The sequence below is a fragment of the Equus quagga genome, chromosome 16, assembly GCF_021613505.1.
Source record: "Equus quagga isolate Etosha38 chromosome 16, UCLA_HA_Equagga_1.0, whole genome shotgun sequence".
Lineage (NCBI taxonomy): Eukaryota > Metazoa > Chordata > Mammalia > Perissodactyla > Equidae > Equus > Equus quagga.
The window spans coordinates 52,909,560-53,053,738 of NC_060282.1; the positions used below are offsets into that span (position 1 = coordinate 52,909,560).

At 36.1% G+C, this 144,179-nt stretch overlaps 2 protein-coding genes across 5 annotated transcripts; one reads left to right on the forward strand and one right to left on the reverse strand.

The window, feature by feature from the left end:
* Positions 1-8,960: 8,960 nt before the first annotated feature.
* RB1CC1 (RB1 inducible coiled-coil 1) lies at positions 8,961-99,071 on the reverse strand. Of its 4 annotated transcripts, XM_046641704.1 has the most exons (25): positions 98,751-99,071; positions 93,631-93,697; positions 74,152-74,266; positions 73,075-73,196; positions 71,689-71,815; positions 71,349-71,519; positions 65,748-65,950; positions 63,935-64,361; positions 58,841-59,011; positions 51,477-51,661; positions 51,124-51,310; positions 50,959-51,040; positions 50,361-50,422; positions 48,876-48,979; positions 48,313-48,439; positions 46,325-48,225; positions 32,990-33,155; positions 30,019-30,127; positions 29,671-29,911; positions 20,423-20,477; positions 19,115-19,162; positions 16,275-16,333; positions 13,940-14,076; positions 10,716-10,786; positions 8,961-9,928 (listed from the first exon to the last, which is right to left on the reverse strand). In XM_046641704.1, the coding sequence occupies exons 4-25, from the start codon at positions 73,143-73,145 to the stop codon at positions 9,851-9,853; spliced, it is 4,782 nt and encodes a 1,593-aa protein (XP_046497660.1). In that variant the 5' UTR covers positions 73,146-73,196; positions 74,152-74,266; positions 93,631-93,697; positions 98,751-99,071; the 3' UTR covers positions 8,961-9,850. The 4 variants fall into 4 exon arrangements, with proteins under 4 accessions (XP_046497660.1, XP_046497662.1, XP_046497659.1 ...); XM_046641706.1 differs by lacking the exon at positions 93,631-93,697 and having other exon boundaries at positions 13,949-14,076; XM_046641703.1 differs by lacking the exon at positions 93,631-93,697.
* On the forward strand, positions 98,606-116,639 carry LOC124227840 (translation initiation factor IF-2-like). The gene is made up of 2 exons (XM_046641844.1): positions 98,606-99,765; positions 116,592-116,639. The coding sequence occupies exon 1, from the start codon at positions 98,606-98,608 to the stop codon at positions 99,278-99,280; it is 675 nt and encodes a 224-aa protein (XP_046497800.1). The 3' UTR covers positions 99,281-99,765; positions 116,592-116,639.
* The last annotated feature ends 27,540 nt before the right edge of the window (positions 116,640-144,179 follow it).

Genomic DNA, 144,179 nt, shown 5'->3' on the forward strand with positions numbered 1-144,179 from the left:
CAAGAAAAAGAATTCATCTAATAGTATACTATATTCCCATGGCAACTGTATTACTCACCACAAATGAGCACGGTTTTGGTTTAAACCAGAACCAAACCACTGATATGGCTTGCCTTTATACAAGAACATGGAAATATTAGTACTACTGACTACGAATATTTTTTTTAGGAAACAGTTTGAGTGAAGATATTTAGAAGAGAGCCACACTCACATGCTTGTTAAAGGAAAATGGTAACGCAAGTACCGACAATTTATACATGCTTTGAAAGTGACCAAATTGCTTTTTGACATTCCAGTTCTGTCCACAAGACTTACCCACCTTTTAATGTTCTGAACTAGGAATTATCACTTAGTTCATGGTGTGAGATTTCAACTCTCTCAACTGAGAATACTCTTATTGATAACAGTAGATGGCCAGTTAGTTTTTTCAATAAAATAAAAATTTCACTGTTTGGGAAGCCTCTCCGATGTTTTAAGGAGTGCACAATTGTTCAGTTATCACCAGTTAATGTGGGGGTGCTGTGAGAGATATCAGGTACCAAAGCTGGAAGGTTACCTGTCTGGCACTCCAGATCCCCATGGAAATACCAGGATCCGAGTGATGAAAAAATTCTTGCACGGAGTAGAATTTTTGAATGCTCTTGTTATATAATGATACTATTATTTGTAAGGCATCTCAAAACATTTTAAATTATGCATTTTTTTTTATTTTGAGGAAGATTAGCCTTGAGCTAACTTCTGCTGCCAATCCTCCTCTTTTTGATGAGGAAGACTGGCCCTGAGCTAACATCCGTGCCCATCTTCCTCTATTTTATATGTGGGATGCCACAGGTTGGCTTGATAACTGGTTTGTAAGTCCACGCCCGGGATCCAAACTGGCAAACCCCAGGCCGGTGAAGTGGAACATGCAAACTTAACCACTATGCCACTGGGCGGGCCCCACGCACAGTTGTTTTTAGTTCTAATTGTTACCAAGATGAGCCCTCTGGTGAGATTTCCAGGGTATAAATGGCCATTGTCAAAGTTGAAAAAGTTGCTCACTCATGCTCCATTGTATTCTTCAATGCCACAGGCTGAATCTGAGGAATATTCATTAAAATGTGTTGTTTTAAAAAGGATCTAAGTCAGTATATGGTGCCATAAAAACAGACGGGAAAAGTATACATTTCTAGTAGACCAAGTGTAACTTGTTTTAAAAGTAATACCTATGGGGCTGGCCCCGTGGCCGAGTGGTTAAGTTCGCGCACTCTACTACAGGCAGCCCAGTGTTTCGTTGGTTCGAATCCTGGGCGCGGACACGGCACTGCTCATCAAGCCATGCTGAGGCAGCGTCCCACATGCCACAACTAGAAGAACCCACAACGAAGAATATACAACTATGTACCGGGGGGCTTTGGGGAGAAAAAGGAAAAAATAAAATCTTAAAAAAAAAAAAAAGTAATACCTATGTACACGGTGACGTCTCCAGTAATCATACTTCTCAAACAGGTTGAAGAGAGAAGCTCGTACTATATGACTGAAATTGCTGAGAGAATCCAGGCGTTGTACATGCTTGTAAGGTTAGGCTTTTCACTTTCTTAGGAGTCAAGTTTGAGAACTTGTTCTTTAGGAAGCTAAGCAGTTCATCTTAGAAGGCTAGCTTGTTAAGCAGACATCCACTGGTAGAACAGAATTCCAAAGAGATTACAAGTGACACCTATATTAACTATTCACTGAGTAATATTATTCCTATGACTAGCAGAGGAATTAATTGGTGGCATTTCTAAATCAGTCTAAGGAGTATTACAACATCAATTTGGAATTAGACTGTCAGAAGCATCTTTGCCATGGTGTTCCACAAAATTCGAGAGATTTTTTTTGAAGCAACACATTAACACTTGCAAAAACCGCTCCTGAAAGCCACTGAAGTGTAGGAAATTCCTAAATGGCCAACGTTAAACTATAGTGATAGTTCATGTAGGATGGAGGGATTCCTGCTTCTGGCAGGCCTAGCACCCTGCTCTGAAGGAAAAGAAAAGGGTGGCATCTGTTAAGATTTTAACAGCACAGTATTTTAATGGGTCACGGACACTAGACAGAGGCATCCCTAGGTATACTCTCACGTGACACAGATATACTATTATTGCTTTGATTAGAAGAGAACATGGAGGACTAATCTTGAATTTTGTTATATTGAGGCTTGCCACCGGTTTTCAACATTAGAACGGACATTGCTACTAAGCTTTATCTATTTTAAGGTGGGAATGAAACAAACAAGTGGAGCTCAATCTAAATGGTCACCGAATCTGAGACAACTAAAAGTATGTAAACCAAATAGCTTACAGCTGACCGTATAGTCTCATTACCACTATGTTAAGAATTGTTTGAAAGAATTTCCATCTTACCCATAAAGATTATACAAAGTATTTTTAAAAATTGGCCAAAGACGACTTGTTTATATTCTAAGAGTATGACTAAGGTAAAAGCTATCAATTAATGGACATAACATTTTTAACTGCTTCCCAGTTATCGCTACTAAGTAAAATAGGTAAATTTATGAAAATTAGATTTTAAAGTAAACTTTACTGTTTTGTGACTTTAGGCATCATTACAGTTTTTTCTTAATCTTCAAGGATATCCATATCAAAATATTAAAGGGCAATAGCTATTTTAGACCTACTTCAAAAAGAAGTGTGGTTGTTTAAAAAAAGAACTGTTTTTCTGTAGCTATTCCTACACTTTCAATCTGAGTTGGCTCTATGGCTTACTTAGACCAATAGATTGTGGTAGAAGTGACATAATTTGACTTCCAAGGCTCTGACTTCTGCTGCCATTCTTTTAGGAATGCTGCTGGCACTGTTTAGAAACCCAGGGTATTTTGACAGAGGCCACACTAGGAACTAAGGTATCCCTGATAACAGCCCTACTAATGTCCAGACACTTGAGGGCATAATGGGATATCCAGCCTAAGTTGAGTCAACAGATGACTGCAGCCATGTGAGCAAATAACGTTATTTTAAGCTACTGTTTTTGGAATGAGTGATTACACAACATATACTTGATACAGAAATTGGTACCAAGAGTGAGGTGCTGCCATAACAAAAACCTAGGACATTTGGCACTGCCTGACCACGGCTGGAAAAATAGTGAACTGCCTGTGAAAGGTGGAAAAGTAAAGATGCTGCTATTGGAAGACGAAAAGATGGTGACTTATGTTTCATAGTAGCAAAATAGCTGGCAAAAATAACAAACATGTGCTACTGGCTAAGTTTCCAGGAAATGTTCCAGGTGTCAGTTGGTTAATTTCAGCTGTCTATAATAAGGTATAGGAAGAAAGAGATGAAATAGAGAAGAAGAAATGGTTCAGTGTGCAAGAATTTAGCAAAAATATAGGACACTCAGGACCTATATGGTTGTGTCCATTCTCTCTAGCATGTTGAAAATTTTTAAAGTAAGAAACAGTTTCAAGGTCATGATCAAATCAAAGTTTTGACTGCCAAGCCCTTTGTTAAGACTACAGATTTAAGTCAGTGCCTAGTAAATCCTCTTACCTAGACAAAGCAGTTCTTATGAATCTTAAGTGTTGTTCCACAGCACACTACCATTCCAGAGATAGCTCTGAGTAAATTATGATTTAGCTTCTAAAGAGCATGTAGAGAATTCCAAACAGTTACATAGGAAAATCACATAATTTTGAAGGGCATTATACTTTTCTGAACACATATATACATAGACATTATCAAATGAAAAAGGCCTCTAGGCCCTCAACTCTGAGCAAGCAGGAAAGAGGATATAATCAATCTATTGCATGTGTCTACTTCAGAACACTTAAGATAAATACTGTAGTCTTAATTTCCAGCAAACACATATCTTTCAGTCTGTTTTTGTTCTCTTAGGCCCATGTCTGAAAGTAATGAAATTCACATAAACTATTCTAACCAATGGAAGAAATTAAGCCATAAACCCAGGGTGTCCACTCTACCTCACCTCCCACCTCCTTTAGCTGGAAGAGTATTGTGCTACAAGTCAGGAGTGATCAATTTGATTCTCAGCTCAGCTCCTAATTCTGAGACATTGGCGAAATCACTAATCATTTTGAAGCTGTTTTCTTGTCTTTAAAAGAATCAGGTTAATAGCAATGTCACAAAAATGGTGGATTCTCTGAGAGTAGATCCCTTCACTTATGCAATCAATGATGCAAAACTCCTCAACAAAATACTAGCAAACTGAAACAGCAGCATATTAAAAGGACTATACACTATGACCAAGGGAGATCTATTCCCAGAACGGAAGGATGGTCCAATATATGAAAATCAATGTAATACATATTAATAGAATGACAGTTAAAAATCACATGATAATCTCAATTGATATAGAAAAAGCATTTGATATAATTCAATACTCTTGTGATAAAAACAATCAACAAATTAAAAACTGAAGGGAACTTCCTCAACATAAGCCAATAGTGAAAGTCTAAAAGCTTTTTTCTCTAAGATCAGGAACAACACAAGGATGCTCATTTTCACTGCTTCTATTCCAAACAGTATTGGAAATTCTAGCCAGAACCATCAGGCAAGGAAAGGAAATCAAAGGCATCCAAATTGGAAAGAAAAAAGTAGAACTATTTCTACTTGCAGATAATCTGATAATTAAGAACGCAATTCCACTGACAACATCCAAAAGAATATACCTAGCAATAAGTTTAACCAAGGTGGTGAAGGACTGTACACTGAAGGCTGCAAAACACTTCTGAAAGAAATTAAAGAGGATACAAATAGTGTATTTATGAATTGGAAGACTTAATATTAAGAATGACAATACTACTCCAAAGCAATCTACACAGTCAATGCACTCCTTATGAAATTCCTAATGGCAATTTTTCTGAAATGAAAGTCAATCCTAAAATTCGTATGGAAACTCAATGGATCCTAAATAGCCAAACAATCTTAAAAAGAAGACCAAAGTTGGAGGAATCACACTTCTAGATTTCAAAACTTATTACAAAGCTTATTATAAAACAATAAACACTGTGGGACTGTCATAATGGGACACACACACACACAAACACCAATGGAACAGAACTGAGAACAGCAATAAGCTCATTCACCTATGGCAAAATGATTTTCAACAAGGGTATCAAAACTATTCAATGGAAAAAAATATTCAAGTGGGGCTGATATTATTGGACATCTACATACAAAAGAACAAAGTTGGACCCCTACTTCACACTATATACAAAAAACAATTAAAAACAGATGAACAATCTAAATGTTACGAGCTAATACTACAAAACTCTTAGAAGAAAACACAGAGATAAATCTTCATGACTTCAGATTTGGCAATGGATTCTTAGACATGATATCAAAAGGCATAGTCAAAAAAAGGAAAAAGATAAATTGAACTTCATCAAGACTATAAACTTCTGTGCATCAAAGGAGATTACCAAGAAAGTCATAGGACAATCTACAGAATCAGTAAGTCACATTATGAGTTTAGTATCCAGAATATATAAAGAAATTTTACAACTCAACAATAAAAAGACAACTGAAACAAGTAGGCAAAGTGCCTTGAATAGGTATTTCTCCAACAAAGATATGCAAACGGCCCACAAGCACATAAAATACCAAGGATGGCTATTTTTAAAAAAGAAAATTAACAAGCATTGACAAAGATATGGAGAAATTGGAACCTTCATATATTGCTGGTGACCATTTAAAACGGCCCACTGTGGAAAACAAATTGGTAGTTCTCAGATCAGTAAATAGAGAATTACCTTATGTCCCAGCAATTACATTTCTAGGTATATACCACAAAGAATTGAAAACAGGTACCCAAATACAAGAACTTGCATGTTCATAGTAGCACTATTTTAACAAGAGCCAAAAGGTGAAAATAAAGCCAAAGCTCAACAAGAGATGAATGGATAAACAAATTGTGGCATATATATATATATACATCCTCCATAAAAAGGGATCAAGTACTGCCATTGAATTGTTCACTTTAAAATGAAAGAACAAAAATGGCTACACCAGATGATTTCCAAGATTTCACAAAAGCTTAAAACTTTTCTCTGTTTTCTGGATGGGGTGCAGGGAGAAGTTAAAAATAGAGTTCACAATCAGCTTTTTAATGCTCTACCCTTGAATATCAGGGGACAAGCAAGGAACAGTAGACAGCTGAGGAATGCTTTCAACATGAACTAAAAACATGAAAATTAATTAAATAAAAGGTAATCAGAATTCTTGGAAGTTAAATTACAATTGCCAACATAAAAATTCAACAAAATGGTTAAAAGGAAACATTGAGGAAATTCTCAGAAAAGACTAAAATATCAATCAGATAGAAAAAAGGAAATAAGAACACAAGGGAAACAGATCTAAAAGGTTTAACATACAGTAAGAGTTTCAGGAGAAAAAAATATCTTTACATTTCCTCTAGTGATATAGGACATGCATGCTTAGGCTGAAAATGTTCAGACTGCCTAGCAGCAAGAAAGAAGATTGGAAACTGCAAGACATTATCATGCCATTTTATAATACCAGGACTAAAGCTCCTACAGATTTCTGGGGAGGATAGAGGTGGGATAGGAAACAGATAATCCATAACAGAACACAAATGGAACAGCATTAGTTTTCTCAACAATAACCTGGATGCCAAGAAGACAATCAAGTAATTTCTGAAAAATTCTATATTCAGTTAATCTATCAAGTGTACGCCTATTATATTTGCAGATTCAGAAAATTTATGTCAGGGCTGGCCCAGTGGTGCAGTGGTTAAGTGCACACGTTCCGCTTCGGTGGCCCAGGGGTTTGCTGGTTCGGATCCCGGGTACGGACATGGCACAGCTTGGCAAGCCATGCTGTGGCAGGCATCCCACATATAAAGTAGAGGAAGATGGGCACGGATGTTCGCTCAGGGCCAGTCTTCCTCAGAAAAATGAGGATGATTGGCAGCAGATGTTAGCTCAGGCCTAATCTTCCTCAAAAAAAAAAAAGAAAAAGAAAAAGAAAATTTATCTCCCACTGATTCTTTCTTAGGAAGTTACTTGACCATAAGCAATAGAAGGGGCCCAAGAAACAATGGCTTTCTAACAAAAATGTTAATATGTTATTTCATATTCTTAGAATATGACATAGTAGGCTTAGAGAGCAACCAGATCAGTTTGAAGCAGAGGAGCTAACGGTTCCAAAATGGAGGTCTCTGAGAAAATGTAACTTGATAGAATAAAATATGAAGCAGCATTTGAAAAGATTAAGCTATGCTAATTACACGATAACAGCACAAGAAGAGAAAAACCCGAAAAGCTTCAAATAGACTGTGGGCAAGAAAACAAATGTAATGATAATTTAGGACTTGACTCCGCAGACAATATTTAGTCATGATAATCTAAATGTTAATGAACCAACTAGAAAGCAAAACACAGGAAAAACAGAAGCAAAGAAAGTTCTTAGGCAGTAACTAAATTTCATATCACACAAGAAAGTAAGTCAATAGTATAGATTGATTTATCAAGAAATGGCAGTACAGTCACATAATTTGACACCTAAGATAAAAATGGCTAAAACAAGTAAAATTACCTCTTGGTGGCAAAACTGGGAAACAGGGCAAGAGCTTAGGCGCATATTAACTTTTTTGAAAGCATGCACATGTTTTACACCAAGATAATTTTTTTAAATAAATAAAAATAAAAGTTTATATAAATTTTGCTCATTCTGTTCTTAGTATATCCAGGTACCTTTGCCAAAACAAATAAAACTACCCACATAATTCATGTATGCTTAAAGCTTACTTGAAGTAAAACGTGATCTAACTATTCATTCTTGTAATAAAGAAAAGAGACATTTCTGTTAAGAGTTTGAACAGTGAACTTACAGGTTTTGATTATACAAAGAAAACTTTACAATAGCTAACGTTTACTTAGTACTTAATTTGTTTTTTTGAAAATGTTCAAAGCACTTTACGTTTATAATTTTCACCACTTAATCTTCAAAGTAACTCTGAGGTAGGTCTTATTACTACAGCATTTTACACATGAGAAAACAGATTCAGAGTTTACACAACTTGACCAAAGTTAAAGTTAGATCTGGAACTGGAACTTGGGCATTCTGATGTCAAAGCTCACAGTACGCTGACTTTAACCACCAAGGTAAGAACTCCATTGATGAGTTTTGATTTCCAAGTTTCATTTTTCTTCTTCTTAACTAAAAGAATTGCATTTTCTTTTTGTTTGCTTTATAAAATTATATGTGAACACTGACAGGATGGATATAAAATAGGATATAAGAAAAACTATAAGCAACAAAATCAAACATTAGAGAGCAATACTAACGAGATCGTGGATTTGATGTCATGTGTCAGCCCACAACAATTCCACAGCACAATGACCGCATATTAAATTTGAAGACTATCAACTAAGTCAAAATGGCCCACCTGGCAGATTCACTTAGACCCAACCAAATCTGCTTAACAAAACCACTCTTTATATAATTTATTGCTTTGGTATTCTTTGCATTACGGTGTCATGGAAGGATTGAATAGAAACATGTGAAATCATTTGTTCATTTATTCATTAATATGTTGTCAAATTCACTTTTCTATACACTATGGTGTTTATTCCATTTTCTGTACTATTAGATATACATACTTAAAAAAATATTTAACTTATTTTTATGAAGAAATTAAATATTTTCTGAAAAAGAATCGTTTTACTATTGTTCTCTAGCAACAAATCTGAAACAAGTCTCATCCAACTCAACTAACTCATTTAAATACCTTTGCTCCATGGCAATTTGTCTAAAGATCTAGTTTACACAATTCTATTCTACATAACACTGTTTTACTTTGTTACATAATATATAGTTAAAGAACATTTTTGTAATAAACATGTTTCTCTTTTGATATGATACAGAACAAGTTTTTCACACTTCCCAGTAATCACTCAAATATATTAAAAATGTATCCTTCTTTAAAAGGCACACACATTTACAGGTTCAAATCTTTATTGTTTCAAAATTCTACATGTCTTTTACAATACAATATTGTTATTTAAACGACCTTTAAATGGTTAATGTACAATGAATATCTTCTTTTCTGAAACTGAACCATGAATTACGATTTCATCAATATAATTATTCTAAACAGAATAATAAAGATGCTGGGAAAGTTTAAGAGCTGCATTTGAAATTGTCAATAACACAGACTCTTCCCTTTAGAACCTAAGTGACCAATCTGTTGAAAGTGCTTTTGAAGATTGCTGATTATGGCTGACCTTAAAAATCAGTCAATCAAATTAGAGTTCCTTTTTGTTTTGAAACATCAAAGGGCATTTAAAAAAATAAATGAAACAATTTGCTTTAGTAGTCTACAGAGGCAAACTCAAATTTATGATTATCTGCATGCAATACACTCCTCTTTAAATAGTTTTGAAGAATTTATACATTTTATAAAGAATGTGTTAAAGAGTGCAAGTTTTCTGATATTGATTTCACAATAGGACAAATGCTGGTAATAATAACTAACATTTAATATCTAGGTTCGAGCTTATGTATATGTAACAGGCAATTAATATGGCCAATCATCAGCCACGATGCACAGGGTATGCCCTTTGAGAAAATAAACTAGTTTGGTCCACATTTCTAGAGTTATTTGGATAAAAAAAAACAAAAACAAAACCATTTCAATTCAGCCAAGGGTTTTGATGAATTTATTGTTCCTACAATGTGGCCAGTTAAAAAGTAAATGATGTACATCAATGAAGTATATTGTCACGTTGACTTTGTATAAAAAGGTGGCCTGCTGTTTTTAGAGTGATGAATGAGCACTGTAGGACAAATCAGAAAAAATCACAGAATGTATTAATGTCTTCCATACGTTATACTTTCTTATTCCATGACACAGCTTTCACTCTGTAAAACTTCGTCCCCAAGGGAACTTTAAATCTGTTTTGTGCCTAAGCAGAAAAGAAAAAAGAGAATCACTTAAACGAGTAAACCAAATTACATAGGTACTGTCCTACCGTACTACTCAATGCTAGAGTACTGGGGGAGGGAGGTAGAAGTTTTTATCACAATATACAAGATCCACTCCTCACCAGGGGAGAATATATTGAGCACTAATACTGATGGAAGAAGGAGTTGGTAATCATTGCTAAAGAATATAGTACAAAGTGAGCCCCATGTCATTATTGTAAGTGTCAAAGAATCTCAATACTACAGTTTAAGTTCTATTATTTTGGAGCAGAGGGGCCCCAAATTACAGTGAGTTAGAAAGAATTCTTACTAGATTTCACTGATTCTATAGCACTGATATTTCTGACATTACAGTCAGGTGTACTTTTAGCCATCAAATATTTTACATTACCTTTCTTTAATGGAGGTAGCATATGAGAATAAGAAAACATCAATTCTATCTACAAACAGATTCCCTTTTAATCACCAGTTATGCTATGTTCTGTTTTTTGCACATGAAAACACCAATAACTTAACAATAACAGTACAGAAACTTGTAGTAGTTTTCCTGTATAGGCTGATGGATTGTTGGTAGTCTACTTCTATTATTTAAAGATAAATAACATAAATACTTATAAAATTGCTGATTCAAACTTACACTCATTGAATTCAAGGTCTAACTCAAGTGAGCTAAAGACCAAGGACAGCACTACTAATGATTTTTATACAAAGCAGTATGAGACTCTTCTTTATAATTCCCAGGTTTATATCATATGATGTAGTTGTTACCTTTTTGGCTTGACAGTATTCTTTTTCCATTACTTTTCCAAGTACCCAGGGTCTTCTAGATGCACCTGAAGCTATTGAATCAAACTCATTAATTTCTTTTTGAAAGGACACACAATTACTTACGAAAACATAGCTAAATGTCAGAATCAAAACAGACTAATAAAGTTCTCAGGAGTGAAAGAATGTGTAAGACTTTTAAAACTGCTGAAATCACTGAAGTGCGTAACAATTTATTAAAAAAAACTAAATTCATTTTACTTTTTCAATCAGTAATTTTAGCTTTATTTACTCATTAAATTCAGATGGTAAGCTAAATCATAGAACCAACAAAGTTCAAGAAATATAAGTAATCTATGTACAAATCCAACAAATAAATCTAGGAATTCCAAATTAGCTCAACAGTGCCCTCTACCGAAAGTGCTAACACAGATGACCTTTTCCATTTCTGAAAGCAAAGTAATGCAGGCAAAATTTACTTTCTAGGTTCAAAATAAAGGGCAGTGCTTTTATCACTAATGCTCAAGGGGCAGGAACTGTATCTTTCTCACATCTGTACACCACAGTGCCTGGCACGGCAGTGTGAACGTAGTTGGTGCACAATAACTAATAATTGGTGCATAATAACCCTTTTAAGGGTTAAGAATCAAAGAAATTCTAGAAGGGTAGTACTTGTGTGAAGAGAAAATGGAAAATGTGGAGGACACAGGATCAAAAAGCTAGTCCTTATAGAGTTAAAGTGTGACAAGCTAAGAAGAGGTAAATACTCATTTTCTTTTTAAATTCATCAGAAGAGAAGGCGTCAAAAAAAAGTTGACTTCAAAAGTATTTGGCCAATAAATTATCTGTTCAGGCTAAAGACTTCGAGATTCCTAAGAGAAGCCAAAACTGACTTTTTATTCCATAAACACAATTTGACAAGATATAAATGAAAGATATTCTGAATAAATCATCAGAATTGAACACATATAGATACTATCACACGATAGAAAGATAAAAGCTCCAAGATATGGAATATATGCTGAAGAGCAACATAGTACTTCACAGACAATTCATAATTTCAGAAAAGAATCATCTAAAACTAAATGCTTATGTTTTATGTGCAAGGAGTAATGACAACCACTGTCAAACACATAAAAACAACACAGGGGTAAGGTAGCATTATTCCAATTGCTCTCCTCTGTTCTGTATTTCTCAAAAAAAAAAAAAGAGGGACCATGGGATTCCAGGGGAAAGTAAAATGGTTAAATAAAGTCTTTTCTGCAGGACTTTTGAGAGCCTTTAAAATGGTAATGTGCATTGTAAATCTCTAAGAGTACGCAGTGAGTGTTTCCTAGATTTAAACACTGAACTCCTCCTATTCTTAGAAAATGTACACTGAAATATTTAAAGATTAAGGGCCATAATATAACTTAGCCTCGTATGGTTCTGGAAACAAAAATGTGCACACATTTGTGTATATAGTCATGTGCTGCCTAATAACATTTTCTTCAACAATAGACTGCATACATGACAGTGGTCACATAAGATTAGTACCATATGGCCTAGCTGTGTAGTAGGCTATACCATCTAGGTTTGTGTAAGCACGGTAGGGAGGGAAGACATTTTCCTCTACTCTTCTAGGTTCTCCTGGCTGGTCTAAGAATTGAATTGGCATGAAACAGGAGAAAAACAAACAAAAGTTTAATAACATGTATACATGGGAGAAATCCAAGAAAACCGAGTAACTTGACAAAATGGCTGAAACTCTCACCTTAAACACCCTCCTCAGCTCAAGACATAAGAAGCTGTTGGGGGTGGGAAGAGTCAGAGACTTCAAAGGGAAGGAAGGCAATTCACAGATAGGTGAAAAGTAGTAAACATTTGGAAAACAAATGATTATTTGTCCATACAGAAACAGAAGAACACAGAGGGGAGCCCAACAAACAGGCTTTTCTAGGTTCCTCCGTGTCTGCTACTCAGTTCATGTTAGGCTAAGGTGATAGCTCCCTTCCTGAGACAGGTTTTTTAATCTGAATTCTATTAGGTGGTTAAGGGGGAGGTAAGCAGAAAAACTTTCCGAGTCTTTTGTTTCTTAAAATAATCAATCCAAAATAAGACTCATGTTAAAGAGAGACATTTTGGGGTGGCAAATTTTGTTCCCCTTCTGTATACTCTATGATGTTCAAACAACAGCCAAATTGCCTAATGATGCATTTTTCAGAACGTATCCCTGTCATTAAGTGACACATGACTTTATTTATGTATTTGTACATCTAGACATACACATGTAGAGATAACGAACGTGGGGCAAAATGTTAACAATAGGTAAATCTGGGTAAAGGCATATGGGTTTTTTTCGTACTGTACTTACTATTTAACCTTTTGGTGAATTTAAAAATCATTTTAAAATAAAAATTTTAAACAATGAAAAAACAAAAAAATCAAAGAAAAAAAATCAAGTTCATTGTTTTCAAGGTACAAAACCAGTAAGCTATAAGTCTCTTTTCATTTTTCACAGTTACATAGAAACTGTACATCTCCATGGACATTCTATATAACCCACCGCCAACAGCCATGGAGTAATCATGTGACATTGGCCTAGTTCAGGAATTGGTATTGACTATGTTGGCAACTCATTCCCAATAGGGACATCAATCTAAATGGAGATATATTCTTGTTTTGTAATAATTCTATTTAGGTTACGTATTCCAGGGAATCTATTCTGTTCTTTTGGAATTCTTTGAAGATCAAAGTAATAGAAAACAGACATTATAATTTAGTATATTTTAACAAAGCTTATGGGCGTTTTTTTAAAAAATGAAATTAGTGATAAGTTTAATGAAAAACAAGGTGGGATGATAAATAGGATAGAAAAGACATTGTATAATTTAAGAGAAATTTTTGTTTTGCCAAAAAAGACAATGCTTTTATAAACAAACATGTATTAAGCTTAAATAGGTTGTATTTATATGAGAATTTTAACAATACAATTCTGCTATTGCTAGGGTATGAGATATGTGGACCCAATTGCATTAGCTACATTCTAGTTTTGAATTGTCAATAGAATCCAGGAAAATAATCTAGATAATGCAGACTTATAAAAAACAAGCAAAAAACCCCCCAGATTAAGCAGAGTTCCCTCTAAGTGAGTTAATTCTGATATAATTGGACAACAGGGGAGAAAAATCTTTAATCTAGTCTCTCCATTCCAGGTTTATTATTTTAGTTATGGATGTGACACTTACCACCCTCACCTGGTTTGAGATCCAGGGCAGGCAGAGACTCTGAATGCAGAAAATATAAGGTTGGACTAACAGTAAATAATACATAATTGTCGTGGCGTTCATCTAGGATGATGAGTACCAAATCTCCCACCTGAAAACTGAATAAAAGATGTGTAACTTTATTGCCCTAAGAGTTACTATCACCCTACTCTGCAAACTTTAAGTATATATTCTGCAATGCTCAACCATATATTCAAATATCAATGCAACATTAAATTGCACATTTGCATGACATATTTATTTTTACTCTACCCAGCTCCTAATGGGAGTGATGTTCATATACAGTAGATGTTCAAAGGATGAAGCCAGTGACTGTCAAAGACCACAAGCTTTTTAAAATAAAATTTCCAATACTATCTGCCATTTAGAAAAACAAAACAAAAAAACGCTTGGATGAGGGGTAGAAAAAAGACCCATTATAGTTTCATCTAGTCATAGAAAGAAGGTATTCCTCTTAATCTTTCATTTTATAACAAGAAACATATATTCAGAAGGAGAGAATTTATTTATAGTCACAGTGGCAAAGAAAGAACTATACACTATTTCCCCAGTCTCCAAGGATAGTGTTCTTCAATTTGAAAGAAAAACGAACTGAGCTAGCTTCATGTACTTCTAATTAGTTTCAAACAAATAAATGGAAATTACCAGTTTAGGGTGAAGGCCTGAAAGAAGGGAGTAAGAAAAGAAAACTGGGTACAACTTGCCTACCTGCTTTGAGTGCTGATTCTTCAGTCTTTTTTTTTTTCCTGAGGTACAATCACCCTGAGCTAACATCTGTTGCCAATCCTCCTCTTTTTTCTGAGGAAGATTCACCTTGAGCTAACATCTGCTGCCAATCATCCTCTTTTTTCTTTTTCTATGTGAGCAGACACCACAGCATGGCCACTGACAAGTGGTGTAGGTCCATGCCTGGGAACCAGGCCAGGACGCTGAAGCAGAGCACACAGAACTTAAACCACTAGGCCACTGTGGCTGGCCCTCTTGAGAGTCTTTTTTAGAAATGCTGTTTAAAATATCAACAGGCCGTGAAAATTAATCTCGGATTTCTCAGCTGTCAAGGTAATTTAGTTTAGTAGGTCCTACGTCTGTTAAATCATCAAAATGACTGGAGAAGCTCCAAAAATACTTGTTGCCTACCTAACAAGAAGCAGCAGGCACTGTTTTGGGTAAACACCAGACGATAATACATTAAAAAAGGTAGATGTGGCCTCCCTCAGGCAGTGTTTTTTTAGCTCACCTCTCCCTAATCTTTGAAAGACGTGAGTTGATTTGATTCGATTTGATTTTACATACTGCTGGTAGGTAAAGATAAATATAACCCAGCCCTTTCAAATCACTGAGTAAAGATAAAGGTAAACGTCAGTAACCACAGATATCAGACAACCAATTTGGTCGACAAATCTATTACAGACAAAGTAAAGGGTCTCTTAAAAAAATATTTTGTTTACTAATTTTTGTCAGTCCTGACAGGTACAGACAACTGACAGTACTCATGAGCTGCTAACAATGTTTTCTTTATTATTCCAGAGACCTTCCTTTCAAATAACCCATGCCCAAAACCAATAAATTACTATGGAGTAATTTGGTCTAGGAAGACTGACTATTATTCAACTAATAAATTTAATAGTGCATTATGAATTTGTAGCATATTAATAAAATGAAGTGTGAAGGAAAGGAACTCTTTTCCTTCAATAATTATTGTCAGTGGACAATAAAAACAAGGAAACACTGCAACTTAAAAAAATAAAGACACTCCAGTCTAAAATGGGATTAAAAAGAGGTGGAGGGCCAGCCCTGATGACCTAGGAGTTAAGTTTGGCACGGTCCTGGCTTTGGCAGCCTGGGTTCAGTTCCCAGGTGCAGACCTACCACCACTTGTCTGTCACTGGCCATGCCATGGTGGCAGCTCACATACAAAAAAAGAGGAAGACTGGATGTCAGTGTAGGGCAAATCTTCCTCGACAGAATAATAAATAAATAATAAAAAATAAAAAAAAGAGGTGGCACTAGATGAAAAGTGAATTAGAGTCAAAAAAGCTTCAGTAATATTTATGTGTAAGTGATAATTAAAGCTGTAGTAAGAAGGACTTGGAATGCAATCCTAACGTTCCCCAAATAATTTAGAAAAACCTTGCTTTTCAATAAAAAATTTTGCTACTAATAAATACACAACACTCAGCTCAATGAACCTGGATTTGAAGGATTATAGCCTTTGAAATAAATTTTCATTAACAATTCAATACCATTCAATTCAGTAAACTTTTTTCACAGAAAAAACAAAAAATATAATACTTACTCTCTAATAGCTATCTTTTCAGAATGCCTTGAGGATACCGAAGACATGCTCTGAGACATCTAAAAAAAATGAACAGTTCATAAAGCTGATACAATTAAAGCACTACCTGTATTTATTAGGTCCTTAGTACAAAAATTTCTTTCAGTGTTATACACATTCACATCTGTGTCCCAGCTTTTGGAAAGACCAAACTTACATGGATCATTAATACAACTCCTCTCCTTCAACAATTACTTTTAGTGGACAAATTTACCTATGTTTTTACTTGTGTTATTTTCTTAATCAAATACGGCTGGATTAAAAACTAAATATTGTACTTTATTTATGATTACATATTTAATGTTAAAGATATCACATGGAAGGAGACTGACATTTCTCAAGAAGAGTTTGAAAATTTTAACACATCAGTTTCAAATCTTTCCTTTTGGCAAAAGAACAAACCAAAAAACTCTTCAGAAAAATCTTATTCAAAAGCCCAATATCAAACTAGGAAAAACAAACAAAAATACAACACCACTCTGGTTGAAATAGGGTTGGGAGGGTAAAGTTCTGAGAGTTGGTAAAGTTCCTCCTCTCTCCCTTCCAAGCTAACTCCTGAGATGCCTAGTTTAAAAACCGGTTATTCTGAGCAAGCACTAAATAACAGAAGGGTGTGATTGCCACCCATTTCCTCTCCTGATAACAAGCACAGTGGAATGGGACATGCTAACTGCTTTGTTGTTGCCTTAGCTCAGCTAGGACTGCTTGCTCTTCAAACAGGCTTCAATCCAAGTGTCCCAAGGTCTTGGGGCCAGAAAGGATGGCACAGATACCTATTCTTCCCAAGCAGAGTGGGCCCAATGCATAGTCAGACAAATCAAGTTCAGATAAACGGAATTCTGTTTGTTTATTAAGTCTAATTTTGATGCTCAGAATTTCTTCTATTTCCCTCTGAACACTATCTGGAACAATGTAGGGTCTCAATTAGCGTTCAAAACAAAAGGAAAAGAAAAGAACAACAACAACAACAAATACCGAACAGGAAGGCCTCAAAGTATAGAGCAACTTGTTATCAAAATCATCCAAACGGGGCCGGCCCAGTGGTGCAGCGATTAAGTGTGCACATTCCGCTTTGGCGGCCCAGGGTTCGCCAGTTCGGATCCCGGGTGCGGACACGGCACCGCTTGGCACTCCATGCTGTGGTAGGCATCCCACGTATAAAGTGGAGGAGGATGGGCACGGATGTTAGCTCAGGGCCAGTCTTCCTCAGCAAAAAGAGGAGGATTGGCAGCAGTTAGCTCAGTGCTAATGTTCCTCGGAAAAAAAATCACCCAAACGGTCTATATGGTACAAGTGAAGATGTCTGACCATCCATTTTTCAGACTATATTCAACTTTATTTAGATTTTTTTAAAAAGGTTAAGTTTTCCATATGTTTGTTATAAACGAGGGCTTAGATGTGAGGAAACAGTATGTAAATACAGTTGTAAACCGATATATAAATATGATTTACATTGAGCCATCTCTCTGGGTGGGAGTGGGATACTCTTTGGATCAGAAGGGCAAAATTCTTTCATTCATTAGCATTTCCCAGGCTTCTACTGTGTACCAGTTACTATTCTAGGTGCGAGGAATACAGCAGTGAATAAAACTGACTAAAATTCTTGCTTATATTCTATTGGGGATACCGCATAAAACACAATATTGAGTGAGTCTGGGATAGGCAATTCTTCTAAGTCTTCTTGAAAAATGGTTTACTCTACTAACAGCAATAGCAAATGGCCTTATGATTACTTTGGTGATAAATTAATGATTGACAGTCTAATGACTATAGGATACGTGATTTTTTGCTGTTCAAGAAAGGCATCCTAAAGAAAGCAGATGTTTCCCTACAAGATGCTTTATTTTTGAAAAGCTCAATTCTAATATCTTAAAACTTTTCAAAAGTATTCAACACAGGCCTTAAACTGTTCCTATTTCCTTGTAAATTATAATGATTAGAATTTGAAAAATGAATTGCTTTATTAAAGCATATAAGATTGATTATAAAACTAACTGTTCAAGAAACTGGTTAAATTCACAGGTTAGAGTAAAGCCAAGGTAATTCAAAAGACCACAGAGGGTCTCACGCAAGGTGTCAGGTTCAAATACTTTCAGTTAAAAAAAAATTCAAAAAAGGATAAATTAATTATGCACACATATATTAACTGTGTGAATCTTCAAAAGGCTTTTGAAGAGTGGCTCTAACTTATTTACTGACTTAAGAATCCTAACTTGATGGTACAAACACATATAATTATGGAATCCTAAGAGATTATAGCTTATTAATAACCAGAAAAGACTGTCTTGATTTTGTTGATTGCTTTAAAAATTGTATTAGTAAGGTCATTCATTTGGTCAGGTCTACAGTCACAGATGGTTAGTCAGACCTGATGTCATCACTGTGAGAATCAACAGTCAATCAATGACCAAAATTGCTCAATGAAAACTACTAGAAATAAATTAATCAGGGGCTGGCCTGTGGCTGAGTGTTTATAGTTCCATGTGCTCCACTTTGATGGACCAGGGTTCACAGGTTTGGATCCCAGGTGCAGACCTACTCCACTCATTAGCCATGCTGTGGAGGCATCCCACATATGAAAAACAGAGGAAGACCGGCACAGATGTTAGCTCACAGCTGATCTTCCTCAAGCAACAAAAGAGGAGGATTGGCAAGGCGTGTTAGCTCAGGGTAAATCTTCCTCACCAAAAAAATTAATCAGTCAATCAAACCATACATCCTTCTGATGGTAGATCTTAATAATGAAATATAATGCAAAAAAATTTTAAATGTAAAGATCAATTGGGCAAGAAAAAACTTACCAGTCTTTGATTTAACCGCTTATTTTCTTCTTCTTTCAATTGTAATGTCTACAGGGGAGAAAAAAAGAGACCTGTGGTTTATCCTTATACCTACTCAAATCTAAACACAATGATTGTCAAAATTTTCTTAATCTTCAGATGAATGTTCGGTTCTAGTATGACAGGTTAGTGGGGGTATTCTTCTTTATGGATCTTTTCTGACTGTTTTAATTATTTATGGGCTTAAGAGAGAATTAGAATAATTTTAGGTACATTTACTTAAACCAAGGGTTCTCAAAGTTTAATATACATTGAAATCACTTGTGAAAATTGTAAATATGCAGTAAATATCTGAGATCTACCTCCAAACACTCTGTTATTAGGTCTGACCTAAGAGAAGGAAGCTGCAGTTATTACACACGCCAGTTGATTCTGACGTAGATGATCACACAACCCTTTAATAACAAAAGAACGCATGCTAGAACACAAACTTGTACACTTCTGACTTTGGACAATTAAGCTTGTAAAGAACAAAAGAAACCATTGACAATCCTAAAAGCCTACAGAATGAAAAGTAGTCTATGAAGAAAAAAATGTTAAATTTGAATCAAAACTACATTTTATCTGATAGTATGACTGGGAGGAGACCTCTGACTGCCAAGTTTTTCCCTGTTCATTTCAATTAACCTCTATAAAAAACATAACTTTCAGCTAGCCCCAGTGGCCTAGTGGTTAAGTTCAGCACACTCCACTTTGGTGGCCCAGGTTCAGTTCCCGGGAGCGGACCTACACCACTGTTAAGAGCCATGCTGTGCTGGTGGCCCACATACTAAGAAACAGAGGAAGACTGGTATAGATGTTAGTTCATGGTGAATCTTCTTCAGCAAAAAAAGAAAAGCAAAAAAACAGAACTTTTCTTCTTCATTTTCACGTATTTTATTTTTTGTCCAATTCTAGAAAATATTTAAAACTTTCTTTGAAATAAATATGTAAAATTCATATTTATAATGTTTTGCTGAATTCTGAACTTTATTGAATAAAACCATTATTCCATATATTTACTTCATAAAGACCATCAACCTTTTTCTCTAATACAGACTTCATTTACTGGGAAGACAGGACAAATAGGAGGCTTGAAATACTATTGTCAATTGTTTAGCTGCTTGGATCAAAAATGACAGGATTTCTCAAAACACCAACTACAAAAATAACCATTAAACAAAGATCTAATTTATAAACACAAACACAGTATGTCTTCAGCATAAGGTTTAACAGTATCCCCAGAGTGAACATATTAAATATTGTATTTCAAGAAAACAATTTACTTACTCGTTCTAATAGCATTATCCTCTGTTTTTCTTCAGATAGCATATGGATATTTTCTCTAAGAGAGAATGATTTATTTTAGTTTAAGTCTTTTAAAATTTTGGACTTTACATTCTTCACAAAATTTTGGAAACTTAACTATTAATACAGGGCACTCAAAAAATTGAAGGGTTTGTACTAAATTTTCAAAAGCAACCTGTTTAAGTTAGGATATATTTCAATGGTGTATATTCTTTGTACCAGAGTCCTGAATGTAGATCTATAAACCTTTTGAAATTATAAGCAAAAGTGTGCATGCATTTTTCTAGGGATAACATCTTTTAAATTTCAAGTTTTTTTTTTCAGGGATTAAGAGCCACTCTTCTTTCTATGCATGGGTGAATCTACATTACCAATAAAATGGTAGTTCTTGGGTAGCTTCACCATTAAAACTAAAAATAAAACAAAACGTCACACGTCCTTGAGCAAGCTACAGAACTCAAAGCTTCAGTTTACCAAATCTCAATGAAGACTTCAAATATATTACTAAGTGACTACAATGTGCTAGTTACTGTGCCATGTATGAATTTGTCATCACACTAAAATATTAAAAAATTAATTAGAAAGAAAAAAAGAAATAGTGTGTAGGCTTTTGGTTTATATTATTATTATTATTTTTTATTGAGGCATTATTGACAAATAAATTTATAAGATATTTAAAGTGTACAACAGCCTGGGGAGAGAAGGCAGCAAAAGGGGTAATAGGGTACATGTGTATGATGACAGATGGTAATTAGTCCTTGGGTGGTGAACATGATGTAGTCTACACAGAAACTGAAATATAATGATATACACCTGAAATAATGTTACAAACCAATAAATAAGGTTATAAACCAATGTTACCTCAATAAAAATAAATAAAAAGAAAAAAGAAACAAACCATTCAAAAAAATAAATAAATAAAGCGTACAATGGGATGGTTTGATGTACGTATACATTTTGAAAGAAGTCCCTCCATCAAGTTAATTAACACATCTATCACTTACCTTTCTGGGGGTTGGGGGAGAGAAAACATTGAAGTTCTACTCCTTTACCAAATTTCAATTATATAATAGTGTTATCACCTATAGTTACCAGGTTATATATTAGATCCTCGGACCTTATTCATCTTATAATGGAAACTTTGCATCCTTTTACCAACCTCTCTCTATTTCCCCCACCCCCTAGCCTCTGGCAACCACCTTCCTACACTCTGTTTCTATGAGTTTGACTTTATTTTTTTATAGATTCCACATATAAGGGATACTGTGCAGTATGTGTCTTTCTAGGTCTGGCTTACTTCACTTGGCATAATACCCTCCAGGTTCATCCATGTTGTTGCAAATGACAGGATTTCTTTTCTCACGGCTGAATAATAATCCATTACATATATATATTCATCATTTTCTTATCCATTTTCTTTCTAAATTCGTCTGTCAATAAACACTTAGGATGTTTCCATATCTTGGCTATTAGGAATAATGCTGCAATGAACATGGGAATACAGAAATCTCTTTGAGATAAAGGCTTCGTTTCCTTTTGAGATATTTCCAGAGATGGGCTGCTGGATCATATGGTAGGTCTATTTTTAATTTCTTGAGGAACCCTCATACTGTTTTCCATAGTGGCTGTATCAATTTACATTTCCACCAACAGTGTACAAGGGTGCCCCTTTCTCTACATCCTCCCCAGCATTTGTTAGATCTCATCTTTTTGATAATACAGACCCCAACTGATATCTCATCATGGTTTTGATTTGTAGTTCTCTGATGATTAGTGATGTTGAGCACCTTTTTGTGTACCTATTGTCTGTCTGTATCTTCTCTTTCAAGAAATGTCTACTCAGGTCCTTTGTCCACTTTTTAATTGGATTATTTATTTTTTTTTTGCTATTGAGTTCTGTGAGTTCTCATATATTTTGGACATTAACAATTTATCAGATACATGATTTACAAATATTTTCTCCCATTCCATAGGTTGCCTTTTCATTTTGTTGATGGTTTCCTTTGCTGTGCAAAACATTTTTAGTTTGACATAGTCCTACTTGTTTATATTTGTTTTGTTGCCTTTACTTTTGGTGTAAACCACGCCCCCCCGCCCCCAAAAAAATCATTGCCAAGACCAATGTCAAGGAGTTCACCCTTTACATTTTCTTCTATGAGTTTTATGGTATCAGGTCTTATGTTTAAGTCTTTAATCCATTATGAATTGATTTTTGTGTGCGGTGTAAGACAGGGTTCCAGTTTCATTCTCTTACATGTGGCTATCCAGGTTTCCCAATGCCGTTTTTGGAAAAGACCATCCTTTCTTGACTATTCTTGGCTCCCTTGTTATTTATTAGTTGACCATATATGTGGGGGTTTATCTCTGGGATTTCCATTCCGTTCCACTGAGTCATGTGCCTGTTTTGATGTCAAGACCATATTTTGATTACTATAGCGTCATAACATATAGTTTGAAATCAAGAAGTATGATGCCTCCAGCTTTGTTTTTCTTGCTCAAGATTGCTTTGGCTACCCATGCGCTTTTGTAATTCTATATGAAGTTTAGGATTTTTTTTTTATTTCTGTGAAAAATTCCATTGGAATTTTGAAAGGGATTATATTAAATCTGTATGGTTAGTATGGACATTTTAACAATATTAATTCTTCCAATCCACGAACATAAGATATCCTTCCCTTCGTGTCTTCTTCAATTTCTTTCATTAATGTCTTACAGTTTTCAATGGATACATCTTCACCTCCCTGGTTAAATATATTCCTAAGTATTTTATTCTTTTTGATGTAATTGTAAATGTGATTTTTTTTCTTAAATTCTCTTTCTGATATTTCATTGTTAGTGTATAGAAATACAACTAATTTCTGTATATTGATTTTGAATCCTATGAATTTACTGAATGCAATTATTAGTTCTGACAGTTTTTTGGTGGAGTCTTTAGGGTTTTCTATATATAATACTATGTCATCTGCAAAGAGGTAATTTACTTCTTTTCCAATTTGGGTGCCTTTTCTTTCCTTTTGTTGCCTAACTGCTCTGGCTAGAACTTCCAGTACACTATGCTGAATAAAAGTGGCAAGAGTGGGCATCCTTGTCGTGTTCCTGATCTTAAAGGAAAAGTTTTCAGCTTTTCACTGTTGAGTGTGATGTTAGCTGTGGGTTTGTCACATATGGGCTTTATTATGTTCAGATATATTCCTTCTATACCCGTTTTGTTGAGAATTTTTATCATGGAAGGATGCTGAATTTTGTCAAATACTTTTTCTGCATTTATGACCATATGATTTTTATTCATTTAGTTAAGGTGGTACATCACACTGATAGATTTGTGGATGCTGAACCATCCTTGCATCCCTGGAATAAATACCACTTGATCATGGTACATGATCCCTTTAATGTATTGTCGAATTTGCTAATAGTTCAATTTGCTAATACTTTGTTGAGGATTTCTACATCTACGTTCATCAGGGATAACGGCCTGTAATTTTCTTTTCTTGTAGTGTCCTTGTCGGGCTTTAATATCAGGGTAAACCTGGCTTCGTAAAATGAATTTGAGATTGTTCCTTATCCTTTTATGTTTTAGAAGAGTTTCAGAAGGTTTGGTTTTGTTCTTTAAAAAATGTTTTGTAGAATTCACCAGTACAGCCATCTGGTCCTGGACTTTTCTTTGCTGGGAGGTTTTTGATTACCAGTTCAATCTCCTTACTAGTAACTGGTCTGTTCAGATTTTCTATTTCTTCATGATTCAGTCTTGGAAGGTGGTATGTTTCTGGGAATTTATCCATTCCCTCTAGGTTGTCCAATTTGTTGGTGTATAACTGTTCATACTAGTCTCTTATGATTCTTTGTATTTCTGTGGCATTAGCTGTAATGTAGGCTTTTAAATTCTTCTGCAAGTATAATTCCCCAAGTATATTTTAAGAAACTGGACTGAAGGGAGAAATTGTGTCTTCTTCTAAATGTTAATTCTTGTAGAAAGAGGCTTTGCCTAATCTAAGGTCATGAAGACTTACTCCTATAAGAGTTTTATAATTTTAGCTTTACATTTAGGTCCATGATCCATTTTAAGTTAATCTATGTTGTACGGTGAAGATCCAATTTCATTCTTTTGCATATGGATATCCAGCTGTCTCAGCACCATTTGTTGAAAAGGCTATTCTTTCCCCCATTGAATTGTTTTGGCACCCTGGCCCCTAATGCAAGGGTTTCAATGACTATAAATGTAACGGTTTATTTCTGGAATCTCAATTCTATTTCGTTGATCTATATACACGTCGGGCTAACACCACATTGTCTTGATTATCTTAGCTTTGTATTAATTTTTGAAATAAAGACACGTGTGTTTCCAACTTCATTCTTCTCTTTCAAGATTGTTCTGGCTATTTTGGATGCCACACATTTCCTTACAAATTTTGGGATCAGCTTGTCCATTTCTGCAAAAAAGCCATGTTTAAACAAGAATTGTCTTGAATCACAGATCAAATTGAGGAGTACTACCATCTTAACAAGATTGTTTTCCAATCAATGAACATGGGATGTCCTTCTAGGTCGTCTTTAATTTCTTTTAACAATGTTTTGTAATCATTAGTGTACAAGTCTTGAACTCCTTTTGTTAAATTTAGTCCTAAGTATTTTCGTCTTTTTGATGCTATCATAATGGAATTCATTTTCTTAGTTTTATTTTTGGATGGCCCACTGCTAGACAAATGATTTTTTTTTCCCTAAAGATTGGCACCAGAGCTACCAACCGTTGCCAATCTTCATTTTTTCCCTCTGCTTTTTCTCTCCAAATCCCCCCAATACATAGTTGTATATTTTAGTTGTGGGTCCTTCTAGTTGTGGCATATGGGACGCTGCCTCGACGTGGCCTGAGGAGCGGTGCCATGTCCGTGCCCAGAATCCAAACCAGCGAAACCCTGGGCCACCACAGCAGAGCACGCGAACTTAACCACTCAGCCACAGCAGCCCTTAGACAAATGATTTTTGTATACTGGTCTTGTATTGTACAACCTTACTGAACTAGTTTACTAGTTCTAATTGGTTTTTAGTGGAATCCTTAAGACTGTCTATATATAAGATCATGTTATATATGCAAAGAGATAGTTTTCTTTCTTTTCCAATCTGGATGCCTGTAATTTCTTTTTCTTGCCTAAGTGTCCCTCACAGAACCTTAAGTGCAATGTTGAGTACCAGCAGTAAGCAGTACTTCTTGATTTTAGAGAAAGTGTCCTTCTTGATTTTAGAGAAAAGCATTTAGAGAAAATTTATGCAAGTGTTCTTGATTTTAGAGAAAAAGCATTCAGTCTTTCACTATTGAGTATATGATCTTAGTTGTGGGTTTACACAGATGCCTTTTATTAGGTTGAGGAAATTCTCTTCAATCTCTAGTTTGCTGAGTGTTTTTATAATGAATGGCTGTTGTATTTTGTTAAATGTTCTCTTTTCATCCATTGATATTGATATGGTGTATTACAGAAACTGATTTTCAGATATTAAACAAACCTTGCATTCCTGGGATAAATCCAATAAAAATCTCTTTTACATGTTGCTGGATTTGGTTTATTAGTATTTTGCTGAAAATATTTCCATCTCTAATTATTAGAGATATTTTCTTAATATAGTCAAACTTATTGATGTGGAGTTTCTGATTCAGTAGGACTGCGATGGGTCCCAAGATTTTAATTCCTAAGAAGTTTAATGGCAATTTTGATGTTGCTTGTATAGAGAATGAATCTGAAGAACGACTGTGCTAATCTATTGCCTCTAACTTTTTAAAAATGAATAGTTCTGTTCTGTAACTTTAGAAGCACAAATAGAAAATTAAGGAGGATTTCTAAAGTAGGCTGAAACAGGTAGAAACTCAGCACATGCAACAAACAATCAGAAAAAGGACCAAGTTCGCATTACTAGCCCTAGCTTTTTTTTCTTTCTTAGCTCTACTGAGGTAAAACTGATATATAAAAATTTGTACACCTATAATATATACATCTTGATGAGTTTAAATATATGCATACACCCATGATACCATCACCACAAGCAAGGAACTAAACATACCCGTCAAATTAAAACATTTCCTTGCGTTCTTTAAAAAAAAAGAGAGAGATTTTCTCTTGTGATTTATTTGTTTGAGTTGAGAAGAATTCTCTTCTAGTTTTTGAAAAAGATTGTGAAGAATTGGCATTGATTATTAACATGTTTAATGCTTTTATCTTTTATTTGTTTAAAATATTAACCACTAGTCTTTTGTATCTTCTGTTGTACTCAAGTTTTAAATTTTGATGTAACAACATCTATTACTCTTTTCCTTGTGCTTCCCTACTCCACATTCGGAGTAGTCTCCTATTTTAAGAAATTCTATAGGTTAAAAAAAATTTTTAGTCTTTAATACATCTGTAATATTTTTTGGTATATAATGTAAAATATGGATTATCCTCCACCAATGGACAACCAATTACTCCAATGTCCTATTTCTTTTTCCAAACTGATTTAAAATGCCATAAATAAATTTCCACATATCCATGGATTTATTTCAAGACCACCAATTTCAGTAATCTATTTGCCTGTGACTTTACCATCAATATACTGAATTAATTACTATCTATATAGCTTAGACTATACCTTAACACCTAACAGGATAAATTCTTACTGTTAATTTCTGAAAATGTTAACTATATTTGCACATTTATTTTTCTATATAAATTTTAGCATCCAACATCAAATTTTACCTAACTTTACTGTATTTCCATCCATCTTTTACTTTCAGGCCTTTTCACATATTTCATCAAGTTGTATAGTTTTCTCCACAAGGGTCTTATACATTTTTTGTTAAATTCATTACTATGAAATTATTTCCTTAAATTTTTATTCGGATCTTTTATATATATATTCAAATCGGCTTTTGCCAGTAAATATGCAAACTGCTCTTTTTTTGATATATCTATGACCTACACTCAGATGCCGTCTTATTAGTTTTGATAGTTTATTAAGTCTTTGTGCTTTCAAAGGATATTCTACTGAAATGATGACAGTTCAGACTTTACTTGCCAATTTTTTTTATTTATTGGCTTGAATAGTGATGGTGACAGCTGGCATTCTTGTGTTCTTCTTAAATTTAAGAAAATGCTTCTAAATGTTTCAACATTGAATCTGATGTTTGCTGTAAGTGTCTCACATATACTCTTCTCAAATTAAGAAAGTTCCCTCTTCCTAGTTGGCCACTTTTTAAAAATTTTTATTTTTTATTTTTTTATTATTATTATTTTTAATGAATGGGCACCAAATTTTATCAACTGCCATTTTTTCTGTATCTACTGAGATGATCATATAATCCTTCTCATGTGATCATTGAATATGGTTACATTGAGAGACATTCTGATGTTTAACTATCATTACTGCATTCCTAAAATACTCCACTGAATCATGATGACTATATCATCTTAATACTCCACTGTATTTGACGTGCTAAAATTGTCTTTAGGATTTTTTACATCTATATTCACAAGTGAGATTAACTTATATCTTACTCTCTGAAATTTTTAAAGCCATACCTGTGATTATGATTCTATTCATTCCACATATTTATTTCTCCTGCTTTTTAGTTGATTGTATTTATTTATCATAGCTCATTTACTTTTATTTATTTACTTCTCTAATAAATGTAATTGAGGTTATACAGTTCTCCAAGTGTACCACCTTGATTATATCCCTCATTTTTGATACTACTGTTTAGTGTTAAATAATTAAATTTCCATTTTCCAATCATGCCTATGTATAGATATGAATATACAGGTATTCAAATATCCAGATGTATAAACTCCTATTTTTGTTACTACTTTGTAATAATGTTGCTTATGTTTTGTGGCCTGAATTATATCAATATTTAGAACTTTTGAAAGTTCCTTTGTGATTTGGTACGTAGTTAATTTTCTTAACTGTTTCTCTGTTGCTTGCTTTATTTTTCACTTCATTGTTTCCTGAGAGGAAAAAGTATCCTAGCCAAATAGTGGCTCTGGAAAGTTCTTATTCTAGTTTAATCCACTTTTGATTCATACACAACTGATCACATTTTTAAGCACCTACGAGTTAACAACTAACTGCTTATAATTAAGTGTGCCCTCTCTCATAAAATTTCCTCTTTATTTTTTTAAAACTTTTTTTATTTTAAACAAACCCTCAAGGCATTTTTTTTTTAAAGATTGGCACCTGAGCTAACAACTGTGGCCAATTTTTTTTTTTTTTTCCTGCTTTATCTCCCCAAACCCCCCTGGTACATAGTTGTATATTTTAATTGCAGGTCCTTCTAGTTGTGGCATGTGGGACGCCGCCTCAACGTGGCCTGATGAGCGGTGCCATGTCCACGCCCAGGATTTGAACCAGTGAAACCCTGGGCCGCCGCAGTGGAGCACGTGAACTTAACCACTTGGCCCCGGGGCCGGGCCCTAAAACTTTTTGCTTTGAATGGTTTATGCATTTTTTCCTTATTATTTGCCCTATATATCTTTTTCAATCGCATTATATTAAAGGTTCTGTATAATTTTTCTTTAGGTGCTTCTCTTGACACAGAATGCAGTTGAATGTTCTTTTTTTTCCTGAGAGGTTTTGTTGTGATAGGTCGGTTTACTTTTCCACATACGTTTGGACTTAATTCTGTCATTTATGTCTTCTAGTTCCCATGGTCTCTTTAAATGTTTATGCCTTGCTTTTTTGAATTACATTTGTTCTACTTCTCACATACATTCTTAAGCCTTTTATCTTTCCAAGACTCAAGTTAATCAATTTATAGTCCTATCTTTGAACTAAACAAAAACCTACTTACATTTTTACTTTTCAAAAAATTCCTTTGCCTTCCCCCCACCCAATATACCCTCACCAAAATGAATATATTTGTTACTATAGTAACACCTTTTCCTCCCAGGTATTGAATGTCAAAGTTTAAACACTCCCTGTAAATAAGAATAGCTCGACAGCACTGCAGTGATCATTACCCCGGCAGCCTACAAAAATTCTGGTGCACATACAAAGTATAGTATGAAAATATGCCAAAGCAATTCACATAGACACACAACCAGTAACATTAAAATATTTCTCACATTTATAGCTTAAAGAGTTAAAATGGCATGACTTCCAGATATACAACCAATATTGCTAAACATATTTTCAGAGTTTCGGGTTTAGAGAAGTGCATAAGTGGTTTAAAACCTGTGTTATTTAAGACAGGTGAAGACAGATGTACTTACTGTACAGACATCATGCTTGTTTCCATTGCTGAATCCATTCTTCCTTCATCTTGTGTTTCCATGGCTGATCTCTCTGTTTCACCTGGGAGTTCAGGGGCACAAGCTCCATAAAGTTCTGGGGCTGTAGCCACATACGGTGAGGGAACAAAACTGCTACCACGCAACTTACTGACTTCCTCTTCAAGTTTTTTCTTTTCCTCAAGCAAACGAGCTCGATCTTCAGATAGTGACTCTATCAAATCTGAAGGCCCCCCCCCCAATTGAAATAAGCATTACAAAACATTTCATATGGTTTTTTTTTAATTTTAAAAAGGAATTAAAAATATCATATTACAAAACATTACTAACCTTTATCTCGCTCTTGCTGCTGCATTGTACTTTTCAACTTATCACTAAGATCATTGATTATGTTTTCTTTTCTCATTTTCTCTCTCGTTAAAACAGTGTTAAAATTGGTCTGGAACAACAGAATGACAACTGCTTAAATTATCTGCAAACACACAGCAGTGAGGGTTAAAGAAAATACACTTGCAAATATTTTTGCATGGTGCATTTGAATATGGAAAAGATAAAGTAATTCACAAATGACGTTTATTTTTAAATAAAAACGCAATACTGCGGTAAACACAATGTGACTGTATTTTCCTGTTTCCATATTAAGATATGTTCCCATTAAATATCTTGAAAATGAATTCTATCTTTCATTATTGCCCACGTATTTATTTATTGGCAGAGGAAAAGCATTAGCAAATGATTTTAAAATTTTGGGGAAAGAAAGAAATAAATGATCAACAACTTAACAAGTGGTGTTACACACTTTTCTTTCAGGAATCTTCCTGTCTCTGGAATTTTCCTTTTGTCCTTAGCTAAATCATAAATGCCACAACAACATTTTAGAGATGACTTTATCCCATTTCCTCCTCTTATTTGGATATTTGTCATTGCCACTGCAAACTCTGGTTTATAATGGCTAGACTTGTTACTCCTCAACTTTTATAAAAGCTGTCTTACTGTAAAGCTCATATATCCAATTGCCTGCACAGGTCTCATGAGTCAATCTGACGACTCTAACTGCACAGAGTTTCTTTCATAAAGATGACTGAACTATCAAATTTCATTTATAAGCTCTCCATTAAGATCTTGAAACTTAAGAGCAATAGTTGAATGATGACATGATCTACATTGACTCTTCCCATCTGCCCAGCATTTCCACTTCCGAAATTGGAGTCTATGATCCTTCAATCAATGCATTATCCCAATAATGCTGGAAACAGGGAGATTCAACATGAATATGGCATTTTTAAATCCAAATTAGTGAATTCATTAAATATTGAGTTAAATATCATTTCTAACCAGAAAGCATACAGGAAGATCCCTCAAAAGCAACATTTATGACATGTCTTTGTATTAAACCAATGCTATATATATTATTTATGTATAGAAAATTCATAAATATTTATAATAGCATATTAGTCATTTTGTTTATTTTCATGATCTCTGCTGTTTCTGTAACATGAAATGGTTTTTAGAAAAGTTAACACAATTTATAATAAGCATATTAGAAACAAGGGCTAGTTAAGAAGGAACTACACCCAAGTCACCCATATAAAACCAGTTGCAAATCAAGTTAAATAACTATCACTTAACATCCAAACTATTTAAAATTAGAAGGTACCTTAGAAGTTGCCTCCCCTAATCTCATTTTACAAATATTTTTTAAAAAAGGCCTTAAAATAAGAACTAATTTAAATTAGATAGCTGTCAATTTCATACTTTTAGTTTCAGTCAGTTAATTCATCCCCTACTTAATTTTGGAAATCTGAGAGTGCATATGTGTTCACAAAGGAGCACACGGAGAAAAAGAAGGCAGAGAGTGAGAAAGGTCTATTTTAAGTAAAAAGAATCATGAAAAAGAACGTACAAATTCAGATTTCTAAAAACATTACTGACCCTGTCATTGATACTTCTTAAAACTGGTGGCTATTCCCCCTCTCTAAACTTGGCTTCTATACAGCCACACTCTTCTTTTTTCTGGTTACTCTTTCTCATTCCCCCTTTTCAGGCTCTTCTTTCTTTGCCCAGGTCTTAAGCTTTAAAGTTCCTAAGGGTTTTGAACCATACTTCTGTATTTTCTTTTTCTTTTTTTTTTTTTGAGGAAGATTAGCCCTGAGCTAACATCTGCTCCCAATCCTCCTCTTTTTGCTGAGTAGACTAGCTCTGAGCTAACATCCTTGCCCATCTTCCTCTACTTTAAATGTGGGACGCCTGCCACAGCATGGCTTGCCAAGCAGTGCCATGTCCACACCTGGGATCCAAACTGGTGAACTCGGGCCGCCGAAGCGGAACATGTGCACTTAACCGCTGCACCACCAGGCCAGCCACCATACTTCTATATTTTCTTTCCCTTCCCTGACTGACATTTTTTTAAACTTTAAAAAGACACTAATTTAATCACACCATTTTAGGAAAAGGAAAACAAGAGAAAATGCTGTGTACATCAACTTTAAAGTGTACCAGTTTCAGAAATACATTCCTTGAGATAAAAAATGTATGTCAATAGTATCCCTGGCTTGAATGACAACAGCAGACACACAACTGCTCCTACGCCTGCCTGTATCCTCTACTCTTCCTCCATGTTGTCAGTGGGCAATCTTGGTTAAGGATAAATCCAATCCCTTATTTCCTCTTCAACTGTTGTCCAGTACCTAAGGTAAAGCAGAAGCTCCCTAACAAGGCATCCCAGTCCTTAGAGGCCTGGCTCCTGCTTACCTCACAAGCTTTACATCTCGCCATTGATCAATATTAATAAGTGAATCAGCAAACTTCAACATTATTCTACCTTAATCTACCACCAGCCTATCATAGGGATAATAATTAAACAAAATACAAGAAATTTGTACTGATCAGCATGTAATTTGGAATAAGTTTTTAGAGCTTAGGGAAAAAATTTCAAGTATCATTTATGTAGTAGTATAAACACTTTCATTTTACAAAAAACTAATTTGAATTATAAAGAAGTTAAATGATATATCCAAGATCACTCAGGTAATTAAGAAGCCAGAAACAGAACTCACGTCTCCTAATTTCTAATCTAGGACTACTTCAGTTTGAGTCACCTGTCTATGTGATATAATGACCATTAAAAAGAAAACGCTTTTTATCATGAAGAAGAGATATTTAATAAATATTAACAGGGTCAATGGAGGAAATCACATTTAAGATGTAAGAAACCATCAACTACACAAAGAAATTTTATTTGTTAATTTATGTTTGCCTTCTTTAGACCTGAAATAGATAAAATGAGGACAGGAGAACATACCTGTTGTTCAGCAATCAAAGATGTTCGAACATTTTGCATTTCTTCATTCTTTCTCTTCTCTTGCTCTTCAAGTTGTTCTAGAAACTTAGCTTTTTCTTCCTGAAGCTTTTCTTGAAGTTCAGCAACTAGGCTTGAAGAATCTTCTCTGGTAGATTCAACGGCAGGACTTGAAAATTAAATATAGTATCAAAATTTCTTTTCAAAATTACAGATGCAATCACAAATATGCCAAATACCATAATTAGTTGACATCAGAAAGGGCATATATCTTCCTTAAACCTAACACTAGTTAAATGATGTTAAAGATACTTCTATGTGAATCCTCTCTCTTTTATCTACCAAGGAAAAGGAAACAAGTAAAAGGGAAAAGTTCACTATAGATAATAAACTCTGACACCAAGAGGGGTGAATGATTTTATCTGATAAATTCAGGATCTGCTTCTACCAGCAAATGGTAATGTTTTCAATATAAAAATCAATATACTTGTCAAGAATTCAGCTTCAAATTTCAGTTTTATTATTCCTACAAATGCAACATACATGATTGAGAGGTGAAAAAAGAAACAAATACCTGATTACAGATGTTAACAAGTTTTTAATTTTTAAAATAAGTTTTGGTTCATTTTGTTAGCTAATGAATAAATAAAAAACTAAAGCTGAACTTAAATGTTCAAACACAGCAAATCTACACGTTCCTGAATGCATATTCATTTCCCTCAAACCTTGCTAACCCTTAAGGGGTTGCTGACAAAACAAAGCACCAGAGAAGAGAAGAGGACCAGGCAAGGAGAAAAACACAAATACAAGTTAATAATTATTTTAACTTCTGGTATAGAAATTCATCTTATCTACTTTCAACATAATAATCCTTTACATCAAAAAAGTTTGTCCAAGACATAGATAATTAATCCCATCAAAGGTGTTAAAATATACTAAAACCACAGGAAAGAGACTGCGTTGTTAGTAAACATTCCTACACTATTTTAGCAACAAAGTCAATGGACTGTTTTAAATGTACATTTATTCAACTTTAAATGACACTTTAATATTAGTTTTTGGAATCAGGATGCATTTTACAATCAACATGGATATTTAAAATTGTTTGTTTATTTCCTATGTAATTTCCTAATCTAATTATAAAATGACCACACTATTAATATTATAGCAATTGATAATCAGAGAATTGTTAACTGTGACTCTTTTATTCATACTTCCAAATTTACTGATAAAATCTAATGATTCAGAAACACTTGCCGCCCGTTTTCTTCTAAGGGATGGCTTTAAATGGCCAAACAGGGAATACACAGTTTGAAACATAATGCTTCTATCAAAGTCTGTGACTTCTTGCTTAGTTTCCAGAAAGGCTTGAATGGGGAAACCCCTACCCCATAATATAATTAATTAAAAGGACAAGCTAAAGAATTTGTTTTCAGAGGTCCACCTTTAGGGCTAGATGCAAGAGGGCTATGCGAGGTAAATAGCACAGATGGAAACCCAACAGGCTGCATAGATCAAAGTGTTACTGAGGAACGAGAATATAGAGATTCAGTATAATAAGAATAAAAAGCTTCAGAGAAAATCAGGCACGGTAACGTACCGCATAATGACGTTTTGGCCAAGAATGGAGCACATACAAGACGGTGGTCCTATGAGATTAGTACCATGTAGCCTAGGTGTGTAGTAGGCAAAATCATCTAGGTTTGTGTAAGGACATCTACAATGTTCAAACAATGATGAAATGGTCTAACGACACATTTCTCAGAACGTAACCCTGTCCTTAAGTTACACATGACTGTATAGGCAGGGCTTACAGATGAGTTTCTCTTCAATACTGCGTGGCTAATGTCTACCTTTTGCAAGTAAGAGACGCACCTTGAATTATCCCTGTAGTTACAAGGTAAGAGAACTGGTATGGGGAAAAGAAAAAGCCAGGTTGAAGGCACGTAAGCAAGGCAGAGCATGGTATGGAATGAAGTTAGAGAAGTAGGGGGAAGTCAGATCATGAACAGTAAACGTTTTGGATTTTATTTGAAATACAGTCATGCGCCCCATGTTTTGGTCAATGAGGGACTGCATATATGAGGGTGGTCCCATAAGATTATAATGGAGCTGAAAAATTCCTATCGCCTAGTGATGTCCTAGCCATCAGAACATTGCATAGCTGAAAAAAGTCAAGAGAAAAGGAAACTGCAGAAGAAAAAGACAAGCCCCTCGCCCCCCACAAATTCAGAGGGAAGGGTTTAGCAGAAACTTTTGCAGACTTCAACAAGCTCCCTAAAAAATTTGAACATGGACCCCAGCACTGAAAAGTTTTCATTGAGCGAGAGGAAAATTCATAGTGCATTATCTGTTTACAAGCAAGGCTATGATAAACAAAAGAAACAAATCGAGAAAACCACCATGGACATATTTCTAAAGAGTGACACCTCCCAAGAAGAGCCCCAGGCAGGTCCTTCAGGAGAATTCCAGAAGAAGGCATTGTTATCTTAGGAGATGACAGCAACATGCGTGTTATTGCCCCTGAAGACCTTCCAGTGGGACAAGATGTGGAGGTGGGAAGAGTGCTATTGATGATTCTGACCCTGTGCAGGCCTAGGCTAAAGTGTGTGTTTGTGTCTTAGTTTTTTCTTTTTTTTAAGATTTTATTTTTTCCTTTTTCTCCCCAAAGCCCCCTGGTACATAGTTGTATATTCTTCGTTGTGGGTCCTTCTAGTTGTGGCATGTGGGACGCTGCCTCAGCGTGGTTTGATGAGCAGTGCCATGTCCGCGCCCAGGATTCGAACTAACGAAACACTGGGCCGCCTGCAGCGGAGTGCGCGAACTTAACCGCTCGGCCACGGGGCCAGCCCCTGTGTCTTAGTTTTTAACAAAAAAGTTGACAAAGTAGAAAAATTTTAAAATTTTAAAAATAGAAAAAAGCTTATAGAATAAGAATATAAAGAAAATATTTTTGTGCAGCTATACAATGGGTTTGTGTTTTAAGCTAAGTATTATTACAAGGGTCAAAAGGTTAAAAAAATTGAAGTTTATAAAGTAAAAAAATTACAGTAAGCTAAGGTTAGTTTTTTAAGAAAGAAAAATGTTTTTAAATAGACTTAGTGTAGCCTCCGTCTACAGTGTTTCTAACGTCTACAGTAGTGTACAGTAATGTCCTAGGTCTTCGCATTCAGTCACCACTCACTCACTCACTCACCCAGAGCAACTTCCAGTCCTGCAAGCTTCGTTCATGGTAAGTGTCCTATACAGGTGTACCATTTTTTACTGTTTATACTATATTTTTACTGTACTTTTTCTATGTTTAGATACACAAATACTTGTCATTGTGTTACAACTGCCTAGAGCATTAAGTAGAGTAACATGTTATATAAGTTTGTAGCCTGGGAGCAAAAGGCTATACCATACACCCTAGGTGTGTGGCAGGCCATATCAAATAGGTTTGTTTGCACAAAGATGAAATTGCCTAATGATAAAGTATGCATATCATTAAGCAACACATGACAGTACAATGGAAAGTCATAAAGAATTTTGTCTAGAGGGTGATACAGTGTGAATTTAGGTTTTTAAAAGACCATTTGAGGATACTGGTCAGATCACTGGAGCACAGTAACAAAGTCTGAAGGAGAGAGGTTTCAGCATGACAAAGGATGCTAAGAATCCCATAAGAGAGAACGAAACAGTGTGGTCAAATTGCATGTGTGTGCCCCTGTGCATGCACAGGTGGGTAGTACTTGTAATTCCTAGATGTCTTGCATCTTTGGATTGCCTGGTGCACTCTGGGGGAGTGTTATCTTTATTTCAGGATCAATGCTATGCCACGATGAGGCAGGTAGGGAAGGAGATAGTCCCAGGCATGTAAGAAGGTACAGATACCACTGTCTGTTAGAAAATACACAATCATCCCCAATACTCAGAATGACCACATTAGATGATTGGCACAGGGTATATGTTGAATTGTAAGGTAAAAGACTTATGGTGGTAAAAGCAAAGAATGAAGAGTTTATGACACGAAGAACAACTAATACTCATGCTTTGCTGGGAAAAGGGGTTTCTTGCGGCTGTATTAATAGTCTGACCAGAAGTAAATACTGTATCACATTTTGTGAGGCTCCCATTAGAAAATGCTCCAGGTGATCATCAGCCACATCACTGTTTCATTTTACATTACTCTAAGACCCAAAATGGCTCTGACATCAGGGGGAATGAACTTTAGCAACGAAACAGTAACAGCTAAAGTTTTGTTTTTTATAGCACTACTGCCTGGCTTTCTCTGGGGAGTAAACAGCTGTGTGTGTGTTGGGTGGGAGGGAAGGCATGAAGAAAAGCTTTCAGTATCTCACGATATAGTTAAAAATATATTTGATCTAGTAATTTATCAATAAATGCCCCGCCCCAAAAGAGAAACTTACACAATCCTGTCTTTGCGTATATTAATACTCTAACAAGGCCTGGAAATTAAAACTCAAGGAAGCAGATATATTTGTTATCAGTTGGGAATTTTCACACCATTACATGGAACTTCAAATAAAGTATCTCTAAATGATAGCTCCCCCCACTGTTAATAAATTAGTATGTACTAGCAAAAGATTCTATTATATGCAATATTTCTAGTAACTAGAAAATCTGCACTGAATACAAACTAGACTGTCTTGATGCTTGAACTCTGTCTTACCACTGACTATATTAGATGGGGGCCTAGTAAACAATTACTGTTTACCACGAGTAGAGATTTAAAAAATAAGAGATTAAAATTACAAAATTCAAGTGCTCCCATTCTCACTCAGATCCACATCAATTACTCACTGGAAGCACAACTATGAATACTGTAGTAGGTAGATTTCCAAATATGTGTAAATTACACAAACATATTTTGCACTCATTTTCTTTGTACACAAGTGTATGAGAAAGTTCTTTCCCCTAAATTCTCAAAAATAATGTACACTGTTGATTTAACTTTTCCCAATTACACAGGGAAAAAGGTATCTTAATTTTGCACTTCCTCTATCCCAAGTAGACTGAACAGCCATTCACACATTGGCTATTTGTATTTCTTCTGTGATCTGCCTGTTCAGATCCTCTGCCCATTTGTTAATGGATTGTTTGCCTTTTCCTCATTGACTTGTGGGAGCTCTTTGACATTACAGATACAATTAACACTCTTATTCATATCTTACAAATGTTTCTCCCAGGCAGTTGGTCTCTCAATGTTGCTTCTGGCATACGTACAACCACCCAAACTGTGGAAGGCAAGGAGATGTAGTGGATCATGTGTCATCAGATCAGCATCATTTCTTTTCAAAGGCTTCCTCATTCCTTTTTAAGTATTTCCTTTGTGTGACAGAGAAGCTGAGAACTACATTATCCAGAATCCCCTTCCCAGTAAGTTCCGGGATCAAGTTTGTCAACGAAAGATACCCACACAAGATCTGGAATGCTAAAGAGAAGAGAAGTCTATCATTCTCCAGAGGTGGCTGTAACCAAACATGTGGGTAATGTAAGATTCACAAGGGGTTTCCAAGTGAACTACCTGCATTGGTGTCTTGGTAGACAATTGGTAGAAATCTCCAAAGAAACACAGCAGTTTACTAATTAGCCTACCAGCTTTGGTACTGCAGATGATTTTGAACCTACAGATTTCTAGATCTTTGGCAGTGACTCCCTTACCCTTCACTGCCCCAGCTCTCCCCAAATTCACGTAAGTTCTAATTCTAATACTAAACCCTTTAATCCTGGAATATTTAAAAGAGGTTCTGTTTTCTAAACTGGATCCAGACAGATAGAAATACAATCCTAGGGGTAAAAACCATAAAGATGGGAATCTGGAATTGATTCTCTGATCTGATCGATCTGAAGGCAATAATGACCTCACCGTCAGTGCAAGATGAAACTCTGGTAGAACAGGGCATTCCACAGCAGAAGAGCTGACAATTGTAGTTGTCTGCAATCCAGTGACTAAGAGATGGCAAGGTTTTGGAAATGTCCCAGCTGTCCCTCCAAATCCCATCAAGCCTCCCTTGCCAGCAGCAGTGGCTTCTTCTCCCGTATCTGAAGAGATTAGTGTCACCTTGCCTGAAGTTCCCTTCTCAACAAGTTGATCCTTCTTAACAACTTCTCTCACCACTGCATTACTTACAGACCCACTGCTACTTTCAAATCCCCAGATCCCAGGGGAGTTAAAAATCTAACCAAGGAGAAACTGCACTTGGAAGATTTCAGTTATTTTGGCAGAAACATAGGAAATATGTATGGGAATAGATCCAACGGGAGTTAAGAACAGAAAGGACAAACATAATGCTGAATCAGGCCAAAACTTTCTGTATGGATGTACTGACCAGACATTCTAGACTCACTATTAGCTATTAATAGTCTGCTAGGTTGATTGCCTGAAACTTGGACCTAAAGGCCAACGTTAAATGAAAATAAGAGGCCAAGGTGAGATACTCTGGACCACAGGTAGGCAAACAATGGCCTGCAGGCCAGATATAGCCTGTTACCTGTTTGTGTAATTAAAGTTTTATTGGAACATAGCCACATTCATTCATTTATATTGTCTCATTAATCTCTTGCTAGGATAGTAAAGTTGAGTAGCTTGGAGAGAGACCTCTTGGTTCACAGAACCTGAAATATTTACAAGGTGGCCCTTCACAGAAAGTTTGCCAACCATTCTCTATACTAATGATCCTCAAAGTATCATCCCCAGTACCCTGGGGGTGACTAGAACACTTTCAGCAGATCGGTAAGGTCAAAACTATTTTCATAATACTAAGATGATATTTGTCTTTTATACCTTGTTGACATTTGCACAGACGATAAAACTGTTGACACCTTAACATAAATTAAAGACACTACCACCAAACTGTACTTTTAGTCATTGTATCCTTTACTTCAAGGCACTCAAAGTGAAAAAGAAAAAGGCAGATTTATTTTGGAACATCCTTGATGTATCATAATTAAAGCCTGACCACTGAGTACACGTCTTTTTAATATTCTCTGCGACAAAATGAGGAGTACATATAAAGCACTTCTGCCACTTACAAAGTATGTTTGTCTCATGGAAAAGTACCTGTACAATTGTTTTGGCTGTGTGTTGAACTAGCTATTCTTTCCATGGTGCACTCTCTCTCTTTGAAAAATGAGAATCTTTGGTTGCTTAGACTCGGGTTTTTGACATTTTCTCAAAAATGAACAATGTGAGCCTGTTACGTCAATGAACAACTGACAGAATTTGTTACCAATGATAAAATGTAACTCTTTAAAAAGAAATTAAAACTTTAGAAAACTTCTATCTGCCACTATGAGCTTGTGAGCTTCCCAGTACCTAGGATCTTTCTAATAATATTGGTAGGTATATTAACAAATGTGATTTTTCTATGCTAATAAAATGTGTCAACATTCGCAAGATCTGCATAACTCAGTGAACCAGTGTTTTTCAAATGACCAATTCAATGGCTATGAACATAAAGAGTATGAAAAAAACTCCACTGACATAGTTTCATATTCTACAATGAAACTAATGTTTAAGAAATTATCATTTGTTGACTTCTGATTTAGTATCAAGGAGAAATATCCAAAATTATCTGAAAAGTCTATTTAAATATTCCTCTCTTTTACAGTTACATATGAGTGAAAGGCTGGATTTTCATCATATACTTTGATCAAAAGATACTGTAACAGATTAGATGGAGAAGCAGATATGAGAATCCATTAAGCCAAACATTAAATAGATTTGCAAAACATAAAACAATGCCACTCTTCTCACTAATTTCCATTTTAGAAAATAGTTTTCAATAAAAAACCCGTATTTTTTTATATGCTAACATGTAGTAGGTTTATTATTTTAAAATGACTAAATATTTTAAAATTTGCTTTAATTTCTAATACAGAATACACTGATAGATATAACCCATATAAACAAGATCACTTTGGGGTCCTCAATACCTTCTGAGTGTGTGAAAGGGTACTCAGACCAAAGTTAGAGAACCACTTGCTCTTGGTTTTTACATGTTTAAAGAGTGGTAACACACACACACAGAAAAACGTTACAAGTACTGTGTGTGACCAGCAAATCCTAAAATATTTACTATCTGGCCCTTTAAAGAACAAATTTACTGACCTTTTAATGACTTTGAACTTGCTGACCTCTGAATCACCAAAAAATGATGGTGATTATAGGCATACTGGAAGGGATTTATAATGTATACCCTGGGAGGGTCCAGAGAATACTCCCTTTACCAAGGCTTTGAGAAATACAATCTCAAACGCTCTGTAGTAGTGCTCTATAGGACAAGGGATGCAGAAGGAGATACAACCAGTAAAATTCAATGAATTTAATGGAAATAATAGGAACAGGAATCTAGAGTGGTAATAGCACTTAACCAGAGACATGACATGGTGCCATTACAGGCAACAGAGCCAGAGCAAACAGAAGGTTTGACCCAGAAAAAATTTTGGCAGTGGCTGTCCCTGATAAAGGCTTATTAAAACTTTTTAAAAAACTCAATATCCAGTGTTGAGAGATCTAACTTAAATCAAGAGAATCACAATCCCTCACCCAATTCCAAGACCTGAGTCAGTATACTTTCTAGCCTTCACCAAAGGGACCTGTGGCCATTTTGCAGACTGTGTGTGTATTCAGGGAAGGTAACTAACCAACTTTTTGCGGATTACTGAACACTGACTCTGAGGGGATTCTAATGCCACTGTGGTCCACCAGGAGATTATTGATAGTCAACTGATAAACTGACTTTGGGCCCAGTAGGTCCATCACCATAGGTAAGAAATATATCCTTACATCCAGAATCTCAGTGGAACAGACATAAAAGCAACTGTGAGGAATCCCTGTTGGTCCTTTTACCATGGAATGAATACTTATGGTAGAAAGAGCCAAGTGAAATCCCTCAAACTATCTCTCACTCCAAATGACACAGGGGAGGAGATTTCTATCACATTCTTAATCAACTTAAATATGCGTCTGGTAGAAAACACATAAAAACAATCAATGAATTACCATAAATTTAATCAGGTAGTGACTCCAATAAAACTATTTCATCTACAACCTCTTTGCTGGAGCAAACCAACACGGTCATTACTACCTGACAAGTAGCTGATTTGATGATTTCTTCCTCCTCTATTCCTGTTAATACTGTATAGAGCAGGGGTCAACATTTTTTTTTTTTTTGCAAAGGAACAAAGAGTAAAAATGTTAGCCAGATGATCTCTGTCACAACTACTCAACTCTGCCAAAAGCAGCCACAGGTAATAGGTAAAGGAATGGCATCGCTGTATTCCCATGTAGCTGTATTTACAAAAAGAAGTGGTGGGCTGGATTCCCATGGGCCAGTTTGTCAACTCCTGGTACAGACTACAGTAAGCAGTTTGACTTCACCTACAGGGACAGCAATATACTTTCACTGTCTTACCTCTGGATTATATCTCTAGTCCTATGTTAAAATCTAGTTGGCAGGAATATTGGTGTTCTTGCTATTCCTCAAGACAGCACACTAATCCAGTACATTTATGGCAATATGCCTCTTAGACGTAGTAAATAGGAAGTAACAACAACCTGAGCTACCAGGGCAAGAAACATGAGTGCAAGAAGGTGAGCAATAAAGCCCAAGAAAATTCAGGAGCATGTCAGCACAGTAAAATTTCTAAGTATCCAGTGGTCTGGGCATGTGAGATGTCCCCTCTAAGGTGAAGGGACAAGCTAATGCTAGGGGAGCATCGCTGAATAATGGAGGCAATATACAGTACATTTGGGTATGCTGCTGACTCATTTACCAAATAACTTTTTAAGGTTGCTTGTTCTTAAGGCCCAGAGCCAGAGACTCTCTTGCAAGAGGGGAACACAAACGTGCAAGTTGCTCTGCTATTTGGGTCAGAGTTCCCAGCAGATGCCTGAAGTGTATGTAGCAGAAATGGATACTGTATGAAGCTTTGGCAAGTCCTAAAGGAGAATCACAGCTGAGACCCTTAGGATTTTGAAGCAGATAACTTTTCCTTTTGTAAGATAGCTGTGGCTTGCTATTAGGCCTATAAAGAGAATGAAAGAGTGAATGGTCTCACAAGTTACCATGTGACCCGAGGCTGCCCATCATAAAGTGGAAATTGTCCTAATCCATCAAGCCAGGAAGTCAGTTACAAGAGGTTCAGGTTCCCAAGGTACTTACTCCTGCTAGATTGCTTCCTTTTTCTCCATCACAACTTTGGCATTCACTAAGAGGGGAAAAAGCTTGCAGGCCTGGTTTCCTGATGATTCTGCACAATATGCTGACACTATTCAGAAGCACAGTTGAAGTATTAGAGCCCCACTGAGGGACTTGGAAGAAACTAGATTAAAATCCAGTGACAAGGAAATTTGTGGAAGAGAAATAAAGGCGAGTCTCTCAAAAATGGGCACAAAGTATGAGGATATATAAGTTCTCTGAGTATACATGTCCCACTGTGAGGAACATCTTAATCATCAGATGGGCAAGCTGAACATTCTGTGAATATCCAGTCAACTTCTTCCCCCAGCCACACCAGTCCTGTTCAAAAGGCTAACGAACAAACTGTTCATAGAGGCAGGGAGTGCAGGCTCAGGTGTATAGATTTCTATACATCCAGTAACTAACACTGAGCCCCTCATATTGCTGTGCTTCTTTGGGTGACCAGCCAGCCACTTGGTGGCAGATTGATTATACTGAACCACTAATATCATGAAAGGACAATAACGTGTCCTCACAAGAACTGTCCATTATTCTCCATATATATTTACCTTCCATGTCCACAATATTTCCGCAAAAACCACAATTCCTGAACTTACAAAATGCCTTATTCACTATTATGGTATTCCACTAGAATTGCCTCTGAATAAGGGATTTCATTTTACAGTGAAAGATAAGTAGCCACAGCCTCATACCCCATGGAAGTCACTGATCTTACCAAATATGCCAATCTCCAAAGCAGCTGGTCAGATACAACCATGGACCAATCTCCTGAAAACTCAGTTATGGTACCAGATGGCTGATATTCTGCATGGCTAGAGTAAATGCAACAGATGCTCTAAACCAGACACCACTTTGTGAGACAAATTCTCCCATAATTAAAATACACAGGTTGGAGAACGAAGGACAGAAATTGGAATAACTACTCTATTACCTCAATGAGCCATTAACAAAAGTTTTCCTTCCTGTCCCTACAATTTTGGGCCATGTGATGTAGGGAGCTGACTTAGTTCCCGAAAAAGGAATTCCCTTTACTAGGAGACACAACCAAGGTCTTACTGAACTGGAAGCTTAATACCACCTGGCTACTTAGGGTTCCTCATGCCACTGAACCAATATACAAAGAAGGAGGGCTGCTGTATGTATTGATAAGACTGAACGTAATTACTAATGGGAAAGTTGTTCCTATATAATGAGAGCATGGAGGAATATTACTGGAAGTTAGCGGCTTTTCTAGGGTTTCTCTTGGCATTGTCACGTCCAGTGATAAAGAGTCAAATGAAAAACTACAGCAACTGCATTACAAGAAGGATCATTAATGGCAGTCTCTTCAGGTGAAGAAGTAAAATCGGCTGAGGTAACGTCTAAGGTGAAAAATGGAGTGGGCAATATAAGGAAGCTGTAAATACTCACTGGGGCTGCAAGGATAGTTATAGAAATAGACTATGATAATTAAGCCTGTACATATTAATTAATTTTTATCTTTATAACCCTTCTCCCATTCTTCTACTGTGTACTATGTGTTGTGATAATGGTAGTTAACCCTATATTTCAGCATTTAACCTACAGAATATCAAAGAAAGACTGTGTCTGCACAGAAAGATGAATGAACATCAATACGTTCACTCTAGAATGGCTAGAATGACATAAGTTTGAGTCTCCCCTTTTGAAGAGAGGGTGAGGCTATCTGAGGTGATGTGAGGAATATAAGCTGAATCATGTTAGACAGAAATATGGCATCAGAAGGTTCTTTATTTGGAAGTTCAATAGGGGTAAAAGACATTATGTAGGACTGCTGAGTTTAAAACGGGGTGCACAGGGTTGGACTGTCTGCTGTCATCTTGCCATTGTTCTCACCCCTCTTCTAGAATCTCATTAGCACTGTAATGCAGAGATTCTATATTTCCCCGAATCCCCTTTATAAAGTCAAGTTTGCCAATGAAAACAACATGCAAAATTTGGATAGAAAAGCAGCCCTGGCTTACTCTCCAGAGGCCAGATGAGGTTTCACAGTAGCTTCCTGTCAATTAACCATTTCATGCAGACTGAGCACATCACTGGGGCTTTGAAGAAACTCTTGAGTGTTGCAGCAGCTTCCCAGTGAGCCATGGAAAAACAACAGCTTTGGTGGGTGCTTTGGTGTCTGTTTTCCTGAAATTTCACTTAGAGCTTTCCTGGCCTTCAGCAGTGACTCCCTTGACCTTAGCTGCCCTTAGCTCTGTCAACATTGGTGCAGGCCCTAATTCCTATATTAAACCCCCTAATGCCCCCAGAATACATAAAGAGTTTTTGTTTTCAAAACAGAGGGGGAGGTTGAACTGTACACCAATATATGAATATTACATAACAGAATCAATCACAAGAGACTGTAAAAGTCATAAGGCAAAAAATGGAGGTTAAAATATATAATGTATACATACCTATAAAAATATTCACTTGGAAGAATTAATGATAGAACTGATAATGTTCTAGAAATTGTTTATTAGGTCACAAAGCCCTTTAATATTTTAACAGTAAAAGTATTGAAGATCATTTTTTCTGATCAAAAGGCAGTAACATCAGACAGTAACAATAAAAATGAAAAAAAATCCACCAATGTAAAAAACTTGGAACTTAAAAACATCTTTTGAACTACAGAGGAAATACCTAAAATTGTCACATCAAGACAATAACAATGAAAACTAGATAGCCCCAATCTAGGATTAGCCTTGCTCTTCTCAAAGAAAACTGTTACCTTTTACACATACATACACAATTTAAAAAAATGAAAATCAGTAATTTTCAACTGAAGAATTAAGGGGAAAAAAACTTCAAATAAACCAAAAGAAAGAAATTTATGAAATAAAAAAGGCAAAAGAAGTTCCTAAAAACATTTGAAATTTAAAAGAAAATCAATTCTCTCAAAATCTAAAATACTGATCCATTTTTAAAAGCCACTAATGGATTTATGTAGTCTATTATTTTTAAATTGTTTCTAAGAAACTTTCATTATTTTAAAAGTAAAAGTTTTCACTTCATAGAAATATCTCAATTCACCTAAGATAAATGAGTAAATCAAGGTACTATGATTATACAATTAAAATTTGAATCACCAATATTTTAACTTTATAATTAGTCTAAAGTTAATTCTTACCTTTTTGCTATTTGATTCTCAAGATGTTTAACCTTTTCTAATAACTCTTTCTCAACAGCTTCTCTCTCCAATTTAAATTCTTTTAGGGCAGCCTGAATAGCTTCTTCTTTTTCACAATTAAGCTTCTGAATTAACTGTTCTCTGTCCTGTTCCCAGCTCAAGACACATTTCTCTTTATCTTTCTCAAGTTTCTGGATAATAGCTTCGTACTTCTCTTCTTGTTGAGTGATTTTTTCATCTTTTTGTTTTTCAAGAGCACTCAATTCTGAGTCTAATTTACTCTGCAGTTCAACTATTTCTCTTTTCAGTTTTTTTTCTATTTCAAATGCTTGGTGATGCAATGATGTTACTTTGTTTAATTCAGCTTTAAGCATATTAGATTCTTCTTCATGTCTACTAATTAACTCTGAAATGCACTGATCTTTTTCAATTGTCATTAAAGTTCTTAGCTCTGCCAAACCCACCTGATAATTTTCATTATTATCCTGAATCTTTTGGTTTAGATTACTTATCTCTGTTCTCAAATTTTCTGTCTCTTGTTCAAGGAGAGATTTTAAGGTTTCCTTCTGTTGGGCTCTGCTTTCTTCAAGCAAAATTTTTATTTCATCAGTTTCTGCTTCCTTCAGTGCAAGTTCAACCTCTAACTTACATCTCATGTCTGACAAATCAGAAACCTTGAGTTTTAATTCCTGTAGCTGTTGTTCTTTTTCCTGGATAACTGTGGCATGAGACTCTTGTATCTGATCAATTCTTTGTTGATTTTCCTTTTTTAATTTCTCCAAAGAAATTCTGTGGTCTGTCATAACTTTCTCAAACTCCTGTGTGTGCCTGACATGAAGAGTGTCCTCTAATTCCTTTAGATGACTTTGCTCTAAGCAATGAAGTTCTGCCCTCAATAACTGGATCCTCTCATCATTTTCAACATGGAGCTTTCTCAAGTCTTCTAACACTACCTCTCGTGATTGTTTCAGTTCTTTAATTTCACAATTTTGACTGTGCATAATATTTTCCATCTCTAACAACTTCTGATCCTTTTCATTCTGCAGGCAGATGACAGCTTCTTTTTCATGTTTAACCAAAGCAAATTCATTATCTTTATTTTGTAAAACCTCCTCAAGGCATACTAAGTCTCCTTTCAGCTTTTTGATTTTGTTTTCATTTTCTTCACTCTCCTTTGTTAGTGCATCGAGTTTCCCTTCATATTCACTTTTTAAAGACTGTAGTTCTTTTTGATGTTTTTCATTTAGTGTTATTTCCAAAGAATATTTTACTTTTTCAATAATGTTTCTTATTTCTACTGCTGTACATTTTAAAGAGTTTGAGAAGTCACACTGTTCTTTTTGTACAAATGTTCTGAAGTGGCAAAGGTCTTCCTTGATGGTTTGTATACTGAAGTGCGAGTCTTGGGCAACAGCTCTACATTTTTCCAATTGGACATTTAGAGACGCATGATCTCCTGAGTCCTCTTTACCACAAATATTTGTATCCTGCATACGTCTACTGTCTATTGCATTGATAACTGAGGAATAAAGTGATTCTACCATCATTTCTGGACTTTGAGGATCACTTATAGGATTAGGAGATGATAAATTTTCTTCTATTACAAACTCATTCACAGCAGACATAAAATCTGATTCAGGACTTTCTGCCAATGAATCCAAATCTAAGGAAACTTGGTGAATAGTCTGTTCTATATTTGGATGGGGGATAGTTTCAAAATCAAACGTATGTGCATCAATGCTATCTGGAGATAACTCTTCTAAGGGACACACTGCAGGACATAAGGGATCCTGAACAGTGAGTGGAGGAGGAGTTCTCGGTGAGGTAGTAGTTGTAATTCCTGTTGCACTTTCTATTCTTGGTGAGGAAGCTGACTGTGGGGATGTCTGACTCATGGATGCCTGAAAAAGAGAGAGACAGGCTTACAGAGCTGTGACAACATAAACGTTTTACACTAATGAAGCAAACCATCTAAAAACTTAATTTGCCTTTTGTTCACTCAGTAGATCTGTAATAGTCTGTGACATTTCATCCAAACTTTGTGCTGCTTTTACCAAATTATGTAGAGCAAGTACATGCTGGTGTAGAGGTTCAAAGTCACAAAGTAAGGGAACCCTGAAATGGAATGCAATCAAGTTAGATTTCTGATTTCTTAATGATGATAGGTAACTACAAGCAAATATTTTAGTCTAAGTCAAAAATAACTATGGCATTATCATACTTTCAATCAATACCAGGAATAGTTTAGAAGCCTAAGACATAATCATTCAAGTGATAAATAAGAAATCTCCCACAGTATGCAAAGTCAGAGTAACTAATAGAAAAAAATTAACTGCATGTAGAGCACTAATTTCCTTCTACTTTGTCTTCATTTTCTGATTATTCTTACATTCCCCAGAAATTTTCTAAAACAGCCATAGGAGAGCCAGTCTATCATAAAATATTTCTCTATTTTGGCATCTCCTAAGAATACTGGTGCTATTTTCCATAACTCCAGAATAAGGAAAACCTTAAGGCTATAACTAAAGTTAAAAATACTAAAGATATTTACCTGAGGAATGGCTGAACTTCTGAAGGACAAAATGATTGCAGAAACTGTAAATCTTTTAATGAAATATCTGGAAGTTCACAGTCAAACTTTCGAGGCTTTTGTGTCTACAAAAAAAGTAATTTACCAAAAAATATACTGGATAAATTTATAAAAGGTTTCTTACTATAGTCAAATTCAATAGAGCAAATAAGAAAAGTGTTTCAAATGATCTACTCATGTGTACGAAAAAGAATAAAATAAAACAAAGGATTATTCAACGACAACATGGTATACTATTTTCTTGAGTCTTAAAATAATGGGGACACATAAGCTGTTGGTGATCAACCGATGTGCTTGTTCCTCCCCTCTGTTCATCAGAATTCTAATATTCCTATCAACATTAAAGGAACCCATTTGTTTCACTAGTACATATGGCTATTCCGCAATTTTTCCTTGATTTATAGCATGATCATGAAGATCTCTCCAGCCTTAACCCTGTATCTATTTCTATCACCTATTAGCATGCCTTGTTTTAACAGAGTAAAAATCGTTTTGTCCTATGTAACATTTATTTCCTTATCCTTTACTTGACCTTTCCATTACATATTTTCTGAATTACAAACTATTAGTCAATTTCAAGCTTCCCTAAAAAAAAATTATCTGGTGAGTTCTACCATTTCTTTATAATATTATCAAGAAATATTACCTTTTAAAATAACTCCAACTGTTTCAATCATTACTTAAGCAGATTTAGAGATGTCAAGATGCTCTTCATTAAACAGGGTTCCCAAATAAATGAGTGTGGGAAACTGTCTAATACATCACTGATTCTTAGATATTCAAAAATACATATATTTAAAGCCCTAAGAAATCCTGCAGTACAGAAACATGTTTAGCAGCTAAGCAATATGTCTGAGGAGAAGAAAAAAAAACTATAGCATTTCCCAAACTTCTTTGACCCTGGAACCGATTTTCTCATGTAATAAAATTAATGGTCCCCAGATAATCTTGGCTTAGAAATATACTAAACTTATTTTTCACTGTTTCAATGGAGACCACCTGAAGAGTCACTCTATTCTGATTTGTCACAACATGAATGAAAGCAAGCGTGGTAGAGGGGAGTGGGGAGAGTTAACAGAATGAAAAAGGGAAGGGGCAGGGAGGGGAGAAAACAGGAAGAAAAGGAGGAGCAGGGAGAGGGAGGGAAAGAGGAAGGGGAAAGGTAAAGAAAGAGGAAGAGGAGGAGGGGAAGGAGAAAGACAAAATATGAGTAAGAGAATCTATTCCCACCAATCTTAAAAGTGTAGTATGACTTATCCTCCTGTGTTATGAAGATTCTTAATCAAAAACTGACATATTTTAAAACTTTACGACAACTGGCTTTTAAAGCCTAAAACACTTTTATCTACTAAAAAAATATTTCTGTTTCTAATAACTATCTCTATGTCTGAAATAAAGGTTTGAATATGTACAGAATTTAGTCATGGTTAGAAAATAAATACATACACAAAAGGATGGGGGCCAGGAGTCCAGTCCCCTAAACAGACGATTTCTTAAAAAAGACTTCCCTGTGTAAAGAAAGTAACAATATGGTTATTTTACAATTTTATTTAAGATAAAACAAAAACCCATTTTTCTTTTTAATTTGATAATTCTTCATATTTAAAATTTAACAATGGATTCAATACTATAGACCTTAAAAGGAATGCTTCTCTTGCTAATTAATAGCACATACATGTTATATGATGCTACATTTGTATCTACAAAATGAAAACAGAATATTTTCCTTAAAAAATAAATTTAGGGGCTGGCCCGGTGGCGCAGCAGTTAAGTTCGCATGTTCCTCTTCGACGGCCCAGGGTTCGCCGATTCAGATCCCTGGTGCAGCCATGGCACCGCTTGGCAAGCCATGTTGTGGCAGGCATCCCACATATAAACTAGAGGAAGATGGGCACAGATGTTAGCTCAGGGCCAGTCTTCCCCAGCAGAAAGAGGAGGATTTGCACTAGATGTTAGCTCAGGGCTAATCTTCCTCAAAAAATAAATAAATAAAATAAAATACATTAAAAAAAATAAATTTAAGTTATTAATGAAGAACACTTACTAAATAATTTCCCAAAGGATTCCCTTTTTGACTTTTCAGCTTCATATAATCGCTTTCCATCTTTGACTAAAGCACCAGCCCACTAAAAGGAGGAAAGCTTCTGTTAATATCACATACCAATCATTAAGGCTCATACATAATTAAAATAGAATTCAACTTGCATACCTCCCTGTAGTGTTTTATGAACATTTTTCTCCTTACAACCTCAACAACAGCTAAGCAGTACATCTGAGGAACTGTACTAAGAGCTTCAACAATTTTGACTCTTTCTAAGAGCTCTATTACGAGGCGCAGCAAAGCTTGTAATTTCTCTCCATCTTGATCAGCATGAAGCATTACAAAGCAACACCACCTATAGAATGAAATCAAGACAAACTGTATAAAAATAATCTAATGCCAAGTTAATCAACCAATCAAGTATTTCAATATAGTGATTAGAGAAAATTACTCCGTCACTTGGAAGAAATAAAAACAGTCAACTCTAAACACCCTAAATTAGATATAATAGAATCACTTACTTTAGTCTGACATGTAGGTTATTTGCTAGTTCTTGTTTGGCAGTGGTACACTTCTGTTTAATATCCAACAGCTTTCTATGATTTTGCAACATAATCATCAACTGATTTGCATGACTCAGGCACAAATCAGGTAACACAGATGCATCCTTCAAGTTTTCAGCTCTCATCTGATTAGCTAAAAATCCCTTTGAGAGAAAACATTTTAAAGGATATTAACTTTGTTTCATGAAAGACATGAACATTCATTTAAGAGGAAAATCTTCATGTTAAACATGAACCGTTCTACTCTGAAACTAAATTTTAAAATTTCCCACTTTTCTGAATGTAGTAGATGTGTTCGTAACAAAAGATTCAGAGTTTTTAAGAAATCTGTGCTCATCTAATTCTGTTCCATTTTCAGGCTAGAAAAAAAATGAAAGCTAGGAAGATAAAGTAACTTATCAAAGAACACATTTCATGGCCAAACTAGAACTAGAACCTATGTATCTACCTTCTTACTATATGATGGGTTAGTCAGAGCGTGACATTAAATTAAACATGGTCAACGATTTTAAGCCTTGAAAATTAATAAGTGATTCAATCTAACCGATGATATTCAATAGTATATTGTATATGTCCTCCCTGTCAAAAAAACAATCAACTGACTTTGCACTATGTTTTGAAAAGTCATTCTTCTCTCTAGCATTTCTGGACTATATTTTTTCCACTGATCTGGGCTTTATCTTTAGCACAATGACTGAATTGTGTAACTTTACAGTACATTTTATTATTTCATAGAAAAAATTATTAGACTTTTTTTTGAAAGAAGAAAATCAATTTAATGAGGGAATAAAGGATTCTTTTTAATAGGAACTTATTAATAGAAAAAGCAGACAGAAGGTAGTTGCTTCATTTACATTTCATTAACTTCTAAGACTCTGCGTAGTATGTCAGAATTTTTGAAATTTTGTTTTTCTTTGTTTATTGTTTTGGTTTCCTTTTAAAATTTTTTCTACTTTTTTTATTGTGGTAACACTGATTTATAATATTCTATAAATTTCAGGTGTACATTGATATATATTTCAATTTCTGTGTAGATTACATCATGTTCACCACTCAAAGACTAATTATAATCTATCACCACACACATGTGCTTAATCACCCCTCTTTTCGCCCTCTTCCCTCCCCACTTGCCCTCTGGTAACCACCACTCCAATCTCTGTCTCTATGTGATTGTTCTTATTGTTAGACTTTTTCCTTAGCTATCTTTACTCATTTATTTTCATAGGTGAACTTCGCATCTTTTTGTTAAATAGGGATTGTGTTTAGTCTATAAATTAATTTAGACATATGTACCATATTCAAAATAGTCGTCTTTAGTTCACACAACCAGCCAAACAAGAACTCAACAGCAAAAACTTAAAAGTCCAAAGACATCTTGATGAGATTATTACTAAGATTTTATTTATAGGCTTTTTTTCCTACTCTATTTACTAAATTAGTTAATATGTTATAGAAGTTTTAAGATTTGCACATCCATCTGACTGCCATACTTGCTAGTGTGAATAATTATCCTTCTGGGACTCTGGCTAGCATATGACAAGCAAAGGACAACAAGTCCATCTTCCTACTTTCTGGTAGCTTGCTCTCTCTCTTTTCTATTTCATGTTTCATGCTTTTCTAAATATCATGAAAATATATATAATATATAAATGTCATTTAACACTATTTTTTTTTCTTTTGCTGAGGAAGATTCACCCTGAGCTAACATCTATGCCAATCTTCCCTTATTTTGTATGTGGGTTGCTGCCTCAGCATGGCCGCCGACGAGTGGTGTAGGTCCACTCCCAGGAACCAAACCCAGGCCGCTGAAGCAGAGCGTGCTGAACTTAACCACTAGGCCACAGGTCCAGCCCAAGTACTAATATTTCTAACATGTAAATAAGGTTTGATAGCTACATGATTTACAAGTTTAAAAGAAAAATTACATAGCAGAATGAGCAAAGAGATTGAGAGCAAAGCGTAAACTATACCATATCCTAATTCTAAATTTTGCTATATTATCTAATAAGAATTCAATAATCATGGCAATATTCTAAGGAAATGTTTAACTACTTGCTAGTTACTACAGTACTCAAAACTCCCCTCAAGATGCATTCCATAAACTTCTGGTTTAGGAAGAAGATTCCCCATTATTTTACTTTGCTGATAATCCTTAAGGATAAGAAGATGACTAGAGAAACAACACACTGAATAAATTTTCAGGGCTCCAATGTTACAAACCTTCATAGGTTTGGTGAAGTTTCTCTGCCAGACCAGGTAGACCCATCTACAAACATCCTCACAAATGTTGTGGTTTAAAAAAATTAATTTTCTAAAGCTGTCTCAACTGGTCTTTATCATATAAGATGTTCAGGTAATAAATCTCTTAGCATTATTTCTTTTCCCTGCTCTTTAATTAGGACTACTTAGAAGATTTCATCACTATGTAGCTAGAATGAACAACATAAAATTTTAAGTGTTTATGCAAGATTTAAAATCAACTCCCAAAACTGATTATCTGAATTTATCTACTTTCACTAAGCACATTCTGAAGGAAATATTGATAAGCAAAGAAAATATCTGCAATGGAGAAAAAAACTTAGCAGTAACAAACCTAACAGATTAGACATCTGTAAATAATAAAATGTGACAGACGCAGACCAAAGAGAAGTCCAACATTTCTCAAACTCAAGGCAACAGGAACCCAAACTCTCGTTCCATAAGGATTGATTTTATACTTACGAAGTGTCAGGAACTGTAGTAAGGCATTTTGGACAGAGCAGTGAGGAAGACAGACTAGAGGCCTGCCTTCCTGGAGCTTATATTCTAAGAGAGGAAACTGTATAAAAAACATGTAATTGTTCAAGTATAATTATGACACAGGGTTAAGTACAGTACACTAAGAGAAAATAAACCTGCTTTGATCAAGACTGCAAGATCAGAAAAAGCTGGTCTGCAGAAATGGTGTTTCTTAAAATCTCCTGGCAGCCAAACACAAAGATATAGGAGTGAAAAGGTACTAAGTTTTCACTAGTTACTACCTAACTTCAACAGGTTATCCCTCCCCCCACCCCCCCCATCTCTCATGAACACATGGAGAACTATCTTATTATATCCAATTTCTCTCACAGCCAGAGCCATTCGGGCAAGCCCAGCTGAAATCCATTTACCTTAGGGCCAACTCCCAATATGTAATGAGGTAATTAAGATGATTTCTACATACACTCATATTAAGAAGTACACAGGTGTATCAAGAAATATTCACTGAAGAATAATTAAATGAGTATTTAACTGCCTTTCAAGGTCTAAAAGGACTATACTACTTCAGGTATCAAAATCAAAGAAAGAAAAATATTTCTAATAAGTAAGAATATTATCTCTGGTTAGGATGACGTGTTCTAAAAGCTAAATTTTATGAGCTACTACTACAGTTTAAAACATTAGCAAAAGCTACAAATATATTAGGGAGAAAGAACATGTTTAGACAGAGTACTTTTATGATCACAAGACATCAAAAATTAGTTTTTTAATTTCCACAGGAATAGTATAGGAGATTTCCATTGAATTTTACTTCAGTTTGGGTTCAAGAAGGTTTAAGGCTCAGTTCTGGAAAGCAAACAAGGAAGGCTCAACTTGGAAAGAAATCATTCTTCTATTATTCTGATAAAATAAAAAAATAATACTATTACCCCCTTCATCACAGCAACTACACTCCCAGAAAAATGACTTCTCCTTGTATGACAAAACTCCACGCGCTGAATCCAATGTGGATTTTGAGGATAACATCCGCAAGAGACTTTTTAAAAACTACAATCAAATGTAAAGCCATTCGATGTAGCCTGAGTGTAGTAGAAATATAAGCAATATGTTTTAAAAACCAAGGGACTTGCAGTAGCAAAGAGAGAAAACAGATTTTTCTAAGATAAGAGAATGGGAAGTCCTGGTTTATTCAATCTGAAAAACAGTTATAAAGAAATCTGGAGATTTTAAAGGAAATAATGGGTTCACAAAATTAAATATGAAAAAATAACTAATATATTTGACTAAATCAAAATTAAAAGTTTCTGTACAACAATATATATAAACTGTCAACAAAGAGACAGCATATGTGTTATTTATAATAAAGGATTATCCAGATTATATATAATAAATTCCTACAAAAACATTAGGAGAAAGAAAATTTGGCAAATGACAATTCAGAGGAAATACGTGGCAAACAATGATAAAAAGAAAATTGCTCTTCTCATTAATTACTGGGAGTGTTGATTGATTTTTCCTTTATGGAGGGTAGTATAACACTGTTAATTAATATTTAAAATGCACAAACAGCTAGTCCAGCAATTCCGTTATTGGAGATTGTACCTAAGGAAAATAGTAGAATAATGCATGTAACGATAGATGTATTGGGATATTAAAATAAGGTTTGTAATAACGAAAAATGGAAACCTAAATGACCATCAAAAGAAGTATGGTTAAATAAATTATGTTTGATTCATTCTATGGAGGGTTAAGAAAGAATGACATAGAAGAAGAAGCAAAAGATCAGGAATTCAGAGTTCTGCCCCTAGTAACAGTAGACTGTAATGTAATGGTAACACAGACCAAGCTTCCTGTGGCATTAGTTATTGGAGATCTAAGGAAGCAGGGAAGGAGCCAGGATATAGGAGGAAACCTAGAAAGGGAACTGAGATGACTGGCAATGCTTTGACCTAGAGACAACTGCTGATTTCTGAAGAGGATCCCAAAACTAAGAATAAGATGAGCAATCCTTCTGATATTCCCATGAAGCCAGGAAATAAAAAATTGGAGATGAGTGCCAGGCAAGGTAAATAACAATGGAACACACTTCGCACTAGTGTGCCAAAAAGCTACAGCCTAGGATATAAGAATCTACAAAAGTAGACTGGCTGTCACAAGGACTGGATGACCAACTTCCAATCACCTAAGCCCCTGAAACTCGACTAAGGTGATCTAAGATTGTAAATGCCCCTACCATATAACAAAAGCAAACAAATTTTCTCTAGAAGAAAATGTATCCTAGGATTCATATTTCTCTGATTTTTCTTATCAAAAATAATCAGACACATGAAAAGGCAAGATCATGTGAATTAAAACTATAAGAAACAAAATATACACAGACACACAGACATAGATAATGGAGTTAACAGACATAGACTTATTACTATATGCTTAATGTGATTAAAGAGATGATGAATAAGATGAATATCTCGGTAGATAACTTGAAACTATATAAACAAAAGAACGAAATTGAAATTGTAGAGCTAAAAAATAAAGAACAAAAATAACACATCAATAAATCGGTTCAACAAAAGCTATTCACAGCTGAAAAAGGAATTAGCCTGAACTGTTGGATCAAAAGAAAACATCTAGAATGAAGCACAGAAAGATATAATGACAGAAAATATAGGAAACAAGGGTAAAAGGAAAAGACAAAGTAAAAGGTCTAATATATGTGTAATTGGAATCAAAGAAGGAGAAGTTGGAGAGTAAGACAAAGACAAGATCTGAAGAGAAGTTGATTGGGAATTTTCCCAAATGATATTAAGTCATTAAATCACAGGTTCAAGCAGTACTACAAGCCTAATACAGGACAAACACAAAGAAAGCCACACCTTGTCATATCATAGTAAAACTACTAAAAACTAAACCAAAGTCAAATTGCTAAAAGTAAACTGCAGAGCCTAGAATTCTACATCAAGAGAAAACATCCTTCAGAAATAAAGGTGATTTAAAGAGATTTCCAAATGACAAAAACTGAATTTGCCACTAAAAGAAAATACTAAAGGAGATTTTAATGTTTATTAGACTTTAAGACATCAAGGATGCACATATTACTTAAAAGGAAAAAAGCCAACATCAAGGACAGAACAATAAATAAAAATAATCCAAAAGGCAAAAGCAGAGGGAAAAAAAGGACACAGAATTGAAAAAAAAAATAGAAGGAAAATCAGAATTCACAGATTTAAAGACAAATATTCAGTAATTACATTAAATAAGTGGACTAAATGTTCCAATTAAAAGATTTCTCCACTTATTTTGAGGCCATCATATCCTTGATGCCAAAACTTGACAAATATGTAACAAATGAAATATACAGATGCATAAGTCAACATAATTCAGTTTGCTAATATGTTAAACTAAATCCAGAAATACATTAAAAAAAAAAACACACAGTATGACAATGTTGAGTTTATCCCAAGAATCCAAGGATGGTTCAAGATTAGAAGTAGAATATAACTTTCTTAATGTGAGAAAGGGTTTCTATTAAAACAAAGAGAATAAAAATAGTACTACAAACAATATAATGTTGGAATGTTGACCACTTTCTATAGATCAGGAATTAAACAAGGACACCCACTACCAGATCTATTCAGCATTGTACTGGGGTTCCATTCAGTGCAAAAACACAAGATAAAAAAATTCAGTTCACAGTAAGATAACTGGATCCAAAATCAAGACAGAAAAGGAGTGAGTCTGGGAATTAAAAGATGAATACAATTAGGAAACTATAAAAACGCACTAAATATTTTAAACTTTTTTATAAAGGATAAAGCAAGGCTATACACATTTTATCTGCCTACACTATACTATATATATTCTACCATGCAAGTGAAATAAAAACATTTGTACCTATTAAAATGATTACTCATGTGTTCTAAAGAAAGAAAACATTTAGAGGGAAAATGCTGGCAATAGAAAGTTAAACTAGAAAACCGTGTGTCAGTCAAGGTAAGTCAACTCTTTTGCTACAAGATGTTTTACCAGAGTACTTGCTAGGGTGGGTGGAGGACAAGCAGTCCTGAATTAAAGAGAATCACTAGTGTGGAGGAAAACATCTAGGTTAACCACTCTTATCAATTCCATCACCTTCTTTTGGTTATAAATGTAATTTGATAACAGAGTTCTTTGCACAATGTATTAAATTAGACCTAAAAAATACGTATTAGTAAAGTCTTTAAGATTTCATATTTTCCTTCTTTCATAAATTTCATTTATTTTTTTTTAATTCTTTGTAGTTTTTTGAGGGGGGAGTAGGAGGTACTCAAGTGTTTAGTACAAAGACTGTTATACCATATTCTTTCAACATGTTTTTCCCCGTTGCTCATAGCAGTTTCCTGGTTTATCCTTCCAGTTGGCATCTAAAGTAGCCTCAGTTCACTTTATCTTAACAAACCTGAACACTAAGAACATGCCTTCTTTATCACATGAAAACAATAATACTGCCTTAAGAATATTCAATGATCAAGTGAAAACATGCACATAAAGTACTTGTACAGAAAAACTACAAATTCCTTTCCCTGAGAGAAATTTGAAATAAGCACCTGAGCAAGTTCTTTCTGTTCATTCACCAGTCGGCCACAGCTAGCGATCATCTGGTCCAGGGCATAGAGCCTATCTTCAAGCCCTTTAATGGCTTTCATATTCTGATTATCAAGTTTGGCAATAGTCTGACGGCATTCTGCTATAAATGGTCGAATAATCCTTGGATCAAGCTAAATGAGAAGGAAATACATACAAATAAAATTTTCATTAAGTAGTTTAAAATATATTTCACACTATTTGGACATAGTGCTTCAGAGAAAAAAGTAACAGAGAAAAACACAGAAAAGCATGGGAAATCTAAGTTATATTTCCATAAGAAGGTCAATAATAGGATAATTATTATGTTAATAAAACACAATTATTATTGATTACATTAGAATACATAATTAAGAATATAGTGCCGGGAATTACACCTTTTAATCAATGCCACAATTTATCCAATTCTCAATATCCCACAGAAAATATTATTTTCAAGATCTTATGAAATGAAACAGAGTTAATAACTAAAACAGATTCTTTGGTCAGTAATTGTCTTATGAATCTAACTTCCCTCTAAAGTGTATCAACATCTTCAAACTTACCTCCCTTCTGGAAATATATTTATTCTGTCTGTAGCTCCTCAAAGAATTTGTTTGATCAACTACACTTTCTTACTGTTCAATCTCTCCTGTTCCTGGCTTTAATTCTCCAAATTTTCTGGAATTCATGGAAACTAAAAAATTCTCTCAACATTGCTCCCTTTTTCCTTGAAAGAATACTTTATACTGGCAGTCTTTTTATATGCACTCTCCAGAAACACCATTTGGCCAAAGACCACTGATGACCTCGTTTCACTTGAGGTTCTTATATGTTTAGCATTAAAGACAACCTTTTCCAAACTCTATAAGCTTTGGGGCACTACCTCTGCTGTTTCTTCATAGTATCTTCTCTGGGTCCTTTTCCTGTCTAATCAATAAATATAGATGATTCAGAAGGACTTTGTGCTTAGCCCATTTTTGCTATTCCTTATATAATTTCAGCATTAAGCATAACTTCTACGGAGGTAACTCCCAACCCTTTTCAATTCCTGATCCTTCTCACAAATTTTCAGTCTGTGTTTCTGACTGCTTGCTAATATCTGTATGAGGACATCAACCATGATATCTTCCATTACTAACTCAATATAGTTGAAAATCCTTTGAATAGCAGTGACTAAGTGAGTGAAAAAGACTGAGAAAAATTCCACTCTGCTGTACACTGGACTGCTAGGAGTCAGAATCGACTTGACGGCACTAACAACAAATAGTTATTTCCTTGTGAAACCTCTAAATGGCTTCCTTCTGCCCACATCATCATCCAAAAAACACAGTAATGGCTTCAGTGATCTGACCAATAAATCCTTCCAGTCCTATCTTCTTTTCAAACTGAATGAATTCCCTATGACATCCAAGCAAACACTGTGTTTTTCTAGCTCTGATCTTCATTCACACTGATTGCTCTGGCTAGCTATTTAAGCTCATTTGTCTCCATGTAATGGTTCTAGTCAAAAACTACCTCTTTCATGATGCCTTCCCTGATCTCTACAATCTCTACAAATCGTAAATTATTTATGTACAGTTTCTGGTGCACAGAGAACATACAAAAGCAGTTAAAACCGAACTATTCTATTGTTATTATCAAGAATCCAGTACAGTGAATAAGAAGCTGCATTTCTAACACCATGAAAAGAGTTAACGGTGCCATTACTTAAATATAGGAAACACTTGCTTTGCACAATATTAACTATAACTTGTGCATATGTGACTATTTCCTCGCTTTGCTCAATTTTGTGGTGACTGAGTCCAGTGTGTGCACACATTTCCAATCCAAAGTATTATACAAACCAAAGACTAGCTATAAATCATTAAGGTGATAAAAGGCTAAACAAGATGACTAAAATATATTCCAATTTTCAACTTGAGCAAAATTGTAACTATACATAAACTTAACATAGCCATAATTTAAAGAAGATAAAACAAACCCCAAACCAGGGCTCCTTATTATCATGTTACTGTACTTCATAATTCACTGAAGGTATAATACAACTACTCTCAGCATGGAAGAACATTTTGTGACTCACTGAATACAGGTTACATAACTTGACTTTCTAAAATCTTATTCTACTTTAATATTTTATTCCATTTGTCCACAGGTAATGAAAAGAAAAATTTCCAAATAAAGTCTTTGAAGAAATTTTTTAAATTATGTATTTTAAACCACAGAATTATAATAATAATTATTTAGCAAATTTTCAATAATTAAACACAGTGCTACACTTATTTTTTACTCTTGGGCTCTTTCCTTGACATCTACAAATAAACATTATTGTTGTCTTAGAGGATAAGAAACTATAAAAACTTTCTTACCCTCTCTATTCTTCCCGTTCCACCTCTAAACCCACCCACAAGGCATAGAACACAAACAATAATATTCCAATAACATCACAAGTCTCCTGGATGAAATACAAGGAAGAGATTCAATAAATTATGCCAGCATTATTCTGGACAGCTTAGAAATGAGCTAAACGCACATTTCCAATTATTAATCATCAGATATACAAAGCAGTTTGCCATTTGTAGCATAATTTGAAATAGAATATCCAAGAGTTGTTCTAACATGAACATACTGCAATCTAAGAAAATATGTAAGTACACAAAAATGCAGCATCAAGCCCAAACTTTTCTTCATATATGAAGGGAGGAACTACACAGTTCATGAAATTAGCATCTATCAATCCACACAAATATTATAAAACAAGGGATTTGAATGACTTATCATGGATGACAGAGGTAATAAATGAATGGCAGTGCTAGGATTTGAGCGCTTATGATTCCAAATCTTATGTAAGTTCCATGATACCTGTCTTGACTAATTTCTTAAAAAAGATACTCGATTTTGGCAGTTGGAACTACATGTTAAACAAATACTGATAAAATTGGGATTAGTCTGTAAAAATGATGGCTTTAAACAGAATTTGCTTTTATAGAACATCAAAACTACCAAAAATAGAAAAATACTAAATTAATAAAAACATCACAGCAAAGTGCTATTTATTATGTGGTACATCCCATTAAGAGAACATCCTGTTATTGTGTAAAATACAAGCAGAAATACATAAACAAATTCTTTAAAATGAGTTTGCACTGCTTTTAATAATATTTTTTTAACCTAATGGGCATGTGCAACTGATGAGAGTGCTGTATTATAGGCAGTATTTTAAGTCATGTTAACTAATTGTATAAAAATAAGAGTTTGGATTTTGCTTTCACAATATAATGGCCATGTAAAATATCACAAACACTTCAGATATGTCCTATGAAAATAACCATCAACCTCTGAGAAGTCAATAATGTGATCCCGTGATAATAATACTATAGCTAATTTCTATTTTCTCTAGGTGTAAATTCTTGTGAATTTCATTAAGCTAGAGAAGGGTCATTGTTTCTTCCCATTTGCCATATAAAGTGAATAAAACTTATGGTTCTGTGAGATTTCATTTAAACATGCAAACACAAAGCCAATTTCCAGTCCTTTAAAAAAGTGGTTCTTATAGTCAATAGCCCCATTCTGGCTCATGAGAAATTATAAAAAATGACAATCACCCTAATCACAATCATGCGGCTGATTTTCCACAATCATAGAGGGAATTTTTAGGCTACTAAAATGTCAACAGTTTAAACAGGAACATTACTTTTCATTTATTTTTGGCAGTAATCATTGCATAATATACTACATACTTCCCTGCCCTGGCAAATGTCTTTCTCTGACAACAAATAATGAACAGGCAAAATGAAATGCCTTCTCTAAAGGATGTCATCAAGAAAATGGATATTGAAAGAATTACAAAGAAACCCAGAATTTATTCTTAAAAGTTTTCCATTTTATTATCGTACTACTTAAGAAAAGTATGTGTTATTTTCCACGCATCCCAGACAATGTGCTGCCTTTCTCTCAATAATCAATTAAAGATCAAGTCTCTTTTCCAATCATGTGCTCTTTTAGAAAAGTTTAATAACTATTCTGCCCATTATCTTTAGACAAGAGCAGCCTTCAAAATATTGTTTCATCTCTCTGCTGACATCACTGACATATGTGCCCCACCAACTTCCTTCCTGGCTTCAAAGATTTTCTATCATATTATAGATCAGATTTGCAGAGGAATTTATTCCCCAGGTTTAGAAGTTTTCCTAAGTGTATTTGGGGGAGAACTTAATCCAAAACACGAGTTCACTATAATTACAAAATACAACTAAAAACATGTCTTAGTTTTGAATTTTAAAATATCTCAGGCAGATGCAGTATTTAAAATTTCTTCTTTTAAATGTCAAAAAGAAGTTCCCTCTAGGGGAATGGTGATTAGAAAGAGGCACATGGGAATTTTCTGGGAGATGAAAATGTTCAATATCTTCTTTTGGATGGTAGTTACTCCAGGAACTAACCACTCAAGACTTATATATTTCACTGAATGTACATCATCTCAGTGTAAGTAAAAACAAATTTTATCTTTAATATTTTTCAAAAAAGCCTTGAAAATTCTATAGCATTTTAAATGTGAACATCTGACCCATTATTAAACTGATGTAAGAATTAGGGCAGGCCAGAAGTGGCCAAATATTATCATTTTGCCTATTTACTTATATAGAGAGAGCACTCACAATGCAAGGCACAGGAATGATAAATAATAAGACTGTTCAAGTTTTACCTAGCAGAAAAAAGAGCCTAACTGTAGGAACAAATTAAAGAACAGGAGATATTCCAACTTCCAAGTAATATTACAGGGTCAGGAAAAAAAAAAATTTCAAAGTATTACCACCACCCAAACCATTGCCATTTGAATGGACACTTTAAGGTTTAGCATTGAAGTAGAAATTTTACCTATATTTTAAATCTTCACAAATAAGGTTATAAGTTAAATGATTTGACTTGCCCAAGGTTATAAACTTGGTTACGAAGTTTCACTCCACAGCTCATTATTTCTACTACAACATAATGCCCATTAATAAAATACTTAGTATAAATAACATAATTTCAAGTAGTTAAAATGACATAAGAAATATCAAATTATTATTACTTACCCTGCTCATGGAATCAAAGCACTTCCTGACCAACGATTCCACATCATTTGGTCTATCTTGAACATTTATCCAGTCTAACAAAGAAACATTAAAAAAAGGCAGATCACCGTCTTTAGCATCTATTGAAGTTTCATCCTGCTGGACAGTACTTTGACAAGATTCTCTAATTTCTTTTCCACTTTCAGCATCTGTGGTATCTGGGGCTACATGTTCCACTGACTTGTGAAATGAGGTTAACAAGGATTTGCTAGTTGTTCTAGGCATATCAGGAGAGAGCACCAGTTCAGTGGAGGTTTTTATCTCGGCCTTTTCTGAGCCTTCATGTTCAGGTAAAGAATCCAGTCTTCCCAAACATTCTCTGTAACTATGTCTGGTTAGGCACTCCAACAGTGGAATCTTGGCCATTACTGAAACCGCAGTTCCTAAACTTAAAAAACAAAAGATCTGTCAGTAAAAAAATAATGGTTCTGCTCTAATTACAGATTAGCATTTTGAAAGAAATAACATTTTATTACACACACAAATCTTACCACCTATTACATTATATATGTATAAAGTAGTCTATGAAGTGTTCTTTAAAAGAAACACAGATGGACAGAGATGGATATCATAAACACATTAAAACACCACTCTAAAGTAAAGGTAGCAAGTTTATACCAAACAAGTGAACACTTGTTTTTATCAAACCTTAAGGTATAAAAATTCAAATTTAAAAAAAAGATTTACTATAGCAGTCCCTTAAAGTTCAACTTTTTCTCTTTAAGTCAATCAAGTATTTTTGATATACTGAAAGCACAGGATAAAATTAACAATGCTATTAAAGATTAATATAACTTGCATTCATTACACCCTGAAATAAACAGACAGATAGATGTATGTTGTCAAAAGGCAAGATGAAATTGTGATAATTTCACTTCTGTAAAAACATATGTAAAATGGTTTAGGCTCCTACATTAAATTAACATATCTGAGAGAACTCCCCAAAAAAACCAGTTTCTTGAAGAGGTTATTATAAAAACTTTTAAAAGCTTTTTCTAATTTTAATTAATCATTCCTTTCCTACCCAAGATTAGTCCCATTGTCAACTTAAGGTTAAAATCTTATAACTACTCATACCACAAAATAAAGAAACTTGCATTAGTAAGGTTCACTTGAATTTAAAAAAGAGAAAGAAAGAAAAAAGAAAGAATATGCTACTTCCCTCCAATTCAAGTTAATAAAAAAAATATACAAAAACAAACTAAAAAAATGAAGACAAAAAATTGAAAGCATACACACAAAAAGCTACATTCATGCTGAATTACTGGTATATTTTTACATTCATTATAGTCCTTTGTAAAAATAACCAGTGGGTATCAGATGCGCTTACATGCAAAGAACCAGAAAAACATCTAAACAAGAGCTAGAACACAATGGCTTTTTTCTATCATAGTAAGCTTCTATCATGTGGTAATATTTAAAAATAAAATTTTCCTTGATTGCCTAATGTTTGAAACCACTTCCATTTCCATTAGATATATTATTTTTACATTTGCCTTTATTTTATTAGAAAGGTGGTAGCAGGGCAAGAAGGAGGCAAAGATTCTTGCGTTTATACGTGATTTCAAAAGTATTTTGAGCCTTTAACATAAACAACACAAGAAAAAGAAATGTGGGAGATCTGTAAAATATGTGGCGGATAAAACTGACCATAATTTTTAAATTTTAGAGTCCAAAAAAGTCTCAAAAAATGAACCTAAATTATAATAAATATACAGCCTATTAAAGGCATTTTAAACAAACATCTTATTACCCATTTTAATGGCAAACATACTGAGTAAGTTTTAACTTGATGTCTTCTATGGATTGCAGATAATTTGAATAAATACTTTCAAACTTGAAAAGTAGCTTTTGGTAGGAATTTGAACAGTCCTCCAGATTGGCCATGATTGCAGCCCAGCCTTGGTGTTGAAGATGTTCATCATGGACCAGACCTTCACAGAAAGAGCAAAGTTTCTTGGCAACTTCATACATTTCCTATATTGAAAAAGAAGAAACAAATGATAAAAGAAGGTAATGTTTATGTGCATATTTGCATATGTGTACTTACATGTATGCATGAGTGCATTCTAAATACATTTCAAAGAAAGCACCATTAAAGGAATGTTTATCTTATTGTTCCTGTTTGTTGTGATAATGAGGAGAAAGAGAAATTCCTAACTCATTGCTGCTGGGAGCATATATTGGCAGAACATCCACAGAGGGCAATACAGCAATAACTACCAAAAGTAAAATAGTATTTATCATTTGGCACAGTGATTCCTCTTCTAGGAATTTATCCTATAGAAGCTTAAATAAATAAAGAATACTAAAAGGTTATTTATTTCAATAATATTAAATGAAATAGAAACAACCTCAATGTCTATCAAGAAATTATTTTTATCTATATAACAATGTACATAGCATTACATAAGATGAAATACCTTTATATACAAGGATATGGAAAGATCAATATCCAGTATTAAATTTAAAAGGCAGGGTGCTGGATTCATAAATATAAAAAAATCAACTACAGGTGACCTACGGATCTAAAGGTGAGAGATTTTAAAAAAAGGTGGGAGGGGATGCTTCTGGAATATAGCATACCATATATATTCCAGGGCCTCTCTACATTGGTTGTTCCCTTCATGTCTTTGGGATAAGTAAATGTTTCTTAAATAAGATTCAACAGCAAGTCTATTGATAAACTGGATATCAAACTAAGAATTTCTATTCATCACAAGACACCATTAGTTGAATGAAAAGGCAAGCCATAGAATGACACAAGATACTTTAAGCATATAAAGTTTGCAACAGATTATATGAAGACTATATAAAAGCACTTATAAATCAATTAGAAATGTATTAACAACCCAATACAGAATAATCAAGAAACTAGAAGAGTAACTTCACAAAAAGGATATACAAATGTCTCATAAACACATGGAAACCTGCTCATTCTTGTTAATTATCAAAGAAATACAAATTAAATCATAATGGCCTACCACTACACACCCATCAGAATGACCAAAATTAGAAGTACGAAGAAAAACACGTCTCAGTGAGTTTGCTGAGCAAGTAGAACAATCACACACTGCTGGTGGGAGTATAAATGGATACACCCACTTCAAATAATAATAGTAGTATGTAAAGTTGAAAAGAGGCATACCCAAGAGAAATGCAAAAGGTGCACCAAACAGTGTATAAGAATATTCACAGTAGTTTTGGTCATAATAGTCTAAAACTGAAAAAACTCTCAGTATCCATCAATAGTGGAAACAACTGTGGCATACTTCTACAGTAGAATACTATGGGCAATGAACACAAAGCAGTAATACATGCAATTACATGAATGAATCTCAGAACATAATGTTGAGTAAAAGAGGCTGGACACAAAAGTAAATAAACCATATGATTCCACTTATGTAGAGTTCTAAAAGAAGCAAAGTAATCTATAGTTTAGAAGTCAGCATATTCATTAACTTCAAGGAAGACAGATGATAGTTATTGAAAGGGAGAAAGCATGAAGCAGGGCTTCTGGGGTGACACCATATTTTAAAATTTGTGTTCATTTTGTGAAAATGCACTAAAAATTAATGTACAATTATGATTTGTGCACTTTCCAATATGTATATATCTCAATAGGCAATCATATCATCACTCAAAATGGATGTTTTTCACTTCTTTTCCATTAATTTCATCACTTATTTCATTTTCTTATTTTAGTACATTTCCCAGAAGCTCCAAAATACTAAATAGATTGTTCCTGATTTATGCAAAATGGCTCTAGTAATTCACTGATTTGAAAGTTGATTATCCTTTTATATTTGATTAAGTCTATAGTATATTTATTTTATTTTCTTCTAGGGCTATTTTATTTATTAGGAACAGGTGCTCAATTTTAACAAATGCCTCTCCTGGACAATACTTGGTCATATAGGGACATAAACCCTATATGTTTTCTCCTGTAAAGTATTAATGATTGGGGTAACTAATTATATTAACACATTTCTCAATATTGAACCATCTTTGCATTCTCATAATATATACTCTTTGCTATTAATATATTATTCTTTTGATACTCTTCTGGGTTTTATCTATAAGAAAAAAAGAGAATATTCTGTATTTTCAGGATACAGAGTATTAAATCTTGTTCACAAGAGTTTTCTGACTATGAAAGATATAATAAAATTTTCCTTTTTAAAAATTGTGGTAAAACACATAAAACTTACCATTTTAACCCATTTTTAAGCGTACAGTTCAATAGTATTAAGTCATTCACATTGCTGTGCAACCATTACCACGATCCACCTCCAGAACTTTTTCATCATCCCAAACTAAATTTTTTTATCCATTAAACAATTAACTCAACATTCCCTTCAACCAGTAGCCCCTGGTAAACAAAACTCTACTGTCTCTATGAATTTGACTATTCTAGTAACTCACATAATTAGGATCATACAATATTTGTCTTTTTGTATTTGGCTTATTTCATTTAGCATACTACCCCCTCAAGGTTCAGCCATGTTGTAGCTCACATCAGAATTTCCCTCCTGTTTAAGGGTGAATAATATTCCATTGTGTGTATATACTATATTTTCTCTATCCATTCATCTGCTGTTGGACATTTAGGTTGTTTCCACCATTTGGCTATAGTAAAATAATGCTGCTATGAACACTGGTGTACATGATTATGTTTTATTAAATTATTATCATTTACTCTGTGTTGATAGACAAATACATATTTGACTTATCTTTTTCACAAATTAAATCTTTTATTATTAATTTCACTTTGTTCTGTTTAATGCCCTGTCTACTCTGTAAAATATTAATATTGCCATTTTTATTTTTTTCTACATTTATTTACTAGTTTTCTGCATAACTTTCTATTCATACTTTAGCAACCTGTTTTAACTATTTTTTTTTTTTTAAAGATTAGCTCCTGAGCTAACAACTGTTGTCCATCTTCTTTTTTTTTCTGCTTTTTCTCCCCAAATCCCCCCAATACACAGTTGTATATTTTAGTTGTGGGTCCTTCTAGTTGTGGCATGTAGGACGCCACCTCAGCATGGCCTGATGAGCGGTGCCACGTCCGCACCCAGGATCCAAACCAGTGAAATCCTGGGCCGCTGAAACCGGAGCATGCAAACTTAACCACTTGGCCACAGTGCCGGCCCCTTAACTATTTCTTATGATAACATAGTTGTGTATTTTTAATTATATCATAAAATTTATCTTTTAGTAAGGAAAAAGCTGGCTAAATTAATTAAAAACAGATATATTGGACTGTATTCATCTCATTATTGTATGTTTAGTATTTACTTTAACTTGCTGTTTCTATTATATCCTTTCTAGGGTTTTGCTAGATTAACGAAGTTATTATTCATTCCTAGTTTTTCCTGCGACTCTTTATGCCCTCTCTTTCTTACTTCTGTCTTGATCCTTGCCTGGACAAAACCTTTAGAATGGTTAAAACTTCTCACCTTGGATCACTAATATTGCCAGAAGTGTTTATTTCTAGATTAAACTTCCTTCTCATCTAATTTTTTTTTTTTTCTTTTAAGATTGGCACCTGGGCTAACAACTGTTGCCAGTCTTTTATTTTTAAGGATTGGCACCTGGGCTAACAACTGATACCAATCTTTTTTTTTTTCTGCTTTATCTCCCCAAACTCCCCCTGTACACAGCTGTATATCTTAGTTGCAGGTCCTTCTAGTTGTGGGATGTGGGACGCCGCCTCAACGTGGCCTGACGAGCGGTGCCATGTCGGCGCCCAGGATCCAAACCCTGGGCCGCGGCAGCGGAGTGCGTGAACTTAACCACTCGGCCACGGAGCCGGCCCCTCATCTAATTTTTTTTTTTTTTTTTTTAAGATTTTTTATTTTTTTCCTTTTTCTTCCCAAAGCCCCCCAGTACATAGTTGTATATTCTTCGTTGTGGGTCCTTCTAGTTGTGGCATGTGGGACGCTGCCTCAGCGTGGTCTGATGAGCAGTGCCATGTCCGCGCCCAGGATTCGAACCAACGAAACACTGGGCTGCCTGCAGCGGAGCACGCGAACTTAACCACTCGGCCACGGGGCCAGCCCCCTCATCTAATTTTTTAATCTCTTTAATATAATGCATTTTAATATGAGGTCTTTGTTCAATTAAGTTTTATTTGTTTTTTTGATTTTTCTCTAATCACTTAAAAACTATATATATCCTACTTGGTTCTCCTTTAATTTTGCACCTAATATTATATTTTTCGATTAGCATGTAGTATCCATATTTTTCAACCAAATCAAAAGTTCATGTGTTCTGCATGGCATGCAATTGTGTAACCTAAACTTTTATTAGTTTATTTGTACACTAATACTCTTGTTTTGTTAATAACCAGAAAACAAATCTTAAAGAGCTCTACTATACAAATTCAGTTTACAGAATTTGTGTTTTTTTAAAAAATAATTTTGTTTCTCAAAACATTTCTGGACTCTTTAATGCTTATTAAATATGTTCCAGAAAGACGAGGTTATTCTCTTTCTTTGTTGTATCATATGTGGAAAATGGGGTAGATTCACAAATGTATATACTACATTAAAACAAACTGCTAAGAGATTTACTAAGAAAAGTAAATGTTAACACTAAATAATTTATTTTTATTAATTTGTTTATTTTTATAAAAGGTAAATACTGTTATTTGGTTGATTCTACAGGGTAACATTTTCTCATGTCTAAAAGCAAAATGCGTCCTACTACTGGTATCTTAGAGCCGGTATTACAGTAAAGTATTAGCAAGTCAAAAAGTAAAACCAAATGACTAGGAAACAATCCATAGGGATTGCAAGAGCAATACAAGAGGTATGTATTGGAAAGAAACTTGGTTCTCCTCCAGGATCTAAATATGGATATGTGAAAAAGAATCAAACTTTTAGAGTTATTTAAGCTCTCTTTGTCTATGTCTATTCTAACACAGGTACTTTATCGATAAAAGAAATGTTCAAAAGTCATTATCTGCATACCATCATGTAGAAAAGTTGAACGAATCATGGTTAAGACAGCTGTTCCACCACTGTAGGATCTTGTAATTGTTAGCAATTGTAGAATGACTAAAAATATATGGGCCTGAAATGTAAAAACTAGACATAACTGTAAAATAAATTTTCAAAAAAGTTTGTTATTTTTCATGTTTTTGGTGTGCTTCCTCTGTAATTTATACTATTTTGCTATTTAGATCTGAATGTTTTTAGGAGTAATCTATTTTTTGGATTGTTCACTGACACCTAATAGGCTAAAGCTTCATGAAAATATTAACGAGTGTATGAATAAGACATCATTTTGTTAAATACACCAATTTTTAATTTTAAATTGTACTAGATGTAAGTGTTATAATCTCAAAAAATAATTGTTTATATCTTACCACTGCAAGTTGTGTCCTTGAAGCAACAGTGTGAAAAACTGCAGGCATCATAAGAGACTCTTCGACTTTTATTTCCATTTCATTTTCTGTTGAAAAGGTAGTTTTAGGAATAGCAGGTGGACGATCACATAAGATCATTTCTTTGTTAAAAAGAAAAATTGGATTTGTGTCCTACAGAAGCAAAAATGCAAAAAAAACTGAAAATGTTACAAATACTGAACATGTACACTGCCCTCAATATATAAAACAGATAAATATTACTTTCAAATGTTGAGTTCCCAATTCCCTCTCTGATGTGAGGCTGGAGCACATTTACATGAAAGGGCCCTTGGACACCTACCGTCCCAGCACTGTAGGTGCACACTCTCCGATCTGCCGCCATACATTCTCCTCCATTGACCACCAGCACCTGGTGCTGAATAGCAATCTTGTATTTGGTATGAATGGCATGCTTCAGGTCTGCCACACTTTTTTAAAAAGGCAAAAACATCAGTTATTTACATTTGCCCAATGACAAACTTTATTATCAAAGTAGCACTATATAAAAATATGATAGATAAATGAATTTCATTCTAAAATATTCCCCCAAAAGCAGTAAAAAACGTAAGCTTCCTGTTTTTGGAATTCGATTCCATAATCAACTGGTGGATCTTAGGTGAATAAATCACCCATGTGCCACAGCTAAAAGTGAGTCTATGAAATACAGGCAGTAGACACATTTATTTTTGTCCTCTTTATATAACACAGCAAAGGAATATGCTGAAATTAGCATCAGGTCTGTTAAAATCCTCAGAACATGGGATGTGTGTTAAAATCTCCACATCACATTACACAAAATACGTTCAGTCTAAACTATATGAAAATTGCTTTCTTTTCCTAAAACATTATTCCTTTAACAGATAAATTGTATTTTATAAAAGCTAGAACTTTAAAAAAGAAAACAATTTCATAATTCTATTTTTAAAACTTAGATTATATATTCTACAAATTGTTTATAACGTCTTCAGCGTCAGATTCATTTGTTCTGTATTGTTATCAAGTCTTTGCTATTATGGTCATTCTAAAAATATAAGCAGGTTTGGAAATATGTGCTACTTCTTGTTCCTTTCTGTTTGTTCTCAAAATATATCCTCTTTCCCCTGAGACCTCTCCACACTTTTCACAAATATAAGAGGGTATTCACTGGTCAAATATTTGAAACCCGTGCAAAGCTGGAGAATTATCAGACATGAATCTCACTGATTTGACTATAAATATTAAACTGATTTTATTCTTTCCTTAACAAACAAAACAAACGCTATTAATTTTATTCATACAAGAGGATAAAAACAAATGACCAAAAAACATGAGACTGATAAACACGCTGCTTTATCTAGCTAGCAATAATTTCCTTAGCAATGTCCTATGAAACTTGGAATAGGAATCAGCTACAAAAACTTACTGTTATTTGATAGCTTTAGTTTGAAATAAGTTTATCTATTTGTGGGTAAGTTTGTTGATTGTGAACAATATATTCAAGCAAACAGAACAAAGCACAACTTAATGAATTTAACTTTAGCATTTTAGAGAAAGATGACAATTGTATATATAATATGCTAGGAAAAAAGACTTGCCATATTGCTACTCCTATTTAACAAAGGAATCACTTTCTCAAAATCAAGTAGTTTGTTAACTTTATGCATGTACAAAATGCAAAACTGATGAGAATAAATGAAATACTGCTCACGTTTGCACTGTAAGTTCAGTGTCAAATGTCAGGGTAGTTCCCGTGTTAACCAGAAATACATATAACTTCATGATGATTTCTCTGGATTCTGTGAGCTTATACCTCACACTCTGATACAGTTACTAAAAGAAACAGACAAGAAAAGTGGTCAATTTTACAAACACAACTACAAATACAAATACCCTCATATAAGACACAGCAATGTTAGACTATACAAAGAACAAAAAATCAAAATAGGTTTTGATGGTTAACTGGACAAACCGGTAAATTTGGGCTTAAAAAAATAAATAGTAATGAGATTAGTAAAAAGTGTAACTATTCTACTATGAAAAAATAATTTGATTTAAGGAAGAAAGAGGCCAGGAGTTAGAACAAAAGTTATGTCTACATTTCACACTGTCCAATGTAACCCTCAACATTAAGAAGAAAAAGAAAAATAAAAAATTTGTTCAAACAGCTTCCTAACTCCAAAAGTTCTTCCCCAACCTCTTCCTTAAAACAGTAAAAAAAAAAAAACAAAACAAAACAGTAAAGTCTTAAGGTTTAATTTACTAACAGTGACTAAGAGTAGCCACTACTTCCAAGTCAGGGGAAAAGAGTCCCAATTCCTTCCACCAGCTGTCTCTTAATCTGAGTTCTTCCTCCATACTGAGTTAGAAATGCTCCATATCAGAAACCCTGGCCCTAATAGCTATATCACCTTATGCAACAGTAGAAAGCGCAGAGGTCTGGAAATCAGAAAACTTAAAACAGCTCTGCCATTAACTAGTTGTCCAAGTCAAAATCTAACACATAAAATAAAGCTTTCCCATCTATAAAAGAAAGGGACAGATTTCAAGATCTAGCATTTTACTTTTAACAACTGGAGGTAAAATCTCAAAGATTAATGAAAGTGACGAAAGACATAATAAATAAATTCCCAGAAACTAGTAGACATCTTTCTTTAAGCTCTTCATGCTCTTAAGCATCAGCTTAAGAAGAAAAAAGTAAATAAAGTGTTAAAATTAATGTTTCCAAAAGCATTATTTTAAATGCGTTAGATCAAAAACTCTTATCATGGTAGGAACTGGGACTTACCGTCAGGCACTGTGAAAAGGACTACCACTTTTCTTAAAAAGTAGACTAAAACTGGCTTATGTTTTCTTTGCTTGACATTGGCAACTGAATGGCATTACTGGTTAAACTCAGTGAGCTAGAAAAGAAAAATTTGTGATTATAGAGAGAAATAATTCAATATGTGAGAAGATATGGTCAATGTTCTCTTCCTTTTAAAATTATCTTCTGAAAGAATAATCTCTACCCAGTGTCTTTTCCTACCTGCACATTCACTGAAACCACAAGCATATGACTTCGACCTACACCGCTCCATTAAAAAGACATCAAACAAAAGTCCCCAAAGAACTCTAACACTGCCAAACCCCTTAGACATTTTCAGTCCTTAAAATGTAATGGTACAAAAGAGCCCAGGCTGTGGAGTCAGACTGCCTGGGTTTAATTCTGGCCCCATTACTTATATATGATCTTGGGCAAGTTACTTAAGTATTTCAGTTTCTTCTCTTGTAAAACAGGAATAAAAATGGCACCAAAGCAGACAGCCCCTCTACCTCCAGGTACCCACATTCTAGTGAAATCCCAACCTTTCTTGGGTGTGGATAAGGCCTGTGATCTGTTTTTAACCAATGAAATACAGCAAAGGTGATGGAATGTCACTTACAAGACTGCTACTCAAGATTACAACTTTCATCTTGCCAGCTGACTCCCTCCCTTGCCAGCTTTGATGAAGCTGACATATGGAGAGGCTCACATGGCAAGAAACTGAAGTTGGCCTCTGGGCAACAGGTGGCAAGAATCTGAGGACCTCAGTACGACAACCTGCAAGGAAGTGAATCTTGACAACCACCGGTAAGCTTGGAAGATCATTCTTGTTGAGCCTCAGACAAGACCCCAGCCCTGGCCTACACCTTCACTACAGTCTTGTGACAGACGTTGAAGCAGAGGCCCCAGCCAAACCATGCCCAGAAACTGTGAAATAACACATTCATGCTATTTTAAACAGCTAAGATTGTGGTAATTTCTTACTCAGCAATAGATAATATAGTACTCCACATCACAGGGGTATTATGAGAATTAAGTGAGAAAAAATGTTAATGTACTAACATGGTGCACAGCAGATAATAAGCATTCAATAAACAACCCCAGCACCCCCCTTCTTGGGCTCTTCCTCCTCTGCCAACTCTCCAGTGTTTGGGTGGGAGCTCAACCTTCCCAATTCACCCTTGTATAGTAGCTCACCTACTCGCATGGCTGCAGCTACCACCACTGTTGACTGCTGACTCCCAAACCTAGCCTAAATCTCTCTGTAGATCTGAGTTATCTATCCAATCCCTCTCAAACTAACAAACCCAAACTGGTTTCCTTTATGCATTTCATTATTACTGTTTCTAAAGCTGAGCTCCTTATCTTCTCTGCCCTGCTAAACCTATTCCCTTTTCATTTTTGTTTCTCTTTGCTGATGGACTCTACATTCACCCAGTCTCTCAAGTGCAATCCTGGCTCTTTTGTCTTCTTCACATACATAAACATGAGTAATTATTTATGTCCGGTCAATTCTAACAAATACCTATTGACTAGCTACCCCTATTCTTATTGCTACTATCTTAAATCAGGCCCTCATTCTCTCTAGATTTTTACGAAAGCTTCCCAACCTGCTCCATAACTCCTCTATCTCTAGTCTACCACCATCCACACTGCCTTCAAAGAGCCCATTCTAAACGTCAGGCTGATCAAGTTTTTCTGCTGCTTAAAACTAATCATGATCATGATGATTTTTACAGCAGCAGCTACCATTTATGAGTATTACTATATTCCAGGCAACTGTTGTAAATGCTTTATTAAATGAAATGCTTTCATTTGATCCTCACAAGAATCCTTTAAGATAGATAATATTATCATCTTCATTTTATAGATAAGGCAACTAAGAATTATGGACTTAAGTAATGTCATAGGTTAATGAGTGTGGATTCAAACCCAGGCAGTCCCATTTCATCTTCTCATGCCTTTTACCACTACGATAACATCCAATAAGACAGCAAACATTATATGGCTTCTTCCTCTCCACCACAACTTCCCACCCTCATCCTCCCCACCACTCTCCGAGTTTCCACTCCCAAATACCACATTGCTTAAACTGACCCAAACAAACCATTTAAAAGTCTCTCAGCCTTCATCAGGGCTGTTCTCCCTGCTTAGACTGCTCCTTCCTCTGCCTGCTATTATCACTCCTTCCCCCTGCCCTACTCCCCCCACACAAATTTTCTTCCACAGATTTAATCACACAATCACATCATTAGCTGTGTACTCTACGTGTGTTTCTATGCTTGCGTATATTGTGATATTTCTTTTCATATATCTCACCTCTATTGAATAGCAAGCTTCTTTAAAGCAAGAACTACGCGTTCTTGGGAAATACCTCTAAAATATTTTCTAAATAATATGAATGAATAATCCTACACCAGTAAAGGATTATCCTATACCCTTGTGAAGACTGCTAAGAAGTCACATGATTGACGTTTACCACAGGATTTCTTCAGCTTGTTCTCAAAGGAAAATCCCTAGATTTTAGAAGGTCATTATCTCCGCAACAATAAGCAAGGTTCTATTTCAACCATCACCAACACATCTACCCCATCACTACCATTTATGGGTGATGGAGACACTCTACAAATGCAGCCCCAATGGCTTGGACCAACGAAACAGATACTGAAGTCCCATCTAATTACCATATACTAAGATATATGTTCCTGTTACAGTACAGATTAGTACCAAATCTTTTCATAGGTGAGGGAAAGTGTCTAGAAAGTCAACAGATTAAGGTGATAAATAAAGAGCTGATTATCAGAGCCTCCAAGTGACAAAGCTGGGTTCCTGGGGGGGTACAATAAGCAAAGTCCCCTGCCAACCTCTGTAGGGCTTATAGTGTAACACAGAAAAACCCACGTAAAAAGTCACTAAAAGTTTGAGAATTTCATACTAGGGCAGTATCCAGCATACCTTAACTTACATATTTACTTATCCTTCACTTAATAATCATCTTTCCACATTATTACAAATGCTTCATAAATATCAATATTGATGGGCAAAAAGCACTCCAACTTGTGAATTCATTATAATTTATTTACTTACTATCTCTCAGGTTTTTGTTTTTTAACCTCACAGGCACACATTTTTCTCTTACATTTAGGATTATTTCCATAAAGTAGATTCCTAGAAGTAAATTGCTGGACCAAAGCACTCAAATATTTTACAGCTATCAGAGTTGATTCTTTTACCAATTTAAACTTCTTAGGCAATGCACACAGTCAACAAGGTCACTATATCCTTGCCAATATCATATTTTTAAATGGTAATATTATTTCATTATTTTATATTTAAATATTGTCTTTGATTATTAGTGAATTTGAACTTCATTCATTGATTGCCTACTATGTACCACACACTATGTTAGACATGGAATGTAACCGTAAACAAAATCAACATAGTTCCAGGACTACTATGAAACTTAATTAGCAGAAAAAATGAAACCCTTAACTTATAAGGTAAGCTTAAAGATTAAGCAAGATGGGCTGGCCCGGTGGCGCACCGGTTAAGTTTGCACGTTCCGCTTTGGCGGCCCACGGTTCGCTGGTTCAGATCCCGGGTGCAGACATGGCACCACTTGGCATACCATGCTGTCGTAGGCGTCCCACATATAAAGTAGAGGAAGATGGGCATGGACGTTAGCTCAAGACCAGGCTTCCTCAGCAAAAAAGAGGAGGACTGGCAGTAGTTAGCTCAGGGTTAATCTTCCTCAAAAAAAAAAAAAAAGATTAAGCAAGACAATATACATATAACACCCCCAATATAATGCCTAAGACAAGCACTCAATAAACATAGACTTTGTACACTCAGGTGCTAGGTATTGAAGATACGAAAGTGATGGAAAAAAGGTAATATCTATGGCCAGAAAAAGTAGGCAGAATTATCATAAATGTGATACTTTCTAAGAAGTGCACAGAGAATGAGAGGCAAATTATGAAAGGCACACTTAGACTGACAAGAGAAGAGTAGCCAAAGGGTGCAGCCCTAGGAAAGGTATGCAGATATGAAAGATGTTGGCAAGAGAGAAAGCTAGAGCAACAAGCAGGGAATCATATGGCTGTGTTCAATAAAGGTTTGATGAATGAAGGAGTGAATTCATAAAAGTCACTGAATGCCAAATCCAAAAGTACAGACTTTATCTTACAGATTAAAAGGAGCCATCTTGTTTTCTGAAAGTTTAGGTAGCTAAAGTATGGTGACTAAAATGGAAAGAATATTTGTGGTAGAGATGATTCGTTAATTCATTCATTCAGCCAAACCCAAGAAAAACTTACTGAGTGTATGTGCCAGGACTGGGTCTTCTGTGAACAAAACAGATCTTTGCCCTGATGGAATTTACAGTCTTGAAGGAAAAAAAGATATTAAACAAAAAGAAAGCAAACATGATATAAGTTGGGATAAATGGCAACGAAAGAAGAGTGAGTAGGACGAAGGACGTACTTTAGATGTGCATGATCAAAGTAGGCCTCTATGTGGGTTACATACAAATGGGGTCATAGGCATGAGAAAAGGTCTGTCCTGCCAAGGTAGGCTAAAGCAGTATAGGGAGACAACATTTTTGTGAGACTAAACATAAAAACTTTATAATAATCATCACTATATTATTCTAAGTTTTTTCTTTTGTTTCCTTTTAAATATTGTTTACTTTCTGTTTTGATATAATTTCACACTTAGAGAAAAGTTACAAAAATCGTACAAAGAACTCCCTCATACCTTTTACCCAGATTCACCAACTGTGTACATTCTACTCCATTTGCTTTATCACTTGGGCCAGTTCATGCTCCATGCATGCTCTTCTCTCACTCTCTTTAGATAAATATATAGGTAGCATGAAAATTAATAAAGGAAACCTGAAGTAAAATTGGAATTGGGAAGGCCTGTAGAGGGAGCTCTCACACTCTACCACTCATCAGTCAATTACCCCAAACAGGAAGAAGTGTCAATTACAGACCCCCAACAGGAAGAGACATAACTTGCACTCCCAATCAGGAAAAGCAACTACTTTACTACCCCAGCAGGAGGAAGATTTTCTTCCTTCACAGCAACAAGCCCAGTCAATAGAAATGCCGCAAATAGAAATGCCGCAGCTCAGCCAAGCAAAGGCATCGTCATCTGAACTAACTTTCCTTCAATGAACTTTCATTTTTCTCCTGCTGATGACTTCCTTGTCCCACTCTCCTTTCTATAAAAGCATTCCATTTTGTATAACCCCTGAGTGTCTCTCTGCCTGCCAGATAAGATGCTGCCCGATTCATGAATTGTTTAATAAGGCTTATTAGATCTTCCAATATACTCAGCTGAATTTTGTTTTTTAATAATAGATAGGTATAGATACAGATATTAGATACATTTTTTTCTGAACTATTTGGGAGTAATTTGCAGACAGAATGTCTCCTTATCCATAAATACTTCAGAACATGTATTTCCCAACAGCAAGCATTTCCTCATACATAACCAAAGTACATTTATCAAATCTTGAAAATTAACTGATAAAATATTATCTAATCCATAGTCCATACTCAAATTATTGCCTCAATAATATCCTTTAAAGTTTTTTCCCAACCCAGGATCCAATTCAGGATCATATATTGCATTTTGTTGTTAAAACTGAATCAATTTCCTTCACTGTGGAACACTTCATCAGTCTTTTTCTTTTCATGATCTGGGGGCAATATCACTGTCACTCTATCAGAGGCATTAGAAATTATTAAAGAGTAAAGATGACCTCAGTGCCATTCTCCTCTTCCATAATACTTACAGTGAATGAGGGAAACTCTGACAAGCTGTAGCAGCTACCATGTGCCTGTAAACAAACACCAATCTCTTAATCTGGTCTTCACCCTAAGAAACAACTCAACCTAAGAAACCACAATCATTAACAAGGTTGAGAAAAAAAGGTGACTGAATAAAATTTACTTGAGAATTAGTCTGTATACTTCATGAACAGTGAAAACAATTGCAAGGATAGTTTTGATTGCAGTGGCTCTAGAACGAAGGTTAAATTTGACTCCACTGTATAGGCAGACCTGATACTACCATTTGTCATTAAGTTCATTTTTAACAGTGCCTAAGTGATGTTAATGATATCACTTTGAGAAGCAACTCCTGACCTACCCTGATATGACATCCCACGTTTTTATCCATTATCAATTGTTTACAGCCATCAAACTGGCAGCCTTAACCAGAAGCCTCCTTCTGAATCTTCACTCTCTACATCCTCATTTACTGTTGGCTACCACCAAGGGCCTACCCTAGAATAGCACAGAGGAAAATCTAACCAGTAGGATCAGTCAGGATTTCCCCATGGGTCTATTAGTGTTGGTGGTCTGTGAGTAAACGTCAGGTTATGGCTTCCATGACCATAAAATGCTTTTATTTATTCCACATGTCCTAAGTATATGGCACATAAAATAATCATTGCTAACACTTATTGGTGATTCATTACATGACAGTCATTATGCTCAGTAGTTTTATATGCATTACTCCACTTATTTTTCATACCATGTAAGATACCCATATTATTATGTTACCCTTTGCAGATGAGGAAAAAGATGCAGAGGCTACTCGACTTGCCTAAAGGCAAAAACCTAGTAAATAAAAGATCCAGGGGTTTGAACCCAGGTCAGTTTACAACACCCATTCAATAAAAATATCACCTGAGATTCTAGTACGTCCTAGGCATTTTCTCAGCTTCGGGAATAAGAGAAAACAATATGATAAAATTGCCTTCTCTCATGGAGCTTACACCCTAGTGAGCAACGTGAAAATTTTATATTATACACAAACTCCATATCTACTTCCAGAAATAGCTACAAAAATGCATTTATTTTTAAAAACAATTCCAAAATATATGCTTGCATTTTTCTATGTTTTATTTTTAGAAATATGGATATTGTTAGCTTAATAACAGCTACCATTAATTGGAAACATAAACTAGACTGTACCAGGTACATGATAACCCCACAATTCCTACTGTGAGAAAAGTTAGTATTATCCCTATCAATCAAATGACAAAACTGTGGCTCAGAAAAGTTCAATTATTCCCCAAAGCCATGTAGCAAGAAAGTAGTACAACCAGAGTTAAAGTCCACGGCTGGATAAAGAGGAAAGAAGAACATGAATGTACTACTAAAACACATGTAGTAAATACATTCTATGACTTGCTCATTTTACTGTTCCTTTAGAAATCCCAATACTACTTTTCCCCCCACCAATTTTACCATTTTTCTAAATACAATACAGAAAAACTTTCAAGATTAAGTAAGGGGGGTGTGGCATGGCAGAACACTTGGAAATGTGATATGGTAAGGTTTTCAAAGGAAAAGAAAGTCACCATCCAAGAATTGGCATGGACCTAGGTTCTGGGAGAACAAGATTTCCTTGGGTCCATAGATAAGATGATTCTTGGCATGTAGCAAAGACTGAAAATTCCTCCATACCCTGGTCATGTTTGCACTGTGGAATTCTCTGAAAACTTCGTAGCTAAAGAAATGTATAGAGGAGAATTTACCTATGGTAGCCAAGAAGAACATGGCTGAGTGTGAAACAATGACAGGGGCCTCCTTTGTTCTGCAGCCTGCAGGCTGTGTGGGCACTGTTCCAAGGGACAGGTGTTGGAGTCAAAGAGACCCACTTCCCTCCCAGTGCTGCCTTTTGCTACCCAGGGTACACAATGGAGGACAGCTACACACTGGGGACTCTGCTCCTACTGTTGGCAGCAAGGAGTAGAATCACAAACCTGGAGTGTGAGACCCAGCAGGTCACTTGACTTCCTGCCAGTCTTTCAGAGAAGAGAAGGCAACTCAGGATCTGGGAGTTTCTGGGAGGAAAGTAAAACTTACTGCCTTGGCCTCCACCCTCAGCTTGCTGGGTCCATACCCCTCAGGTGGTCCTGACGGATCCAAAGAAAGTCTCACGCTCACCACCCTGGGTGGCCCATTCTGAAAAAATGGCACAGGGCAGGGCAGGAGTTCTTTTCTCTTGTTCCATAAGCACCTACATAGCCTCAATTTTGCCTCTTAACCAGCAAAGTCTAAATACTTAACTATCTGGTCCTTCACAGAGAATGTCTGCCAGCTTCTGCTCTCATGTTTGAGCAACTGTAGCCAATTCAGTAAGAGCTGCACATACCTCAGTTACTACCATGCATCTTACACTCAAGGACTGAAGCCCCATGGTGAACACATGTTGTTTGCAACAGTAACATGCATGGAAATGAGAGCAACAGCAGCAGACAGGAAGCCCTGCAAGAGACAGGCCCAATTTCTGACCTTCCTTTCTAACAGACGATAGGACTCAGGATGGATCACAGAAATGACTGGTTTTCTGACTTACAGAAGAGGGGAAAAGGGCAGAAAACGAAAAAAAAAAAAAAAAAAATGAATCTTTCCATTACCTGCCCCATCACTTAATTTGAGGATCAAAAGTTGTGACTTTACTTTCTCCTCAAAACTGTTAAATGGGACAGTGCTACAACAAATGATTAAGGGTTAATAGTCTTTAAATAAGAGTTCCTATGAATTAGTAAGAAAATCACAAAGATCCACAATAGATAAACAGGCAAAGTGCATGAGAAGTAATTCAAACAGTTAAACATGGAAAACATATGAAACCTCTTCAGTAATCAAAGAAATACAAATCTAAAAAAGATGTTTTTATTTACTTATTTTTTTTTTTAAGGAAGATCAGCCCTGAGCTAACATCTGCCATCAATCTCCTCTTTTGCTGAGGAAGACTGGCCCTGAGCTAGCATCCATGCCCATCTTCCTCTACTTTATATGTGGAACGCCTGCCAAAGCATAGCTTGATAAGTGGTGTGTGAGTCTCCACCCAGGATCCGAACTGGTGAACCCTGGGCCGCCAAAGCAGAATGTGTGATGAACCGCTGCACCACCAGGCTGGCCCCAAAAGACATTATTTTTTACCTATCAAACAAGCAAGATTTCCAATCTGAGATTCCAACCTTTTCAGCCTAAGAGAAAAAGAGATACAATATCTAAAGTAAAAAACTACTTTAGAGATGTTATTGTAAATGAGGAATTTTTGTCTTTCCATAAAATACATATTCCATAGCCCCATTGGAAAAACTGCAGTCACAATCCTACAGCAGTAAGCACCCACAGCACCCTGTGCAGTAAAGAATTAACCTTATCCAAAGAGAGGTCTGGCCTTTGCTTTTGACTACTGGGAGGTGAACTTTAGGGTCCTGGAATGTCCTGCCGGACAGGCGTCTTTGCTTGTTTGGGGGCTTTAGGACAGTCTAACAATGTGATCTATGTTGGGGGATTTGGGACACCCAGGATCAATTCCGATCTCCAGAGGAAATGGAGACTAAAGACATTAGTTTGACCTCCAGGAAGAGCTAGAGACTACAGGTCAGCTACAGGGACATTAGCTGATGGAGCCCCAATTAAAGACTCTGGACACCAAAGACTCAAGCAAGCTCCCCTTAGCAATACTCTGAATCACCACACATGCTGGTGAAGAGGAGGTAATGCTGTCTGTGACTCCATGGGAGAGTATGACCAGGAGCGCTGCATTTAGAACCCTTCCAGACCCTGCTCTATGCATATCTTCCTTTGCCTCCTTTTAATTTTAATTTGTATCCATTTGCTATAATAAAATTATAATAGTAAAGTATAGCACTTTCCTGAGTTCTGTGAGCTTGTGAGCTTTTCTAGTGAATTCTTGAACCTGAAGGTGGTTTGGGGAATTTGTAAGCAGCAAGTCTGAAGTAAGTGTGGTACTGGGCATCACCAAACTTGTGGCTGGTATCAGAAGTGAGAGTAGTCTTGTGGGGACTTATCTAACTATAAAGTTGACTAAAATCACTGCACACCCACATTGTGGTTTCTAAAAGGAATTTTTAGAGAAGTGGTTGATTCCAAAGGTCTAAAGTACAAAATGTACCAATCACATAAGCCTGGAACATGTTAATGTGCCATAAAGCTCAGAAGCTGTCAAAGACTAATGAGAGTACATCAAAAAGGGCAAAGAAATCAACTTGAAGGGGCTTGCACTGACTAAGATAGGACAGTTTGAGCATCAACAAAAAGGAAAAAAATTAAGCACTTATTGTCTCTCACCTAAATGAACGACACTTCCAGATAACTGATATTTGATGAAGAAATGTCCTTTTTTATAGAAAAACTCCAGCTAACACTACAAACGGAATATAGAAGATGACCATTTTGCAATGAAATAGCAGATCTAGACATGAATAGACATTAAAATAATTACGAGAAATCTGACAGATACATTAGGCTTACAAACATGAACACACTGATCACTTGTCACTCTGCTACTGATATGTGTCTCTTTATACATTTCAAGAGGAAGTACACAGCCCATCTATAAAGTACTCTTGCTCCTATTCCCACCAAAAAAACCCCGTATCTAAATTTAATCAAGTGTCTACATCTACCTGCAGTCCCCAGTTTATAGGTAATATAGGGTATAAAGAAAAAACAAACAATATTATAAGAAAACAATCAGCTAAATTCAGAAATGAGCATTCTATAGAACACTGACCTAGTTTCTTTAACAAAAAGCTTTAAAAAGAAAAGGGAGGAAGAATTCTATTAAAGGAGATGTAAGAGGCATAATAACCAAATGTAATGTGTGAACCTGTTTGGATCCTGAATCAAACTACTGTACAAAGACATTTTTGAAATAAAGGTGGAAACCTAAATATGAACTGGGTATTAGATTATACTGGAGAATTACTATTCCTTTTGGGGGTGGGAAGATAATGGCATTTAGTTATGAAATAATGAATTCTGAAAAATTAATGTGGAAAATCATATTTGAGATGTTTTAAAATAGTACAGCAAAAACAAACGAAGGAGAGGGAGGAAAAGGTTAGTTGGGCAGGGAGATAGATAAGCTCAGCAAAAACTGGTAACTATTATAGCACATGGGATAGAAAGACTAGGTTCACTACAATTTTCTACTTTTGTATATATTTGCAAATTTCTATAAGACATTTTAATAATCATATTCAACATTCATATATTATGGGTGGGAATATACTGTAAATAATTATGACCTTTCTGGAAAGGAATTGGTGTTCACGGGGTAGGTAAGCAAAAGTTTTATAAACACACATCTCTCTTAACCCAGTAATTCTACCATAAAAATCATCTTAAGGAAGTAATTTGAAATATAGTTGAAGTAGATACAGGATATTTCACTACTTATAATAATACCTGGCTACTCATTCATCTATTCACATGGTAAGGTAGGATAGGGAATAATTTTTAATAAGGCTTACAATGTTGAGTAAAAACAGTATGTACATGCAATATGATCAAATATATGTAAAAAGAAAGCAGAGGAAAAAAAGATTAGAGGAAAAAATACGCCAAAACAGCAAAAATAAGTACCTCTGGGTACTAGAATTAGTAACAATCTAGTAAAACAACTAGCTGCTGCCAGAATACACCACTTTCCCGGCTATAATCTCATCTAAAGTAAAGGAAAAATAATTGACTTTTATAAACGAAGAGTTTAACAGATCTTGTTTAAATTCCTATTATGCCATTTACAACCTGGGTGATTTGAGAGAAGTAACTTACACTCTGTAAGATTCAATTTTCTCATTTCAAAAGCAGAGATAACATCTTCCTTGCAGCGTTATTGTGGGCATATCTGTTCTTCAAAATTTACAGGACCAAAGTAGTGAGAAAAGGGGAAGCGGAGGGAGGTATTATTGAAACAAGACTGGCCATGAGATGATAACTAGTGAAACAAAAGAACTGTTACAGAGGCTCATTATTCTATGCCTAGTTTTTGTGTATGTACTCTGTATGTGTGTATGTATTTTTTTTCCAGACAGTCTCTAAAAGTGCTTCTCCCTGTGATTTAGCTAAGCTATGAACTAACTGAGCACATACAACCAGGAGAAAAATTATCAGAAGGCAATTTTCCCTAGGCATTTTATTTACGAATTCATCCACTCATGTTAACTACTTCCTATTACAACACCAGGCTATATTTGGACTGCATAATTTTAAAACATGAGTCACAGCATGGCATTTCTCTGCTCAAAACCATATAATGATATAGCTAGAAGTTCTGTCAATAACCTGATTTTGGAGTTTTTTATCTTATTTTTTTGATCAATGTTAGGAGCTATTTTCTTTAAAGAGCTGCTGTAAAGAACATGTCTACTCTGAAACCTAACTACTGGTAATGCCTATACAAGAGCCACATGCATATTAGAAATTAGGTGCCTCACCTCCTGCCAGTCACGGTGGACAAAAGTTTAATTTTTCTTCTCACATATTGGTCATCTTTTCTCATGTTGATGGAAAGAAGTTATTGAAACAGTTTCTGAAAGCAGTCTTTCATTGCGGTAAGAAAGAGCTAAGAATATTTTTCTCCTTAGTTTGTCAAAGCCAATCATCAAAGTGTTGTTAAATAAGTCTGGATCCAGCATATCATATCAGCTCTCAGCCTACCATACTTGCAGCCAATCCATGAAAATGAGCAGAATATACAAATAATGTCTAATACATACAGACTCTATGACCACCTTGTATCCATGGCAAGGCATAAACATTATGCTTTACTAAATAAAGGAACAGTAATTAATAACTTATAAATACAATGAAAATCACAACTTCCTACAAGTAAGAGTGTATACATAGAAACATACAAATCAAACTTCCATTTTGCACCAATACCTAATCAATATAAAGTGTAAAGGATATTCAAGGCTTTCTTCTTCTCAAACTACAGGCTTAATTTTTCAGCAAAAATCACCATAGACATGAAAAATGAAATTTACTTCTGAGTTAAGAGTTCCCCTGGACTTGTAATTGCACTGAGAGGAAAGCTGATCTGGAGGACACCCAAAGTATCCACCCATTCAAGATTCTATAAGATAAATTTTATGTATAAGGCACTCAAGCCATCTATTTAGGGAAAGAGACAAAACTGAGTCTCTGTCTTGAAGAGCTGTACAGTCTTAAGGGAGTAACAAAATGTAAATAACAATTCAAAGAGCCAGATGTGAAATAAACAGTAACTGAGAAAGGAGTTCCTTTACTCTCACAGAAAGATAGGTTTGTTTGGTACCAGAAAGATTTTATTGCTACCTTTAACATTTTTTTTTTAATATTTTGCACATTGGACACAATAAGGAATGGAAATTAGAAATTTTTGTGTAAGCAAAGTAAGAGTTCTGGGCAGATTCTAACTGAAAAGTATGGTTTATTAAATTAATTAAATGCTCTAAGTGGGTAACAGAAAGAACAAAATATATTTATTCATGCTACTATTTTAAATTCTCTTATTTAAAAAAAATGTCATAAGGCCTACATTAAGAGCAATTTTGTGTAGTCTCAGTTATAAAATTTTATTGAATTACATCTTCTGCAGCCAATGCATGAGCCACATGGCTTTATTATCAAGTTAAAAAAAAAAAAAATGTAGAGTTAAAAAAAAACTTCTTGGGGCCAGGCCTGTGGCCGAGTGGTTAAAGTTCCATGTGCTCCACTTTGGCAGCCCAGGGTTTGCAGGTTCAGATCCCGGGTGCAGACCTACTCCACTCATCAGCCAGGCTGTGGAGGCATCCCACATACAAAGTAGGGGAAGATTGGCACAGATGTTAGCTCAGGGCAAATCTTCCTCACAAAAACACACACACAAAAAACCTTCTTCATTAGTGCACATCTGCCTAAATTTCTATTTCCTAATCTGTAAAATTAGGATGTTAATAATACTTGCCTCATATGGCTTCGTGGAAAACAAGTAAAATAATCCATGCACAAGAACTTATTCAGCACAATGCCAACTTAACAGTAAATAACTCCAAAATGTTACCTAGGGACAGGAAGTAACTCTGTGATATAACACAAAGTACTCAACAGCATCTACTGAGTGAATAATAGCCTTTCACAAGGAGAAGTACTCTTAGGATACTACTAGCAGTAAGAAAATGACAAACCAGAGTTCAAAACGGTAACTGAGAGAGAGATCACATCCAAGGAGCTAATTTTTGGTAGTTTCTTTATTAGCAACGTATTCCAAAGCTTTTTAATTAAAACAAACAAATAGTAATAATCCTCTGTACCTTAAACATTTCTTCCTTCCCAAACTATTTCTCTAGCTGGCCTCTCTGGTTTCACCAATGTAATCAACTTGGTTTCACACATCATACGTAAGTAAGTACTCCCTGGTCCCAGATCTACCCAGTCACTAAGTACCCCTCTCTTCCACTTTATTCCCATTAAGCTATCTAATTCAGTGTTTACTACTGCATACCTGAATTCTGACAATAACCTAACTGAGCTGGTCCTACCTACAGATTTCATCTCAAATCATCTTGGAGGACACCACCAACTAAATAATCCTAGGTCTTATTTTAATGTCACTTTACTTCTCCCAAAACTAAAAATGCTTCATAACATTTACTCAATCATTTAAATTCCTCAGACTAACACTCCAGCAGTGCCCTTCTACACTTCATTACATGAGGCTCTACACCATTTAAACTGATCTCCTGATGAGAGACGAATAAGCCTAAAGACCAAGGCTTTACTTATGTCATTTCATTGCTTCCATTTTGTAACCAAGAAGTCACAAATATCCGTCAAAAAGTATTCACATGGGGCCGGCTCCGTGGCGCAGCAGTTAAGTTCGCACGTTCCGCTTCTCCCGCTGGGGTTCACTGGTTCGGATCCCAGGTGCGAACATGACACTGCTTGGCAAAAGCCATGTTGTGGTAGGCATCCCACGTATAAAAAGTAGAGGAAGATGGGCATGGGTGTTAGCTCAGGGCCAGTCTTCCTCAGCAAAAAGAGGTGGATTGGCGGTAGTTAGCTCAGGGCCACTCTTCCTCAAAAAAAAAAAGTATTCACCAATCTACTGTCTGTCAAGGATCTTCCTTAAGCATTTAAAACCCATACATTAAACTTTAACTAATTAAATAATAGTGTTTCTATCCAGAACACTAAATAAATATCCTGCCATACTTTTTTCCCCATGTGCTAAATGCCTTACATTGCTCAAACTGTATTGTAAACGGCTAGAGAAAATTTGGTCGCATCTTACACCTTTCTTCCAAACACCACAGTACCTGACATACCATGTAAACATTGGACAGTCAATAATTGAGGTCAAGGCCGTAGATAAGGACTAGAACAAGAACCAAAACTGAAATCAGGGGGGAAAAAAAGGCTCAAAGAGAATCCACAGGAATATTGTCTCTATTTATAAGAATGTATAATTTATTTACATATTCCTATAAGCTCGCTATCAAAAGATGATTCAACAAAGCTGAATTCTCTCCTTTGTATGCAACTGTTAAAAACATTCAGTAAGGGGCTGGCCCCGTGGCCGAGTGGTTAAGTTCGCGCGCTCCGCTGCAGGCAGCCCAGTGGTTCGTTGTTTCGAATCCTGGGCGCGGACATGGCACTGCTCATCAAACCAAGCTGAGGCAGCGTCCCACATGCCACAACTAGAAGGACCCACAGCGAAGAATATACAACTATGTACTGGGGGGCTTTGGGGAGAAAAAGGAAAAAAATAAAAAATCTTTAAAAAAAAAAAATTCAGCAAAAAGGGACATTAGTAACCAAGCACCTATTTGGTCACCCTGAAATAAAAAATACTTGAACAACAACCAGAGGCACTCACAACTAGAATATACAACTATGTACTGGAGGGCTTTGGGGAGAAGAAGAAGGAAAAAAAAAAAAAGATTGAAAACAGATGTTTCCAGATGAGATGTTAGCTCAGGTGCCAGTCTTTAAGAAGAAAAAAAATAACTGAACAGAAGTAAAAGAGATGCGGTCTTCAGTTCTAGCTTCACATTTTTACTTCTGTGACCTTGAGAGCAAGTTACCTAATCTCTCCAACTCTCAGTTTCTTCATCTAAAAATTGAAAGGGGTACACTGGCTGATTCCTCCAAACTTCTATAAAATGCTATATAGTCAAATTATACATTAAGCCCAGTTGTACTTTATTTCATGTGCCAGTCACCAAAGATTAAAACAATAAAAAGTACATGCTATCTGCCATCAAAGAGCTTAATCACATAAAATGAATACGACAATATAATGTAATATATTATAAAGAGGTATGCATAATGTGCAAAGTCATATTGGGAAGGAATGAACAAGAATTCACATAAATAAGATGTCATTCCAAAAAAACACAAAAAAGGATATGTGAAATTGAGTTCCAGCTAGAAACCAATGATTTACAACAAGTGACACAAGATTTACTTAAAACTATTACCTGGCCCTTTGCTTAAACACTCTTTAGTTTCTGTCCATTGAGATAATAATTATGAAATGCCTATTATACATACAGGGAGACACTGTAGGAAAAGAACATTTATCAGAACATGTCAAGCATACTATAAAAGTAATTGAAACCGGGATTCTGGCCCATTAATAGACAGTTAACATATGGAACAGAACAAATCCACACATATCTTTATATGTATATACACAGATACACAATAATAGCAGAATTTCAAATCGGAGGAAAAGATAATTGTTCAAGCAATAGTATTATGACAAATGGCTATCCATAGCATGCAGAAAAATAAAGTCTACCTGAAAGACCATTTTTACCTTTCAGATTATTACTAATGATTAAAATGAATACAAAATGTTGACAAGATAACTGAGCACACTGGCACCATTTTAACAAGAATATAAATTGGTACAACTTTTAAGGAGATTTATTCTGGCTATACGTGCCAAAATTTAAAATGTGCAAACTAGCAATTCTACCTCTGGAAATGTACTCAAAACAAATAACAGACAAGCGCACAAAAGTATATATCCAATGATTTCCATTACACCATTATTTTTAAAAATGAAAAATTAGAAAACTGACTGTTAATAGGTGTTGGTCAAATAAATTATGGTACAACTATACAATGTGACAGACTTTTACAAATATTTGCCAGATCTATACATATTGATTAATGATATATTTATTATTCACTAAGAAAAGCAAGTTACAGAATGTATCATATGATTCTGTTTGTGGATTTTATTAACTAATGCGGAGGGATGTATATACAAGCATTAACAAGTGAAAATTTAACATCAATCTTTTTAACAATGGCTATCTCTGCATGCGAGACTTTTACTTTCTCTGGTCTCCTTAAAATCACATGTAGAATCAGGGGGAAAAAATACTTGTTTCCATTTTGAAAAAGAAAAAAGACAACATTGTATGCATTGCAGAAAAAGACCCTGAATATGCTGCCCTAGAAGAGCTGGTTCAACTAAAAAAGCAAAACAATGATCTCCATCTACTGTCCGTATTCTAGCCTCCAATATGAGGTCCCAATGAAGATCTGCCTCCCCACTCTACATTCTTCCCTAAATGGTCATTCATATTTAGTTCTCCAATTGTGCTCTTTATGTACACACAAGGGGGAGAATAGAACTCTGAATAGAACATGAGATTTGGAATCGAAGACCTATATTCAATTTCTGTCTCCACTACTGACTGTGTGACCCTGATTGACCTCATATAACTTAAATTATTTAGATCACAAAAAGGAAAGTACCTATCTTACAGGGTTGTTGTGAGGATGTAAAGAGGAATCTACACACACACAGAAGAGTTATGCAAACTAAAGTGCAATACCAACATCAGTTACTGTTATTAACTAATCCCTATCTGTCCTCAACTCAGGACTAGCACTTTGATGCTAAATATCGCCAATCAGAAATCAGTTACCTCAAACTCAACATGCCTAAATTTCAATTCAGTGCTTTTCCGTTAAAACTATTCCCTAACTTCTTCTGTAAACAAAACTATCATTCTCTTGTTACTCAAGACTTCAGTTATTTCTAGCTAAATTCTAACCATTTTTTCCTGTATAATCCAAGCCCTCATTTTCCAATGACATAACCCTTATTTTAGAGCCTGGAAACTCTTCTCGCTGCCTTTAAGTCTCCATCCTGTTCCAACTCTTCCTGAACACTCCTACCAGTTACAACCACTGTAGTTAGGCTGCTTCCCTCCTGAAGTATCTTCCCTAGAGCCTCACTGTTGCCTATAGCAGTTCACAAACCAATGGCCCACTATGCTTTGTTGTTTGTTTCTTCGCAGCTACCTCTCCTATGACCTCAGTGCAGTATCTGGTTCAGTACTCATATGGTTTCACTTAATTTCATTATGTGCCTGCCCCTTTAAGCATGTGAATTTGCCAACTGTGGCATAAAGCTAGAATAGCATTAAGATGGCAGACTCTGGGGCAAGAATTTACCTGCATTTGAATCCCATCTCTCCCACTGGGACTCAAACAACCTCTACACATCGGTTTACCATCTATAAACTGAAATGATACCTTCGCAGAGTGGATGAGAGGGATAGCAATAATGTGTTCAGATTCCTTTACAGTGCAAGGAACATAACAAAAGCTTTAAAAATGATGGCAAGTATAACTTTAAACTGCAATATTCAAGAACTTTATAATTAACCCCAGTTTATCTTTCTAAAACTATCTCCAACTACTGCCCTACATGAAACCTACATTATCACTTTACATAGTCTTGCCAGATAAAATCGCCTCCTATTTCTGCATATCTGAATTTTACTCATCCAAGTATGGTCCAAAAGTATGGTTCTATTAGCACTCTGGGACGTCTTCCCTAACCACAGGTGGCCCACGGTATTCTTTCCCTCACCTCTGAACTTATAGAACTCTTAACTAGCTATATAAGATAGTATGAATTACATGGGGGGAAAAATCTCACATCATGAAAGGACACTTGTTCCTCCAGGATCCTTCTGGGATATAGTCAGCTACAAATGAGGGGGAAAGGGAGAGAGTTTTTTTTTTAAATACTGATTCCACTGCATTTATTCCCAGACATGATGGGTGTTACAACTGAACTTTCATGCTCCTAAGAACGAGAAACAATCTCCTATACTCACAGAAAACACTGTCTATCCAATTTATCAACTGGAGATTAATTTATAATTTCCTGTTTGAGAGATTACCACCCTAATGATTAGGTCAGTCATTCCAGCTCACTGTCACCTAGTCTCATCTACACAAAACTTAGAATTAGTGTCCTTATACAGAAAGAACAAAGGGGAAAACCCCAATGACAATTTCTGATCTCCAAAACTGAACACATTCAGTCATTACTCATGTTACATTTGTTGAACACCCAAAATAAGCCAGACACTGTGTTAGGTGCTGGGAATACAAATATCCTCAAGTTGCTTTCAAATCTAGCAGAATACATGAAATCTGGAAGACAGTAGATAAGGTGGACCAACAGCTTTGCAGAGAAATAACAAGGACTGGGAATAATTTTGTCTTATTTGTAATTCTGCAAATTGCAGTTCATAGCAATTCAACCTCATTGAGGGATCACTGAGTGCTGCATCAATGAAAATAACGTTCACCACAAATGGACTGTCTAGATTACCTGGGGACCAAAAGCTGGGCTTCAATATCTCCATATTAGATTTATTCGCATCTGATCCTACCCTTCTCTGCCAAGAGAAAAAAGAAGGAAAGAAGAATAGGTCAGCCATCTTCCTCATTTGCCGCCAAAGAGAAGCTTTCCATAAAGGTTCTGGGTCTCCTAAATGAATGTCTTGTCTACAACCAGACAAGCAACTTCATGTAAGCACAGCACCAAAAGAATGGGGATAACAGGAATACTTTTAAGTTTAGACTATGTCTTTCAGGTTTTTCCCCATGTATACAGGAAGTACATGTGTATATACAGATGGTTTGGTTTTATAAAAACGAGATATCATTCATACTGCTACGCAACTTGTTTGAGCTGAATAATATAACATGGCAATCCTTCCATATCAGTATATATAAATGTACTACTTATTTTGGTGTCCTGCCATTCATAAAATTTATGTAGAATGCATGACTTAAAGATAACTTGGATTTGGAAATATTAGTAAATAAACAGTCTAAAAAAAAAGTTGTTCCAGGGGCTGGCCCCGTGGCCGAGCGGTTAAGTTCGCGCGCTGCGCTGCAGGCGGCCCAGTGTTTCGTTGGTTCGAATCCTGGGCGCGGACATGACACTGCTCATCAAACCACGCTGAGGCAGCGTCCCACATGCCACAACTAGCAGGACCCACAACAAAGAATATACAACTATGTACCGGGGGGCTTTGGGAAGAAAAAGGAAAAAATAAAATCTTTAAAAAAAAAAAAAAAAAAAAAAAAAAAGTTGTTCCAATTGAGTATATCATTAGACTTTATCATTTCTAATTAGTCTCATTCATTAAAACAAAATTCACTTCATAAGTATAACAGCATTTAAATTTTTTTTTCATATATGTCATTTGAGAGCTCCTGCTGAACAGAAACTCAAAAGAACCATTAAAATGAATTTAAATCAAGTCTACTAAAAAATAACTCTCCTGCCTCCAAAGTACACCAAATACGGAAGCCACATCCATTTTTCCTGTATTATCACCAGTCGAGATACAACACCCAGGGCTGTGCATGGTATAATTTTTAAGGGATAGCAATATCAAGTTGTGACACTTCCTCTAAATGCGAACTGTTTTTTCTAATTCTTAAAACTCACACAATTACAACAAAAATTTTCTATTTCTACATTTCATTTTATAATACATATTAAGAGTTAAAAAAATGAAACCAAATTTATCTACATAGCAAATGTTGAATTAGCTTCATCTATTAAAACAAGACCATATATAAACATACAGCAATATCAAAAAAGGATGCGCATATCTGGAAACTGCAGAGTAATGGCTAAAAAAGCCATGAAAACATTAACAGGGGCTGGCCCAGTGGCGCAGCGGATAAGCTCACACGTTCCGCTTCGGCAGCCCGGGGTTTGCCAGCTCGGATCCCGGGTGCGGACATGGCACTGCTTGGCAAGCCATGCTGCAACAGGCATCCCACATACAAAGTAAAGGAAGATGGGCACGGATGTTAGCTCAGGGCCGGTCTTCCTCAGCAAAAAAAGGAAGATTGGCGGCAGATGTTAGCTCACAGCTAATCTTCCTCAAAAAAAAAAAAAAAAAAGGAAAACATTAACAGTATGGTACTGACTTGACTATTAGTTGAACATATATTCTGGATAGTTACTAACCAATTATTATGTGTGAAATATGAAGGAAAAATGACGTGGATAGTGCTGAACCAACAACAAAATAAAAGGTCACAATTATTTTCCTCTCTTAGCATAATTACAAACCAATAAAATACAAGAAATCAAAAGAGAGTAAAATCATGGGGGGGGAGAGCAGTTTCATTCCATAATCCTCAGGGCACTCACTAAGCAGGTATGAAAGCAGAAACTAACCAGGGAAAGAAAGGGTGCCAGACGCACTCAAATACTATACTTACAAATAGTAATTTAACAGGACCTCAACTTCACTGAGGGATGGAAAGAAATGCCATTCTCTCAGGACCCTGGACAAGAGGTCCAGTTTACAGGGAAACTAGGTTTATTATGTCCATAATAAGGAAAAAAAATCATAGAAATGTGATAATTAAGATTTACATACTTTTATCTATGACAGCAAGTACAAAATCTTCAGCCTAGCACTCCACAATCTGCTTCTCCAGCATTATATCTATTGCAGCATCTCAAAGCAGTCTGCATTTGCAATTTATCTTCTTTAAAATTTCTACCAGTTCACCATTTCCTACAACTTTATATACAAATCTTACATATAAAGTTCCTCTTGTTCATTGTTCATGTTGCCAGAGCTAAAACTGCATGTTGCAGGTGTTTAATTAACATTTCACAAAAAAACAAATGAATCTAGCTCCAAGGTGATTTCCAGCTTTGCTGGGTTTACTGGAACAAACCTCTGTGCCTTTGCACATGTAGGGTAAAGTACATTACAGTTTCTTTACTATGACCCAAAAAGCCTGAATATCTGTAGAGGTGTCACTATCACCACACTCTCCTACTATTCTCCTCCTCATTCATGCCAGTCCACTCTCAGTAACCTTTTCACTTTTATATGCCAAGTATCTCAGAGTCTTTGCACTTACTACTCCTTCTGCCAAGAATGTTCCTTCCCCAGATAGTCACACAGCTAGCTTCCTCACTTCTCTTAGGTCTTTACTCAAGTTACCCATCGGTGAGGCCTTTCCCGGCCACTTTATCTAAAGTTTCAACCCTCCAATCTGGATACTTCATCTCCTCGCTTCTTTGCTTTATTTTTTCTCCCCAGCATGTATCTCTTACTCTATATTTTTCTTGAATGAGTATAGGGATTTTGGTTTCGTTTGTTCACTGCCAAATCCCCAGCATTTCTAGAGCAATGCCTGGTACATGGTAGGTATACAATATTTATTGTATTAATTGTCAAAACTTGTTGAGTTGGCTAGGACTTTTTATTAAAGAGAAGTGAAGTGATTTGTATGTGGTATCATGCTTTTACTTCTCCCAGAAATATCCTCCTATATTTAAAAGCCCAGATCCCTTCAATAAATTTCCTTCAAATTTCCAATAACGCTCATATTATAATTATTTTTACACACGACTCCAATTTTCTTTCTTTTATAATGCAAGAACAATTTCTTATATTGCTTATAGTAACTGGTTCAGTGGCCTGTCTGTGGTAAATAAATAATAACTGTATGAATGAATCTGTGGAGAAAGTGACTGCTGGATTTTCACTTGAGTTTCTTGAGTCAGTATTTTTTGTACTATGAAAGAAAAGCTCAATTGGGGTTAGAGAATAGCATTACCCAAATGAGAAAATTTTACTAGCCATTCCTTTTTCAAAAAACAACCATAAATTATATACACTTGCAAAGTAAAGCACATAGCAGGTGCTCAAACATTTGCTGAATGCGTGAAAATTTAAAGGCAATCTCAAAATTAGAAGCCAAATAAGAGCTCCTCTCAAGCTTATATAATAAAAATTTAGGTTCTAAAGTGTTGCTTTTCAAAAACAAACGTCTTGTGTCTTCTGCCCTTTCCAATGAATGTGATTTGCTAAAAGTCAATCTGCCATGCATTCTGACCTTGTGTCTGTTAGCAAGGGCCAGAAAAATGTTCTCAGAGACACAAGTACTGCTTCATTGTCTTCCCTGTCATTCAGTAAGACCAAATAAGAATTAGGCCAATAATAAATCTTAACTTTAACTAACATAAAAGATTCAAAATAGACAACAAAATTACTTTTAAAAAGTGATCTGAGTCCATATCCAATTTTCATCAACAGATATTCACCAACATAAAGATTCTCTTTTATAAAACTCTGTCTAGGTTTTAAATGCAATGTAAACACTAAAATAAAAACATGACAAAAATGTTACTGAGAAACTATGTTCATCCAGGCCATATTCTGTTACAACATTACATAAAGAAAGCAAAAATATCTTCACACCTCTAGCAATGGTGTGTTTATAAATCAAATAATCCAAAAGATCGAATCAGCCACCTTCCTTAGTGGTCCCTTGCTTCTCATAGTAATAAGAGAATTGGAAGGATCCTCTCTCTATTAAATACGAAATACAATGAGACGCTTGATGAAACACATATCTATTTAGATTAAAAGAAGTCTCCTAAGTTGCTAACTTTCCCATCCTTCAGATAAACCGTACAAGCACCATAAACGGAGAAAAACCTAGGAACCATACAATGAAATGGTTAGCAAGATAAGCACGTTTTCATATGACCCAAATCATCGCTCTATAGTAGACTTGAAGGGAGCATTCCTACCTAGCTTAATGTCTTGTACAGTAACGTGACTCTTTATCAACATAGAACACGTTAGCCTTCCTTGGCACCCAGGCCAACACGACTTCGTGGTATGACCACACTTTAAAGAGTCATGATGGAAAAGACTAGATTACGAAACCATAAACAATAAACATAGCACATCCACCAGGCGGTGGAAGAAACCACAGAGATATTCCCCCCAGAAGCTGCCGTTTCTCCTGTTATGCTCCTATTTCTACCAAGAAAGTTGTGAAATCCGCATACACACCCCATCCCAAATCCATCAGTGGGGCGGGAGGTGGCTGAGTCATTCCTAGGAGTAACTTTATACCGATCCTCGCACTCCGGGGTCGGGACAAAGACAGCTCTCCGTTCCTCCCACTGTGCGCTTCGTTCGGCCACGGCCCAATTCCACTCTCAGGTTTCTCGAGTCAAAGACACGATTAGGGCTGCGCCCAGTAGTGGCGACGACAGGTGAGGATGCATCCCGGTAGGTTCAGGCGTCTCTCGCCCTCGGCCACTCCCGCATCTCGGCCGGGGGCGCGTACAGGGAGGGGCCCTGGGGGCCGGGGCCGGGCCCAGGAAGCCGCAGGTAGGCCCGCACCAGCAAGCCCACTTTTACACCTCTCACAGCTCGGCGGGGCTTCGACTCGAAACGCGTGTCTCCACAGGGCTGTTGCGCCAGGGAGGCGGCCACGGCAGGTGTTGGCGGGGCCGGATGCCAGGGGCCCCCGGGCGCACACACCTGCGCGCGGGCGGTCTCGGGGCCAGCCGGGACCCCACGCCCCTGGCCCACTGTGCGGGCTGGCCGCGCCGCCGCCAAGCCAGGTTGGGGAAGGGACACGGGAGGCGACGGCACTTACCTGACAGCACCTCTTCCTCCGCCGGCAGCAACAGCAGAGCCGGCAGCCCCTGGCACCATCTTCCGCCGCCGCCTCGTCGTCGGCGGCGGCTACCAACCGCCCATCAGGCACCGCCAACCGACACAACCGCCGGCGTCCCGGTGCCTGCCGCGGCCCCGAACTCCGGGAGGGAGGGAGCGGTCGGGGCGGAGAGGGGACGCGGTCAGGCCCCTCGGCTCTGGGTCAAGGGCCGGGGGACAGGGGGCCGCGGCCTGTCAGAGCCGAGGGGCCGGGCGGCAGAGGGACCCCGAGGCAGCGCCGAGGGCTCGGCAGGGCCGCGGACACGGCCACAACTGGGTTTGTTATTGTCGACTCTGTCCCTTCCTCCGCAGGGCATGCCGGGAAACGACGGGCGGGGGAGGGGAGTGCCGGGCGGCCCGGCTGCGCAGAGAGGCGTCGCGCAGGTCCGGAAGTCGGCTGGCTGCCGGGAAGGGGGTGGCTCCGCCTCCGGTGGCTGCCGGCTGGTCAGTGACTTGGCTGTCCTCTCCTGACCCCGGGAGAACGCCGGCGCGGCCCGTTGTGGTGCTAGCCTCCGTGCGGGCGCGGGCTGCCCCAAGGGGAGCTTGACCTTCTTTGCTACGTCGAGTTGACCTGAGCTGGGCCGACCCCGCCGAATTTTGGATTAACTCCAGGTGAAAGAGCTGGTTTGCCTCAGCCTGTCGTGGAGGAGCGGGCCAGCCGAGTGTCCGGGGCCGCCGTAGCCTGCCCCCGGGGCAGCCCGCAGACCGGGCTCAGATCTGTGAGAGGGTGGGGTAGCGGAAGGGCCGTGGCCGGCCACCGCCACCCCCTCGCCGTCCCCCCACCGCCGGAGTTGCCTGCCGCTGGCGAGTGTCTCTGGTAACTGCAGGTGTGGGGCGGCACTGTTACTCAGACCAGGTAAGGCAAAGAAAACGCCGAGAGAGAAGAGAGCCAAGGCCAGATCGATTGAAATGAAGCTGTGAGCGCCACGACCACCAGTTTTCAGCTTTATAAATAGGTACTGAGTTGTCTCATGGGTTAGCACGAGTACTCTAATGGATGGGAAACAATCAGGGGAATCCTGATTTTGTGAAGATAGTCCTCACAGGCAATGACTTGTAGCCGCAAGGCTTGAGTGTTAAAATCTGATGAGCAGAAGTTACACGTAGAATAATTACATAATATTTTTAAGCTTTCTCTTATTTTCCTTTTTTTAAAAGAAAATTACAAATTTTATTTTATTTTTAAAATTTTTTTTTAAAGATTGGCACCTGAGCTAACAACTGTTGCCACTCTTCTTTTTTTTTTTCCTGCTTTTTCTCCCCGAGTCCCACCAATACATAGTTGCATATTTTAGTTGTGGGTCCTTCTAGTTGTGGCATGTGGGATGGGCCTCAAGTGGCCTGATCAGCGGTGCCATGTCCGCGCCCAGAATCGAACCCTGGGCCGCCAAAGGCGGAGTGCAGGCGCTTAACCACTTGGCCATGGGGCTGGCCCCAGACATTTTATTTTAAATTTTTTGTTATGTGCAGGAATATCTGATATGAGTGAAAGCTTAGAGGGGCTATGGCTAAGTCATCAGAGGGCTTTTGAACTGTGTTTGCATAAAAATAAGCATTTATCACCCTTTTCAGTGGCACTAAAACAGAGCAAAGACTATTAGGAAGCAAAGTTTGCAGTCCTTCGTTTGTCATGGTGGAAACTGATTTTTTTTTTTAAAAAAGGAAAACATTGAACGGTTAGCATTAGGGATTTTCAGTTTGCACCATACAGTTCTGGTATCAGAAACTTATGTTTGAGAAGGACTTCTTGTCTTTACCACTTTGGGGTTTTTTTTTTCTTTTTTGTTTTTTGGCGGGTTTTTTTGGTGAGGAAGATTACCCTGAGCTAACCTCTGTTGCCAGTCGTCCTCTTTTTCCTTGAGGAAGATTGGCCCTGAGCTAACATCTGTGGCAGTCTGCCCCTATTTTGTATGTGGGTCACTGCCCAAGCATGGCTCCATGAGCTGTGTGTAGGTCTGACCCAGGATCGGAACCTGCAAACCCAGGAGCAGGAAGTAGAGTGTAGGCACTTCACCACTATGCCTATAGGCTGGCCTCTTTACCACTTTGTCTTTAATTTTACTACGCTCCTGCATATCCCAGAGAGATCTTGTCTTTGGCAAGTCATTTTACTTAGTTTTTTTCAAGCTGGGGTTTTATTACACTAACCCAGCAAGATAAAGCAGAGAAGTGAAAATTAAGAGACTAAATTGTTATTATCCCTTGGGGGAAGTTGTGAACTGGCAAGACTGAAGAAAGGAGCTGATTTTATTAGACACAGCATAGTAATCAGTACACAGAAAATAAGTGGTGAGAAGGGATTTGGCCAGAAAATACGTATGCAAAACACAACAGTATCAGGCCTGTAAAGAATATATTGGTGCTTGAACTTCCTCTTAGTTATCAATGATATTCATGATTACAAATACAATACAACTTAGCATGTAAAAACATCACTGGAATATGTCAGTGATAATCTATTAAATAACAAAATGTCTTAAATGTTACTTATCTCTCAGACTTCTTTCTTGGGAAAAATAATTAATTCAATCTTCATCTTCTCTCTTAGTCATAGACTGGAAGAAATGATCAGAAGTGATTGGTTCATAACTTAAAGTCATACACCTTCTCCACAGTGTAACTGTTAGGAGTTTATATGCATCTAATGTTCTTTCCTAGTGATAAGTGAAAATGTATTAACATTAGTTCTATTAAATATGCAGGTATCCAGGGGATATACTTGCAAATTACTAAGACTACATGTATCTATTATAAGTCTCAATAAGTTACATTTTCCTTCAAACCAAGGATGTTGAAAACCCTCTGTTCTCTCCCTTCCTTAATAAATTCAAACAAGAACAAAAAAAAATCCTCATGCATCATTACTTCTCAACCAAGCTTCTTGACAGGAAGTCCTCAATCCACAGTCTCATTGCCGTCTACTGGTCTGCTGTGCTTTTCTCATGAAATTACAAACAGATTAATAGAGACCTCCAAATTATTGTGTTAAATGGACAATGCTGAGACTTTATTTGAATTTTCTAAAGCTTTTGCCATTTTACATTATTTATTCTTTTTATCTCCCCCTTCCCTTTTTAATGTCTCCCTCTTAGCTCTTAAATCTATCCTTTCATTTGGTCCTCTTCCAAATTCTTGAGTAATTATAAGACAATGTAAATGAGGCAAATATATATTGCTATGGGAGAAGAGATGAAAGAGGCTTACTCTTGTCCTCATCACATGATGATTTTTTTAATTTAATAAACATTTAGGTCATTTGATTTACAGTGAGGGCAAAAGAAGTTATTCTTTTTAGATTGAGTACGTGGGGATTGTATGGGGTCTACTGCTAAACATCATAGGTACTTCAAATCAGTTCCAATCTTTAAAATCCTGTTTTTCCTTCTGGTCTCAACTTCAGTGTTACTTTCTTTTTTTTTTTCCCCTGCTTTTTTTCTCCCCAAATCCTCCCAGCACATAGTTGTGTATTTTTAGTTGTGGGTCCTCCTAGTTGTGGCATGTGGGAAGCTGCCTCAACATGGCCTGATGAGAGGCGCCATGGCTGCGCCCAGGATCCGAACCTGTGAAACCCTGGGCCATTGAAGCGGAGCATGTGAACTTAACCACTCAGCCGTGGGGCCGGCCCCCATCGTTACTTTCTGAGGGAGTTCTTCCCTAACATGCCCATAGTTCCCCTGGATTCTTATGTTGTATCTTTCACTATCTTTCTAACCTGCTGAAAGGTAGGTCTTTGTTAAATAGCAGAACTGTTTCCCCAATACCTAGTGTACAATGGTGTGCTTTCAGACATTTTTTGACAGTGCTCTACACCTTTTTCACGCCCTCAATATATATCTCCAGTCACCTCCCAACTACAGCCAGTCTCCGGTATTTACTCCATCCAAAGCCAATCTGATCCTGTCTCTTCCCTGCCTAATAACCTTCACTGGTTTTGTTTTGTATGTTGGCTACAATTTAAACTTCTTAGCATAGCATAGGAATCTCTTCATCAGTTACAAACCCATCTCTCTAGTCATATCTCCTGGGATTTTTCTCCTTTACACCTGCCTTATATGAGTTTCTTCATCCAGGAGTGTTCTCCCTCTCATATTCACCTTTCATCGTCATCCTTTAAAACAGAGTTTGGGGCCAGCCTGGTGGCGCAGCTGTGAAGTTAGCATGTTCTGCTTGGGCAGCCTGGGGTTCACAAGTTTGGATCCCAGGTGTGGACCTACGCACTGCTTGTCAAGCCATGCTGTGGCAGCATCCCACATATAAAGTAGAGGAAGATGGGCACGGATGTTAGCTCAGGGCCGGTCTTCCTCAAGAAAAAGGATTGGCAGCAGATGTTAGCTCAGGGTTAATCTTCCTCAAAAAAAATAAATAAAATTAAAAAAAAAACAGAGCTTGGATGTCAGCCAGCTTCTAACTTGTAGACAATATAGTGACCACTCACCCTTCTAATACTTCTGCTTTATATTACACAACTATAAATTTTGTCTTCTGTTTAAGTCTGTGAAACTCTTGAGATTAGGAACTATGGATTATTCATTTTTAAGTTTCTGGAACTTTATAGAGAGCTTGGCACATAGTTAGCAATTAATAAAATATTTGTTGGATATAATAAACTCTGCAAATATTTATATTGAAGGTTGACTAGGTAAGTTACTGTGGGAATTCCCACCCTCAAATATCTTAAAAGCCTGTACAGGGGACCATTCAAAAATCTTTGTAGTGGGGCTGGCCTGGTGGTAGCGTAGCAGTTAAGTGCACACATTCTGCTTTGGCAGCCTGGGTTCAGATCCCGGGTACAGATATGGCACCGCTCGGCAAGCCATGCTGTGGTAGGCTTCCCACATGTAAAGTAGAGGAAGCTGGGCATGGATCTTAGCTCAGGGCCAGTCTTCCTCAGCAAAAAGAGGAGGATTGGCAGCAGTTAGCTCAGGGCTAATCTTCCTCAAAAAAAAAAAAAAATCATTTTAGTGACAAGGTTATATGACATTAATCCTTTAACCAAAATACATCAGGATGTTGGGAAGATCACGATACGCAGCTTAATTTTGTTAACGCTACCTGATTTAAGATTTCATTCTACATATACATGAGATATTTCTCAAACATCTTAGTGTCATTATCCTAGTTTTCTTTTAGGTTATGTTCAAGTAGCCAGTAACCACAATGACATAATTTGACTTGATTCAAAGTATCAATCACAATTTTCCATTTTTAAAGGTTAACCCCTTTTTAAAAGTTTTGGACTTTGTTTTTAAGATGATAGCTAATTTGGTGTGTAAAATATGGTCATGCACTACTTAGAGGCTTCTGGCTGTATGACTATTAAGTTAATGTTTTCAGTACTATTTACAGACCTTAAAGCTGCCCTACTCAGTTGGTCTCTTGGTACTCAAACATATTATTAATGATGATGATAGTTAACTTAGGAGTGACTGTCTTCAAAGCTAGTAATGAGCTAGTGAGCCATACTGTTTCTAATGCTGCAACACATACAGGAAAATAATTCTAGCATTCTTAATTTTCCAGCAGATTTAAACCAATAGATTGAGACAAAACCGTTCTTGTCATTTTCACATTAAATTCTTGCCTTTCATTATTTTGAAAAAGAGCTTCTTAGCAAAATGTCTAAAAGTAGAGCTAGAATGTCTTAAAGCAGAAACTTACCAGTCCTACAGATACAGATGTAGATTGGACTCAAACATCAAGTGTTAGTTGGACTTCAGGTGGTGCCTTTCAAACTTCTTTGGCTGTGACCCACATTAAGAAATACGTTTTAACGTTGTGACCTGGTAACACATACAGGCCTCTGTACCAATGAAACCATGTTTCATGAAAAAATACTGCTTGTGATGTGCTGTCATATTTACTATATTTTTTCCAATACTAGTGTTGACCGACTAAATTGATTTTACCGCCCTCGAATGACTTGAAAGACATTAGACTCAATGATGTAGGCCCTAAGCCTTGAGATTCTTTGCTCCTGATTTTTCCATCAGTGGCTTCCTATTTTGATTGCATCCCTCAATTATGAAGTTTGTGATTGTATTTAAGAAATGCATAACCTGGGCCAGCCCCATGGCCGAATGGTTGTGTTTGCGCACTCTGCTTAGGCGGCCCAGGGTTTTACCAGTTCGGATCCTGGGCGGGGACATGGCACCACGCCTCAGGCCATGCTGAGGCAGCGTCCCCCATGCCACAACCAGATTCACAACTATAATCTACAGCTGTGTACTAGGGGGCTTTGGGGAGAAGAATTAAAAAAAAAAAAAAAAGGTTGGCAACAGTTGTTAGCTCAAGTGCCAATCTTTACAAAAAAATGTATAACCTAACTGAAACCACAAAACATTTGTGAGTGTGTCTTAGATGACAAATGTGGGCTTTACATTTATAAACCTATCTGGTTGTCTTAATAGCTCTATCAGGATTCTATTAATTTTCTCCATACAGGTGGGAAAACGAGAGGTTAAATTACTAACTCCTTCTAGTTAATGTTCTTCAGCTGATAGTTAGGGAGAAGATTTGAACCCAGATAATCCAATTCTAGAGGCTGTATCCTTAAATGCTACAGTATGCTGCCCCTTAATGTAGTGGACTCCTGAATGTGGGAGAGGAGAAAACTTTAAAGTCTAGCAGTAGGCTACAGTTTCTGAATCTCAGCACTATTAGCATTTTGGGCCAGGTAGTTCTTTGTTGTAAGCTGTCCTCTGCATTTTAGGATGTTTAACAGCATCCCTGGCCTTTACCCACTAAATACCAATGGCACCTCCAGTTTTGACAATCAAAGATATCTGGACATTTTGTAATGTTCCCAGAGGGACAAAATCACCCCCCTTCCCAGAACTACAGGCTAAACTATGGTACATCTAGTTAATGAAATACTATGCAGCCACTAAAACTATATTTCAGAAAAATATTTAATGACAAAGGAAAATATTCTAAATTATAGTACAGAATTGAACTGTTTTTTAAGATGCATTTTTTTCATATTTTAATATCTGAAATCTGAGTGCATTTAACAGTGGATACAGTCCTACAATCTTGTCAATCAATTGCCATTCATTCCCTGTTCATGCAAGACTTAAATATCAGCTTGGAAAAATATCCTAAAAACAATGGTGAAGCATTCTTTTAAAGCCAAGTTACCAAAAGTTTGGGAGAGATGATGTATCAGAGATGTTGGGCAACATAACCAAAGACAATCCAAATCATGCTATCTAAAGAATTGGAAAGCTGGGTTAGAAGACTAGCACCATGGCTTTTATTCTGTTATGGATTCTCAGGAATTCCTGCCAATACTTTCAGTGGTGAAAGGTTAAATTGTTTGGAAAAACCCAGACAACTTCTGACTCAAAATGTAGTTAGAAGAGTTAGATTTTGAAAGTGATGCAATTTTAGAAATACCTTTACCAATGTATTTTGCTTATATATTTTTTATGTGTGCACAAAAGCAATGATAAAAAGGTATCTGGGGGCTGGCCCAGTGGCGCACCGGTTATGTGCACACATTCTGCTTTGGCAGCCCAGGGTTCGCCAGTTCGGATCCCGGGTGCAGACATGGCACCGCTTGGCAAGCCATGCTGTGGTAGGCGTCCCACATATAAAGTAGAGGAGGATAGGCACGGATCTTAGCTCAGGGCCAGACTTCCTCAGCAAAGAGAGGAGGATTGGCAGCAGATGTTCCCTCAGGGCTAATCTTCCTAAAAGAAAAAAAAGGGTATCTAGTGAAGACTGACAAAGCTTTTTAACTAAGTATAAAGTATACATTACAGGTGATCTTTCCTTTATGTACATTTTTCTGCACTTTCCAAACTGCACATCTTTTAAGATATATCATTAGTCATTTGCAACTTAAAATGGTTTCTATATCGTTTCACATGAAATTCATAATTTTTTCCAATTTGCTCAAGTCCATTTATTTTAAAAACATCATTTGTTTTTTGCTGTTACTTTATCAAATCATCCCTCTGTTTTAGTTAACCCTGCCTGCTGTCCGTGCATGCAAAAACACTTTTCCCGAAATGCATTCTTTTTCAGTGTGGTTTATTAAAAGGAGCGCTGAACTAGATGTCTGGCAACCTGGTCTCCAATCCTGCCTCAGCCTTCTGTGTTGTGTTTCGCTAGTAGTCAGTTGTTTCTACTCTCCATCAAATTGTCCACGCTGATCTTCAATCCCTAATCCCTACCCCTTTCCAGTTCTCTTATTCTTGGTAAATCTCACCTCCTACATCACTGAGGACACAGAAGCTATGAGAAAGAACTTCGTCATCCTTCTGCCATAAATTCTGCAAACCTATCTGCCCCTGTTTCTTGTCTCCCCTCCAGTCACTGTCCTGTCCCTTTTATTGAAGGTAGTTGTGGGCTTTTGACTCCATCCCATAATCTCATTCAGTCATTTTGTGGGACCACTGAGTACGTGCAAAATTTAGTTTGTATGTGAAATATTTTACAGAATTTAAGTAATATCTTTGGAATTTATCCTTAATTGCTTATTGTTCAATTGAAAATTGAAAATAAATTAAGAAATAAAACATTACATCAGCAGCATGATTTAGTAGTTATCTAAGATAACTTTTGATGTTTGTTTTATTAAAATTCACTTAGCTGCTAGACAATTATTTACATAAAATATATTGATCTATTGGCAAAAGACAGGTAAAACTTGAAAAATTGTTTTCTTGTTTCTGTAATATGTTTTAACTACCTTGATTATATGAAGTTTCAATAAAAATTTTCACTGTCTCTTTTCTGGCCATTATTGTTACTGCTTTTGATTGTTATTAAAACTAATTTTGTTGTGTAGAAGAATGCAGTGTTAAAAAGTTATCCATGGTTGTCAAATACACTAGGTATATACCAGTGACAGGGCCTGGGACTCTTCACTTTTTTAACAAGCTTTAGGGGGAATTCTAATGCAGAAAATGGCCTTGAGAAACAAAGGACTAAATCTCTGAAGATCCTTACAGTCCTACTAAGTCTTCCTTCTTTTAATCCATAGGTACCACCCTCTCTCTCAAAATGAATTCAGCAGATAAACTCTAATCTACTAACACTTTCTTCTGTATCTTTTTAGTGTTATCAAGGAATTAATATGAACTCATTTGTCATTCTCAGATGTGCCTTAATTTTTTTCCGTATGTCTATATTGTTTCTACACAAGTAGATCATAAGGTTGTTTGCATTTAGGAGGTGGAAAACCTGAGATCTCATTCGGATTTGGAAAATCACTTAATATCTGTGATTTCAATTTCCTCCTTTTAAAATGGTGTTGGCAATACCTGTTTTAGCTACTTCACATACTCTATAGATTAGAATGAAAAATTGTGTGTAAATGATACTACAGCTCAAACATTTTGTATGGTCCCAGAATAATTATACAGTGGCAACTCAATACTTCTGGAAAAATGCAACTCCATCAGTTTTTGAAATTAATGAAGTATTTGGATGTATTTTAGTACAAACATCTAGTTACATTTAAAACAAAAGAATTCCTTCAAAATATTTCTCAATTTTACATCTTTCTTGTCATTTATATTTATACAATAGGCTTTTTGCCTCTCCCCCTTTTTCCCTCCATTTCTTTATACCCCTGAAGTTCTGGAAACTGACCAAAGAGAGATGCTTGTGTGAAATGCTTGTCTTTTCCTTTCCATTTTTAAGGCACCCAAGGACAATTTTACACACTCCCACTTCATGAAGATTATCTCTGAAAATATCCAACATCACCAAGAAATAAGCTGAAAATCATAGGTTTCCTGAAAGGAAGTTCATCCAGCCTTTGTAAAGAGATTACAGTATGTATGTCTTCAATACAGTGGATAGTGCAGATTCCAAAGAAGCAGAAGTCCACATTAAGTGATTAAGGAAAATATCCTTTTCCTATTTCATGAAACTGTTTCAGTAGTATTAAGATTTTACTTAAAAACACTTTTATTATGTTTCTGAACACTAGCAATAAACATTTCAATAAATGAAATTGAGAAAATAATTTCATTTCTTCTTTTTTCTTTTTTTTTTTTTTGAGGAAGATTAGCCCTGAGCTAACTGCTGCCAATCCTCCTCTTTTTGCTGAGGAAGACTGGCCCTGAGCTAAGATCCATGCGCAGCTTCCTCTACTTTACATGTGGGATGCCTACCACAGCATGGCTTGCCAAGTGGTGCCATGTCTGCACCCAGGATCTGAACCAGTGAACCAGGGGCTACCGAAACAGAATGTGGGCACTTAACCGCTGTGCCACCGGGCCAGCCCAATAATTTCATTTAAATAGCATCCATTTAAAAATAGTGTAATGAGGGGTTGACCCGATGGCATAGTGGTTAAGTTCTCACATTCAGCTTCAGTGACCCACAGTTCACAGGTTCGGATCCCCAGTGTGAACCTATGCACTGCTCATTAAGCCATGCTGTGGAGGCATCCCACATACAAAATAGAGGAAGATTGGCATAGATGTTAGCTCAGGGACAATCTTCCTCAAGCAAAAAGAGGAAGATTAGCAACAGAGGTTAGCTCAGGGCCAATCTTCCTCACACACACACACAAATGAAAAAGAAAAAGAAAAAGAACCTAATAGGAATAAATTTAACCAAAAGAATACAAGACTATTACACTGAAAATTACAAAACATTCTTGAAAGAAATTAAAAAAGATGTTCCATCTGCATGAATCAGAAGACTTATTAGATGGCAATACTTTCCAAATTCAACACAGGTCCTACTAAAGTCTCAAGTAGACTTTTTGCAGAAACTAGTGAGCTCATCATAAAATTCATATGGAAATCAAGAGACAAGAATAGCCAAAACAATCTTGAAAAAGAACAAATGTAGAGAATTCACACTTCCCAATTTTAAAGCTTACTACAAAGCTACATTAATCAAGACAGTGTGGGACAGACGTAAGATTAAACAGATTAAAGGAAAAGAATTTAGAGTCCAGAAATGAACTGTTAAATTTAAAGTAAATTGATTTTCAAAAAGGGTACCAAGACTTTTCAGTAGAGTAGGATAGCCTTCTCAACAAATGGTGTTGGGACAATTGGATAATCACATGCAAAAGAATGAAGTGAGACTCCTACTTCATACCATATACAAAAATTAACTCAAACTGATCAAAGGCTTAAGTGTAGTAGCTAAAACTATAAAACCCTTAGCAGAAAGCATAGGAGTAAATCTTTGTGACCTTGGATTAGGCAATGGTGTCTTAGATATGACACCCAAAACACAAGCAATACACACACGCGCGCACACAAATTAGATAAATTGGACCTCATCAAAATTAAAAACTTTACTGCTTCGAAGGACACCATCAAGAAAGTAAAAAGACAATTCGCAGAATGAGGAAATATTTGTAAATTACATGTCACATAAAGAACAAGTATCCAGAATATATAACAAATTTTAAAAAGACAACCCAATTTTTAAAATGGCTGAAGATTTGAATAGACATTTCTAAGAAGATACACAAATAGCCAAGAAGCACATAAAAAGATGCTCAATCTCATTAGTCGTTAGGGAAATGTACATCAAAATCACAATGAGATACCACTTCGCATCCACTAGGATAGCTAAAACCAAAGACACACAACAACAAGGATGTGGAAAACTGGAACTCTAGTATATTGCTGGTGGGATTTTAAAATGGTACGGCCACTTTGGAACACAGATTGGCAGTTCCTCAAAATGTTAAACATAGATTTATCACATACCCCAGCAATTCTCTTACCACATCAGATTGGGGTTCTCTTGCCTGCTGCACATAACAAAAGCCTATTATTACAGCATCAACTTTTGGGAAAAGAAATGTAGCTTTATTTTGCAATATCATGCTGCAAGGAGACGGGGCATGTATCCTCAGATCTGTCTCCCTGATTCAGGATTTGGGACGAAATTTAAGAGGTTAGGGAAAACAGGCTGGCACATGGAAATGCTTGCAGCACAAGGTTTGATTGGTGGGCTTTAAGCATTTATAGTAAGGTTCTAAACATGGTGAGGTGGGGAAGGAATTTTAACACCACATCTTCCTGGGTAACAGATCCCTTCCTTCCGATAAAAGTCCAATTTTTAAGTTCTAGTCATGTCCTGGTCCTTTGGTTCTATGAGGAGGAGAATCTTTGGTTCCACCGTCATTGCAGGTCAAGATTTCTTCCACACATGCTCCAGCTAGCTGACTTTGCACATTTTCTGAAAGACAATTCTTACTCACTCTGTTGATAAGAGATGGGGATCTGTTCCAGCTGGCTCTACTGGACTTGTGGTTACAATTCCAGTCCTAGAGAAATAAAAACGTGTCGCCACAAAAACTTGTACACAAATGTTTATATTGCATTATTCATAATAGCTGAAAAATTAAAACATCCTAATGCCCATCAACTGATCATTGGATAACCAAAATGTGACCTACCCATAAAATAGAATATTATACGTGATGCAAGAATTTCAATTCCTCACATAGAACACAGAATTACTATACGATCCAGCAATTCCACTCCTAGGTATATACCCAAGAGAATTAAAAACCTGTGTCCACACAAAAATGAGGTCACAATTGTTCATAGCAGCATTCTTAGGAGCTAAAAAAATGGAAGTAAATATCGACTGATGAATGGACAAACCAAATATGACCTGTCCATACAATGAAATATTATATGGCAATAAAAAGGAAAGAAATACTAATACATGCTACAACATGGATGAACCATGAAAACATACCAAGTGAAAGAAGCTAGTCTTAAAAAGCCAAGTACTCTGATTCTGCTTATATGAAATATCCAGAATAGGCAAATTCCTAGACAGAAAGTAGATTAGTGGTTATCAGGGGTTGGGGAAAGGGAAGAATGGGATATGACCGCTAGTGGGCTTGAGATTTCTTTTGGGAATGATGAACACGTTCTGAACTTAGATACTGGTATTGATTACACAACCTTATGACTATGTTAAAAACTACTGAATTGTACACTTTAAAGTGGTGAGTTTTTGGTATGTGAATTACATTTCAATAAAACTCTTAATATTTTTAAATTATATTTTAAAAAATCAAATGAGATAAGTAGTAAACAGAAAATAGCCACGTAAATCACCTTTTACTAGCTCTGGTTTGTTTAACCATCACTAAAGTGATTTAAAAGTACTTTAAAAGTAGAAATCTGATTTAACCCTCACTTAAAGTGGCAGTCCATTAGAAGGAGAAATCTAATGGAAATCAAATGATTAGCCCTGGGTGCAGGCAATAAGATAGTGTTAAGTATTATTTAACAATAACAAATATAACTATAGTCTGCCATCAATTTTAAACAATATCAATGGAAAAACACTTGTTAGTCCAAGTCGGTTTCTCAATCTGTTGTCATTTCAAGCCAGATAACTCTCTGTTGTGGGAAGCTGTTCTGTGCATCTTAGGATGTTTAGCTCCATCCCTGGCCTCTACCCACTTGATTTCATTAGCATTCTGTCCACCCTCCCCATCGCTCCCCCAGTTATAACAAACAAAAATGTCTCCAGACACTGCCAAATGTCCTGAGAGGCAAAATCACCAAGGCAGAGAACCACTGATGTAAATTTTGAATAAGTTCGGTGGTTTCTATTAAATTTTAATAACATGTGTAAGCCTCAGAGTAAAAATAAGTACATTTTTATTATTTATCTTTTAATCAACATTATATTCTATGGGGAAATTGATTCATGTCTCCAACTCCAGTGGTACTATATAAATCCTACCTTTAAACTGTAGACTCAAAATATACAATGATAGGGCCAGCCCTTGGGCGTAGCAGTTAAGTCCTGCATGCTCCGCTTCAGGTTCGTGGTTTCGGTTCCTGGGTGTGGACCTACATTACTGTCAAACCATGCCATGGCGGTGATCCATGTACTGGCATAATTGTTAGCTCAGGGCTGATCTTCCTTAAGCAAAAAAAGAAGATTAGCAACAGATGATAGCTCAGAGTGAATCTTCCTCACCAAAAAAACCACAAACATTTATATATATAGTATGTACCTTGTGTGTATATATATATATATATATATGCTATCTTCACAAACATTTATATATATAGTATGTACCTTGTGTATATATATATATATATATATATATGCTATCTTTGTACAATGTGTATATATATATGTGTATATATATACAACGATAGTACCATGATTGTAAAGATGCCTAAACAGAAGCCGAATAGTTTCAGTGGTATGTACAGTTCTATCATTCCATGTGCAAATCATTCTCTGCACCTTACATAGTTCTCTTTTTTCAAGCATTTCTTCATATTTTCCACTTTTTTTAAAATCATGTAATGAAAAAGTATTAATCTGTTATTTTTCCTTTTTTGAAATGTGATTATTTTATTTAAACTTTTATTTAAAAAATTTTAATGACATAATCACATATTTGAAGACCCAATAAAATATTTTTCAATGTCTACATTTCTGTCTGGTTTATGTTGTTTTTCATTTCATGATTATCAGTAAAAGTAATTTTCTCGTTTAGAGGAAGGTATTAAGAATGATCTATAGCAGGTGTCAAATGTGCTAGGTACACCACTGATTTCAGAGAAAGAGAAGGCGCTAACAAAATTGAATGAGCATGTGCAAGGTATCATAGTAGGTGCTTTATATGCCTTATTTAATCTAACACAACAAACTACCGTTTTTACATATGAGGAAACTAAAGCTTAAGCTTAATCAATGGGTGTTTTTCCTTGAATTCTATTTAAAAGTCTAAATAGCATGAATAATTTGTACTGGCAGATTTTTTGGTATCTTAGTCTTGGGCTGATTATTGCTCTCTCAAAACCAAACAACATAATGACATACTATCGTATAATACAATTCGTAAGTTAAACTCGTGCCCTCTTGTTAGTTCCTAATTTAATAAGAATTCCTTTCCAGGACAACAGTATACTTCATGGCAAGACTACTGCCTCAAATTATGGAACAATTAGTATATACACATATTTTAAAAGGACCCTTTTTAGACAAAAGTACTTGCTTCTCTAGTAGATGCATAGCCTTGTTCTGTGCATTTATTTAATTGTTCTGTGCGTTGTTAAATGAATAATGTATTAAGTTCGTAGCTTGCCTAGTCAACATGAAGTCTGCTCAAAGAAAAATTGTCCAGAAATGGCTCTATCAGCAAAACCTTGGTGCACAATTTTAACTTGAAAGACAGGTAAATAATAAGAGGAGGTAGAATCATTAAGATAAAGTTCTAGCCTAAAATACAGGACAGGAGAGAAACAAGACTGGCATCTTTTAAAATACTCATAAAATGTTCTCTCATATCTACAGCTGTAAAACTTTTGGAGTGAATTCTATTCCTGTGGTAGAAAGCTAAATACCAGAAGGAAGTATGTGTGGCATTTTGTCTTGGGATCAGAAATTTCTAAGCATGGCCTCAGTAAAACTAAGCATATTAAATGCTTCTTTGCCCCAGCCACAAAGTGCATCATACCTAAATACTAAATAGTGTCCTATGCCAAAATTTGCCATCAGTGGATAGTCATTGTTATAAAGTTCTTACATGGAAGCTGCCCCTTTGCCATGATATGAAAACCAACTGAGGAAAAGAATATATGAACTTGAACTTGAGCTTTAAATAATTGGTCTGTTGTTTTAACAACAAAGTAACCTAGCCAGATTAATTCTTGACGCAGTAAAAACAGACAGGGTGTGGTGGCTTTTAGCTAGCTGGGTGTACCTCTGCAATTCAAAAGATGACTAATGAGCTACTGTTTACATTTAAAAGTAGAAAAGTTATCCTTGATGTATACTGTTTCTTTGACTACTGATAATTGAGGCTATTAATGCAAATTATGAAAACTAAAAAATACACAGTTTAAAAGCAGTAAAAGGTTATTCTTCTCCAACCCCTCCCCTTTACCTCTAAGGTCCTGATATGATAGCAGATGCCTATGATTGCTTTTCCTTGGGTAGTCAACAACTTTGTCTGTCTTCCCTGAGACACTGAATTATAGTGGGAAATATCAACTGCAGTCCCTCAGAGTCCATACCAGATATGTAGCATGCTTTGCAATCAGTTTCTTATTATTCATTGCTTTATAGTTCACTCATTCACTCAACAAATATTTGTCATGGACCAGGCACTCTTACAAGGATAAAGTGACAGGGGAAAAGAGTAATTGTCTATAGGTTGATATGTGGATAAGTAAATTGCAGTACAGATCTTCCTTGACTTACAATGGGGTTACATCCCCGTAAACCCATCGTAAGTCGAAAATGCATTTAGTACATCTGACCTACCAAACATCATAGCTTACCCTCTCCTACCTTAAACATTCTGAGAACACATTAGCCTGCAAGTGGGCAAAAATCATCTAACACAAAGCCTATGTTATAGTAAAGTGTGGAAGATCTCAAGTAATTTATTGAACACTATGTTAAAGTGAAAACAGAATGGTCGTGTGGGTACAGCATGGTTGTAGGTGTATCAGTTGTTTACCCTTCTGATCACGTGGCTGACTGGGAGCTGCAGCTCTCTGCGGCTGCCCAGCATCATGAGAGAGAACCATACCACATATGGTTAGCCCAGGAAAAGGCTGAAATTCAGAATTTGAAGTACAGTTTCTACTGAATGCGTATCAATTTCACACCATCATAAAGTCAAAACATCATAAGTTGGACCATCGTAAACTGGGATGTCTGTCTACTCTATTTATCAATAATCAAGTACTACCCAGTAGTTAAAAATGCATGAACCAGAGCTACATGTATCCATATGATATCTCAAAAACATATTATTTAAGTAAAAAGTAGAAATATTTGATAATATGCAGTATTAGAAAGAGTGTGAGAAAATGGGCACATTTATTTCAGGGAGTGTAAACATATCACAATCTCAAGGAAGGGCAATTTGGCAATCATTATGATTAATATTACCATAAAAGTGTCAATTCTAATTTATTCTATAGACATAACTACATGTATGGGAACTAACATGAACAAGAATAGTTATTGCAATATTGTTTGTAGTAGTAAAAGTCGGATTGCTCATTAATAGAGAACAGGTTAAATAAATTATGGTCTATACATCCAATGCATCTGGGACAAAAGAATAAGGAATCATTTTATACATTGTATGAAAATATCTCTAAAATGTATTGTTGAATGAAAAAACAAGGTGCATAAGAGTGTGCTACCATTTAAGTAAAACAAAGAAGAGAGAGACATATATATGTATTTGCTTAATATCCATAGAACATCTCTGGAAGAATAAAGAAGAAACAGGAAACATTGGTTGCTTCCAGGAAGCGAGACTGGGTGTTGCCTGGGCACCTGTGTGGAAAAGAAACTTTTCACTGCATACTCATTTGAATTTGAACCATATCTACTCATAAAAGTAAAAGAGAATTGGAATCTTTTAAAAATAATGTGTGAAAAAAAAGTAAATCACAGAAAATAATATACAGATAACCAAAACACATGCATGGGAATGAAATACACCAACATCAGATGGCAGGGAGGGAGAGAAGAGAGTTGGGATAAGAGAGGCTGACACAGACAGCCTCTGCTAGATCTGTAATGTTTCTTTTTTAAGAAATCTGAAATACACAGAGCTGTATATTAAGATGTGTTAAAGTTGGGTAATGGATAGCTTGGGTGTAAATTATGTTAATATCTATAGTTTTGTGTTTGAAATATATTTTTAATGAGAAAAAGGTGATCAGATATCTAGGACATAGGAATATATGTTCATATTAATTCATATTAAATATTTACTTGTTGGTATTCCTAGGGATCATAATAATAAGTAAGAAATGGTTCCTCTCCTCTCTTTTAGGAATTTAATCCTGATTAGGAGAAATAAGAATGTCACTGAACCGACCACAGAGCTGATGGGAAAGCAGGGCACCTCACCTAGTTTGGAGACGCAGCTCTCCCTCCATGTGGAGGGAAGGAGAGAGGTGTGAAGAATTGTCACTTCTCACAGAGCTGAATTTTAGCTGATTTTAACCTCTCACAGAACTGGACAGTAGATGAGGAAGCTGGCCTGCTCACTCTCATTCTTCTCATGATTTCTCATCTGGACCAGAATCATGTCTTACGGCCTACTCTAGTTTAAAATGTCCTCAAGTGGCCTCTTAGGCCTTTCAAATTAAGATCCCATCTACAAGAGGGAGACTTCTGGGAAGACTGAGCTCAAGCTGGCTTTGGATCCTGCCAATGCCTCTCACCAGCTGGATGATCTTAGCAAGCACCTTACTTTCTCTATGCCTCAATTTCTTCATCTCTAAAGTGAAAATCGTAATAGCTACTTGTAAAGATATTATGAAACACCACTGGTAAAGAGCTGAAAACAACACCTGGAAGGTAGAAGTGCTCATTTAATATTGTCTGTTATTGTTAGCTCTAGAAATAACCTTCCCCCTTCCAGCTTTATGCCTTTGCTCAGGCTATTACTTTTCCTAGAATTTTCTCTGCTCACTTTCCTCTCAAAAGGCTACCAATTTTTTAAAATTCTTTTTCCTGGTCTATCCAACTGAGTGTCATTTGTTTGTCCTCTGAACTTTCAGGGAACTACAAACCTTTCTACCCTGCCTTTCTGAAGTTATCTGAGGACTTGTCTTGTTCTCCATTTATATATGAATATATATATATACACACTGATCTAGAAGGAATCTTGCTGAAGGCAGGCCAGGGTGATCAGACATCACCTAGGGTATGGTAAAGGAAATATACATATCTCTCTCCTTCCAGATGTTTTTCTAAGTATATAAATAATATATGATGTCACTAGACATAGATTTTATTACATTTCTTTCAATGACTTTATAGTATTCCATCATATGGAATATGATTATATCCAAGTGGATATAACACAATTTTTTAATTGGTCCATTATGGATAGATATTTAGAATTTTTCAGGTTTGCTCCTACAGTTTACAATCATAAACTGTCATGGGAAGACCTGTTGTTTTTTTCTTTCCTTCCCCTCACTTCACATTAAGTCATGAACAAACTCCCATGCACAATTACAAGGTCGTTCCATATAGTCAGAGGTCTTAGGTAGTGAAAAAACATTGTTACAATTTCCATCTCTGAGAAACCAATGCCTTGGAACACTGTGTAGAAGACATGAACCCTTTTTCAGTCCCTTTCTCCTGAGGACACGGCGTTTGACCACCTTTGGTCTCCCTTTATTTGCTCCCTGGGTCCCTCTAACTCAGCACCCTAGATTCTCTCTTGTTTCTTACTTCTGTTGGAGGAGGTCATCAAGAGGATGTGACCACCAGCTGACCTTGGAGCTGGACCCAGGCAATTAGAGGCTCCTCTCCCCATCCCCTGTCCTTCGAATGTAAGATCCACCCACAGTTCCCTCAGCGGGAAATATTTGAAGGTCATAGCCTTGAGAGTAAGGTGTTGTTGAGACCGCCTGGATGGTACAGGAGACTGAACCCAGTTAAGACCTCTATCTAAACTTTTAAGATTTGGAGAGTGGGTCCAGGTATATACTCATCTTGCAGCTGCCCAAGACAAGCCTCATAAGTAAATTCTCTTGCTTATTAAAGCTGCCACCTACCAATCTGAAGTGGTCTGCCTCTTTCTTTGCTCTCTCCTTGCCCTCTGTGTAAGAGCAAACCAACAGCTTCTGATAAAGTATTTTTTGTAGGCTTAGCTGCTAGGAAAATTTTGTAACAGAAAGTTACTTTTTATTGTTCCCAGCCTTTTTCAATTTTTTTTTCCTTTTCTTAACCTCTTCTTTCATTTCTCTCCCATCCTTCAATTTCAGGCTCTTAAGAAAGGAAATAAGTGCAATCAAAGACTTTAGTAAAATATTTGCATTTTATATCATCTCTTCTATTTTAGTAAGAACCCTGTGTTCTAATAAAGATTTTCAGGAATCTAAGCAACTAGAGAAAATCTTTTGCTCTGAGGAACATTCTTTTTTTTTTTTTTTCAATTATTTTATTGAGGTCAAAATGGTTTATAACATTGTGTAATTTCAAATATGCATTATTATTTATCAGTTTCTGTATAGACTGCATTGTGCTCACCACCAATCGTCTAATTTTTAGCCATCACCATACAGATGTGCCCCTTTTCTCCTTTCGCTCACACCCCTACCTGCTTCCCCAGGGCTGAGGAACATTCTTATAATCTCAATTTAACAACACACAGACCTACTTGCATGTTTTATCTTATTACTGGGCCATAAACTTTACACATCACCTTACCACTTTGTGTTTCTCCAGGGGCTCCAGACTGTCATGGTGACATCATACTTTGCAGTTATATACATAATAATATCCATATGGCTGGTTGGTGGTGAAGCCTGATTAGAAAGAAGAAATTAAGGCTGGCAGCACTATATCCATCTACCTGATTCTAAACATATTGGCCAGGAAATATACATGTTAAATTACACATTCTTCAGTTTTTTGGGATTTTTTGTTTGTTTATTTTCTTTGTGAGGAAGACTGGCCCTTCCCTAACATCTGTTGCCAATCTTCCTTTTTTTTTGGCTTGAGGAACATTGTTGCTGAGCTAACAACTGTGACAGTCTTCCTCTCTTGTATGTGGGGTGCCATCACAGCATGGCTTGATGAGCAGTGGTAGGTCGACGCCCAGGATGTGAACCCGTGAACGGCAGGCTGCCAAAGCAGAGCACAGCAACTTAACCACTACACCAGGGGGTTGGCCCCATGCATTCTGCAGTTTTAATCAGTCAGCTCTAGATAGTTTAGCTTTTGAAATTGCCAGTATTTCATGGCCCTTTAACAAAGAGTCTCTCTTTGACCAAACTTTAGTCAGGCTCTTCTGAATCCTCTTCCCAACTAGGCCTCAACTTTTGGGCTTCTGTGCTTGTCTCTGCACTGTCCAATTTTATCAAGAATTCTGCTAGGTCAGTTTAGCTAGAAGCCCCCCTTACCCCTTAGTAATTTTCCACCCACTGCCCGACCCCCACTCTACTTGTTGTCCACAAATTTCCAGTTTTCCTTGTGGTATTCAGAGGTGAGCCCAATCTCTCTCCCCTACTGCAAAATCCCATTATAGTAGTTTCTGTACCTATCACAATGGTCCCCTGAATGAAGTCATACTTACCATTTTTTATCAAGTACCACTGAATACTTTTTTAACACCTTCAGCATTGTACTGGGCCCACTGGTTTTGGTGGTGATCAAGGCTCCAACGCTCAGGAGGCAACAGTTTGCCCAACATATAGTATGTTTTCTCTCCCCTTCCTTTCTGTCTCCTTTCTTCTCTCTCTATCGCTCCCTCCCTCCTTACTTTCTGTTTTTTTCTCAGTTTGTCCTTCTCTCCTGTTTCATTCCACCATTTTTCATGAAAGATTTGAGGTGAAAACTTGGTTCTCATTACAATAGCACATCCAGAGTTAAATGTTCTGGTATGCAGTATGAGTTATTTAGATTTGTCTCATGTTATTATATAGACAACCAATTTCTTAAATTTGCCATTCTTAGGGAAACACACAATTCTGCATAACTATGGAATTTTAAGACACTTGAAAAATATCTATATTTTATGTCTCTCTTTTTGGATAACGCCTTCTACTACATTAGGCTATAGATAAGTTCAAATACCTATAACTGCTTTTATTTTTCCAATTGCTTTAATAATTGAGATTTGATAAAATGAATTTAGTTCCCAAATGGTTTTATTATAAATTTTTAAAATAGTATATATAGTATTACCTAATACAATACTGCTTTTTTGTTTGTTTAGTGCACAGAATCTATTTGCTTGTGGAGAAATTTGCTATTTACCCCATGGGCCACTGAGAATGAGCTGCTTCATATAGAGTTTGCCTACTCCTGCCAGTAGCTATTTCAGTAGATGGTCTTAAAGATGAGAGATATGAATAGCATACTGCGTGTTATTCAAAATAACACCAGGGGTCACTGTAAGCTAGAAACCTTTGAACACGTTTAGAAATGTTGAGTTAATGTTATTCAGATGATTTTAATTTGAATACTTGCCTGTTGGTGAGACCATTCGTTAAATCTCTGGTTTCGTAACAGCCCATGTTATCTTTAATCATCTTTAAACTGTCCAATTTTAGTTCAACAAAAAGAAAATAAAAAGTCTTTCTTTAGGATTTTTAGAAGAAGCACTGTCACAATCAGACCAACAACGACAAAGTATTATACATCCAAGAATGTCGGAAATCCTTTTTTTTGCAGTAAAATTAGGTATAATATTGTAGTTCAGTAGAAACAGCTGAATTCTTGAATATGCAGCATGTAATATAATCTTTCTACCTAAATTTCCATCTGTTAGGAAGAGATGAGATGATTTCTAAGATCCTATTAAGCTCATAGTTTTGCAATGACACAATTAAACTTGAGCCAACTATTGCTTTTAAGTATTCTAATACTATACAGAAGGTCATAGAAATTTTCTCATGTTACTGAAGGGCCATTATGTTTAGGTAGGCCTTGGGGGAAGACAGAATTTGATCTAGGGCTATTTTAGAGATTTAAATCCACCAAAAAAGAGACAGTTCTGGGACTCATGACCATAGAGGACAAAGTTCTTTCCTTGAAAGGAGCCAAATCTTCAGACAGCTTGGGCTTAATGCTTTCCTTCATATCCAATGTTTGCACATAGTCAACTTAATTCAATAGTAGAGAACTCCTTTTCCACCCAACATGAGGTTACTCTACTCTCCAACGCTCCTTCAGACCCCCCCAAGCCAATCAGTGAAATCATGAAATGTTTCTCTATATCAAGGTCTTGAACAAGGGGCTTTAGGGGACTTCCTCAGGTTTCTTTCAACTGTGTCCTCAAACTCCTCCAACCTTAAATCTTCCCTTAAGCCAGACCTATTCCCCAAGACCCTTGCTTTCTGTAAAATGACAAATCACTTGCATTTCACTTCATTGCTAATGTGCGTCTCCTCAGAAAGCCTTTTGCTCCTCCTTCATTACCTTGTTCCCACAGCATGGATTCATGTGTTCAGTGAACAATCACAGAAATTACTGTGTCACTAAGCTATTGTCTGTGCCACTCACCTTACCATTCTCACATTCATTTCCTAGAACAGTAATCTAGTTATTATACACAGGAATATTTTGCATTGCCAGTAAATTTTTAAACTCCCATGAAAAGTGACCAAATCCCTTTCTCTAGTGCAGATCCTCAACAGCCTGGTGTGGAACAACTTTCAATGGATCAGTGACTAAATCTGAAGGACAGAATAAAACAGTGTTCTTTATTTTTACCTCGTGGGACTCCTGTTACCGAACTAAAGCGAGTTCGCTTCCTGGCGAGTTAAAATCAGACTCTCCATCAGAAGTAGCAGTCACACAAAGTAGAGTGTATTTGCAGCAAATAGGAGACCGCACAGAATCATTTACAAAGTCATGGCTTTCCCTGAGCATGAGAAAGCAGGGGCCTTTTATTTCAGATGGAGACAGGTGGGTATTCACTTGTGCAGGCTCAGCTGGCACCTCTTGGCTCATCTGTGCAGGCGCTGCTCTTGCAGTGGGGCTTGGTCTGGGTCAGGGTGGTTGTTGATTGCATCTCCTAATATAATAAAAAAAACAATTTGGAGAGACAGTTAAATGCTTCCAAACCTCCCTTGAGTTCCTCAGGGTAATTAGTCGGTAACACCCCTTTATAGCCTTGTGCATTATTGTATTGATGACAGAATGTCCTACATTTTTTTCAGCACATCTAATTTACTCAGTGTTACTTAAGTCTGGTTATATGGTTCTCTCATGTTAGGTCTCACAATTGCTTAGCAGTTCTTAATTTTTCAAACACATAATGACTCATTAAGTGAATAAAAAGGCTATGTCTGGTGACACATTAATCTATATATAAGTGTTTGACAATAAGTGAAAGAGAATCACTGTCAATCTTACAATGCAGATTTCTTCTTAGTCTTACTCAGTTAAAAAAAAATGGGATGGGGGAGAAGGTTATTGAAAAACTAAAAATTGTCCTTATGAGGATCTGGATTTAATTTTGGGATGTCCACAAATCAGAGAAACACCTACCTCTGGTTTCGTTCCAACTAGAGAAACAATTTTCTTTATCTCTCCTGTCAATAAGTAAATATTTATAGAAAAATAACTAGTGTCTTGATGATTTTATACTGCTTAGCCTTGAGTGTTTTATAAAATCTCACTACCGTCTTCCTTAGAACACAGCCATACCTTATTTGAAAGCTTATCTAACCATTGCATTCTAGCAGGGAATTCCACTGCAATTCCTACATTCCTAATCTATTTTGCAAATCTTATTGGTGAATCCAGAAACAAATTCCTGCAGTTGGAAATTTAGTATATGAAAGGTATGGAGAAACTATTACCTGATGTTGAGACCTTAGGACATTCACATTTATGCTCATCTCTCGCTATCTTCAAGCAGCCTACAGAAGCATTAAAGGTCCAAGTGTACGTAACAAAACCATAGAAGCACTAGGAGAGAAGTATAAAGGAAAAACCAGTCCTGTATGTCTCCTCCACTCAATACTCTACTACAACACTACTTCACTTCTCACACCAGATGTGTGAATTTTCCACAATTCAAGCAACTCTACAACAGCAGCTGGATGTCATATAATTTAACTAAATTATGACACTATCTAACTGGAGATGGCATGCAGATCCTACAAGTTAAGAGTTCAGTCCTACAAGACTGCTATCCCTCCCAATTTCCCCTCTCATTCAACACAGATATACAAATGAATCTTCCTAAAGGCCAAGAGAAGTATGAAACATTGAGATGACGTCTACTGTGGTAGTTCTGCAATCAAGAAAAGATATCTGTATCCCCAAGTTTACTGAAACATCATTTACAACAGCCAAGACTTGGAAACAGCCTAAGTGTCCGTTGACAGATGAATGGTTAAAGAAAATGTGGTATATATATACACAATGGAATATTATTGTTATAAAAAAGAAAGAAATTTTGCTATTTGTGACAACATGGATGAACTTTGAGAGCATTATGCTAAGTGAAATAACTCAGGCAGAGAATGACAAATATGGTATGATCTCACCTACATGTGGGATCCAAAAAAACTGAACTCATAGATATGGAAAAAATTGGTGGTTGCCAGAGGTGCGAGATGGGAGTGCATGAAACAGGTGAAGGTGGTCAAAAGGTACAAACATCCAGTTATAGGATAAATAAGTTCTGGGGATATAATGAACAATATGGTGGCTACAGTTAACCAGACTGTACTGTATATCTGAACGTTGCTGAGAGAGTAAATGTTAAAAGTTCTCATCACAAGAAAAAAAAATTGTAACTTTGTGAGGTGATGGATGTTGACTAAATTTATTGTGGTAATCATTTTGCAATATATACAAATATCAAATCATCATGCTGTACACCCAGAACTAATACAATGTTATTGTCAATTATATCTCAATAAAACTGGGAGGTGATAAATAAATACTAAGAAAAAGTGTGAAAGGATGACTACTAAACTGCTAATGGTGATTATTGCTCGGGCGTGGAATGAGGCATTTGGGGTTGGACAGAGACTCTTCTCTTCATGAATACTGTTTTGTAGTTTGAAATATGAGCCTGGCACTGTGCCTAAGCTGGGGATAGAGTTTAACGAGGCCATCTCTCCTCCTTTAGCTAGAAGTCAGCTTGCAACCTAGGGGTAAATGTAATGCAACATCATGAGCACCAAGACCATGTGAGATAAGCACCACACTTTGGAGTCCAGACTTAGAAAACTCTTATTACAGTTATTTTTTAAACACTGGTACAAAATTTCTCACTAAATTGACTATAGTGACTCAGATGAAGGTCTTAAGAAGCTTATACTCTACGACAGACACACAAATCCAGAGATCCACAATAAAATAAAAATATTAATCCACAGTAGAATAAATTCAGTATTTATTATTCAAAATAAAGAAGGAAAATGAAGGATAAAGACAATAGGAAGAGTAAATGAGGTTGAAGATTAGACAGAGTACTTTTCAATTTTTAGGTGAAATGGGACAGGGTAGATAAACAGAGTCCCTGTTACTATAGATCTTAGCATTTTATGGAGTCATAAACCCATTCTGGAATTTGTTTCTGATCCAGAAAATTGCACAAAATTCAGCGTTTGTCAGTGGAGAACGAAGGAACTCAGGTTGAGAATCTCTCTCATAGACACTTTCGTCTTTGGTTTCTCTTATTTGTCAAACATAAGTAAGGATGGGTTGTGTTATGGGTTTGCTTTCAACTACTGTAAGATCTGTGCTGGGAATGATACAGTAGGGAGCAAGCTCACTTCACAAAAACGATTGCTCTTCTTGATAAGAACCACAATTCTATTTATTAGCAGCCAAATCTAAATGTGAATCAGTATCTTCATCCAAAAGAACTGATCATACTGAGGTTGAAAACTTGCCCTCACCCATTGGATTATTTATGAGTTGCCCCCCTAAAATTCTATGAGTTAGGGGGCAATAAAATTATGAAGAAAAATATGCAAAATTTTCAGTCACAAATTATCATTACCATGAAATTCAAGAATGTGATTTTATTTCATTTGACTTACTATGTGATTGCCATCATGCATATTTCCTCATTCCTGCGAAACTAATTTGAAAAGACACTGTAGACCATTGTGTATTTCATTAAGCTGTAGACAGAGCATACGTTTTTTACTGTCTTTGCATGTTCCACACTTCCTTCAGGTAAAAGCTGATCAGAATATGAAAAACACTTGCTTGATTTCCATTTGTTTGGAACCACTGGAAAATAAAAGAGATATGATCATGTAAAAATGAAAATGTAAGAGTGTGTTAGAGAGGACAATAATATTAATTAAATGAAGAAGTCTTTAAATAGAAAAGATATTTAAAACTTTCTCAACACATCAGGGAACAATATGTGTGCAAAATTTGTGGGAATTTGTTACTGCCCAAGGAGAGGTCGTCTGCCTGCTGCAAGACATGCCAAGTGTCAAGAAGCAAGGTGGAAGAGAGAAAAAGTTTTACTATAGCTTGCTAGCAAGGCAGAAGATGGTCAATAATGTTGAAAAGAACCATCTTACAGAACAAAGACTATAGGACAGTTATATAAGAGGCTGGTCTCCAAGTTGGGAAGGCATCTGGTCTCTGGGTGGAGGCATCCATCTGATCTTCAGGTGGGGCAGACTTCTGGTCCTAGTTCCTGATAATCTTTTGTTTTACTGTATATGCATCAGAGACCAGAGCAATGCCCTATACCCAGATCTTTCAGTTGTCTTTTTTTTTTTTTTGATGAGGAAGATTGTTGCTGAGCTAATATCTGTGCCAATCTTTCTGTATTTTTTGTGGGATGCCACCACAGCGTGGCTTGACAAGCAGTGTTAGGTCTGTGCCCAGGATCTTAACCCACAAACCCCGGGCCGCCAAAGCAGAGCGTGCAAATGTAACCACTACACCACTGGGTCAGCCCCTCAGTTGTCATTGATGACGGCTATCAACATAGACTTTCTGCCCAGGGGTCACCACATTCTTAAGGAACTCAAAAGAAAAAAGTTATTGACTTATCACAGCTGGGAGGGGCCATAAAATCTACAGAGCATGTATATCTCCTGGAGGATGCATATCCAGCTGGGTTAGTTAATCAGAGGTCATTCAAAGTTACAGTATGGTTTCTTTTCTACAATATGGCTTCCCTCATGTCAACCTTGTATTGAGCCAGTATCACTTTTACAGTGTATAAATGTATCAAATCATCACGATGTACACTTTAAATATCTTACAATTTTATTTGTTAATTGTACCTCAGTAAAGCTGAAAAAAATGACTAAAATTATGAGTTAGTACATAAGTTGCCTCAAATTCTTTGTTGGAATAATAGGATGCAAATGAATGAACAAGACAGCCAAAGTCATTATTATTTAATGAATTTCATTAAAGCAAATTATTTAGATAGGTTCTTATAAAAAGGCATTGCTAACATGGGTTCTGTTCAACCTTTTTTTCTCCCTGAAACTCAGCTTTTACAACATTGTATTTCTCATCTTACTAGTGACATATAACCAATGTTTCGTCTTAGAACTCATGAGCATACAATAACCTGCTTCTAATATTTTAATCTATATTTGATGAAACCACTAATCTGGTTGATTTAAAACAGAAAAAAACAGGATTATGGGTTAGGAGACCTTGTAGACGTGAAGCTGTTTCAAGCCTAACTGTCAAAAATTGTTACTCTAGTAGTTAAAGGGTTCAAGTGAAGAGGATAGTAGCTGATGCAACTGCTGAAATAAATTTCTTTTTTAAGATTTTATTTTTCTTTTTTCTCCCCAAAGCCCCCCGGTACACAGTTGCATATCTTTAGTTGTGGATCCTTCTAGTTATGGCATGTGGGATGCCACCTCAGCATGACCTGATGAGCGGTGCCATGTCCGCGCCTGGGATCGGAACCGGGGAAACCCTGGGCCGCTAAAGCGGAGTACAAGAACTTCACCACTCGGCCACAGGGCCAGCCCCTGACATAAATTTCTAATTTAATTAATTTAAATTAAGTTTAACAGTGAATACTAGATTCTGTTACTGGAAAATTTTTGTTTGTTTGGAACAACTTGGGTATGTAAGTTTACCATTTCAATTATAAATTTTATTAAATCTAGATACAGATTGAATGTACTTTAACTGTAAAACAGTGGATTTTGAAGATTTAGTTCGAAAAATATATAAGTAAGCTTTTCTATATTAATTACGCATTGAAGTAATATTTTGAATAAAATAAATAAAATATATTAAAATTAATTTCAGCTTTTTAATGTGGCTGCTAAAAAGTTTATGATTGCGTATGTAGTTGGCGTTATCTTTCTACTGGACAGTGATTACTTAGAGCCACGTATAGAAAAGCTTATACTCTTTGCATCTTTTCCTATAGTTTTGGGCATCCTTGAACTAAACAGTTTTAGCTACATTTTAAATGTGAAGGAGGTATAGAGCCTCAACTTTTGTGGATTCTCCTGGGATTTAAAGCATATGTCTTATTATTTGATTTTCATGATTTTGATTAGAACACAAAAATAGATTGAATTCAAAGAACCCCTCATTTTGGTTAGATGCTATTAAGTTACTAAGTTGATTGAGGCTTTCCATTTACAGCTCATTGATCTAGTCACCTATAGATCTATCCAGGATGCATTAGAGTTTCCTCCCAAAGGGTCAGAGTAGAGGCACATGCCTACAAAAGAGCAAGAAAAATGTCCACAGCTAAAGTATATATTACTACAATGAAGTGGCTTCAATTGTGATACAGTGATAAAAATCACTGAAAATAGTACCCTTAGGCCAGACTTGATCCCAGATATTCCCTGTTTGGCTTTATTTTTTTAAAGATTAAAAGATTACTATTTTAAAAAAAAGCACTTCTTGGGCCAGCCCCAATGGCCTAGTGATTAGGTTCCATGTGCTCCGCTTCAGTAGCCCGGGTCCCGTTCCCAGGCACAGACCTAAACTACTTGTCAGTTAGTGGCCGTGCTGTGGTGGTGGCTCATACAGAAAAAAAGAGGAGGATTGGCAGTGGATGTTAGCTCAGGGCAAATCTTCTTCAGTGAAAAAAAAAAAAGTGTTCCTAAACTGATATTTGTGCTAAATATATTAACAGAATTATATTGAATATTTAATGTATAAAGTCTATTCACATTAGCAATTTAACACATCCACCAAAATTATGTAATGATTACTTTTGTGTCCATCTGCTAGGCTTAGATGACGTTAACATATTAATTTAAGTTTAATTTCAGAATAGATAATACGCACACTTATGAAAGATCAAGAAATACAAAAAGTATAGTGAAAATCTCTTTTCCAATCCTGTTCTCTATCCACCCACTTCCCACCAGCCCTCCACACACATGTAGAGGACCACATGCTCAGTGTTTTTATTTTTGGTGCATGTGTACACAGTTTCTTTGGCAAATACAGAAAATCCTGATAGTCTTAAATTTCTCTTTTTACGTGAAAAGTAGAATATTGGAAACATAGTTATGCCCATTGCTTTTTTTCACTTGACATTATTTCTTCGAGATCTTTTTGTGTCAGTAAATAGATCCCTTCCATTTTCTCTTTTTTCCAGCTGTAGAGTTTTCCACTGTGTAGATACACAGTAATTTATCTAACTAATCCTCTGTTGATGGACAGTTGGATTATTTCAGTAACAATTCTAACAATTCTTCAGTGAACAATCTTGTGCACAGTCATTTCACAAGTATATTCACAGAGCTAGAATTACTGTTCAAAAGGTATACTCATTTGTCATTTGGGTAGATATTACCAAAATGCCCTCCAAAATGGAATTTGGACTTTCCCTGGCATTATATAAGAGTGTTTATTTCCCCATTGGTATTTTCAAACTTTTATTTTTTTACATTATCACAACCAGGATACTAATGTTCATACAGTCAAGATACAAAACATTCCCATCACATCAAAGAGGCTTCATTTTGCCCTTTTATAGCCACCCATTTGCTTTCCACTCAAAAGCCCTCCTTAACCCCTAAAAACCACCAATCTGTTCTCCATTTCTATAATTTTGCCATTTGAAGAATGACATAAAAATGGAATCATGCAATGTGTAATGTTTTGGGATGGTTTCTTTCACCCAACATAATTCTCTGGAAATTCATCTAAGTTGTTGTATGTATCAATAGTCCATTATTTTTATCACTAAAGAGCATTCCATGGAATGGATGAATCACAGTTTGTTTCCCCATTCACTCATTGAAGGACATCTGGGTTGATCCTAGTTTTTGGCTATTATGGATAAAATTACTCTAAAAATCCATGTACAGGTTTTGTGTGAACATAAATTTTCATATTTCTGGGATAAATGCATACAAGTGCAATTGCTGGGTCAAATGGTAGATGTATATTTAGATTTTTGCTCTGTTTTTTTATTGAGGAAGATTGTCCCTGAGCTAACATCTGTTGCCAATCTTCCTCTTTTGGCTTGAGGAAGATTATTGCTGAGTTAACATCTGTGCCAGTCTTCCTCTATTTTTTATGTGGGACACCACCACAACATGACTTGATGAGCAGTGCATAGCTCTGTGCCCCGGGATCCAAACCTGTGAACCCTGGGCCACCAAAGTGGAGCACACAAACTTAAATACTGTGCCAGTGGGCTGGTTCCACATGTTTAGATTTTTAAGGAACTGCCAAAATGTTTTCCAGCATGGCTCTACCATTTTTATATTCCCATTAGCAATGTATGAGTGATCTAATTTCTCCACATCCTCATCAACATTTGGTATTGTCACTATTTTTTTCTTATTTTAACCATTCTAAGAGATGTCAATAATATTCCATTTTGGTTTTAATTTCCCTAAAGGCTAATGAAGTTGAACATCTTTTCAGGTGCCATCTGTATATCTCTGGTGAAATGTCTCTTTATGTTTTTTGCTCATTTTCTAATTGGATTTTTTGTTTACTGTTGAGTTTTCAGAGTTCTGTATATATTCTAGATAGTAGCCCTTTGTTGAATATATGGTTTACAAATAATTCCTGAGATCTTCTTTTGTTATAACGTCTTGTGAATTATATTTCTAATCCAGTAGACTGGAGATGAATTAGTGGGAGTAAAAAGCTCAGATTGCATCTCATTATTTGTTAGTAGGTTTTCAGTGCAAAGTCCACTTACTGCTTAACCATCTAAACTGTGAAATTGGATGTTATGACAGAGTATTTCATGTTTTGATTTTTAATCAGTACCCAATATTTAGTTATCATTCTTGGTAATAGTTACAAGTTTGTTTTTAAGTTTCTCTGCAAAAACCTGTCTGATACCTGACATATTAAGGGAATCTGATGCTTTAAGTTATGATAATAGCACTAAATGTGCTGCATTCCTTATTCCATTTAATTCACCCAAACCCTGATAAGGCTATTATTATCTTTATTTTACAGATGAAGTCAAGGCCTAAAAAGGGTAACTAGCCCAGGTTGCACAGCAGCAGAAATAAGATTTAAACCAGATCTGAATTATTCCAGAAACTCTTAGCTACCATTCAATATTGTCTCTTTCATGTCGGGAAATTGTCTGCCTTTTTAAAAAATCATGTGTTAAAGTTGTTATATGTCTCTTACCTAGAGCAGTCCTGAGAGAACTGCTATCCAAAAAGGTTCTGAATGAATTTCCACTTCTGGGCGTGATGGAATAAGCGGGATTGGATTTGCTCTCAGGCCCACTCTAACAAAGCTTAAAATAAGCCTCAAAAGGATCAAATGGATTTCAAGTAATTTAGCTGTATTTTAGAACAGAAACTCAAACATATTTAAACAAATTAAAAAAAATCCAACATCCAATAACATAAAATTGATGATACTGGCATGTAATCATAAATTACCAGGCATACAGTTTAACAGTAAAACATATCCCAATACCAAAAGAAAAAAAACCAAAATACATACCCAGAAAAGACACAGCTAATATAATCAGTAGACAAGACTTTAAAATAGCTATTAAAAATATACTTCATACCTCAAGAAGGTTAAAGAAAAGCACAAGCATAAGAAGAGAAATGAAAATTGTAAAAAGATCCAAAGTACACTTCTTGATGTGACAAATATAACCACCTGAGATGAAAGAAGCACTAGATGAGATTAACAACAGATAAGACACCATAACACTTTAGAAAAAAGACATGAAATTGAAGACAAAGCAATTGAAAATAATCAAAATGAAGTTCAGAGGGAAAATATTTTTAAAAACTGAATAGAGCAACATAATGTGGCTTAAAATACATCACACATATAATTAATCTTAGCAAGGAGGGAGTAGGGGTTCAGACAAAAAGGTTTGAAGAAATAATGGCTGAATATTTATCATGTGAGGGAAACTTTAAATCAACAGATCAAAGCTCAATACACTCCGAGTAAAAGAGAGAGGAAGGTAAATGCAACTAAGCACATCTCAATAAGAAGTAAATGGCAGATTAGCACATGAAAAGAGGCTCATGAGTATTAGTCATTACGGAAATGAAAATTAAAATCATAATGAGAAACCACTCCATATCCACTAAATGCTAAAATTATAAAGACTTCCAATATCAAAATTTGGCAACTGTAACTGTCATATGATGAGGATCAAGGCTGTTCCAGGGAGAGAAGGTCAAGGTGTTCTGACCTACATACTGATCTATATCATCCTCCGGGAAGTATAGGACATGCTGACTTGATTCATATCTAAAGTTATATGACCACATGATAAGCAGACCCCACCTACACTGATACCACTTTAACCACTTTTTTTTACATGATCTTTCCTTTGTTTTGCAATAAATAACCGCATACCTATGCCTTATAAATTGAGCCCTACCCTCAACGCATTGCAGCTCTTCACTGACTATGGATCCTGTCCCCACGCTATTCTCTGAATAAAAGAGCATTACTACCAGACCTTGAAAGTCCAAGAAGTCTTTCTTTCAACTCCTCGGCTCACCGAGCCCACATCATCATACATTTTTGGTAAGAATGTAAAATGGTACAGCCGCTTTGGAAAAATTTTAACTATCACTTATAAAATTAAATGCTTATCATACAACTTGGTAGTCCCATTCTTGTATTTAGCCAAGAGAAATAAATTCTATGTCCACACAAAGACTAATACAGCAAGTCTTTAAAACAGCTTTATTCACAACAACCAAAAACTAGAAACAACCCAATATCCATCAATAGGTGAGTAGATAAATAAATTATGGTATAGCCATTCAATTGATTTGGTGAAATCAACAGACCAAACTACAGAATCAGGCAACAATGCAGAGGAATCACAAAAACATTATGCTAAATGAAAGAAGTTAGACATTAAAGCACTCCCCTCACACTACTCCTGGCACAGCACAAAAGATTACATACTGTAGGAATCCACTTATGTGAAATTCTAGAAACAGATAAACCATAGTGACAGAAAGCAGATCAGAGGGTTCTGGGGGATGGGAGAGGACTGATCTCAAAGGGGCACAACTGAGCTTTTTGAAGTGATGGAAGTATTTTATATCACAATTCGAGTGGAAATTACACGACGGTATATATTTGTCAACATCAAGTTATAGACTTAAAATGGATGTGTTTCACTTCTTGTAAATGATAGCTGATCAAAGTGAGAGTGAGAGAGGATATTCTGGAAGCTGTGATCAAAATAGTAATAAGGAAAGGCAAAGTGGGAGCCTGAGCTCTGGTAAGAACTGCACACTCTAAAGCACTATTGAGATATTTAGGCTGAGATTGTGAAAACAATTGGTCTGTTTGCAGGGGTGGAGCTGAGTTTGTTAACTCCTAACTCTAACCTTGGGAGAAAAGGGGAGTAAATTTGGCCAGTAAGGCATGGGGCAAAGAAAGAAAAGGGAAAGAGATCCCATGAGCTGTTAGGAGAACTGCAAGTAGATCATGACAATTAAGCAAATTTTTAGAAAGAAGCAAATGCAAATGAAGAGTGGAACTGCTATAACAGAAGGTAGTAAATACTTGGACTGCTCACTCATGGTACAGTTCCTTCAAATGCACTTTTCTGAAAGTATTCACATTCATTTGAACTAAAACATTTGTATTAAACTTTAAAAATAATGTTTGAGGTAAACACATTGCCTTTCTTAAGACACTCTAGTTAGTCAGTGATTTAAGGATTAATTTAGCATTCCATTTCTTAGATAAAACTGTTATGGCCCAAGGGGGGTCATCTGCCCACCGCAAGAAACGCCAATACTTGAGAGGCAAGGTGGTAAGAGAGAAACAGTTTTATTGCAGCTTGCTACCAAGGGAGAAGACGGCCAACTAAAAAGAACCATCTTACAGAACAAAGGCTACAGGCCGGTTATATAGGGGCTGTTTTCTGGGTGTGGGTAGACATCTGATCTTGGGGTGGGGCAGACATCTGGTCTTAGTTCCTGACAATCTTTTGTTTTACTGTATATGTGTCAGAGGCAGGAGCAATGCCCTATACCCAGATCTTTCAGTTGTCATTAATGATGGCTGTCAGCATAGACTCTCTGCCTGGGGGTCATCACATTCCTAAGAAACTCAGAAGGACAAAGTTATCGACTTATCGCAGCTGGGAGGGGCCATAAAATCTAGAGCATGTGTTAGTGCCTACAAACATAGGTTCCCTTTTGGCCACTGGAACGCCCAGCATATAGCCAGGAAAGGGTTTTTATTTTGCATGCTATCAGCCAGAAGACGAGAGTGAGCCCTCAAATTCATTTCATTTTGTCTAGTCTCCCTGAAAGAGTGGAGGTCAGGGATTTTAAAGGTTTGTGAGGAATGTGGCTGCTTGTGGATGGGGGTGCAAGTCAGTGGCCTTGCTGGTTGGAGCTTTCCCACCAGCCTACGTTGGCCCTTGGAAGGCTGTTTGCAGGGAGGAGGAGGAGATGATAAGGAATCCAGGTGGGTGACTGGTTGTTTGTCTCCATGGCAGATAGTGGATTCTGGAGCCAGGGAGCCAGGGAGTAAGGAGGGAAGGAGTGCTTTGGTTTTAATCCCACATATGCTGAATTTAACGTAGGGGAACTGATACCAGGGCCAGCATCACATGTATATTTCCTGGAGGGTGCATATCCGGCTGGGTTAGTTAATCAGAGGTCATTCAAAGTTACAATATAGTTTCTTTTCTACAATATGGCTTCCCTTATGTCAACCCTGTGCTGAGCCAGTATCAAAACCAGATAGGATTCCTTTGGGGAACAGTTAATAAACTAAGAATAATTCTAAGAGTAGCCACTTTTGACAAATTAGAAATCTCACTCACAACAGTTTATTCTTCTGAAATAACCCCCTTCTTTAGAACTCTCCTTAGTTTTAGTGTGCAAAGAAGTTTCCAAATCAGACATGCTTACTTATGTTTACAGCTACCCATATCTACCCAGACATACTGAAAGGTTAAGAAGTCACACAGCACAGGATAACCACAGCAACTTGAAGTAATTTCAAATATTTTTTAAAGTATATAATACAATCACAAAAAGTTTATTTCAATTGTCAAAATTCTTATAATTTCTCAAGTGCAAAGATACTTTAGCACATTCTACTAAAGGCTGTTCCTTTATAAGAAGGAAAATTTCACTTTGGTCTACTTCCCAGGTTTATACAAAGACCATGCAAAGTGAATTTTATTTTGAAAACGTTTTTGGTTAGAGTGTGCTTTGATCAAAAGCTTAGTCAGTTAGCTTTCAAAGAATAGTTTTGGTTGAAAATTATCTAATTTGCAGTTAAATAAAATAATCTATAAGGAAAATGTTTTAAAACTATTTATATTTTTTCAAATTCATTTGATTTAATAGCAAACTAAATGTTTAAAAAACGACCATGTCACCCAAGGAAGTCCCTAAAACATTTTCCACATCTAATGCTTTGTTTTTAAGTTGTGCTTGCTTATAGAAACCAGAGCAGAACAATGTCAGGTGGCCAAACGGCAGAACCGGTCCAAACCAGAAAGGTCCAAGATGGCATGGGGTGCCACGCACAAAAAGAAATATGTGCAAAAGGTGCCCTGTGCAAGAAGGGAAGGTCTGCACGTGCCCCAAATGCCTGCACCCTGAGGGATGACTGGGAGACACCTTCCCCTTCACGTCACATAAGAACCCTGCTCACCTTCCCTTCAGGGAGAAGATGTTGTAGGGCAGGAGCTCTGCCTCCACCGCTCGGTGATCAATGAATAACGTTTCTGCTCTGCTATTCTGAACCCCGTCTTGTTCTGTTGGTGTCTGAGCGGCTCCCAGTAAAATGACCCACTTGTGGGTCACTGGTCCCTTAGGGCTAGGTAACGACAAAACTATTCTCACTTTTCACACTGTCAAAAAATAAATTCAGTAATTTTTGTTTAGTATTTGAAATACAAAGCAATTGGAAAAAATATTTCAGTTATATTTTAAAAATCTGATCTCACTCACCTTTTCCTGGTAGATATAAAGAAGCGGAAGAAAGCAAATACTGTAGAAATGTTACTGTAAACTCATAGATCTTTAAATTCCCTTTGGGGTATTTATGCATACACTCCATCTCTAGCCATCTAATTAAATGTAAAAGAAGACAAAAGAGCCTTTGGTTGTCAGGTAAGAGTTACTTCTGTCCCTGAGGAGATGGGATATAGATTTATTCCAGGAGATCACCTTACCTTGTGACGCTTTGTGAAACGGTTTCATCAAGTTCTCTGCTCAAGTAGATGAGATTGATTCATTGACTCAGTTAATCATTCTTGAGTCCCTCCTGTGTTCCAGGCAGTACAAGGCACTGGAAATGTAAAAAGAAACTCGATCAGACCAGGTTTTGTCCTCAAAGAATTTACGCTCTTGTAGAAATGAGTGATAAGTAAACTGTAGGGGCAAAATTATAATTCAGTAGGGTCAAAGTGCTACAATGTGCAATCCACACTGGATAGCCATGCCATCTCAGGAGGGACACTGACTTGGACACTGATTTTGAGATAAAACAAAGGGTAGGGGCAGGTGTCAGAGAAGGGATTTGGAAAGGTATGCTGCAGGAGTAGTCCTCTAAATACATTGAGATGTAAGTCAGAGAATCTGGCTTATAAGGAAGAAAGCGCTGTCCACTATCCCCACCCTAAGGGCCAGTGTTTGCAAAAACTCAACGCTAGAAAGAGAAAGAGGATAAAGTTTCATTGGAGTTGGGAGATTTGAGAGTTAAGGGTGTAGTGTACACAGCATAAGATTAAGGGAGAAGAAGTAAATTGAGTCAAGATGTGAAGTTAAAGCTAAAGGTGCTGAATTTTACTAGGATGAGCCATTGAAGATTTTTTTTAACTGGTTGAGGATGTAATCATATTAGTACTTTAGGAAGATCATTCCCCATCCCTCGTCTTCAGGCAGAGTTTGAGTTAGAGGGGAGGCTAGAACAATGAGAACTTATAATGTGGAAGAATTCCAAGATGAGGTCCTATAAGTGTATGGCTAATACAGAGAGGAGATAAAGGCCACTGAATAGTTCAACCCCAGGGTCTCAAAGGCTATTGTGTGAATGGATGAATCATCCCTTTCACAATAAATCCACCCAGAATAATAGCAGGAGTTGGGAAGGAAAAAAAGATTGTGAGTCAAAGTCTACAATTAATAATAATTACAACAGCTAATAAGGATTGAGCCATTTTTATATGCCTGGCACTGCGGTAAGAATTTTATAAAGATTACATTTTCTAATTCCCAGAACACTCCACGGATTGTAGGCAGTAATCAGAAGACCTATACTTGGCAGTAAAACTAGGAGTAGTGAGGTGGCTAGAGATTTAAGAGACTTTCTTGGATGTAACATATATTTTCTTTTTGAGTTCATAGCAGTTTACATCATTGTGAAATTTCAGTTGTACAGTATTTCTTGTCTGTCACCACATAAGTGCTCCCCCACCGCCCTTCCCCTGGTAACCACTGAACTGTTTTCTTTGTCCATGTGTTTGCTCATATTTCACATCGTAGTGAAATCATATGGTGTTTGTCTTTCTTAGTCTGACTTATTTCACTTGGCATAATACCCTCCAGGTCCATCCACATTGTTGCAAATTGGATGATTTTTTTCTTTTTTTTACGGCCGAGTAGTATTCCATTGTATATATATACCATGTCTTTATCCAGTCATCAGTCAATGGGCCCTTGGCTTGTTTCCATGTCTTGGCTATTGTGAATAGTGCTACAATGAACATAGGGGTACATACATTAATATCTTCTTTTAGGTTTGTTAATAGTTGCTTCACGTACTTTGGTGCTCCTGTGTTGGGTGCATAGATATTTATAAGTGTTATATCTTTTTGGTAGAATGCCCATTTGGTCATTATATACTCCCCCTCTTTGTCTCTCTTTACCTGTCTTATCTTGAAGTCTACTTTGTCTGATATAAGTATTGCAACACCTGCTTTCTTTTGTTTGCCATTAGCTTGGAGTATTGTCTTCCATCCCTTCACTCTGAGCCTTTGTTTGTCATTGGAGCTGAGATGTGTTTCCTGGAGGCAGCATATTTTTGAGTCTTCTTCTTTAATCCATCTCGCCATTCTGTCTTTTTATTGGAGAGTTCAATCCATTTATGTTTAGGGTGATTATCGATATATGAGGGCTTAATGCTGTCATTTTATCACTCATTTTCTGGTTCTCCTGAATTTCCTTTGTTTCTCATCCTTTGTATTTTGGTCTACCAATTGAGTTGTATAGTTTTTTATGTTGTGTTTCTTTGTTTTCTCCTTACTTATTATTTCTGCTTTTTTGTTTAGTGGTTACCATGAAGTTTGTATTCAAAATCTCATAGATAAGACAGTCCATTTTCTGATGGCCTCTTATTTCCTTAGACTTAACTGATTCAGTCCCTTTACTCTTCCCCTCCTAAGTTGTTTTTCTTACATCTTATTCCATCTTGTGTTGCGAGTTTGTGGTTAAAATGACAAGATTATTTTTGTTTTTGGTGGTTTCCTTCCCTTTATCTTTAGTGCTATACTCGAGTATTTGCTAACCTGTTCTGATGTATAGCTACAATTTTCTGATTTTGTCTACCTATTTACCTCCTTACTCCATGCTTTATAATCTCTTTCTCCCCCCTCCCCCCGCTTTTTTTTTCAGGTGTGAGCGCCTTCTTGAGGATTTCTTGTAGGGAGAGTGTCATGGCTACAAACTCCCTTAGCTTTTGTTTATCTAGGAATGTTTTTATTTCTCCATCATATCTGAAGGATATTTTTTCTGTATAGAGTATTTTTGGCTGAAAGTTTTTGTCCTTCAAAGATATGAATATGTCATTCTAGTCTCTCCTAGCCTGTAAGGTTTCTGCAGAGAAATTACCTGAAGGCCTCATAGGGATTCCTTTGTATGTTGTTTTCTTCTGCCTTGCTGCCCTTAGTATTCTTTCTTTGCCATTCACTTTTGCCAGTTTCACTACCATCTGCCTTGGAGTAGATCTTTTTACACTTAGATATTTAGGAGTTCTGGTAGCTTCTTCCACGTGAATTTCCATCTGTTTTCCTAGGTTTGGGAAGTTCTCTGCTATTATTTCTTTGAACAAACTGTTCCATTCTTCTTCTCTTCTCCCTCTTGAATACCTGTAATTCTTATGTTGCATTTCCTAAATGAGTCAGATATTTCTCAGAGACTTTCTTCATTTCTTTTTGGTCTTAGTTCTCTCTCTTCCTTTATCTGGAGCATTTCAACATGTGTAGCTTCAATTATACTGTTACACTCTTCTATGATGTCTGCTCAAGCATTCAGGGAATCCATGTTTTGTTTTATTTCTTCCATTGTGTCTTTCATCTCTAGTATTTCTGATTGATTCTTCTTTATAATTTCAACCTTTTTTGTGAAGTAGCTCCTGAACTCATTGAATTATTTCTCTACCTTCTCTTTTAACTCATTGAGTTTTTTGATGATAGCTATTTTAAATTCTTTGTCATTTAGATTACATATTTCTGTGTCCTCAGGACTGATTTCTGGGTACTTGTCATTTTCTCTCTGGTCTGAAGAGTTAATATAATTTTTGATACTGATAGAGGGTGTGGCTCTGTTTTTGCACATCGTGGTATTATCTGTTCACAGTTACTGCCTATCACCACTGAATGGTGGTCAAGAGTCACGTATTCTGAGTCCACTGCCTTCAACCGAGATCCCAGGCTCTGGAGCCAGTGCTGGCCTCGTGAGGGGTACAGTCACTTTCTTCTGTGTGCTCTTGGGGTTTTCCCACTCTGCTCTTGCTATCTGCTCTCATAGGGTGTTGGCTTGATGGAGTCATCCCCTGGGATAGCTTTCACCCCAAGAGAGAGCTTCCCTCTAGACTGCAAATGCCCTTGGGGATCTTTGATGTTCCCACAAACCAATGTCCCCCTCCCACTTCCTTCCCTCTTGGAGGCTGCCCACAGTCCCAGATCGCAGTCTTTTGGGGAGGGAATGAAGTTATCTCTTACCCTGTTCCACCTCCTCTGCAGGGGGCTCCAGTCTCTCCACCCTCTGTTGTATGGCTGCATGGGTCTCTCAGATATCTTTTGTGCTGTGTTTGGATGTTCTCTGTTGGAGTATGAACGTATTTTTTGTTGTATGGTGGAGGGAGGAGATTATTGGGAGAACTCACTCTACCATGATGCTGACATCACTTCATCAAGACATTCTTGCGTGTGGGAGCAGTTAATGATCTGGAAGCAATTTAGTAAAGTGACACCACTTTCTGACCCTGTGAAGTCTGGGATATGGAATGATGAGAGGGCTATGGGGGAAGTTATGTCCTCAGAAGAGAGGCAAAGACATACAAGAAATCTTTGAAAACTCAGTTGTGGATGAGAGTTAGTTTGCCATAATGTAAAATGACCAGGGAGATAGGTTCAGACACAGAATGGAAAAGTTTGAGAAGATGATAAACAGAAGAGATTTGAATCAGGGAAAAGGAAGCACAGAGACATAGGGAGTAGGACTGAAGGTGAGTGGACAACCGCAGAGGACCTGAAGATGTCCAATGGAAACATATCTAGCATCCAATAATATTGAACGAAACTGAATTATCATATATCCAGACAATCCTTGTGTGTTTAAGGGCTAATTCACAAAAGCTGCAAATGTTTTGTTGCAGTTTTTTGTTGGTTTGTGATTTTTATTATTGCTGCCCACTTCATCTTTCTCCCGCTAAACCCTGACTTATGATCATGACCTGGATGCTCACTAATCTTCTAGTGTGATCAAGACACCGAGTAGGGTACCATATTCATGGTAGACACTTAATGTCTCTGTTATGGAAAGCAGTGGGTTGTGTCAGAAAAAGTGTGGAGTTTGGATCCAAAACCTGTCTCCTCTATGATGTAAACTTGTGCAAATGATTAACACTTTCAAATCATTTTCCATCTATAAAAGGGGATGAAAAGGTCTATCTCATATTGTTGTGTACTAATTGAAATAATGTTTATAAGGTTAATCTCTGGACAGGATAGGTATTCAATAAATGGCAGCTATCATTAATCATCCCTCTAAAAAAGTTTCTTGAAAGGAGGAGCCATATTTTCATTCATTTATCACTCATTTAACTAACATTTGACGTGCATTCTGTTAACAAAGTGAATTTCAAATTTATTTCTTTCTCTCCATCTATTTTTTCAGAATCATTTTCTTTGATCTGTAGTTTTAAAATATAAATTTTCTTGTAGGATTTCCCACAAGACATTTAACTCTTTGCCTATTTCCTCTTGGTGTAATTTAACTATTCCCTATAACCTGGAAGTTAGGTAGAATGTGATTAGATTAAGCTTTAATTATTTTTGACAGGAATACTTCATAGGTAATACTGTGTGCTTCCTATTGCGCGATATCAGGAGGCACATAATGTCAAATGGTCCAATTAGTAACGATGTTAAGTTTGATAACTTTGTTGAGATCATGATAAAGACATCTTTCCTTTTTAAAGGTATCTTTTTTCTCTTTGCAATTAGTAAGTAATTGGAGGGGGGTGATATTTTGATACCTTGTGACTATCCTGGTTCGCAATAACAATTCATGATTACAGAATGCCACTGATAATCCTTATCTCAATCAAGATTTTTACTGGATCTTGTGAAAGTGTTGATGGTTTAAGTTCACTATTTCTTTTATATTCGTTAGTTCACATTCTTCTGTTAAAAAAAAGGAGGGGGCCAGCCCAGTGGCGCAGCAGTTAAGTTTGCACATTCCACTTCTCGGCGGCCCGGGTTTGCCGGTTTGGATCCTGGGTGCGGACATGGCACCGGTTGGCAAGTGCTATGCTGTGATAGGCGTCCCACATATAAAGTAGAGGAATATGGGCATGGATGTTAGCTCAGGGCTAGTCTTCCTCAACAAAAAGAGGAGGATAGGCAGTAGTTAACTCAGGACTGATCTTCCTCAAAAAAAAAAATAAAAATAAAAAATTTAAAAATTAAAAAAACCCGAGTCTTTCCATATTAACTGAGGAAGAATTACATTTCCATCTAAAAAATGGACAATATATCTTTAGTTCTTTCTCTTTAATTACCAATTTTCAGAGTAAGAAGTTAAGTGCATCTAGTGGCTTCTAACGGTAACACATACCTTTTTTTCCTTTCTCACTCTCTTTTTCATTTCACAAAAGTCAAGGCTATTATTTATTCAGCATTTGGCAATCAAAGCTATTACTCTTTTTGATGTTCAAAATATCACCAATTTGGACTGTGACTACCCCTTCAAGATACTTCCTGTACCCTATTGATTTGGCTGATCAGATGTAGAATCAATCATTTCTCCAACGATCTCTGGTTCATTTTAATGGCCAATGGTGTTTGAGAAGCAAGGACTAATATTTAAATGTGCTTGTTGCTACTGGGATAGCACTTCTTCAACGCCCTTCCAGTGGAAAGTGAAAAAGTACACATAACATTAACATATATTTATTTGTTTTAACTACAATACACGTAACTATAATTATGTATCCATTTTATTATATATATATTAAAAACAGATATATTTAAACAAAATATTTCAAATTTACAGGAAAGTTGTGAGAAGACAAAGGCCTTCCATATATCCTTTATCCAGATTCCCCAATAGTTAACAGGTCGTACATTTTTCTTACTTCTTTCTCTTTCTTTCTTTATATATTTATAGGTTTTTCCTGACTTACGTGAAAGTAAATTGCACTTGATGTTCATTATGCTTAACACTTCTACAAACAAAACCTTTTTCCTACAAAACCACCATACAACCATCAAAATTAGGAAATCATCTTTGATATAATATCATCATCTACTATGTATATTGATATTCCTGATTCATATTTAATGTTTCTTTTTGTTTTCCTCTGGCTAATTCAGTCTTGCTTTGTGAATCAATCTAAAACAAAATTTTTAAAAAGTATTTGAATTCAGCCCACTTGTTTTTTTTTCCCATGACACATCTTTGGTTTCAGATCTCTCATATTGTTTCTGGTTATATTTATTTATGTATTATGTTATTATGTGATTTTCATTGTGTGGTATACTTTCTCTTCTTTGAAAATTATTTTACTTTTACATTTTTTCTTTTGCTATTTAGGAAGGCTTCTATTTTTATCTTAGTGGTTACCTTTGGCTGGTAACTTTTGTGTTCTATTCTTAGTCTCCTTTTTCCTTTTGTTATTTGATTTGATAAATTTAAATGATATTGTTTGACTTCCAACTATTACCTATGCTGCAATCACATTCTCTATCCCTTTTTCTCTTGTATCTATTTTTTTAAGTTGTGCTATTTCTGCTTTGTTACAGCATTTAACGTTTACCCATGATTTTTCTCTTTATCTCACCTTTGTTAACTCTTAAATCTACTTTTGCTAAAGTTCCCCGCTTATCTTGGGTACAAGAAACTTGATCTCCTCTACATTTAAGGATGGGCTTGTGTATTCAATAGACTCTGAATTCAAGCATGGTAAGCACTAATTTTCTACTGGCTTGATAGTTGAAGGACAGCTTTTTGGAAATAAAATCCCTATTTCATACTTTCAATTCTTGAGTTTCTCAAAAATACTGTTCTGCTATTTCCTTGCTGTGTTTGTTGCTGTCTAGAAGTCTGTTGCCAACCTGATTTATTTTTTTTCTTGTTATTTCCGTTAAGAAATGTCTCAGAGCTGATTAATACATTTTTGCCAGGAACATCTTGGGCCTTTCAATCTGTAGATTTAAGTTTTCTTTATGTCAGGGAAATTTTCTTGAATTATGTTTTTAAATATCAGTTCTATTTCAGTTTTGTTTTCCTTCTTCAAGACCTCAAATAGGTAAATATTAGATCTTTACCTGTCTTCTGTATATACAATTTACTCTTTGATGTTTTCCACCTCTTTTTTTATTTTTTACTTTTGGCTCTTTTAATTTCTATGCTGTCTATCCCTATTGTAAACTCAGCCATATCTATCTTCACTTGGGCACTTGTAATTTAGTCTTCCTTCTGAGATTAATTTCCTTTTGCTTCAACTTATTTCCTGAGTTTGGTCAACTCTTACTTCACATCTTCCTTCTGTTTGTGCATTTCTATTCTGATTTTTTTATTTTGAATTCTGGATTTACGGTATTATTTCATATATTCAGTGCTTGTTTAATTATATTTAATTTCTGTTTAAGTGTTATGTTTCATTTTTCATTTGCCTTGAGCTTTTTATAGATGGGGAGAGTGTTTTCTTCAGCTGAAAAGATCTGATTCTCATTTTCTGTTTCCTTCTTTTAAAGTCTTTGTGTGGATGATATGTTTGTATTTTTGGTATTGGATTTTCCTGAATAAACATCAGCAGATAATCTTACAAAGTGCAGATTGGACAGTTTAAGGAGTTTGCCTGCTTGGTTTCTGTTTTTAGTTTCAAGAGTGCAATCTTTTGTCTCAACAGTTAGATAAAATTTTTTAAAAATATCTCTTGTGATTTGTCTTCTTTTGATTCTTTGCTTGTCTTGTTTAGCCTTTTATCATCTGCCACTTTTGTCTTCCTTTAAACACGGCATCTCCAAAGGATATCTCATTCCAAGAGGCATCAC

Bases quoted from the DNA above. Each gene is read 5' to 3' on its own strand.
- RB1CC1 (XM_046641703.1), bottom strand. From the start codon at position 73,145: ATGAAGTTATATGTATTTCTGGTTAACACGGGAACTACCCTGACATTT. The intron at 20,478-29,670 runs GTAAGTACATCT...ATTCTCTCTTAG, and splicing joins ACAAGCATGATGTCTGTACA to AGAAAATATCCATATGCTAT. The intron at 10,787-13,939 runs GTAAGTGTCACA...TTGATTCAATAG, and splicing joins TCTCAAACCAGGTGAGGGTG to CTTCAGGTGCATCTAGAAGA.
- LOC124227840 (XM_046641844.1), top strand. From the start codon at position 98,606: ATGCCAGGGGCCCCCGGGCGCACACACCTGCGCGCGGGCGGTCTCGGG.